Source organism: Pleurodeles waltl, chromosome 3_2 (genome assembly GCF_031143425.1).
Source record: "Pleurodeles waltl isolate 20211129_DDA chromosome 3_2, aPleWal1.hap1.20221129, whole genome shotgun sequence".
NCBI lineage: Eukaryota > Metazoa > Chordata > Amphibia > Caudata > Salamandridae > Pleurodeles > Pleurodeles waltl.
The window spans coordinates 49552557-49674452 of record NC_090441.1 but is presented as its reverse complement, the minus strand read 5'-3'; the positions used below and the strand labels follow the sequence as shown (position 1 = coordinate 49674452).

General features: G+C 43.2%; 1 protein-coding gene across 1 annotated transcript; it reads left to right on the top strand.

Moving 5' to 3' along the window:
- The first annotated feature begins 16688 nt into the window (after positions 1–16688).
- RHBDD2 (rhomboid domain containing 2) lies at positions 16689–68839 on the top strand. Its single transcript, XM_069226730.1, has 4 exons — positions 16689–16984; positions 46178–46585; positions 65946–66096; positions 67473–68839. The coding sequence occupies exons 1-4, from the start codon at positions 16780–16782 to the stop codon at positions 67834–67836; spliced, it is 1128 nt and encodes a 375-aa protein (XP_069082831.1). The 5' UTR covers positions 16689–16779; the 3' UTR covers positions 67837–68839.
- Positions 68840–121896: the final 53057 nt, after the last annotated feature.

Below are 121896 nucleotides of genomic sequence, written 5' to 3'. Positions count from 1 at the left end.
TATTAGAAAAACAATACATAAAAATGCACAAACCGGTAAAATACAAGATAATTCGGACAATTCATAAATAAAATTAATTCAGGGGCTAAATGCATATTATAAGTTGAGATAAAACCCAATTTTATGCAATCTAAAACAGCAGCAGATTATAAGTGCAGTTAAACATGTTAAAAAGGAAGGAGGCAACAAGTTCTTCAGCTAGACATCCCTTTCTGTCTGAGTGTCCACATAAACATCAATAATTGTGAGATAGCAAATACAATACATCGCTTTGTATTAGTTCTTAGAATTCTAAAGGTAATACTAAAATTCCTAAAACCCAGGTTACGCCAAACAGGGAGAATCCACTTCCTTCTGAAGCCTTGATAAGTGGGACAAAAGAGTACAGCATGCTCAGCTGTTTCCTCTGCCTGAAAACAAGTGGGACAGAGCCTTTCAGAATCACAAGTGTCGTGCTGTTTTTTTGCAGTAAAAGAACGGACTGGCAAAGTCCCATGTGAAATTTAATATATAATGTCTTTGAAAGAAGGGGTTCAATCTCATCCAAAAAAGCTATGACGTTTCTGTTGATTAATGTGATCACTGCAGATGTATGTGTGGGCTGCCAGAGGCACCTGGAAATAGATCCTGTTTGGCTAGCAGGGAATAGTGATTTATATCATTTGATTGCTAAAAGGTCCCTGCCTCTCACAAAAAGCACTGTGAATGTGTAAGTCACTATTTTAAATTTTCATTACACACAGTATAAGATTGGCTGCCGCAAAACGCAGAAATAAATTTAGGCTAAAGACAAAAAATTGTAGATTTTAGTAATGTGCAGATTGCACCTAGTGCAAACAGTTTTACAACTGTCCTTTAAAAGAACACACTTCACAGCTCAGCTTGGAACACCCAAACAATACCTGTCAAAAAGAAGAAATCTTTCACTCCAGCCAGCTTAAAATGAACTCTATCAATTAACATGGATACAAGCAGCCTTTACATGTGCAGATTAACCACTTGCACACATTTACATTTCTTTGAGCCAGCAGGCGTCCTGGCAAGAAGGCTGGTTCCTAGTTTAGCTGTCTGCCCCTCCCTAGGGATCACTGCACAGGAGACCCCCCTCCTTTCTGCTTCAGCTGAGCCATCTCAACTATTTGCCCTTTAGCACAAAGGCTAAAATTACAGACAAATGCTGTCCGAGAAAACTTCCTTCATGGACAACGGATATTAAAGTAAATTCACGCACCCGACAGGCAGAGGCCTAAGGGCTCACAAGGTCAGAGTGAGGGAGGGCATCAAGGTGCACGGGAGCGGCTGCAACGTGGCACTGAATCTGCTAAATGAAATCTCAGTTGACTGGCTGCAGAGTGCCACCCATGAGAGAGCCAAATCAAAGCTATTCTCCACACCATTTGATTGAACGAGTGGGTAAGCTGAAGGCAGTGTATTGAAAAGTTGCACTTGAGGCTGTCCCATTGACATGGAGGAGGAGCCGTGCCTGCCTACTGCCCAATCAGAAGCATATAGAGTGGGTTTGGGCGTGGCTTTGCCATCATAGCAATGAGTTTGGCTGTTTGCTCCAGCAAGGATGTGTGAACATCCGAGGCCTGGAGAAAGCTTGGTTTCATAAGAGAATGCACTGCAAGCCTTGATCTCGCAAAGGCAAGAGAAATCTAAGACTGCCTGGATGAGCGAAGATCTTTCAAATGCGTTAGTGTAACCTGATATGCACGGCACTTGGCATTGCTGGTAAGAGTAAGGGGCACCTACCTGCCTGTGTTTACTTACCCGACTGTTGAATGGCAGTTAGTCTTGTCTAAAGTTGCTACTTGGATGATTTTTAATGTCCAGGCTGTAGAAAAATCACAGAAAACTGCTATTCCCCCCATTATGAGCTAAGTCCTAAAAATGTTGGTCATGTAAATCACACAGGAAACATCAAGTAAAATATGATCAAGTCACTTCAAAAATACAATAAAGTGTATTTTCTTGACATGTGAAGCTTTGACATTAATAAATCACATTATAGCATTGCACTGAGAAGTACTTAGCAAAAGTGATCGTTTTTAAACATGAACCATAATTAGTGCATTAAGAGGCAACACAATTGTCACGTAAACACTACATGACCCAGATTATTATAGAGCAACAGTAGTTTTTTGTAAAACTGGTTTTTTGAATTCACATATTTGAAGGTGCTTTCATGTGCAAAAATGAAAAAATGTTTCTGTGAAATAATTTTTTTGACTAAGGTAGCATAATTCAAGCGGGCAAGCCGCAATTCAACCAGGTTTTGTGGTTTCACTTTGTACAATCTGCCAGGAAATGATTATTTATTTGTCTTTCATTAAGGTAAGGCTTTTTTTTTTCCGCCTCTTTGTGCATTATTCTGATTTTTGTTTATATACTCGACCCAAAGGTATTGGATCATTTTACATGAGCATTAGTTACATTACACAAGGTCAAATTCATTGTTTATAGGCAGGAGAAGATTAAGTGATTTGCCCAGAAATTCAGGATGATGAGCCGATGCTGAGACTCGAACCTGGTTCCTTTGTTCTTAATTGGCAGCTCTGACCGTAACTCCACATCCTGGGTAGAAGGAAGTAGATAGGCAGAACCTACATGAATTCTCAGTTCATTATGGGTTTGAGGCTCCAACAGAATCTGGTAGTGCGCTAGGCTTCAGGCTTGAGCCTGGCTTGAGCTTTCAGTGGCTTGTGCACCTCCATCCTTAACCTTTTAAATGCAGGTGTCAGCTGGCGGACACCTGCACTACCTCCGCAGTGCCTGTGTTGACCATTGGCCGAAACTGGGGAGGTAAATAAAGGCCCATCTGGTGTGCTGCACCAGAGGGTGTCCTTCCTTTTTTTCAAATCAGGCTGCTCAGGAAGAGCTTCCAGAGCAGTCTGAATTATTATTTTGTTTTTTTAACTACAGTGACGATCGGCGTGCTGACGTCATTGCAGTAAAAATGAAATGGGCTTGTTTTACTTTCACTAAATTAGTGCTTAGGGGGATATCTCAGCCCCGAGCACTGATTCTAATGGGAGAGGTATCAAGGGAAAGGCAAGCCTCTCCCCTTTCCAATGCTACATCTGCCCAGTGGATCCCTGCTTTGGGATTTGCCACATGAGAATAATCCCCAAGCAGAAATTCACCCACTAGACACCAAGAATAAGGTGAGCGGCCCCTTGGGCCAGGGCTTGTGTCCCCCCTTGCTTATTTTTAGAAGTCTTTCTGCCCCCCGGGAATGGATCAAACTGAGGTCAATAGGAGCCCCTACACAAGGGCTCCAATTGACCTTGGTTTGATCAGTTCCTGCTGGGGCACAAGGCCTAGCCACACATGTGAAGCAACATTTTTATCGGCTCATATGGGGTAATGCTGAGTGGTAGGAATTTCGTGGATTCCTGCAGATTTTTGACATTTCCATCACAGAAATGTAAGGAAAATGCATGATTTCAGGCAAAGTTTGATGTTTGTAGGTCATTGAGGGTAGGAAAACCTCATGGGATCCACGCAAGTCACCCTACCCTGGATTCCCGTAGGTGTCTATTTTTAAAAAATTTACCATAAAAAATGTGCAGATTTGCTAGGTTTCTCTAATTGCCAGTCAGCTAGGGACCAAAATCTATTCAAAGACTTAGGGGAATGCTGGGTGGAAGGTGGTTTGTGCCACCACAGATTCCAGAACTTTCCATCACAGAAATGTGAGTGAAATGTGCTTTTTTAGTCGAAGTTTGAGGTTTGCAAGGGATTCTAGTGTAAACAATCTGGTGAGAGACACATAGGTCACCCCCTTCCTGGATTTCCCAAAGTGTCTAGTTTTCAAAAATGTACACATTTGCTGGTTTCTCTACGTGCCGGATGAGCAAGGGCCCAAAATCCACAGCTACCCACTTTGGAAAAAACAATGGGTCAGTTTTGAGTGGAAAAATGTGATGTATCCATGTTGCGTTTTGGTCAATTTCCTATCGCAGGCACTAGTGAGGTACAATTTTTACCAGAAAATATGTGGGAGCATAGAATGGTAAGATATTTATTATCACCAATTTGATCTTGCTGCATTTGTGCCTTCCAAATGTAAGCCAGTGTGTAAGAAAGAAGCCATTTTGAAAAATACCCTTAAATCGTATGCGCGTACCGGTACCCACAAATTCAGAGATGTACAAATAACTACTGCTCCCAAATTCCATGTATTGTGCCTATTTTAGAAATACATAGGTTACCTTGATACCTATTTTTCACTCTACATATTTCACCACATGAATTGGTCTATACTCAGGACACAATGAAAAACCATTGTACGCATGTTCCTGAAAGCTGGGGAGATTGTGACTTTAGCACATCAAACCATTCATTGATACCATTCTTATGAAAAAACAGACACTTATAACCAGAGACACATGTTTGTCAGAGGACCCAGCTGGAGAAGTGCCTTTCTCTCAGCCCAGGCCTGTGGACCCCCTGGGAATGTGTCACAGAACCCTGGGGGTCTGCGGATCACCGGTTGGGAACCTCTGATTTAGCTATTTTCCTGGCCCCCTCCAGGGGAATCCACAAACCCTGGGTACCTTTAGAATTCCCAGGATGTTGGGAAAAAAGGACACAAATTTGGCGTGAATTACCTGGACAAAAAGATCTTGAGGCTTAAGCACAAACTACCCCACATAGCCAAAAAAGCATTTGCAAAGCCAATAGGTCTAGCCTATGCAGGAGCTGTCGGCTTTGCCAATATACTTTAGCCATGTTGTACACCATCTTGGCAGCTGTTCAACATGGCTAAAAGTTAGTGGCATAAAGGAGAGTGACGTGGAATGGAGGATCATAAAGTAGAGTGTTGTGGAGTAGGGTGGGGTATTATGAAGTGGTGTAGAGAGTTTTGGAGTGGTGTAGAATTGAGTAGCATGGAGTGAAGTGGAATGTTATGGAGTGACGTGGCATAGAGTGTTGTGAAGTGGCGTGGCGGGAGTAGAGTGTCGTGGAGTGGTGTAGAGTGTTGTAGAGTGAAGGGGCATAAAATGTTATGCAGTGGTATACAGCAGAGTGGAGTGGTGGAGTGGTGTAGAGGGTGTGGAGTAGTGCTGTAGAGAAGAGTGGCATAGAGGGTACTAGTGTAGTAGAGTGGAATAACACAGAGTTGAGTAGAGTGTCCTAGAGTGGAGTGGCATGGACTGGAGTGGAGTAGTGAATCATAGAATAGAGTGGAGTAAGGGGACATGGAATGGCATAGAGGGAGTTGAATAGAGCGTTGTAGAGTGAAGCTGTGTCATAGAATGACATAGAGTAGAGTTTAATGGAGTACAGCATCAGTGGTGCGTTGTAGAGTGGAGTACAGTGGCTTAGAGTGAAGTGGCATAAAATACAGTGATGCAGAATAGACTGCAGTAGAGTGAAGTGGCTTAGAGTGCATTGGTTTTGAGTAAAGTGGTGTAGCGTGCATTGGTATAGAGTGCAGTGAATGAGAATGGAGTGGCGCAGCCTAGATTGCAGTACCGTAGAGTGCAATGGCATAAAATTATTTGGCATAGAATATATTGTTTTAGAGTAGAGGGAAGTGGTGCAGGAGAGAGTACAGAGGTGTAGATTAGAGTGGCGTGGAGTGTAGTTGCATGAAGTGCAGTGGTGCAAAGTAGAATAGAGTGGTGTAGAGTGTAATGGCATAGAGATGAGTGGTTAATAGTAGAGTGCAGTGGCAAAGAGTGCAGAAAGGCATAGAGTTCAGTGGTGGAGAGTGCAGTCTTGCAGAGTAGAGTGTCTTATAGAGTACAGTGGTGCAGAGTGCATTTGAGTACATTGGCAAAGAATACAGTTTTGCATAGTAGAGTGATGTAGAGAGCAGTGGGGTTCAGCACACTGGTGCACTGTAGAATAGAGTGGTATAGAGTGCAGCAGTGTAAAGAGCAATGGCGTAGTGACGTAGTGTGCTGCAGTTTAGAATTCAGTGGTGGAAAGTGCAGTCTTGCAGAGTACAGTGTGTTAGAGTGTAGCAGTGTAGAGTGCATTGGCGTATATTGCAGTGGTGTGAAGTGTTGCAGAGGAGAGTGCTGTAGAAAGCAGTGGAAATCAGTAAGGTGGTGCAGAGCAGGATAGAGTGGCCGAGAGTGCAGTGACATAGAGCACAATGGTGAAGAGTGGCATACAGTGCACTGATTTTGAGTAAAGTGGTACAGAGTACTTTGGGTAGAGTTCAGTGGTTTAGAGTAGAGTGCCACTGAAGCCAGTGATGTAGAGTGGTGCAGCATAGAGTAGAGTGGCAAGGAGCGCAGTGATACATAGTATATTGGTGTAAGGTGCATTGTTTTTTTAGTAAACTGGTGTAGAGTGCATTGGCATAGAGTGCAGTGGCGTATAGTGGTACAGACTAAGTAGAGTGACACAGAGTGGAGTGGTGCAGCACAAATTGCAGCGGCATACAGTAAAATGTTTCAGAGTAGAGTGAAGTGGCGTAGAATGGAATGGTGCATGGTAGAGTGAAGTGGTGTAGAGTAGATTAGGGTGCATGAGAGTGGATGGCATAGAGTGCATTGGCGTTGAGTGGAATGTTACAGAATAGAGTGCAGGGTTGCAATGTGGAGTTAGTTAGAGGGGCAAAGAGTAGAGTGGTGCAGAGTAGAGTGGGGTACAGTGCACTAGCATAGAGTGATGCAGAGTATACAGGTGTTGAGTAGAATGGTGCAGAGTGCGGTTATGCTGCGTGGAATAGAGTGGCGTAGAGTGGTGTAGTGGAGTGGCGTAGTGTGGAGTGGTGCAGAGAAGGTAGTGGCATGGAGTGGGACAGACTAGAGTGGAGTGGGTAAAGGGGAGTATACATGGGGTCATAGTGCACTGCCATTATAGACAACATGCCTTCAATTTAAATGACCATTACATTTGCACAGAATTTCTGTTTTACTGATAAGGTATGCAGTGTACAAATGACAATGGGGGTCATTGCAACCCTGGCGGACGGTGTTAAAGCGGCGGTAAGACCGCAAACAGGCCGGCGGAAAAGAAAAGGGAATTATGACCGTGGCGGAACCCGCCAACAAAGACAGCCACTTTAACACTCCGACCGCCACGGCGGTACAGACAAACAGCGCGGTGGTCACCGCCAACAGACAGGCGGGAGACAAAGTACCGCCCACAGTATCACAACCTACCAATCCGCCACCTTTTCCGGGGCAGATTCACCGTGGATAAAAACACGGCGGAAACAGCCATTTCAATGGGAAAACGCACACCTCTACACACTCCACGAGGAACGACGACACCATGGAGCCGGAACTCCAAATGCTCCCTGCGATAGTCTTCCTGCTCCTGTACGATCATCATCAACGCCGGCGCCGAAGACAACGGTGAGTACAGCACCTATGACATAGGGGAGGCAAAAGTCAGGGACACACACAAGCAACACCCCCACCCCCACCCTCAACCACTACAACACACACACCAATGCATATCCAAACATTACAGGAACAACCCCCAACCCCCCCCGGAAGAATGCAAAGACAAAAGGAAATGAGTTCAACCATTGTAATATATCAAAATACAGTAACCAAATTTCAACAGATATATATACATATTCAACAAAATATACATCATGATTAGTAGTGCAGGTAATGCACCATTCAATGTCCGTGGACCACTGGGCCCAAAATGCATGGGCGAGGCCCACACACGATACCTGAGCAAAACGGAGAGAACACTGCTGGGGCATCAGATAGAAATACCACAGGCACCTGAGGGGGGAAGGGTAGGGGGGGCACCTCAGCCGGATGACAGCACCACACCAGATCCACGAGGGGGCTCCATGCCCATTGATGTATCCTGGGGAGTGCAAAGCCACAGTCTCTCAAGTCTCTACAGTGGGTGGCTTGCCCACTGTTCAATCCTGGGGAGTGCAAAGCCACAGTCTCTCAAGTCTCTACAGTGGTGGCTTGCCCACTGTTCAATCCTGGGGAGTGCAAAGCCACAGTCTCTCAAGTCTCTACAGTGGGTGGCTTACCCACTGCCATATCCTGGGGAGTGCAGAGCCACAGTCTCTCAAATCTCTACAGTGGGTGGCTTGCCCACTGTTCAATCCTGGGGAGTGCAAAGCCACAGTCTCTCAAGTCTCTACAGTGGGTGGCTTGCCCACTGTTCAATCCTGGGGAGTGCAAAGGCACAGTCCCACAAGTGGATGACAGTCTCCACTGGTTCTGGAGGGGGCATGGTGCCCAGAGTGCTTCATCCTGTTAAGGACAGACGGAGTGGATGCTGTTCTCCACTGGTTGTGGAGGGGGACTGGTGCCCAGAGTGCTTCATCCTGTTAAGGACAGACGGAGTGGATGCTGTTCTCCACTGGTTCTGGAGGGGGACTGGTGCCCAGAGTGCATCACTCTCCCCGTGCCGGTCCCAGTTCCATCACTGCCCCTGCCGCATATGGGCTAGCGGTGCTTGAGTTGGAGGTGCTTGCCCTGTTCAGCGGTGCTTGCCATGGCGGTCTTTGCCCTGTTCAGCGGTGCATGCCATGGCGGTCTTTGCCCTGTTCAGCGGTGCTTGCCCTGTTCAGCGATGCTTGACTTTGCTGTCTCTGACCTGTTCAGCGGTGCATACCATGGCGGTCTTTGCCCTGTTCAGCGGTGCATGCCATGGCGGTCTTTGCCCTGTTCAGCGGTGCATGCCATGGCGGTCTTTGCCCTGTTCAGCGGTGCTTGCCATGGCGGTCTTTGCCCTGTTCAGCGGTGCTTGCCCTGTTCAGCGGTGCTTGACTTTGCTGTCTCTGACCTGTTCAGCGGTGCATGCCATGGCGGTCTTTGCCCTGTTCAGCGGTGCATGCCATGCTGGTCTTTGCCCTGTTCAGCAGTGCTTGCCATGGCGGTCTTTGCCCTGTTCAGCGGTGCTTGCCCTGTTCTGCGGTGCTTGACTTTGCTGTCTCTGACCTGTTCAGCGGTGCATGCCATGGCGGTCTTTGCCCTGTTTAGCGGTCTTTGCCCTGTTCAGCGGTGCATGCCATGGCGGTCTTTGCCCTGTTCAGCGGTCTCTGACCTGTGCAGCGGTGTTTGCCATGGCGGTCCCTCATTGCCCAGCGGGGCTGTGGCTGCCGAGGCCCTCCTGGGCACTGACTCTGGCGGTGGCCTCCTGGCCAGTGACGATGGGACTGCCCTCTTGGGCACTGACTCTGGCGGTGGCCTCCTGGCCAGTGACGATGGGACTGCCCTCCTGGGCACTGACTCTGGCGGTAGCCTCCTGGCCAGTGACGATGGGGCTGGCGATGGCCTCCTGGGCAGCGGGGATGATGGCGGGCTTCTCCGCCGTGCTGCTCTTCCCAGACTTTGGCGCTTTCTTCTGCCCCTTACCCACCTTGGGAGGAGTCACAGCTGAGTCGACACTCCCCCCGGGACCCTTGTGAGCGGCTTTGCCGGCTGGAGTCTTCCCCCTATCCCGTCGGGCACTGTCCAACTTCTGGTGCTTCACAGGGGGGGGGGGACTGGCTGTGCTTTGGCTCCGTGTCACTCTGGCTGCCCTGGTGCCCGGTGCACTCCACATACCTCTAACAGGCACCACTGGTACCGGAGATTTTTTGGCTGAGGTGCTAGTACGAGACCTATGAATTGGAGGGGGCAGGGGGTAAGAGGTCAAGTTTGCTCAGGAAAAGTTTCTGACGAACACTGGGACGGGTAGCTGGAGGGGGTCTGGGAGTGGAGGAAGAGGAGGTGGTTGTAGGAGGTGTAACTTTTGTTGATTTGGGTGCAGGTGCATGCGCTGGAGGCTGTCGTGAGGTGGATGGATGTTGGGTGGGTGTGTGTCCGCGTTTGTGTACTTTGGGAGGGGGCGTCACAGACACACTGGGAGAGGACACAGGGGACGTGTAAATGGTAGTGGGGGTGGTGAGTGCAGGTGAGCGGGTGTGGTGGTGGGTGTGCTGGTGAGGGACCTAGTGGCTGTAGTGGTAGTGCATGCAGGTAAGAGTGTAGACGACACTGGGAGGGAGGAGGGAGACGACGAGGAGGGGGACACAGTGGAGGCAGTGGATGTTGGTGTGTCTGTATGTGTGTGATGCTTGCGTGAGTGCCTGTGGGATGTGTGGTGCTTATGTTTGCCTGAGCTTCCCTTGTGTGTTGACGTGTGTGCAGGCTGGTCTGATGGTGTGCTTGGGATAGGCTGGGGTACAGGGGATTGGGTCTGGGTGGAGGAAGTTGGAGGGGGGAGGCTAGAGACAGGGACAATGGCTGTCATCAGTGCTGAGGCCAGAGATTGCAGGGTTCGATGAAGGGCAGCCTGACCAGAATGAATGCCCTCCAGGAATGCATTACTGTGTTGCAACTCCCTTTCTACACCGTGGATGGCATTCACAATGGTAGACTGCCCAACAGTGAGTGACCTGAGGAGGTCAATGGCCTCCTCACTGAGGGCAGCAAAGGTGCCTGGGGCGAAGGTGATGCCCACCCTCCTGGGTGAGCGGGCACAGGCGAAGGCTGAGGGGCAGCAGGGAGGGCGTTGCTGGTAAGGGGGGGTGGCGGCTGTACCTGTAGAAGTGGGGGGCACAGATTTTGCCGCCACCACAAGGGAGCTCCCATTGGAGGACGAGTCCGTGTCGCTGGTTGCTGATCCTGTCCCCGCCGTGAAGCTCCCCTCGCCCTCCGTCCCACTGGTGTATTCAGACTCCGTGGTGTGGCCCTCCATGGCCATGTGGGATGCAGCTCCCTCCTGCTCCAGTGCCACTGTACCTCCACCTGATGATGCTGATGCACAAAAGAACAGGGAGAGCACAAAAAGGGGGGAGGGGGGGGCAACAGAAGAAAGACAGGTTGAGTGCATGGCTTACCGCTACCGTTGGCAGACAATACAGACACAGCAGCCCCCTGCACTACGCCGCGCTGTTGGCCTCTACTGATGCAGTTCCTGGGATATGGCCTACATGGCTATGGTGGACATCAGCACACATAGATGACACAGGGGCATGTATACCTGTACTTGTCACTCTACAGAGGTGGGGTGGAGTGCCACATGGCCTGCATTACGGAGGGGCCTAGCCTACGGAACTCGCCCTGGCCTAGGGAAACCCACAGCCCTCCTCCCCCACCCAGACACCTTCACTGCGCGCAAAGTCCGCTGAATGATGTTGTACTCATCCCCTTGTGTCTGCTGTGATGCCCTCAAGCGCCCATCCAACTCAGGGTAGGCCACCGCCAGGATCCGGAACATCAGGGGGGTAATGGTGCGACGGGCACCCCTCCCACGTTGGGAGGCCATCCCCAGTTGAGCCTCCGCCGTCTTCTTGCTCCAGCGGCGAATGTCCTCCCATCTTTTACGGCAGTGGGTGCTCCGTCTCTGGTGGACCCCCAGGGTCCGGACGTCCTTGGCGATGGCACGCCAAATATCCTTCTTCTGGTGGGCGCTGACCTACATGACATGTACAGGGGAAGAAGAGAAGTCATTACCAACTGCACCATCAAAGTGAGTGGCCCACATCCCTACCCTTGCCAGGTGGCACATGCATTCACAGTCCTTCATGCTCGCAGAACTCTGCCCCCTTCCTTCTTACAACCAGCCCTCTCCACCCAGGCATAGCCCATACAACTTGCTCCCTGTGTACTCACCTGTTGGTCTGGAGGACCGTAGAGTAGCGTGTACTGGGGGAGGACCCCGTCCACGAGCTTCTCCAACTCCTGTGCTGTGAAGGCAGGGGCCCTTTCCCCAGACGCACGAGCCATTGTCTCTTCCAGACCGAGGTCACAGCAGCACTTCCAGTATAGGTCCTCTCCTGTCGAAGATCAGGTATCGAGTGATTCAACAGATAGAAAATGGCGGTGACGTCCGCGGCGGTGACGACCGCGGCGGTGCGTATCATCACCGCCGGCGCACTTCGTCATTGGCTCCTGGGACCCATAGGGTCCCATGTTAACCAATGCAGCATTGCGCAGCGGTCTTCGACCGCCTACCGCGACGGTGTACAACGCCAGCGCAGTTACCTCACATCCCATTGTCCCAGTTTAGAGGTCAGGCAGCTGCCATTTCAGGGGCCCACATGGCTTAATTTTCAACTGCGTCACACATACCTAGGCCTGGACTCAACACACATACAGACAACTTTTTGCATTATGTTTCGTGTACTGTGTAGCTGTGGGTACATACCTCTGAGTTGCTTGACTCTGTGGTCGCTGTTGTCTTTCCTAGGCACCGTCAGCTGGGACATGTGAGGAGATGGCAGAATCCTCCGGTGTACCGACCGCTGGTGGACCTGTTGACAATGGAGGAGCAACATTTAATCATCACCTACAGATTTGACCGTGCCACCATCCAGGAACTGTGTACCCAGTTGGAGTCTGACCTGATGTCAGCAATCCGCCACCCCACAGGGATCCCCCCTCAAGTGCAGGTGCTATCAGTGCTCCATTTCCTAGCAAGTGGGTCATTTCAAACAACAGTGGCCATGGCATCAGGGATGTCCCAGCCTATGTTTTCCAACGTGTTGTCCAGAGTGTTGTCTGCTCTGCTGAAACACATGAGGAGCTACATCGTTTTCCCTCAGGTGGAGGATTTGGCTACTGTTAAAGGTGACTTCTATGCCCTTGGACATATCCCTAACATCATAGGTGCCATTGATGGGACCCATGTGTCTTTGGTCCCCCCCCCACAGGAGTGAACAGGTGTACAGGAACCGGAAGAGTTATCATTCCATGAATGTACAGATGGTATGTTTGGCAGACCAGTACATCTCCCAGGTAAATGCTATGTTCCCTGGCTCAGTGCATGACGCCTACATCCTGCGGAATAGCAGCATCCCTTATGTGATGGGTCAACTCCAGAGGCACCGGGTGTGGCTATTAGAGGATTCTGGTTACCCCAACCTGTCATGCTACTGACCCCAGTGAGGAATCCCAGGACCAGGGCAGAGGAACGCTACAATGAGGCCCATGGGCGGACTAGGAGGGTGATCGAACGCACCTTCGGCCTCCTGAAAGCCAGGTTCAGGTGCCTCCATATGAGAGGTGGTTCCCTATTCTACTCACCAAGGAAGGTGTGCCAGATCATCATCGCCTGCTGTATGCTTCACAATCTTGCTTTGCGACGCCAGGTGCCTTTTCTGCAGGAGGATGGTCCAGATGACGGTGTTGTGGCAGCTGTGGAGCCTGTGGACAGTGATGAGGAGGAAGCAGAGGAAGAAGACATTGACAACAGGGACTCAGTCATCCAGCAATATTTCCAGTGACACACAGGTGAGAACACTTTCTAGCCTACTACAAGTACTTTCACACTTCTACCTCTATCCTGTCTGTCAATTTCAAGCAGTATTTGGTAACTGAGTTGTACATTTCCATTACGGTTTCACAGGTGTGGTTACCAACGTGTGTCATCTGCTTGCATTCTTCATGGACTTGTGATGTGTGACATAGGTATGTTGACATGACATTTGGGAACAGATTTTGTCACTGTCATAGCTAATACACATTTTCAAAAACACAGACTGACTCCAGATTGTTTTGTGCTTCAAGGGTGTTTATTGAAGTGCTAAATATTGGAGGGGGTGGTAAAATGGTGAGGGGTGATGGTAGAGGAATGTCCATGGCAGAGTCCAGTCTATTAGTCTCACAGGTGCACTGCCCATATGAGCATAGGAAGTGGAGCTGGGGCAGTTCCAATATGGACAGGGTTACAAGTGGGACAGTGGGATGACAATCAGGGTGGTCTCATTTCTTGGCGGGGGTCTTGCCATCGTGCTCTGTCCTGTTCTTGGATCTCAGGGACCGCTTGCGGGGTGGTTCTCTGTCTGCAGGGGGTGGGGTGCTGGTGTGGTGGTCCTGTGGCGGGGCGTCCTGTCCACTAGCGCCGGCGGAGGTGGTGGGCAGTTCATCGTCCATGCTAGTGTCAGGGGCCCCTTGGGAGTGCCACGGTGTCCCTCATGGTGTTCAGTATGTCCTTCAGCACACCTACGATGGTGCCCAGGGCGGAGCTGATGGTTCTGAGTTCCTCCCTGAATCCCAAATACTGTTCCTCCTGCAGGCGCTGGGTCTCCTGAAACTTGGCCAGTACCGTAGCCATCGACTCCTGGGAGTGGTGGTATGCTCCCATGATGGAGGAGAGGGCCTCGTGGAGAGTGGATCCCCTTGGCCTCTCCGCCCCCTGTCGCACAGCAGCCCTCCCAGTTCCCCTGTGTTCCTGTGCCTCCGTCCCCTGGACCGTGTGCCCACTACCACTGCCCCCAGGTCCCTGTTGTTGTTGGGGTGGTGGGTTATCCTGGGTTCCTTGTAGTGGTGGACACACAGCTGATTGACGTGTCCTGGGTATGGAGGTATGGGCCCGCTGGGTGGGTGCTGTGCTGGTGTTTCCAGAGGGTGGAAGGTTTGTGTTGGGCTGTGCCTGTGCGAGGGGAACCGACTGTCCCGAGGCCCACGATGGTCCGGGCTGGTCATCTGGATCCAGTTGGCCAGAGCTGCTGTCATCACTGTGGGCCTCTTCTGTGGGTGGGGTAGAGATGTCTGGACCCTCCTGTCTGGTGACGTTGGGTAGTGGTCCTGCAGGGGTGTAAAAGCATGATTATTGCATCTTTGTGTGTCATGGTGTGCAATGGGTGGGTGAGCGTGTACCCCAGTGCTAGCATTCCTGTGTGGGGGCTTGTGTGATGATGGTTGGGGGGGTGTTATGGGTATGTGCAGTGGGCATGCTTTAGTGATGGGTTTCTATGCTTTGTTGTGTCATGCAGGGCTCGGTGTTGGGATGTGTGGTTTGTGTTATTAGTACATTAGTGAGGAGTTGGAGTGATAGGGGAGGGGGTGAGGGTGGGGGTCTGTGATAGCATGCAGGTAGGGTGGGGGATATGATAGTTAAGATTTGACTTACCAGAGTCCATTCCTCCACCGACTCCTCCGAGGCCCTCAGGATGCATAATGGTCAAGACCTGCTCCTCCCATGTTGTTAGTTGTGGGGGAGGAGGTGGGGGTCCGCTGCCAGTCCGCTGTACCGCGATGTTGTGTCTTGAGACCACAGAACACACCTTCCCACGTAGGTCATTCCACCTCTTCCTGATGTCCTCCTGATTTCTTGGGTGTTGTCCCACTGCGTTGACCCTGTCGACTATTCTTCACCATAGCTCCATCTTCCTTGCAATTGAGGTGTGCTGCACCTGTGATCCAAATAGCTGTGGCTCTACCCGTACGATTTCCTCCACCATGACCCTGAGCTCCTCCTCGGAGAACCTGGGGTGTCTTTGCCGTGCCATGGGGTGGTGTAGATTATGTGTGGGGTGGTGTATGTGGTGATGAGTGTGGTGATGTGTAGTGGTGTGTGGTGTTTTGTGCGTGGATGTTGTGTGGGTGATGGTGTTGTGTGCCTCTGTGTGGTGGGGTTTTCTATGCTGTGCAGTCTCTCTGGCCTTCGTCAAAAATTTTTGGTCGTAGGGGTTTGTGGGTGAGTGTTTTATATTGTATTGGGTGTGTGGGAGTGGTGTTTGTATGTGTATCAGGTGTGTGTATTTCGAATTGTCCAATGTGGCGGTGTTTTGGAGATGTGTGTGTATTGTGAGTGCAGCGGTGTGTACCGCCAATGGAATACCGCGGCTGAAAGACAGCTGCGTGGATTCGTGGGTCGTGATAGCATGGGCGTATTTCTGTTGGCGTGACGGTGGAGGTTTTGTTTTCGCCAGTTTATCACTGACCTTTGGTGTGGCGGACTTGTGTGGGTGTCTGAATTTCGGCAGATTCCGAGATGTGGGTCATAATAGCTGTGGCGGATTTCCACGGCCGCGGCGGTGTATTGGCGGTCTTCTGCACGGCGGTAAGTGGGTTTTACTGCCAATGTTGTAATGACCCCCAATGTGTGGAAATGTCATCAGTGTATTGATTTGTTTTGATGGTATTAAAGTATTTTTTTGAACATCACTTTAGAAGTACCCCCACTAGCCAGCATGATTGTCACATAAATAGTCTGACTTTAAAGTCACAGAAAGAAAAACAAACACCAACAGAGTCTGATATTTGTCCTTTGTCTTTGAATGCACAGCAAATGTAACAAGATAAGAAAACGATTTAAAAGCCTATTTACAAAAAGGGGGGGCACTCAGAAGGATTCTGTAAATAGAGTTTGGGCAAGGGAAAGGACGAGCTGAAGCAGGACAGACTAACACAAATAAAGCCAGCAAACAGAAAGCAAGGAAATGTGACTTACAAACTAAAAAACAAGTGGTAAGCAACAGACGGACTGCATTCACAGGGAAGCTTTCCGAATGTCCCTGTTGTGATTTAGTTTGTATGTATCAGAACACCCTACATTCCAAGTAGCTATGGAATGTTATGTATGTGTTCTGCATGTGGGGGAGATACGACGGTAGGTTGAGGACTATTTTCTTCCTGTTACTGTGTCGGGCCGTCTTATGAGGAAATAAAGCACTCAAGCCAAATGCGCGTGGGCCCCTTCTTACAGTCCCTAAGATGTCATTAGGAAACAAGTAGGCTTCGACCTAAAAAAAAATTGGGCTTAGCATGTTGTGGGCAGCAGTTAAGGGGTTAAAGATCCCCGACAAATGAACTGAACAGTCAGCGAGGTCATGTTACAGATGACTTTATATGCAGTTCTCTTTAAGTGAGCAATACCTGTCCAAGAAAGGATACCTAGTGCTTTATCGTTCACAGGTTTCAACGGCTAGAAGCCAGCCCTGTCCCCGTGTGACCCGTACAGGCCACAATGGGAATACTTTGTACTGGCTGTCAACCTCGCTTGTGGGCGTGGCTTGTTTTGGGCCTCTTTCCCCATCGGTGTAGTTCACCAACGTGTGCGGTTGAGCGTCTGTCTTGTGAGGTGATTGGGCTTGTATCCCGTCTGTTCCTCGCTATGGATCCACCGGCTCCCGCCGCTCCCTTGAGTTGGGCTCGCACTCTCTGCTGCTGCCCCCGGCCGCAGCCTTCGGCTGCTGTGTTGCTCACCCTCCTAGGCTGTTTTGCCGTGTCCGCTCCCACCCTTCTGCGAACACCGGGGACCGAAGAAACCACTTCCTGTTTGGACCTGGATCCCGGGGAGGTTGCTAGCCTCCGTGACGGTGAGGGCGGTAATTGGGGTAGGAGGGTTAGTTGGACCACTGGGGTACTTCTAGCGTGGAGGTCTAATGGTTGCTAGGAGACCATGTAGGAGGAGGCGGGGGAAACAGTCATTTGCGGGCGACTGTATGCCAGAAGGAAGTGGGGTAGGCATGTCGCCTTTACATGAAGGAAAACCTTTAGTTAATGCCCATCACACATAAACGCAACACCTCTCTCTCCCCCCAGGAAAAATTTCTCTCCAAAAGTAGTTATAAACCATATTTTTTCAGCGTGCTTCACATGCACAGCCTTGCAGGGTATTAGACATGTTAATAGAAGTCATTGTTTCCAATTTATGGTTATGGTTTTAGGGTTACGTTTAGTCACAGGTGTCAATTGTCCACTTGCCTGGTAGTAAAGCGGTAGTACTTCCCAGTACGGTATTTACTGGTTGGCCACCTATTGTGCAATTCTGTGTTTTTGAACCTCCGATTTGGGGTTGTTGTCAATATTAATTGCTAACTCGTCAACGTTTTATCACCAATAACAGGTAGGATTTTTTAGGTTTAAAACAATGCTATTTTGATAATGATGAGATCACAGGAAAATGCATTACATTTCCTTTTAAAATGATGATGCATTACATGAAATTACCTTAGGTGACTAAGATTAGATCGCAAAAACCTACAGTGTGACCTTTGATGCAGAGGACATTGCCTAGGCACGGGAGGACCAATGTGTTTTTCAGTCCATAAAAACATGGCAGCCTATGAATACATCTGGTCCTACCTACCAGAGACATTTATTGCCCTTTCTTTATTTCCTGACAATTTGTGGGTTCCAGGTTTCCCCTTTTCGTATCTTCCGTTCTGTTCCTTTTCTTACAATAGAGCCATCAACTGAGCCCATTGTATCAGATTTTTCAGGTCTTTTTTTTTCATCTTTCTTCACTCAAGCACTGTAGCTCTAATGTTGGTTGCTTGTACCTCTGAGAGTAAAGAGAAAGGGGGTAAAGTTATCTGAGAAAGGTGGACTATGAGGTAGGACACCAGAGAATGAGTAGAGAAGGGATATATTAGAAATGGGGTCTCTAGTTGGCAGAGGTATACACCCTTGTCCAAGTAGGGATCACAGTCTTATTCAAGGTAAGTCACAATACAATCCAAATTATCCTATGCTCACCATCTGGTAGCTTGGCACTGAACAGTCAGGCTTAAATTAGAAGGCAATGTGTAAAGCATTTGTGCAAGAAATCATACAGTAACACAATGAAAACACCACAAAAACACACCACACAGGTTTAGAAAAATAGATATTTATCTGAATAAAAGAAGGCCAAAATGACAAAGATCCAATAAGCACAAGTTGAAATATCACTTTTAAAAGGTGTAAAAGAGTCTCAATCCTTAGAAATCAATAGTTGTTTCTTGGTAACACACAGTACCTGGGATGTGTTAAAAAAACAACAATGCACAGATGCAGCAGAGGAAGAGATGCATGGAAAAATAAGGTGCTGCGTCGAATTTTCCAGCGTGGCACAGATGATGCATCATTTCATTCCACGCTGCAAGGGTTTGTGTAATTTTTCTGGCACGCAATCTTGGTTCCTCACTGCGATACAGGGGTATTTTGATGGCCAGGTACTTGACGTGCTTGTAGGAGGAGCAGGCACTGCGTCAGTCCAGTAAGCGATGCGTCATTTTCCATCGCAAGGCAGGCGCTGCATCGAATTTCCAGTCCGGAAGTCAGTGCTGCGTCGTACCGGTTGGAGGCGCGATTTCTCAGCTTCGATGCAGGCTTTACGTCGATTTCTGCAGGCGTTGCGCCGATTTTCGATGCACAAGGAGTTTCTTTGAAAAGGTGAAGTCTTTGTTGGCCCTGAGACTTCAGAAACAGGAGGCAAGCTCAATCCAAAACCTTGGAGAGCACTTTAGAGAGAAGACAGAGTCCTTCCAGCAGAGTCAGGAGCACCAGGCAGCAGGGCAACAAGCAGGAAAGCAGTCCTTCTGCAAAGCAGTCCAGATGAGTCCTTTTCTGCAGCCAGGCAAGGCAGCCTCTCTGACAGAGTCCAGGAGTAGATTCAGAAGTGTCTGATTGTTGGGGTCAGAGACCCAGTTTATATACCCAAAAATGCCTTTGAAGTGGGGGAGACTTCAAAGAGTTGTTTTGAAGTGTAGAAGTTCCCCAATCCTGTCTGCCATTATCAGTCCTTGGTTTGAGGGCAGTCCACTGGCGTTTTAAATATGAGTGTGAGCCCCTCTACCCTTCCTGCCCAGGAAGAACCATTCAGTATGCAGATGTGACTTAGTGTCCTGTGTTTGTGATTGTTTAGGTGGAATGCACAAGGGGAGCTGTCAACCAGCACAGACCAGGCGTGGATTGGAGACAGGCTGAGAGGCACAGATAGCAGTTAGGGCAGAACAATGCCTACTTCGTAAATGTAGCATTTCTACAATAGTAACATTAAATCCAACTTCACCAATAAGTAGGGTTTTCTATTACTATTCTGACAATACCAAACATGACATGGCTGCTCCTTACAGATAAGAATTTACCACTTAAAAGTATATGAGGAGGGCAGTTCTAATGTTAGTCTATGAGAGGAGCAGGCATCACAGTAGTGGAAAATGAATTGATGAGTTTTTCATTACCAGGACATATAAAACACATAAACACTTGTCCTGCCTTTTACCTACATAGCACGTAGGGCTTACCTTAGGGGTTACTTTCATGTAGAAAAAGGGGATTTTAAGGCTTTGCAAGTAGTTTTAAATGCCAAGTCGAAGTGGCGGTGAAACTGCACACACAGACCTTGCGATGACAGGCCTGGACATGGTTAAAGTGCTACTTATGTGGGTAGCACAATCAGTGCTGCAGGCCCTGGGCACATGTAGTGCACTTTACTAGGGACTTATAAGTACATTAAATATGCCAATTGGGGTAGGAACCAATGTTACCATGTTTAGGGGAGAGAGCATTTGAACGGTGACAGACAGACAACAGCATAAGACATAAGAGAGGAAGGAAGAAGCAAGAGAAAGAAGGAATAAGAAAGGAAGTCAGCAATGATGTTTGCTGGAGAAAAATGGAACAGGATCGAGAAAAGATGAAATGCCAAGAGAAAAGCAGAATGAGGGAGGAAATAGATGTAGAAAATAAATGAATTTTGTTTGCTGAGTGAGGAATGACCACAAGAGTTCGAAGAGGGAAGATGTAGGGAGAAGACTTGCAAGAGAGAATGGAAGATTGATGGAGAAGGTGGGTGGAGGAACAGAAGTAAATAGACACAGAGGGGGTCATTCTGACCCTGGCGGTAAAATCCGCCAGGGCCGGGGACCGCGGATGCACCGCCAACAGGCTGGCGGTGCATCCGTGGGCATTCTGACCGCGGTGGTACAGCCGCGGTCAGAAACGGGAAACTGGCGGTGTACCGCCGGATTCCCGCTGCCCTGGGGAATCCTCCACGGTGGCGCAGCTTGCTGCGCCGCCATGGGGATTCCGACCCCCTTACCGCCATCCTGTTCCTGGCGGTTTTGGCCGCCAGGAACAGGATGGCGGTAAGGGGTGTTGTGGGGCCCCTGCAGTGCCCATGCCAATGGCATGGGCACTGCAGGGGCCCCCGTAACAGGGCCCCAACAAGATTTTCAGTGTCTGCCATGCAGACACTGAAAATTGCGATGGGTGCAACTGCACCCGTCGCACCCTTTTCACTCCGCCGGCTCCATTCGGAGCCGGCATCCTCGTGGAAGGGGGTTTCCCGCTGGGGGGGGGGGGGGGGCGGGCGGCCTTCTGGCGGTCGCCCGCCCGCCCAGCGGGAAACTCAGAATAACCGCGGTGGTCTTCTGACCGCGCAGCGGTTTTCTGGCGGGTCCCGCCGGCCCTGCGGTTACCGCGGCCGGCGGGAGTCCGAATGACCCCCAGAGTCTAAAATTAACAGAGACAGACAGAGAGAGAGATATATATATATATATGGGTGGGTGAGGGCTGAAGAGGTGTGCAAAAATCTCCCCTGTGATACTTCAATAAATGATGCAGATAGCAATGCACATTTTGTGTTATAATTACCGTTTCATGGGGAAAGTTATCATTTCTTAACCAAAACAACTACCATTTGTATGTTCCAGGAAAAGGCTCCCTGTCTGACTCTTACCTGTCATGGGCCACAGGTGCACCACACTGTCATCCCTGACTTTGTGACACTGCAATGATGAACATTAGTCAGGCAGTTCTCCTAACAGTCTCTTGCGCAGTTAATTTGTACTTCAGTTTTAATAGTTTCCTACAGGACAAGAGAGTTCTGGTTCAGAAGGTTTTTAGTCTTCCCCTTGCCTCACGCTTGCAGAGCCCTACTAAGCTGCACAAATAGCTTGAAGGAAAGAAGTGTCATACCTGGCATCACCTTCGTGACCTCTAATGGCTGGAAGCACTGTGAGCAGTAGCTCAATTAAGGCTCCTCTCAATCCTTGGCAGTCTTCCGAAAGCTGCACTGGGGTTTATTTTCAGTTTATCACTATGGCAAAGGTCTTCAAACTGTGGGATACCCCTCCCCCGGGAGTCATTGGCTTTATTCCCTGTGGGCCATAAATGTCTTTTCAAGTACTTTTAAATGAAGATGGCCTGGAAGCGCAACCTTCTTCATTTGTCGTTTTCCGTCTGTCTTTATTCACAACACTTAGTGCATAATAAAGTATGGAAACTGTTATCCCAAGTGCCATGCTGGCAGGAGTCAGTGAGTGTTGTGGCAGAGTCAAAGACATGATTAAAAGAAGAGGCCTGTTTCTTCAGCTCTCAGTCACAGCATAGGAGAACCAATGTCGTTTTCACTTTCAGCCAGGGCCATCTCAAAGTCTGCACTGACTGTACAGGGATGTTTTTTATTTTTTTTAAACAAAAAATATGAGAACTATTTTTACAAAATCATAAAGGCATGTTATGGGCATGACTATCTCGACAGATCCCACACAGCTCGACCTTTGTTTGCATATAATTGTTCTTTCATGTGAGTTGATGGTTGGGCAAGAAGGAGGCTAGCAGGGTCTCACTCAGATGAAGAGCTCCGGTAGTCCGAACTAACAGGACCTCAAAGTAATTGACTAGGAGAAAGAGGAAAGGAGAGAGATCATTGGATACTATCAAAGAGATAGACCAGACCAGGAGGTGCTATGTGAGAATCACATTTTTAGGTCTTATCTAAGACAGCACTGCACTCGCTTGAAATAAACGTTGTTACCTTACAGTGGGCTTATAGGCCGCTCATTGCTTAGTATTGGTTGGCTTCAGTGTCACACTCATTTGCTTGCTTCTTATTCATCAGCTTCCGTAGTCTTTCATTCCTCATCTTGTGTCTGTCTCTCCTCTGCTGCATTACTTTGTCCTTACTCTGTTCGTTTTTTCGTGTGCTACTTTTTTCTTTTTGTTTTAGCACTCTAAAAGGGTGTGTGTTGTATTTTCCAGCTGTCTCCCTTGTGTACTTCTCCCCTCTCCGTTTTCACCCCTGCCAGTCTCTGTTGTCCATGTTCATTCACAGAACATCCTGCCCCCCCTTCGTTGTTCGTGTGCTTCCTTCAGCACCTCCCACCCACCATCTATTGTCTGTATGTCTGCCCCAGCCTTTCATTTGTTGGAAAGGGGAGTGTATTGGGGGATGAGGCAACACAAAGGGAGCGCAGATGAGAAGGTCTCAGATGGGGAAAGGACAGGCAAGAGGGGATGGGAGAGCACACAGTTATAAATAGTAACAAAAAAGTGCTATTACTCGGCCAGCGTTAATGCAATTTTTTGTTTTTAAAGGTGAAACCTACTGGCTTTGCAAAACCTTTTTCAATTTATGAATGCACTTAGCTTCCTCAGAGATATGCCTGGAGAAGTATGGGTTCTTACTTCTTTCTTTTGTTTAAAAGGCCATCATTACCGTTAGTGCAGCAGATGCAGTGCAACTGAGGCCAAGAGCGTTTTGAGCCTCTGAATTCTATTTATGGTTGTTTTGCTACTGAAAAGGGAAATGGGGCCCATTTTCATTGCTTTCTGTGCAGGAGGCAGGGCTCAGACAAAAAAGGGGCAAGATGTTAGGCATTTTTTCCTTTTTTTTTTGTTTGGCAGGCAGCCTGCTTTGGGCCTCAGGGCTAAGAGTGATGTCTCAATGGAGGGGTCAGAGAGAAGGTTGTTAGTATCATTGTTACTGCAGGTGCAATGGCATCCTGCTTTGGGCCTCAAGTCTAGGCGTGACAGCCCAGTAGAGGGGGCAGAGACGAGGCTGTAGGTATCATTCATGCTGCAGCTGAAGCAGCACCAGGGCCCATTGGTGTGAGGGGCCAGCTAAGCCCCAGTTGGCTGTTACTATAATTTCTTGCTTACATTAGGGCCCAGTGTACCCTTGCTGTAGTCTTGTTGCTTTGGGCCACAGAGCAATGGCTCGAGGAAGGGGAGCATTGGAGCAAAGGGGATATCCTAGCTTAGGCTCAGAGATATGTTGGGGATTGGACGGGGCCAGATAGGACCATGTTTTCAACAACAGGAAGACGGAGTACACTTTAGCAGCTGTTGTTTCCATTGCATCAAAGTGGTGTTTCAACAAGGTCATTTGTGGTGTCACTGCAATGGTGGCCCCTGTTACTTCAGACAAAGCCCTGGTCACTCTATTCCAGTATTGCCTCGAGGTCAAACAGTCTCACATTGAGTGTAGCTAGTCTTAGTGGGGTCAAGGGCAGCAGGTTTTCATGTTTAGTTTGTCCCTGGGACAAGTAGGCACAACCCCTTGCAGCACAACCACTTTGGCTGCCAGTTTACAGTACCACATTATGGATCAGGAAGGGGCACTGTCTGCAGTTAAGGTAACATTTGTGTCCATATATTAATGCTGTTCGAACTTGTATTTATGGTTCATTAATGCAAAGTATTTTTTTATTAGGGTGAGCACTCTAAAGAAATGTTGTAAGCTCGGACTGCTGACAGTGGTTTTAGTATAAACATGTGTACACACATTTGCAAAGTTTAACAATATGAGGCTATGTATAATGCTCCCAGTAAGCTCTCTGGTTTGATGCAAAAAAGTTGCAGAAGCTTGAAAGATTCTTTGCTTTCAGAATGAAATGTTTACAAAAAATGTAATTGGGGGAGAAACGTTTTGCTAAACTACTGTGACATTTACGTACTGTTTCTTTAAAGCATCATTCAGTAAAATGTGTTATTGCATGCTAGTCTTATTATGACATTGTTTTTCTAAAACTTTATTATTGTGGGAGCTGCTGGACCCTCACCCTCATAGCAAACATTGGCAAAGAGCAAAAATATTTTTTTGTATCAAAAAGCACACCTTGCCACTGTAGCTTTGGGCACTGAACAAAAATACTGTGTTAATATGCTCCTTGTGAAAGAGTAGAGTGCTATCACTCTCAGTGAAACCAACCAATAGAGAGAGAGAGACTTTTAATACAAGCAATCATTTAGGGACCCAATTCTTAAAGAAAATCACAAAAATGCACACATAATATATGTCCTTGCATTAGTGCAGATTTACAGCTTCTATGAATTCACACTAATTTACGGAAGTAGGCCAGGAAATTGTACTCCTAGAAAATATTTGTGAACTGTATTTTAGCACGAGCAAGTATGCATATGTAGATTTGCTCATGCAAAAATCTGTTGAGCGTTTACAAGCTTACTTTCCCTCCAACCACTTTTTCCTAACCCTGCAGGAAGTTTTACTTCTGTCCTTGTCAGGAGTAAATTTCTAACCTTTATTTGTATGGGAAAAGATTAGAAAAGAGCTGGTGTAACCCCAAAAACATGTAAGTAAGTAGGTTTGCACAGACTGAAAAGGGCAGAACTATTGTTTACACCTATCTCCAGCCTCAGGATATAGATCTGCTGAATGGTGCCAAAATAAGGAAATTGCTTATATTCAAGCCCTACTACAGTATGGGCCCTGGCGTGATCAGAGAATCTATTATCAGAGCCCTTATATAATGAGATCGTTGACATAATTTGTTGCCACAATACCTGGCAAGTGGATTTTTTTTTTTTACAGGACAAGTAGACTTATGAAGCAACATTTTATAAAATTTCACACCCCTGTAATCTGCATAACCCGTCTGGCACCCCAAACAAGTAGGTAAGGACTCTAGTCCCATACACCACTGCCTCCCGTTTGTGTAGTACATGCGGTGTTAGTATTTTCCCTTCAGGGCGGTCTTTCAATCTGCATCGTCCACTGGACCAAATCTGCCTCCCAACTAGTCCAGAGCGCCTAAAGAATGTGTGGATAACCAACATCTTTTATATGCACACAGTTTTTTACTGGGGGCAGTGTCTATCGAGACCTCCTCAACTGGGGGATGTAGTCTACTCCACTAAGTATTTGTTCTGGGCAAACTGTAGGTATCTGAATAACAGAGTATTTCTTAACCTAAACTCCTCTTGAACCTCGGGAAAGACCAAAGTCTTGATTCCCCAGTGTAGAGACCCCAAGTAAGTCCCTGCCTCTAAAACTTTGTAGGGCGGCCACTTGTGGCATAGTTGTTCCCACCCACAGGGTAGTTTGTTTTATCAGCATCCCCAGGAACCTGGTTTCTTTTCTCACATTTCTCCAAATGCTCATACCATCCCTAGTAGCTGTTGGGACCCCTACCCATAGGTGCACCTGTAAGTGTTTGGGTTAAGCAGGCCACAGAGCCCATCTTGTGCTATACAAGCTGAGTCTCCCCAGGGTATGTGGATGCAGTCATTGATTACTACCAAATTGCTACACGATAGTTGGCAAGGAAATCAGTCATCCCAAGTCCTGCTTCAAATATGGACTTATAACACTTGGCCATACTGACCCTGGTATTCCATTGTCTTATAAAAAAAGAACAGACAGACTCTGCATATTAATCTGCATAATATGTGGGGGGCTATATGCATAACATTTTGCTGAACATATAATACCCTATGTAATTCTCCCATTGCAACCAGGAACATTTAACCCAATAGGGATATTGGAAGGGACATCTAGTGTTGCATGTTTCTTTTGATATGGTTTATCAAAGGAAAGACATTGCTGATCCGATACCGAGCAGGGTCCTCGGATATCTCAGAACCAGAGGTCTGGCACCTGCAGTTACCACTCTCAGCCATACTTGCGTGTCTCCTCTGTGTGCCCTACCTCCACCATTTAATGGTTAGATTTGTCCCAGTGAAGCGTTGCCAACTTTGATGGGTTTCCCTTCCAGGTAGTGATTGTGTTTTGGTAAACTTCGTGTGAAGTGTAATAGCAATGAGAGCGTGGCAGTGCACTTTTTATGACTTGTATCTGTTAAGTGTCTTTATTGTGGTTTAAAGCCCTTCTTGTGCATTGTTTATGATCACTCCGTTCTTTAAAGGGTATGTGTAATGAAAGCGTGACTATTTGTAACCTTTATTGTGCCCGTCAGAATTATTGTGACAGTTTCCCGTTTGTTCTCTCTCTTTTGCTTACTTGTCTCTTTGTGCTCCTTATTGCCTCTGTCTCATGGTTAGTGTGCACAAGAAGCCATGGAACCCTAACTTTGGCGGCACAGCACTTAGTTCTTTCTCATCTGCAGTGGAGCACCATATTAACCTACAATTCACCAGTAGTAACTATTGCACTAATGTTTATCTAAATAATCTATAGTAATATGCATAACAATGTACATCTAAGATCAAGGATGTCCATAATAACTGTCGGACTCCCTTTTACGAAACATAATAATGCTTAGTAGAACTTGTGTGTGCAGCAAGTGATGCTGGAAGTATTTTGTGACCTCTGTTGTGAAGCACAACCACGATGCTTAGTTACATTTCCATCATGGTCCATTATTTGGTGACAGCATAGACAATCACTGGTTCTTTGGGGGACCTAATGATCTTGATCGAGGACTACAGGGAAAGATATGGCATGTAGATGATAGTATGTCTACCAGACTTTATAGTGGCTACCCTATATGTGCATGACCTTGGTTGAGGAGATTATAGCTCTCTGCGGCAACATCAATGCTGTAAAAACAAGCATTGACAAAGTCAATAGGTCTTGACGTTCGGAGAGCTGTTGGCTTTGTCGATGTTAATTTCTTTTAGCTATGCAGCCTATGAGCACACAACTTAAGCAGGGAAGCTGTGCTTTATCCTTACTTTCTGGTCTACCTCTTTATTTTTGTCTATTTTCTGTTTCATACAAACTGCATGTTAGTTTCACAGTTGTGTTTTGGGACTGTGATTTATTTTTTGCTACTTAACGATACTGCATTGAGAAGCTTTTGCTAAACATTGCGGAACAGCAGAAGTTGGTATTTGAATGAATGCCATTAGTGAAAACATGAGCATCCATGGTTTTGTCAACCAAATCTAGTGCTTTGTTAAAACAATATTCACAATTTTGCGGTAACAAAAATGGGGCTTAGAAGGAACATGACATTTGTTCCCTCAATCAGCTCTCTGGTCTTAGTGAGAATCTGTGGTTTCCTATGAAAGCTGTTCCTTGTGCCCATCCTCCAGCAGAGAAAATGTTATTTGTGTGTTTTTTGCCAGCAGTCTAGAGACCTTATGAAACTCAGTATGCAATCTCGACTATGAAACATCTATGCCCTAGGCTACAGAACGTAAACCAACACATTCTAGATGGGGTCTGGGAATCCAATTGTGATATAGGACTGGCCCCGTCGAGGGCATGACTGGGCTTTTGATGATGACGCAGAGGCCATGCAGGGGATTCTGGGCAGGTTCAGTGAAATAATCAAATCACACGGTGATTCTGCTACTGCTTGGATGGTATGGGCTTGGATTGTCAAGCTCTCCAATGTCGGATGTAATTGGCTCCTTTCTTCTGTTGCATTATGGGACTTGTACTCTTCTCATCTACATCTTCTCCCCCTTCCTACCACTTTCCTCTATATGCCAATGAGTAGATTGTCTTCCCATGACCTTATATCAATAACCAGTATAAACCTGATTATTGCTGACACATCAGTCCCTCCTTGTTGCAGATATATCCCTCGAACAACAACATGCCAGCACCTTAATAAACATCTGAAGTATATGTCAGAGCTCTCAGGTTTACATTTTGCATGGTTGACTAGCTTTGCCAGGTTAGCAAATGTTTGGAAGGGAGGGTGTCACGGAAATTATAGCAGGGGGAGGGTCAACTGAAGGCACAGCAGGAATGTGCTTAACATGAAACATCTGGCTGTAAATTGAGGTTTGTGAATCCAGGTTTGTTGTGAGAGCTGCTCCAGTTCCTGCGACCTGCCGGAGCTCTGCTCCTGAGCTCTCTCAGCTACTGATGGGTTTTTGAAGCTGAGAAAGAAACCTTGTGTGTTTTTCCAATAAATCATGCCACTCAGATTTGACATTTTGTCTTATTCAAAAGCGTATATGTATATTTTATAGCAATGTAATTACTCATCTGATTATTAACACAACATTAAGACGTTTTCTGGTTTTTGTGCCATGTTACATGCACACATGTACGTGTTCATGTTGCTAATCGAGTGCCGGCATCAATTTCTACTTACATACTCTGTGTTTACTGCAGTTGTTTTGTCATACAGTACCAGTCTGGTACATCAACTGAACTCAGTCTTTTTGACAGCTGCACTCTGTGATCTAAGTCGGCGGAGAGAAACACATGAACGAGCCAGATACAGAGAGAGCTCAGCACAGAGAAGCACACAGGGTAGAGAGAGCAAAAGCAATACTGGTGACAGAGTGGGGAAAAAAACAGACGGTGAACTGTAGCATTTCACACTTGGGTGCAGCGAAGTACACACTGCTTCAGAGTGACACACGGAGTAGGGAGAAGAGCAACCTATACAAGGGAGACCACTGCAAAAGATATGCACTATCATGAAGTGCGGAGTGCTTCACAAAAATGAAACAAGAGAGGTGAAATAGAACAATGTAGCAAATGAGTGAGATAAGTTAAATACAAGCACTCGTGGAGTACTGAAAGAAAAAGAAAAAAGTAGATCCTAAAGCGGGAACAGTGGCTGGACACAAGTACTTGGCTCATTCTCTGGGGGATGGCCAAACACAGGAAGAGGTATGATTCATTATTGCTATGGAAAGAAAAAGGAGCACTGGCTATGAGAGTGAAGGAGCGCACAAATGGTAAGCCTGTGGGTGGACTGAAGCCCACTGAATTGTATGCAACATGTCTCATAGAGAAAGCACATACATTGTCTAGCCGAAACCTAAAAGGAAGAGATTTTCTGTAACTGTTAAAGACTAATGTAAAGCCAGCAAGTGTACAGATTTTTATTGGAAGTTTATTCATAAACTCCTCGAGTATGGGCAAGCTGGTAACAGCAAGGAAGCCTTTTAGAGGCGCTCTGAGACAAATTGTCACTTAAACACCTAATAAATGTTCTTAATGGGGGTGGTAGTAGTAGTAGTAGTAATAATAATACACATTCTTATGTTACTGTGTTGCTTAGTGATTCAACACTGAGTAAATAACAAGTTGGTAGCCTTACAGAGTTTATACAGAGGAAAAAGTAAGAACTTTAAAACTTCAAAATAATAGTGCAGTTTAAAAACTCATTGAAAAATTAAGCAAATTAGACAAAATAATATCTGTTTGTTATAATGCTGTAACGTAATATTCATTTGAGGGTTTGCCACTTATTAGATTGCCACTGGGATCTGCTTTGTGTATGTTACCTTCTGAGGAACCTTTCAGTGGACTACCTCCTTCAGTGTATCCTATGTATCTGTCACCAATTTAGATTTGAATTTGATTCCCCTCTGCTCTTTTGTTATTACTCTCAGTGAAGATGATGACCCGTCCATTCACTTATGTTTGATGCATCATCGATAACTTCATGGCAAAGAAGGGACAATTGTTGTTTTTTTTTCTTTCTATTTAGAATTTCATTTCGATGACATTTTATTCTTTAGTGTAAGTTCTACACTCCAACCTGTACAGAGTCTTCCACCTTTATTTCCCTTATTTTTGTATGTTGTCACCTTTGCAGCCCGCAATTTCACCAGTACTCAATGAGCGCATGTTTTGCTTACAATTACTCTTTTAAATGTTCATTTTCACTTTTAAAATATGAAGGTATAATCGTACCTCCCTTACAATTGGTCATGTTGTTTCCCCTTATCTATGTCTTGTTTCTTACATCTGTTGTTTCACAGGTACACTTTGGTATCTTGCTGAATTTTCTAAATTTGCACTCTGATTAAACCTATTGGGAGATTGTTCTTGTTTAATAACTTCTGAGGGAGCAACACCTAGTCCTCACAGACAGCTGTATCTTCCTTCTTCAGGCAACCTTGCGCTTCCTTTTGCACTAGACAGCTTTGCTGTGGTCTTCTGAAGCATGCTAGAAGCCTGCCTCCACACCCTTGGTACTGCTTGAGAGGCCTTTCTCCGCTCCACTTGGCAAAGTCAGGTTGGTATGGACGGACAACACTAATTCGCTTGAGCATTTGAGGAAGACACCGGACAGCTTATCACAGTACCTCGCTGAGTGTTTCAGTCCCTGAACTGAGAATGACTTAGGTAAATGGTAGACCTCAGAGTGACACAAATTTTGAAATGAGACAGAGCATCTGGAACTGATTGGTCCCTGATTAAGACTCACATTAGGGTAATCGATTTGAGCATGTTTTATCATGAGAGATCTTAATGATCTTCTGAATTTCCTTTAAATCGTAACTTTTATTTCCTATTGGACAACTGTTCAATTCCACGCATTTGGAGAGTTACTGCTTTCTTTATTTCCAAATTTTTGTCACTGCTCTTAAGAAAAAAAGTTATGGTGGGGCTGACACTGCACCCCTTCAGCTGAGAAACCTGTTGACTTTTCCACACATTAGGTGCTGACGTTCATGCTGCCCTGCAGTTCTGACTTTTCCCCATCTTAAGATCCTCAAAGGACCGTGGGAGCTTTAAATTCTTTCTTCTGAGCCATGGTGAACCTGTAGATTAACCCATTTCATCAGTGTGGTTGCTAGGCTGGGCATCCACCAATCCTTCATCTCCTATTGGAGAGTCCACAGTCTTTCTGCCACTTAACTCAAACTTCTAGACCACCATCACTTTTAAGAAGGGGCGCAACAGCACTCCCAACAGTTTTAGATGTTTGGGTAGGAATGCATTCCTTTATAAGACTGGGATAGATTGTCCCCTTAGTAACATAGTAGAGTTCTTGGATGTTTACTAACCGATCATTACATGGGTACACAACATAAAGAGATCCAAATAATTATCTAATTGTTTATAGTGTGACTACTATAGCAAAATGGTATTATGTTCTGCCAGTATTGTGTTATTTCCCAAACTGAAGGTCCCATGTCAGATCAGTCTCCTCTTGTTGCCCCTCAGAACTTCGGATCACTGAGGTGATGAGGTGAGGCACTCTTCTTAACTACTGATTCAAATTTTTTTTTTTTTTAAACAAATGTTATTGATTCTTAATGGAAAAAACAGCTAGCAATAGAGTATGACATTATTGCATACAGAATTATCACAAGGGAAAAGTTTGCAGTGTTCGTTTACATCCTAAAGCATATCGTATTAGTTTGTTTGATATCCTTAAAGTCAGTAATGAGAACGCAGTTACCCAGCAGACACAAAAAAACCTAGAAACAAACAAGTCAAATAAAAAAAAGCTTTATTTCTGTAACTAGTGCCATAAAAGCACAGAACATTGACATAAAAACACCACATTTCATATGCATAATAATTGAATAAAGGAAAAATAAATACAATAATAAACACCACTGGGCCCAAGTCCTAAGACTTGAAATTTGCGCACAAAAAAACTCTAGCACCATACATATAAAACTAAAATAAAAGCTGTAGATCAGTGCAAAGTGGAATCGTTTTTTCAGAGCTCAACACCAAATACAATACTAGGGAAAAATCAGCAAGCACTTTCCCATATAACTTACGTAATCGATTACAACATTTCTCAGTTTAGGCCACAGATTCAACATAGTGCACTTTGGCCCGAGTGCAATAAAAACAGTGATTTCTTTCCACAAGGGATACGGTTATCATGTAACCACAAGCTGCATTGTCACCCTTTTTAAGATTAAACAGAAGGTTGTGATTTTGTGACAAAAGCCTCAAGAACTAAAACAATACCCCACTCCCAGACCCCCTCTGTAAAAATACACAACAGCACAGTGGTATTATGAATACACGCACAAATTAACAATGAATTTCATGGACATGGGCTGAACCACGTTCATCATCGTAAGAGCACCCTGCAATTACATAAAGCTATACATACAATGCAGTTTCACATAAGTGAAGAAAAAGTATTTGCTCTGTTGGTCCACATGGCTCCAAGAAATGTAGAAACAAACACAATTCACCTCCACCGTATCCCAACTGGTCTGCTCTTCAGTGTGAGGCAGAGAAAATGAGTATTGAGAACATCCCATAGGGGGTGGGGACCCGTCTTGGTATCAAGGTATCCTGAGGTGTCTGTTCTAGAATGGGGTTTCTTGCCAGTCTCATACATAGTGAAATTGTACAATGGGCCATCAAATGTGGGAGTGTAATTAGCAGCATAAGAAGGGACTAGTTCTCTGCATCTTGGTGCTGCCCATCAACGATGTGAGATTTAAATGATTCTTGTAGAGCTTCCTATATCAAGGAAATGGGTCGCTTACAGAGACGGCTGTATTCCTCCCTTCGTAGTGCCGGACTCTCTGTGGTCTCCCAGTGAACAACGTCCTTCCGCCATCTGTCCACCAATGGGGCTATAGGGGATTTACATCCTCTAGTTATGTGTCTCTTGGCCAGTAGAAGGGCCAGATCTACAAAGTGCGAAGTGCTTTTAAAGTTCTTGGGGCGAGGATATAGGCCTAGAAAGCAGTGTTCCAGTGAGAAGCATCAGCCAGATCTGCCAGGGCAGGGTGGACACCTATACAGTGAGTCGGTAGGGGGGGCATGACCAAAGCATGTGGAGGAGATCAGCAGGACCGGTGCGGCATGTGGGATAACTCAGGGACATCTAAGGAAATATTTTGTGTAACTTCTGTGGTATAAAATAAGCCCTGTGAAGTAAAGAGAACTGTATAAAATGAAAATGGGAGTTATAAGATACCTTGTTGGGATATTTGAATAAGAACTGCCATTCCTTATCGTGCAGGGCTCAACCTATATCTTCCCATGGGGTCGTGAGGGGTGTCAATGAGAGTCTTAAGTGCACCCGCAGACCCTCGTATAGCCATTTGACCAAGTGGCACATTTTGCGCACCACCTGAATCAAGGAGTGTGTCTGTGGTTCAGTCTCCTCTTATGCCCAATATTTACGAACACAATGAGAAACTCCAGCAAATAGAAGAAAGAGGGATCCCGGTAACCCATGAGTTTGGTGAAATCCTGATGCAACATAAACTCACCATTTTTAAACAGGTCCCTGACTCTGTGGGAGGCTGAAGTCAAATGCTAAGGAATGAAAGCTGGCCTAGGTGCGTCAGTTATCCCTTTGAAAGGTACGTTGGAAGCGTAATGTAGAGGGACTTTCGTATATTTCAGCGCCTGCCGCCAGTACACAAGGACATTATTTAAAAGCAAGGGTAGACTGGGGAGGGGGTGAGGGTCAGGGGTGTGAATGTTTGTAAAGTACCCCATCGTAGGTCCCGTAGTGTGTAATTTATTTCCGTCCAGTAGAAGCCCACCAGCCAATATGCTAATGTAGGAAAGTACCATCTTGCCTGGCATGTTACCCCCATTTTTCACTGTGTATATGTTGTTTTAGTTGTATGTGTCACTGGGACCCTGCCAGCCAGGGCCCCAGTGCTCATAAGTGTGCCTGAAAGTGTTATCTGTGTTATGACTAACTGTCTCACTGAGGCTCTGCTATCCAGAACCTCAGTGGTTATGCTCTCTCATTTCTTTCAAATTGTCACTAACAGGCTAGTGACCAATTTTACCAATTTACATTGGCTTACTGGAACACCCTTATAATTCCCTAGTATATGGTACTGAGGTACCCAGGGTATTGGGGTTCCAGGAGATCCTTATGGGCGGCAGCATTTCTTTTGCCACCCATAGGGAGCTCTGACAATTCTTACACAGGCCTGCCACTGCAGCCTGAGTGAAATAACGTCCACGTTATTTCACAGCGATTTTACACTGCACTTAAGTAACTTATAAGTCACCTATATGTCTAACCTTTACCTGGTAAAGGTTGGGTGCTAAGTTACTTAGTGTGTGGGCACCCTGGCACTAGCCAAGGTGCACCCACATTGTTCAGGGCCAATTCCCCGGACTTTGTGAGTGCGGGGACACCATTACACGCGTGCACTACATATAGGTCACTACCTATATGTAGCTTCACAATGGTAACTCCGAATATGGCCATGTAACATGTCTAAGATCATGGAATTGCCCCCTCTATGCCATCCTGGCATTGTTGGTGCAATCCCATGATCCCACGGGTCTCTAGCACAGACCCTGGCACTGCCAAACTGCCTTTCCCGGGGTTTCACTGCAGCTGCTGCTGCTGCCAACCCCTCAGACAGGTTTCTGCCCTCCTGGGGTCCAGCCAGGCTTGGCCCAGGATGGCAGAACAAAGGACTTCCTCTGAGAGAGGGTCTTACACCCTCTCCCTTTGGAAAATGGTGTGAAGGCAGGGGAGGAGTAGCCTCCCCCAGCCTCTGGAAATGCTTTCATGGGCACACATGGTGCCCATTTCTGCATAAGCCAGTCTACGCCGGTTCAGGGACCCCTCAGCCCTGCTCTGGCGCGAAACTGGACAAAGGAAAGGGGACCCCTGACCTGCACCTCCCCTGGGAGGTGCCCAGAGCTCCTCCAGTGTGCTCCAGACCTCTGCCATCTTGGAAACAGAGGTGCTGCTGGCACACTGGACTGCTCTGAGTGGCCAGTGCCAGCAGGTGACGTCAGAGACTCCTGATAGGCTCCTTCAGGTGTTGCTAGCCTATCCTCTCTCCTAAGTAGCCAAACCCTCTTTTCTGGCTATTTAGGGTCTCTGTCTTTGGGGATTCCTTAGATAACGAATGCAAGAGCTCATCCGAGTTCCTCTGCATCTCTCTCTTCACCTTCTGCCAAGGAATCGACTGCTGACCGCTCTGGAAGCCTGCAAAACTGCAACAAAGTAGCGAAGACGACTACTGCAACTCTGTAACGCTGATCCTGCCGCCTTCTCGACTGTTTTCCTGGTGGTGCATGCTGTGGGGGTAGTCTGCCTCCTCTCTGCACTAGAAGCTCCGAAGAAATCTCCAGTGGGTCGACGTAATCTTCCCCCTGCTACCGCAGGCACCAAAGAACTGCATCACCGGTACCCTGGGTCTCCTCTCAGCACGACGAGCGAGGTCCCTTGAATCCAGCAACTCTGTCCAAGTGACTCCCACAGTCCAGTGACTCTTCAGTCCAAGTTTGGTGGAGGTAAGTCCTTGCCTCCCCACGCCAGACTGCATTGCTGGGAACCGCGTCTTTTGCAGCTACTCCGGCCTCTGTGCACTTCTGGCGGAAATCCTTTGTGCACAGCCAAGCCTGGGTCCACGGCACTCTAACCTGCATTGCACGACCTCCTGAGTTGTCTTCCGGCGGCGTGGGACTCCTTTGTGCAACTTCGGGTGAGCACCGTTTCACTCCTCTTCGTAGTGCCTGTTCCGGCACTTCTGCGGGTGCTGCCTGCTTCTGAGAGGGCTCCTTGTCTTGCTCGATGCCCCCTCTGTCCCCAGACGCAATTGGCGACATCCTGGTCCCTCCTGGGCCACAGCAGCATCCAAAAACCCTAACCGCACGACTTGCAGCTAGCAAGGCTTGTTTGCAGTCTTTCTTCAGGAAAACACTTCTGCACGACTCTCCACTGCGTGAGGGATCCGTCCTCCAAAGGGGAAGTTCCTAGCCCTTGTCGTTCCTGCAGAACCTTCAGCTTCTACTGTCCAGTAGCAGCTTCTTTGCATCCACAGCTGGCATTTCCTGGGCATCTGCCCATCTCCGACTTGCTTGTGACTTTTGGACTTGGTCCCCTTGTTCCACAGGTACCCTCGACTGGAAATCCATCGTTGTTGCATTGCTGGTTTGTGTCTTTCCTGCAGAATTCCCCTATCACGACTTCTATGTCCTTTGGGGAACTTTAGTGCACTTTGCACTCACTTTTCAGGGTCTTGGGGTGGGCTATTTTTCTAACCCTAACTGTTTTCTTACAGTCCCAGCGACCCTCTACAAGGTCACATAGGTTTGGGGTCCATTCGTGGTTCGCATTCCACTTTTGGAGTATATGGTTTGTGTTGCCCCTATCCCTATGTGTCCCCATTGCATCCTATTGTAACTATACATTGTTTGCACTGTTTTCTAATACTATACTGCATATTTTTGGTATTGTGTACATATATCTTGTGTATATTTGCTATCCTCATACTGAGGGTACTCACTGAGATACTTTTGGCATATTGTCATAAAAATAAAGTACCTTTATTTTTAGTATAACTGTGTATTGTGTTTTCTTATGATATTGTGCATATGACACTAGTGGTACTGTAGGAGCTTCACTCGTCTCCTAGTTCAGCCTAAGCTGCTCTGCTAAGCTACCATTATCTATCAGCCTAAGCTGCTAGACACCCTATACACTAATAAGGGATAACTGGGCCTGGTGCAAGGTTTAAGTACCCCTTGGTACTCACTACAAGCCAGTCCAGCCTCCTACAGCTAACCATTACACTTGTCCCGCATAACAATATGCTCTGAAATCTAGAGCACCCAGCCCACCTTCATCTGGAGGAGGTTGTAATTTAGCAAGGCTTGGCCTGCGTCTGCCATTACCCCAAATTAACTCTATACGAAGTCTTGAGCTGTCAATAGCATGCAATTGGAACCACCACTGGTCGATGAACGAAAAAATATAAGTAAGGAAGCATAACCCTTTTAAAGTTAGAGTAATCCAAAACCGGATCTGGGAGCAGAGTGAGACAATCATTTCATTTAAGTTGCATTCTAATAGTTCAGAAGCTGATCTATATATTTGAGCCTCTTGATAATGGAATGTATGCGGGGCCATTGGCAAAGTATTCTCCCCCATCTCTGTGTTGTCAATAGAAACACCATCGTGAAAAGTGAAAGCACAGCACTTATTATAGTTAATGCCCAGGCCTGAAAGCTCACCGAATTGGGTAAGGAGGGTAGTGAGTGAGTGGCGACATTTCCATTGCCAGATCACGTACATACAGTATAAGGTCATTTGTATGTAGAGAAATGTCATGATAGTATTGACCCTGTGGAATACTCCAAGCACCCGCCCTTCGTCAAATTCTCTGTGCCAGCAGCTCTATTGGCAGCACAAAAAAGGAGTGGTGACAGAGGGTAACCCTGTCTAGTGTCCCGGAAAATTGGGTAAGTGGAGGAGACTGGTGGGCCGTTGGATTGGTGTATAATAATTTAATCCATTTGATATAAAATGGTGGAATTCCACATTTCTCAAGTGTTGCAAACTTACAGTCCCAACTTAGGGTGTCAAACGCATGCTGTAGATCAAGAGAGAGACATCCAGCTTTCGAGTGAATGTTTTAGTGACCTCCATCACCTGATATTTTCACCTAATGTTTAAAGATGTGCTATGCTGCAGCAGAAACCCCTACTGGTCTGTATGAATGAGGTCTGGTAAGAGAGGAAGCAGCCTTTTAGCTAGGATTTTATTCAGTTTTTTACACTTGGTAGAGAGTAGAGACAACAGCCTGTATGACGACATGTCAGTCGGGTCTCGTCTGGGCTTGAGTAGGTAACTAGGGCCTGTGAGGTAGTGGGCAGAGGGGAGGTCCATTTTCAAGTGAGGTATTATACCATTTTTCTAGATGTGGGAGCAGGCAAGTAGCAGAGGTGGCATACAATTTGACTGATAAACCATTTGTTTTGTTTGACTTCTATTATTGCCATTTTATATCTCCATAGGCAACATACATGAAAATATGAATCATAGGCAGTGAAACATGTACAGTGTAATGAATAAAATAACATTTGTTGCAGTCGGACTTCCCAGCCAAACAAAATTAAAGTCAAAAGTCATGAAATGTTCCATCAATATGGACACAAGGGGGTAGCCGCTCATGGTCAAACAAACTTACATTGCAAACAGGATGCCTCAGGAGGAACCAGATTGAATATTATATAATGAAAGAAATCATTATTATAACATCATGTAAACCAAACCAAGTAAGAAAGCAAGATAAGAAAAGAAAAAGAGAACAAGAGAGCAAAACTGTCTGGGTAGTACTTTACGCCTATCTCATCCAGGCATCATCTGCAGTCAAGGAGCCGGGGGAGAGAGGGTGGGAGGGGTTGGACAAGGGGGAAGCAAAGAAAAGCCCAGGCAGGCGCTGTAGAGATGGCATCAGAAATATGACAGGTTAGTCCAGCAGAATAATCAGTACTAGTATTAAGTAGTTGGGGCAGATGAGATTATGTCTCTTGTGTGGGATGTATTTTGTCAAACAAGCATAGGACATCCATGTCCCATGTTGTAGCCACATTAATGCCTCCACAGGATCTTCGAGCCCTTGTCAGGGCCTCAAATTCCGCTAGCACCCATTTACAAGTTGCATGAAGCCAACAGTTTATCGCAGGAGGATGAGACGCTTTCCAGGACATTGCGATCAGGAGTTTATATAGGATAATCTCCAGGTCAACGAATCGTATGTAATGGTTGTTATGTTTGGTCCGGGTAAAGGCCCCAAGAGGCAGGTGTGTGGAGTCAGTGGAATCTGGACCTCTATGATGGAGGATATTACTTCCAGCAAATGAGTTCAGGCTTGGAGTACGGGAGGGAACTCCCATACCATATGTATAAAGGGTGCAGATTCAAGACTACATCTAGGGTATCTATAGAGTGCCCCAGGAAACATTTTATCTAACCAGTGTGGAGTGAGATAGGTCTGGTGGGTGTAGTTGAACTGTGTATATTTCAGGCGGGCATTACGAGAAACTCATTTGACATATTCCAAGCCAGTGGTCCACTGTTTGGGGGTGAGTTGCGTATGGAGACATTTGTCCCAACAGAGTTTACTTCGAGGCTGTGGGCCACCCGTATCACGCTGCAACACAACATAGAGACACAATACTGCCCTACCGCCCAGACCATGTGTGAAAAAGCACTGTAGACCAGGGTGTACTGGTGGTTCTACGTCTCCTGGGGGCCAAAGAAGTGTAATCATTGCTCTGATAGATGAATAAGTGAGGCAGAGACCTGCGCCCAGTTCATATCTTTCCTGTAAGTCTTGGAAGGGAAGGAGGGTACCCTCATGATAAAGATCTCCTAATTGGGTCAGATCAGCTTCCCTCCATGGGGATGAGTCATGGGAGTCTAATACCTTTTCAGGGCCGACAGCCCCCAATTCAGCAGCTGAGGTGCATATGGGACCCGTGTCTGCTTGGGAGAAAAGTAGTGAGTCCAAGTAAGTTTGGAGGTACCCATTAATATACCTGACTGATCTTCTTGTTTAATAGGTGAAAAGAACCATTCTAAGGGAGTGACATTCCTGAAGCCAGCCTCTATTAGCCTCCCCTCTGCTGTCTCCTCACCCGCTAACCAGCGCATGGACCGCTGGAACTGTGCTGCTTCATAGTATAATTCTGGGTCTGGGATGCCCAGGTCACCGTCCACACAGGGGTGCTGCAGTGTTGGTAATGAGGCCCGTTTACGTGCTGGGCCCCATATCAGGGCAGTCTCCAGGCTATGCAAGGTGTGAAAAAAAATTACTTGGGCGGCACCACGGGCAGTGCAGCAAAAAATTATAACAACCAAGGAAGAACTAACATTTTAGCCACCGCCACTCTGCCCATTGGTAACAAAGGCATCTGCATCAAAAAATGCAGGGACTGGTGTATGGAGGACAAGGCTTTTTATGGTTGCTGTCCAGTAGATCCTTGTCTGTGATAAACATTCACCTCAAGATACCGGAGGGTGTCAAAGGCCCAGGGGAGGCCGATACCCATCCACAAGCTGCGGTGGTCTTGGTCGATCTTCTGCCGGGGGGAAAATGTAGGACTTCCCCCAATTTACCATACGACCTGCCGGATCTTCAAAACCCATAAGGAAGGTATAAAAACATGCCAATGTAGAGGTATGGTCTCGAAAATATATGAAGGCATCGTCCGCATATAACGATACAACATGCCAATCGGTCCCAATCCTGATGCCTCATTCCTGTCCTCTAGACCGTAGCCTGGCAGCCAGGGGTTCAGTGGCTAAAGCTATAATACTGGTGATAGAGAGCAGCCCTGGCGGGTGTCTCATTCAATATAAAAGGAGCTTGAGATGTATTGGCCTGTATGAACCTGTTCTCTTGGAGCAGCATATAAGAGTTTAATCAGTTAAAAAACAATTAGGGCCAAAGGCACACAGCACTTGCAGTAGATATGACTAACTAGTGTCAAATGCCTTTTCAAAATCTAAGGCGACCACCACCGGAAGATTGGGTTCTGAAACAATGGCATCCATGACATGACATAACCGCCGGATGTTAAAATGTGTAGCTCTGCCAGGAACTAAACCATTCTGATCAGTGTGTTCCAAAGTGCTCAAGAGCAGTAATAATCTATTAGCCAGGATTTTACTTAAGATCTTACAGTCAATGTTGAGCATTGACAGCGGTCTATAGGAACCTGCTTCCAGAGGGTCCGTACCAGGTTTTGGTAGCACAACCATTAGTGCCTCACGCAAGGATTCAGGAAGGGTGCCAACACGGTGTGCTTCACTGTAGACCTCAAGCAGTTGAGAGGCCAGTGTGGCTTTAAATGTTGTGTAATTTTCGACAGGGAATTCGTCTATGCCTAGCATTTTGCCTTGTGCCATTTATTGTATTGCTAGTGTGATTTCTTCTATTTGGAGAGGCTGTTCTAATTCCTGTAGTTGTAAAGGGGAGATGGTGGCAAGCAGTCCTGGATGAAGATACTCTTGTAGTTGAGTAGAAGGAGGGTGTCCTGGAAAGGAGTGCCAGTGTTCGTTAACACTTTGTAAATACTTCATTAATGTCTTTTGATGGTTCCCGTATGGTCATGAATGGCAGACACTAAAGTTCTGGGAGTCTCAGTCCTCAGTAGCCAAGGTAATGTACACTCAGGTTTGTCGCGGTCAATGTGCTGGCAAGCAACATAGGACCTGTGGTCCAAGTACTCAAGCCACTTTAGCCTTTCCCACTAGTGGTAGAGTGTGTCCCCCAATTGTGGGCGTGATGTAGGGTCTGTAGGAGTAACTAGTTCTAGATTGCTAATAATGTTTTCCAATTCTAGCACACTTCTAGTGAGGGCAGTTATAGTACCCAATGAAGTAGATAAGCAGAGCCCTTGCATGACTACTTTTGTAGCTTCCCACTCTGCCACTCCGCCCCTCTGGTGCTCCCTGTTCATGCATTTTTGGAGAAATATGTGGAGTTATGAGTGGCTAGTGTATCTCAGTAGACTGTGTCATGCAGTGCCTCAGTGTGGAGGTGCCAAGAGGGGATGGGGTTGGGGTCTACCCCATTGAAATGTGACCTTGAGTGGATTGTGATCCGATAATGTTCTGCCTAAATATTCAGAGTCATGTACTAAGGGTCAACAGTCCGAGTTACAGAAGAGATAATCTAGTCGTGTATGAACCGGATGGCTTGGAGCATAATAAGAGTATTCATTTTCACCTGGATGGCCTAATTGCCATACATCATGCAAATTTAACATCTTGGACCATTGTTGAAAGTGTTTTGTGGCATGGAAACTGGCTGTGCCCAGCATTTGGGTTATGAACGGTCCCAATCTGTTTTATGCATATCATTGAAATCCCCACCCCACGTTATAGCTGCCTGTGACATGGATAACCTAGTAGGTGACAAGGTGCTCAAAAAGGCCTGCAGTGTTAGGGGTGAAGAGGGATACCAGATAAAAGGGACGCCTATCCAGATTACCCTCCACCATCACATAGCACCCATTGATGTTAGCCATGACCCTAGTTATCACAAAGGGAATTTCCAGGGCGATCCATGCCAAGACCCCTCAGGCATATGCAGAGTATCCTGTGCCATATATTTGACCACTCCAACGCTTGGCAACTTTGTCTAGTTCAGTTTTAGTGAGGTGGGTCTAGTGGAGGCAGGCAAAGTGAACATGTTGGCATCTAAGGTAAGCATATATTCTTTGTCTCTGAGTCGGAGTGGTAATACCTTGGATGTTCCATGTGTGTGTACATTATAAGCAGTAGCCATTTAATCATGGATAAGTACATAAAGTCCTGGCCCATACTCCCAACACCCCACATCACCACGTGACCCATTTCCCAGACAGCAAAGATATAAAACAATTAAACAGTCAAAAGAAACATCTACCGTATCTCTGCCCTGGATGCTCAGTAGCACCATGCCACCCCCTTGCAAAACATTTTACTGGTGTGGTGCAGTTGCCTGCAGTATAGTCGAGTCATTACGGAATGGTTCAGTGGGGACAGGCCAGTAGGTGATCAAAGACAGTGTTGGTGCGAGCCCACAGCAAACAGTCAAGCGAAACATAAAAATTACCTAACCGCACATTGCTCAACTTGAGGGCAAGCAAGGCATCCGGAGCTCCCACTTCCAGTCGTTCATTTACTCATTGACGATTAAAGAGGACTCCCTTATAAATCATCAGCCACGTGTGGGGTAATCTTCGGTCCAGAGTGCATCCTGCCACTGAAGAGATCGAGCCCCCAAATTCTGACCCACTGTCCGATGTCTGGTCTGCATTTAGGGTTGCATTTGGATTGGCGCTATGGAGAAAGTCCTCTGTGACAGCTTGTGCTTGCTCAGCCTCCACCTGGTTCTTGGATGGTTTCGTCTTGATGGATTTCTTCCTACGATTTCTCGATTTAGGTATTTGCCAATTAGCGGTTTCAGGTATCTCCTCCAGTGATCTAGCCAAGTTTTTTGCATGCGGCCAAGTCCATACATCCTCAGGAGAGTGGAAAACATGGCTTGTCTCGCCATCTATGACTCGGAGTAAAAAGGTATTTTTCAGGTTCACTTCCCAGAGGCGCTGTTTAACCTTAATGTAGGAGTTCCATTGCCGTTTAACTGCCATGGTGAAGTCGGGATACGCCGTAATGGTGGTGGTTTCATATTTTCAGGGCCCTTTAGTGTGGAACCATTGTAGGATCAAGTCTCAATCCTGATAATTAGGTAGGCGGGGTATTACATTACGCCCAGTTGATGGAGAATAACTTTGGTAGTTTGTCTGCCAGGACTGTGTTAGAGAGTTATGACTAGTATGAGATTTCTTGCACAGTGTCAGTAGAGTGTGGTAATATATGCTGAAAAGAGAACAGGTAGCAGCTGATACATCTAAAGCACCAAGCGTCAAAGTTGGGCGGGGGTGACAGTTGTGCACAGTGGTAGCAATGGTGCTTGAATTGAGCTGCCCCCAATCTCATGCAAGCAGTTCCACCAGGTCAGGCCAAAAGCCCAGCACAGAGTACGCGATAATAAATTGCCCACCTGATTGCAGCTGTTTATTCCGTGAGGGCCTGGGTAGGAGGGCCATAAAGGTGTGTGTAATAGACCGTAAATGCTGAGTTAATGGATTCCTGAGTCTGAAACATAGTGCTCTCTGGCATGCATATCATTAGGATTGGAGTGAGAAACAGTTGTGGTCGGATCAAGCGGGAGAGACAGCAGCTATTTTATCACCCTCCATATGTTTTTTATGTGTGTAAGCATGATAGTCTAACACTCGAAGACTTTCAATGAGTCTAGTGTACTGGGTGAGGTAGCGCTAACTATACCTTGCACCCCAGCCATACACTGCTTATGACCTTACATGACATCACGCATGACATGTTCTTCAACTACATTTATGACATCACTGATGACATCTCAGTGAATTTCAATGTTTTTTTTTAGTTCAGAACTTTAATATTGTCACTGATATATTCACCTCACACTATATATATATATATATATTATAAAATTACTCTTTGGTTTTTTTCAGTAAATTTCTAAGGTTTAAAAAAAAAAAAGAAATCTTTTTATCACACCTAACTATAACATTACTTTGATCTTTGGTTTTTTTTCCAGTGAATTTCTAGAGTTTATTTTGGTATAAAATAATCCTTAATTACAATACCATCCACTCACCAAGGCCTATTTTGGCCATGGGAACCCCTTCCCCCAGGGCCACTTATTTAAATAAAGGTGTGAGGGCTGTGTTGCCCCCTTCCCTGAGCCTTGTTAGGCCTTAGGGGTCCCATCCCCCATGGAAAATCTTTTAAATAAAGGGGAGAGGGTGTGCGTGGATCCCCTCCCCAGACTGATTTTGGCTGCCGGACTCCCATCTCCCGGGGCACAGCATAATATTTAGGGGACCCAGGCGCCATGTCCTGGGGGAGGGGACATGCAGCCCCCTCTCCGGCTGATTTGTTTGGCCTGGGGACCCCTTCCCCCAGGCTCAGCCTGCTGAGAGTAGGCTTGGTGTTTCCTCCTGCTTGGCAAGAGATTTGAAAATGCTCCCGCCAAGCACGAGCAAAAAGGGGTTCCTCTGCCTGCGCTGCTGCTGGCAGGGAAATCGCTATATTACAAGGGTGTGTTTCCCCAGGACATAGCTTGTGAGACGACCCCGGGTTCGTTACTCTGTATGGTTATGGAGCTTCTCAGTGACTTGCAGTATCCTTTTAATGTATGGCAGAGGTACTTTATCCCTTATATAGTTCTTAGTTGCAAAAGCCTCTTTTCTCTTTAGGCTCTAACTGGAGAAGGCCTGCATCCATGTTGAAATGCCAGACGCTTTGGTGTTCTTTACAGTACAGCACACTTTTTCCTTTTCCCACCAAAACACATTTGTTACATCTAACAATTTTAAAGAATCAACATTGTCTTTGTCCCTCTCTGCACTAGCCAATTGTATCACCATGTCCAGAAACTAGTGATTATAAAACAAGATGTCTCAATTTAAAGAAGCACATGCAGTGGTCATCACTATACTGTGCCTTACATATCATATAAAAGCTTTAAAAGTCTCCAAAACCTTCCTCCTTCTTGCATACACTCAAGCTCCAGCCAACGGCCTCTAATTTTCCAGAATTATTTGACGTACACAGTAAGGAGAGGACCTGCAAATTGTGTGTAGCAGGATATCGACTATTTGCCTCCTTTTCAAGTGTGGCACAAAAACACTAATATATTGCTGTGTAGCCATTTTAAGTGCATCAGAGGGCAGAAAGTGGAAAACAAATTATGTATCCTGCCTTTACAATAGAGCGCTTCTATTTCTGTGCATCATTCTGCAGTGTAAGCATGAGTCGCATATCCTCCTTTCTGTAAATCGATGCTAAACAAAAAGTTTACTTTGGCATTCTTGTAGTATATAAAATCGGCTACGTTGCCTGATCATTCTCCCTAAAAAGATAGAAAAGCAAACTGACTTTGTAAATGTAAAAATAGAAAACCTGAACAGAAGAGGAGAGCTATGTACATTTTATCAGTTAAGCCTCTAGGGAGAAATAAGCAACTCAAAGTCGCATCTGGCTCCCTAACAATTTGTAAAATAACAGTAAATCAACAGACAACAGAATATTATGCAGAGAATCCTAGAGCCATATTATCTGAATATAAAATTCCAAACATGTATCATTTTCGTTTACTAGATGTATCCTTTTTGGTTGGGTGCTAATTACCTTTGCAAATTAGGTGGCAAAGAATGGTAGCTCTTTTAATATTACAAGGAGGTTGGAATTTCGGGTCACTGGTTGTGACTTGGGGGCCTGATGGAGATATCGGCGGATGGGTTACTCCATCACAACGGTCACGGGTATCCCGTCTGCCGAAATCTAAATCCGTCATCATTGTTTTGGAGTTACCCATCCACCAATATCTATATCAGGCCCTTAGTCTTTTTGTCCATAGAACTTGACAACAGATGAAAACGTGTAGACACCTAATGGTGGCTCTCTTTAGGAAAAGATTTTGAGCAGTTTTTTTTGTTTTTGTTAAACATGGGATTTGATCTTCATCTTTTATTAAATGTTTTATTTTTCGTTGAAATTGTTTTCTAGAGGAATATCGCCAACATACTTATGTCACTGACTATATATATGCTTACAAGAGTCTGGAAAGAGCTGCTTTGCAGGTATCGGTCAGGCACAACTGGAGGAAAACCTGCTGAGATAAGCATACCAGTTTTTATTTTAAATAATAGGGACACATCAGTAAATTAGTGTTTACCACAAGGATTTCCTATACATTTTGTCTTAGCTAGACTAACTTAAGCATTACTCAAGGCCTTTCTTTCTCTGCTTCAGTTCACAGGTTGGTGACTTATGCATTTTACCATGAAGACTGGAATTCGTTGTTGTGCAGCTACCTGATAATCTGGTACTTTGGAGGCGGCTTTGAGCAGAGCGTCGGCACAGTGAAGTACAGCCTCCTCACCCTGGTGTTCACGGTCTCCTCTGCACTACTGTACCTGGCGCTCCATGCTGGCACGTCAGCCCTTGGCCTTGAGAAGAAGGAGCGTGTGCAAGGGTTTACCACAGTTGTCTTTGCAATGATCAGTGCCTTCACCATCAGCTCCAGGCTGCGACGGGTCTTGTTCATGGGATTCTTGATTCCCACCAAGGTGCTTCCTTTGGTTTTTCTGGCCATATCACTCTTCCTTCCACACGCTTCCTTCCTCAGCAACTTGTGTGGGATCCTAGTTGGCATTGCCTGTATCCTTAAAGCATTCAGAAAGTCATTTCACATTTGTTTATAGCATTGCAAGGTAGCTCCGTCAAATGAAAGAATATCTGTGTTTGCTTGACCCACAAGCTTTATTCTTTGGCCTGCATATTAGTGGTGACTTCAACTCCTTTCAGAGGCAGTGTAGCTGTTCACTACTAGATCTGGATTTAGGGCCTTATTATGACCTTGATGGACGGGTTTCCTCCATCACAAATATGACAGCTATCCTGTCTGCTGTATTATTGTCCCATTGTATTTATGGAGATAGTAATATGGCGGACGGGCTATCCATCACATTTGTGATGGAGGAAACCCCCCGTCAAGGTCGTAATAATGCCCTTAGTGTCTGAAGAGTGGTTATGTGAGTTCAGTGCAGCTGAAACATGATGTAATCTGAAGAGTTTAAATCTGAATGCCAGCCAGGCCATTCTTCCAAGGTCGGTAAATTGAATACTGTTAAATGCTATACCATGTGTTAGTTAGATTTACTACATACATTAGTACAAATATTGTGGAGTCAGAGTGTGTGAGCTTTGATTTGCCTGGCTGTTTTGCTAATTATGGGTTACAAAGTTAATCATAATGTGTGAACTTCATTGATTTCCAGTTTTAATTCATAATTGTAGCTGTAATATAACCTTAGTTTCTAAAGCGAAATTCTATTTTTTTTAACATAGTTAATTTGTTATAACCAAAATGAACCATAACTTAACCTTGTGTTTTTTCCATTGAATTTCTGTGCCTTTTTTTTGTTTTGTTTTTGTTTTATAACATTTTTTTCTGGACATTGGAGCCATGCTAGGGTCGGCGATCTCTACCTCATGTTCCATAAATGTTGTGACAATGTTCACTTTTTAAAAAAAATCTTCTGATTTAAGGGGTAGAGTCTCTTGCAAAACAGTGCATTAAGGGATGCTTTCCCTGCCCCTTTATGGCTCCCTTTTTTTTTTTTTTTTCCTTTTTGGAACTGGGGGGCTAAGTCCTCGAGCATGTGATGGCAGTCACAATATTTTTCTCCAAGTTCCCATCCAGTAACCAGATTTTTTTATTTGGGTGTGCTTGTAGGTCCATGAAGCCTGGTTCGCATCCTGTGCATTGACAGTCCAGATATCTCGACATTTTTAACCCTTTCAAGCCCGGCCACAAGACTATTACTCTAGAGTTCATTGTAATTTGTAGAAGTGCCTGGTTCAACCGTCATTGTAGTGTCACAAGGAATGATGCCTACTTCATTGCAGTGGATACTGCTTTTAATGATATGCATTCTCTTTCCTAAGTTTATTTTTGGTCCCTAGTACATACTGCTGGCAAGGGAGAGAGTGTAGGAGAAGCTGGGCTCCAGTTTAGTTTTTATTTTTATTTTCCTCACTTCCTTCGTTGGACTTATGCATTGAGTCAGTACTCCAGTCTTTTTCATGCACTGCCCCATTCATTGGCAACGTACCAAACAGATGCTGCTCTGCGTCCATGCAGCAGAAGCACTAGCGTCACAGGCAAGCTCGTCTGCACCCAGACCATGGCCACACCAGGAACTCAAGCCCTTTGTCCATCGATCATCATCATCAACATCTGACCTACTCATCTGAATGCCTACACACTCTGAAAGCACAAGGCAAGTTGCACGTTTTCCAGCATCTGCCCTGTCATTGCCTCCTGGTATTTTCTGCATGCACTTATGTGGCTTTTCCTCTGTTAATGTTCCTACTCCACACAGTCAACATTATTTTGCTTCTTTTAACTCCTCGAAGGCCATCATTCTATCATATGGCCTGAACTATTAGTCATTCAGTGTTCGCTCTTTCCCCAGGCATCAGTAAGATATCTGGCATTTTATGACAATGCACAAATCTAATGTACATTTCCTTTTGGAGACATGGCTACTTCCTTATCCTGGCCCTCAGATCGCAGCGGCCATTCCGGTCAGATCTTCTGTGGCTCGTCATGGCTGACTGGTTATCATTTGTCGGTCCACCTTTCATTGCATGTTACTGATACTCCTATTTTTATCTTTGCGGAATGGCCGGCCCAGTGGTCAGCGCCCCTTATTGAGTACTAGACTATCATACTATATTGTGCTTTACAGTTCGAAGGCCTTCAACTTTAGTTGGTGAACCTAAAAGACCCAGACACCTTGCCCCTCATTGAGGACATTGGCTTACTGGGTGTTTTTTGTGTCATCTCGAAACCCACACATCTAGCAGGACACACATTGCACTCAATTTCCATTAGTTTTATAGTTATCCACTTGCCACTTACGTGGACCAATCATGACCCAGTTCCTTTTAGCTTGCCACTTCCATCAATTAAGGATTCCTTGTGGCACCGCACTAAGACTGTGTATTCTCTACTGTCCTTAAAAAAACAAAACATTTTGGCTTCCAGTTTTGATGTATGTAAGACAGCTGTAAATTTTATTACAGTGAATCTCTTGTGCCCTTAAAAACCATTGTGCCATGTAAAAGCTATCTATCACTCACATCACAAATCTCCTTCTGCCCGATGGTACTCAGATGAGTTACAAACTACCAAGTGTTACTACGAATCATTAGAACATAAATGGAGAAGCTCATAGTCTGTTAGAGATAACCTGTAGATATGGTATTAGAATGTATCAGCATCTCTTCTGTTTGATAAAATTCTTTGCAGTATTGAACAGTTACATGCAGCCTATAACACAAATATAAAGCCATCCGAGGAGTTAGGTTCCAATCTCTCCTCATTCTTTTCAGAAATGATTGCCACAATGCAAAGTAGCTTTGGTCCGCAACCTCTGCTATTTTATTACATTTTTCTTGACGTCCCCCTCAACTGCCCCTAATGGTACCTCTCTAGCAGCATTCAGTTGACTATCTGAAAATTACATACATGCTAACCTCGCTAATGCCAAGTCATGATCCATCTTTAGCACTTTTCTGCTCCTTCTTTTCACTCTAGCTCCTTACAATTTACGATCCTGTGCAACAGTTCTTGCCACTCAAACTCAGTTCCTGGGGCTCAAAACTTGCTTTGGATTCACTAATTTTAAATGTCAGCAGAGCCCAAAAATTCATCCAATTATCATCTGATATCTCTTCAACCTCCTCCCTACAAACATCTAGAGAAAGAAGTTAACAAACAAATTTCCAGCTGTCTTAAAATCATCTCTCTTCATCTCTCTGTCAGGTTTCCGACCTTCTTAGAGCACCATAATTGCTCTGCTTGTCACTACCGACGACCTCGAAATGATTCTGACTAGGTTGGATTGGCTACTGTGGTCTTATTTGACCTCTCAGTGACATTTGACACAGTGTCACGCTCTGCTCTCCTTTCCCGCTTGATTATCATAGCAGTCTGTAAACAAGCCCTTATGATTAAGCATTATTTTAGCCCAAGTTTGAAGCTTGCAGGTCATTCCACATATGAAAACTAGTGAGATTCACAAAAGCCTCTCCACCTTGAATTCATCTGGAACTCTAGGTTTCAGAAATTCCTTGTGTTCATAGGGTTAGCTGGTTTGCGGTTGACCCAGAGCCTGAATAATGCAGTCATTCACCATGGCTCGTGAGAGATCAGATAATGGCCTGAGGCCTCTCTCTTTTTTTAATTTTTTAATTTTTTATTATTATTTTTTGGGGTAACTATGGAGCTTACAAAACTTACAACATAACACCCAGAACAGTTTTAAGTGATAATTTCTCAAACTGCTGAGTGGGTTTACACCAAAAAAATCATAGACACTTCATTTAGCAAAGTTCTACTTTCATTGCAAATTTAGTGTAATTTCCTTCAGCTTTTTTCTCTTAAAATAGGAAAAGTATCTTTTTAGCACTCACCTTATGTTTTTTATGTACCTCCCTTTACAGCTATGCGTGAAATGTGTAATGCTGAACCCAGATCAGGTAAGGTTAGAAGGTTTTGTGCATATTAGTCTAGCAGCACCAGCGTTATTAAGAAAGTAAATAATGTATTTTTTGTTGGAATCACAGACCTCACCTTAACTGTAGTGGAGCGAGCACGTATGCACAGTGTAATTTGCTATTCACTACCATTGTTGAGTTTGGGGAGGAGTCCTAGCTAATGAGACGAATGCTTTGGGTCACAAGACCCCACCATTCCCACAATGATTGTGAAAATAGCATATTACACCTGCACATCTGCATGTATGATTTGTGCCGAGAACCATTTAAAAAAAAAATTATATAGCAGTTAAGCAAAGATATTTACGAAAATAGGAAATGGCATGCCTGTATGCTGAGAGAGTTTTGTTTTTGAGGTTTTAAGAATTCTGTCTAAACTTAGAATAATGTACTTCCCTCTATGGAGGTAATGTGAATCTGACAAAGATAATTACCTAACAGCTTTGGTATCCGTTTATGGAGCTCATTTAATAAACTGAGTCTGTACTTTCAAAAAATTTGACCATTTTGAATGTCCATTCTGAATGTCTTGGTTAAAAAATTTGTTTTTATTTTTATAACGGAATTGACAGATTTCTGTTTGTGCTCTTAAATTGCACCCTTAAAATAGAGTGAAGTCTCCATTTGGCTCTGACCTGTGTTCCGTACAGATTTTTCTCAAATCTTTCCTCCTGCCATCAACGGCGTGTATTTCCTCCTAACATTAATCTAATTTTTATCACACTTTTATCTTGCTGGAAGAAGCAGTTTGCCCCACAAAGTAATTGTGGCCTTCCAAGCAGATTCACAACTTGTTGATTGCTCGCTGTTGGAGATATAGCACTTATTGATGTTCAATTAATGAGCCTTAGAGTTACTTAGGCCAGAGTATAGACATTACATGGCAAGAGACTTTTGACTATAGTAATACATGTGGGAAGGTACGTTTATTAATACACTTGCTCCAAATAACTTGTTTTATTGGGCCACGTGTATTTTCCCTGCATGGTGTAGATGTGTGTAATGAGTATGTGACCTCACAGGAATGGTTTTTCATACAGCACCTCCACGATTTTGTGACTTTGCAAAAAAGATTGCAAAACTGGGACGGCTGTAAAAATCTTGCAGTTTTTTTTTACAAAAGCCCCTACAAAATCTTAAAAAGACCATTTAATGCTGCACTGGGTTTCTTGTTTATGAGTACCTTGTGGAAGCAGAGCTCTTCTCCAGGAAGCCATAAATAAGCACCGCCAGGAAGAAAATACCGCAGGGAGACTGTGTCTCAGCAGGAATGTTGACATTCTGGTCTTCTTTAGTAGTATCCTGGCCTCTCCCCTGTGACACTTTCCTTTGGCCCACCCCTAACCCCACCACCCCAGCAAGTCTTACTTCATGGCACTTCCCTCCCCTCTTTCCCTCACCCGTAAATTGTTTTCAACTCCTCAGTGCCTCTGTCACCTATTACTCTTTCACCCACTGCTTCTCCCTACACCACTATCAATCACAATTAGCAGCATGAAATACATTGTGCTGCAGAGAGGTATTAGTTTTGCCCCTTCTGCCCACCTTCATTTTTAGATGGGGGGAGTGCGAAGGAGGTGGTATCTCCCTCTGGCATCATGCATAAAGTAAGATGGCAAGGTGGTGCCAGAGAGAGTACAGGTTTGAAATGTAAATCTTCACTTTCTTTGGCACCAAAGATTCATCTTCCCACCTCTGTCCTGCTGTGCTGATCTCCTCATCTGGGCCATGGTATTTTAGTGTTGCAAAAAGACCCAATTTTTTTTTTTTTTTGTGCTGCAGTGTTTTTATTTCAAGGTCACAAAATTTGGCAAACCAGAACCCAATATCCTGAGGTGTCTACCCTGAGGCAGATACGGAAGTATATGAAGGGCCTTACAAATAGTCTGTTGAGCAAGCTACTATATTTTAAAACCACATTGTACCCTGTCACCAGTGTTATCATATAGGACAGTGTTTGTTGTATTGGGGAGAGTTTACTATGTTCTTTACTATCGGGCTTAGTAGAGCAGCAGTGTCAGACAAGAGTCACAATGTAGTTTGTTTACTTTTATAGATCTGGTACTCTGCTTCAGTGGCTTCATAAAATAGCGTCCAAACGTACAGTGAAATTTTAAATACACCTCCAAAACTGGACACTGGGTCCATCCGATTCTTGAAAAAAGTGCATGTATCTCAGATAGAGTCCTAAAATCTCTATTTTGTTGAGTGGGTGGCTTAGGAACCCACAGGGCTAACTGTACCCATTGGGTCACTAGACTTTGCCGCTTCTGTACACATTTTTCTCATTTCTTTTCTTCTGCCATCAACGGGTGTATAATTAAAATAAATCAAGAAAGGTTTGCATTTCCTCGTAACATGATTCCATTTTGTTTTCTGTCACAATTCTTTGAGAAGCTGCAGTTTGCCAGTGTTGACATGAGACCACTAATCTGAGGCACTAGGCAAGGCATCCATGAAACAACTTTAGGCCCTTACACAGCTGAAGTGACCACCAGCCAGATATGTATTTCAGAGGATGCTGGCTCTCAACTCGCAGTAGGGGTCACAGCATCCAAGACAGATTCTACATATCCCATATTCGGGGATAATAACTTAAAGAGTGTGAGGGTTCAGTTAACCCAACCACATCAGCTGAATCAATCTCCAGGGGGTCCTGATAATGGCAGAAAAGTGGTTGGCGATCCTTCCATAGCCACATCAGAGAAAGAGGACCAGAGCGAGAGCCAGAACGAGAGCCAGCATGCACACCACTAGAGGTCATTGGAAGCACTTCTGACATTGTGAAGCACACGGAGGCCTTGGTACCACTAATAGGCCTTTGACTTCCATCGATATTTTCTGTAGAGACATCTGTGAAATGAAGGTCTCGCAGGAGGAAACCAATAGAAGAAATAATGAGCAAATCGGGATACTAAGCACCAACCTGCAACTTTTGAATAGCTGAATGTCTCAAGTAGAACAGAGAAACAGAGTCTCTCAGGTCGAGAATTATAAGATCAGGTTGGATCCTGCTTTTGCAAAACTACAGCTCGAACTTGACGACCTATATGTAATATTTGATGATTTGGAGAATTGATCATGGCGTACAAATTTATGCTTCATTGGCATCCTAGTGGGGCATGAGAATGGGACTACTGTTGTAGCAGCAGTAGCTGAATTGATCAGCAAGTATGTCTGTCCAGACATGCCTTCCAAGGAATCAGACTTCACCATTATGCGCGCACATCAAGTCCCTTTTAACCAGAACCCTAATTTTCAGCAACCGAGAACAACTTTGGTGATTACAGAATAAAGGAAAGAATATTGCCTAACGCTGTTAAAGACAAGGTGTACCACACAACTGACAATTTTTCATTTACGGTATTTTCTGATATGTCTATTTTGGTAGACAGATGTAGAAAGGAACTAAGAGGCATGATTGACAATTTCAAGTCTGTGGGCGCACCGGCGGGTATCATTCAACAGTCCAAGCCGTAAGTCTTCTATAAGGGACGTGTGCATATCTTTCATACAACAGAACAGAACAGGCAAAGGCTTTTTTTTTTTTTAGATCTGATCAATGCTAAATGAATGTCAAATGAATGTCAAATGAATGCTGTAAGATCAATGATAATTAATCTTGAAAGTGCAATTGGGTTGTTTTACTTTGATTAGTGCTAAGTAGGCTGTTATTCTGTGTGGACTGTTGCAAATTATGCACATAATATGTTGGGAATGTCTTCCAATCTGTTAAGGGTCCTGCCTCGGCGCCAAGCCAATGCACCATCAACAAAGGAATGGGGGGGGGGGTCAGGAAGGGTGAAGGGGGTAGTACTCTAGGGAGGAGAGGGTAGGTATCTCCCCTTGTGCTCCATACGGGGGGGCCTCTGTGAATCAGGGAGTTTGGTGGGGACAGGGATTGGGGTGGAGGAAGCACTTGTAGTGGGCTAGATGGGGAACCTCAGGTATAGACAAGAAGAGGGTACTACTAGGATAAACTTGCTTAGCAATGTCTGTTTTATTAACTCTCTATTGGTAGTCTGTACGTACAGGTGCAGATGTGAGAAGATTGTAGATAGTAGGCTAAATATAATCATGCAATGCTAGAATCTAAGATTATTTCCTGCAATGCTAATGAAATTGCAGATCAGCAGAAATGTGGGAGGATAAGGAAGTGGCTTATATAATTTACTCCTGAAGTGATCTTTCTTCAAGAAACTCATCTGAAAAGTAACAATCTCAAAGTGTATATTCCAAAGCATTATTCGTTAGCTTTACTCGCATCTTCTGGGCTGGCGGCGAGAGGGGTGACAATCTATTTAGGCAACAGAATTGACTGAATTATAAAAGATGTAATCGGAGATCCTGAAGGGAGGTGGTTGTGGATAAAGGTAACAGTACAAGGATTCCCATTTACTCTGGTTAATTATTATGGACCTATCACTGATGAAGTTGAGTCATTAATGCAGTCACACAATATAACAATGAGTGCAGTTAGGCCTTTTATTTTTGGAGGAGATTTTAGTTACATTCAGGATCTCTCCTTAGACACCTCAAATCGGGGGAAGAAGCAACTTAAACCTAAAACTAAGAAAATTATTAATATAATACAAGCAGACTTCCACCTAATAGATGCTTGGTGAGAAGACCACCTGCAGTCGCCAAATATAGTTGCTTTTATCAGCGCTATAAAACAGTTTCACAATTAGACTTCTTGAAGTCCAGCACAGTAAAGAGACATGGATCATATATTCGGGCAAACGCTTTTTCCGATCACTTGGTAATCATGGCAGAAACTGAGCTAGATGTGGCTTTTAGGGAAAGACCTAGATGGCAGCTTGATAGGTCCCCACCTAATAATCAGGAGTGGGTTTTAAATACGAAGAAATTCATAAAATATTTTTTTCAGGAGAATCGGAACACTGCATTCTTGTTTGCAATCTGTGAAGCTTTTAAAGCTACAGCTTGGGCCATATCATTTCATTCAAGGCTTCCCAGAAGAGGCAGCAAGAGGCTTGTGTTAAGGATCTTCCGTTGACAATTGATCAGGCTACAGAGGCCTGTGTAAGAGCAGAAGGTCTGGATTCTGTGAAACGAGAGCGCAAAAAGGCTAGAAACAATCTTAGACTTTTTTTTTATCTTAGAGGAAATAAATAGTTCAAGGGCATATCAACAACAGATGTAAGAGGGAAACCAACAAATAGGAAAAGATGTTGCTTGGGCCACTCAATTAAAACAGGACAAATAGGTGATCTGCCAAATTGAAGTCCCTGAGACAAATCTAGTAGTTCTTCAGGAGAAGCAAGTAGCCCAAGTATTCATGCAGCACTGTGGCAGAATATGAGATTATTCAGTTTCACTCTCCCAGATCGAGCAGTGCTATATTTCTATTCCGTTTCCCAGGCTATCATTAACTGATCAGGAGGCTATTTTGCAGAAGATAATGTCCTCTGAGATTAAAGAAGCTCTCCAAAAAATGCCAAGTGCAAAGGCCTGTGGAAATTATGACTTACCCTCTGTGTTTTGTAAAATGTTCTCTGAGGAACTGGCCCTTTTTCGAATGGAACTATGCAATGCAATATTAGCAGGCTAAGAGATACCCTTTACCTTTTTAAGAGTCAACAATAGTTCACTTTTTAAAGAAAGAGAAGAGTGAGTTAAAAGCAGATTCATATTGCCCAATTAGCCTCCTTAATGCAGGCTACACATTTTTAACTAAGGTCTGAGCAACCAGGATTACCCGCCGGCACAACAATGAGTACATAGAGAACAGAGTGGTTTTGTGGCCAATAGATTAATGTCATAAAATACTAACATTTTAATCCAGGCAGTCGATTACTCCACGTCTAATGAAACTTCAGCAGCAAAGAAAATGCTAGACGCAGAGAAAGCTTTCAATATTGTTAATTGGGATGCTCTGCTATAGAGTTTAACACAACTTGGATTTCCCTTACAATTTACATCGATGATAAGGACCCTATATCAGGGGGCTCAGGCCAGAATTATAATCCATAAAAATAAATCAGAGGCTCAATTACAATCAGAAGTGGGACCCTGCAGGGTTGACCCCTCTCTTCCATGTTATTTGCTTTTTTATAGAACCGCTGGCCTGATAAATCCACAGAAGGAGGGAGATTAGTCCACCTTTAACAGGTATGCCCAAAATAAAACACTTGGCTGATGACATTGTTCTCTATCTAAAACCAGAATATGGCAACATACATAGACTATTGGATCTAATTAAAGAATTCACTCAAATAGGAAGGTACAAGAGTAATTGAAATAAAACTGAAGTTCTCCTATTTAATGCAGGAGTGAAGAATCTTCCTCCCTGTCTACAGCAACAAGCGAACTGTCTCCAGCGCATTTGATATTTGGGAATATTTGTTACAAAAAATTATGATCAGTCGTTCCAATTAAATTATGTAAGGATGGTTAAAACAAAACAAACAAAAAAAAGCACTTTTTTGAAAGATGGTCGGTTCTCCCTTTGACTGTGATAGGGAGGGCCTATCTAATTAAGATGTCCATATTGCACGGTTTCTCTCTTAATTTAATAATATCTTGATAAGAATCAATAGTTCTTATTTTAGAGAGCTGGATTCCATGGTGCCAAGCTTTATTTGGGGAAATAAAACCCAGAGGGTGAAAGTCTCCACTCTACAACTTGATAAAACCCAAGGGGCTCGACGCTGTCAAATTTTCAAATATACTACGTGGCAGCATTGCAGGATATGTTAGCACACTTTCTGGATGGTAAATAAATGCTTGAAATCTTTCCCTTAGATAGGATGATTGATGAGTCTGCAATAAAGCTCCTAGCATTTATCAGAACTGGGAAATTGCCAACAAAAACTCGCTATAAGTACATTCATGAGCTCAGATATAGGTTACAGTTCTTTTTTTTATTTATAGAATTCATCAAGTACAGCTATGATATAGTTTTCTCTAACTACAAGAGTGTAATTTTTTCAGTCTCTTTCAGGTTCACTGATAGGGTTGTGGAATACTAAAGGCTTCAGAGAGCTGAATGACTTTATAATCAGAGACAGATATATGACATGGGATGAGGTGTTAATATGTCTCGACGGTCTGGGATCTAGACTTTTTTTTCCGGATTATCCATTTTTTGAATACCAGTATACCAACAACTAGAATACAAGAACACCCAGTATGGAGGGATTTCATAAGGAGTAAATGAGTTGGCAGCTCATGAATTCATTACATATTTTAGGGAAAAGATTTTTGAGAAAACACAATGCAGGCTCTTAAAGAACTAATTTCTGAAGTGGGACATACATCATTGAGGGCAGCCAATTATAAAAGAATGTTCTTTTTTTCCCGCTGGATGACATATTACACTCCTGAGGTCCTATATAAAATGTTCCCATCGGTTTCGGATCAATGTTTTTGTTGTCATCAGGAGGGAAAGGGGAATTGGCTCCATAAATTCTCGGATTGCCCCAAAACTGATTCCGTTCCGGAGGGAATTAATTAAGGTAATAAACAGTAGCCTGATCTCCAAGATCGAGGTTGAAACAAGTTTAGTGTTGTTTGGAATTTCTAAAAAAAAAAGCACGAGAACTAGGTAAATATGAGCAATATTTTATTGCTATCGCCTTTATGGTAGCTTGATCTTTAATACTGCATAATTGGCAGACTCAACCAGTTCTAGCATTTCAAAACCGATGGAATAAGATGTTGAGAACTAAAAAGTTTGAGGAAGCATATGCGTAGAGAATAGGGAACGTAAAGAGGTTCACAGCCATTTCGCAGCATTTTGGAACATCTTGAACATCTCAGTTGGGGCAAGGGGCAAAACCACTTAGTTAACATAGGAGAGCATCTATCGCAGTTATGTATATGAGTAAAATCATCATTCCCACTACCTCCACAGTGCTTGAAATTGAGCACAATGCGAAATAGTCCAATATAGTATATACTATGTTTACAGTTTGTATTGCAGTCCTGTTAGATTGATTTATGAAATGGGGATATGCCATAGAGCATGACTTATTAAGATGGATGATGCAGTATTTCTAATTATGTTGCACTTTGAAACACTATTTATTTACATGTTTTGAATGACTATACCTGTTTAATAAAAAATAAATCTAGAAAAGATAGGCATAATTACAGCCCTACATCTCCAAGGGACTATCTTTGATAACTGATTTGGTGATGCTTGAATGTTAAGGTCTAGTTTCCTCTGGTGGGCTCATTCCCTTGATAACATTTTACCTGATCTTCGGTCAGCTGAGCCTGGTATTGTTTTTAAGACGCAATTGGGCCCGACTTGCTGGGCAGTTCAGCATCCTCTTCTGCCCATCTGTTACAGCCGCAAGGGTGCTTTCTGCACTTTGCCCTTATTAAGAAACTATTTTTTCAGGTGCTGTCCTGGGAAATTCCAACCCTCAAACACTGCTGCGAAGGGGGCTCTTTGAAGTCCGGGCAGATTGCGAGGTATTGGCTTTAGGGGGGCAATATTTATCCCCCTTAATGTACTGGCGGCAAGCTTGGGGCAACAAAAGTATTCCTTCATTCAGGGTTCATAATCTTGATCGGCTCTGAAGAAGCCTGATTGCAGCGTGTATTTGTTGTAACTTCACATGCTTTGCTTCCTTAATGAGTATCCAAGCCACTGTGCAGGCAGAGATTGGCAGGTGGCTAACAAGAACATATGCGAAAAGCTACTCAAACAAGAAAGATCTTCTTTCCCAACGTAATTGATTAGTTATCCACCCCCACCTCACCCTTTATATAGTATGAAACTCCGAGTCTAGGAAGGGGGCCATACACGATAATACAGAGAGGCTGTTACTGCCACTATGGACAAAAGGCGAAACGGGAGACGAAATCTCGTGCAGTCATTCACATAGTGACCAAATGGACGTCTTCTCCTGAACCCTCAGGCCAAGTCACCAAACCCTGACCACCAACCACCATCATCAATTGATTGGAAAGAACTGGATGTAATATTACAGGTGAGAGCCAGTAGGAAATCTCTCCAGCGGCTAGAAAGAAAACTGTATATTAGGACAGAAATTCACTGCCACCGCCACCAGTCGCCCCTGGCCCTGGTAGGCATTAGCTTTAGCGACCCTCACCATGGCTTGGAGTACACCTTCAGTGTATCCCTTTTCAGCAGAGCTGGACTGTGTTGTCAAAAATCTTTTGTGTAACACCTTCAGTGGGCTCGATCATTGTCAAGTCCACTAAAAGATAAAGGTAAAAGGGCCTTGAAATGGCAAGACAGGTTGGCACTTTTTAAAACATTTTTTTACAACCCATGAAGTGGACAGACTGGCTGATTTACATTTGTAGATTTCTGTCAGAATGGTGATCACTCCTTAGGTACTAGCAGCCACGCCTTTTTCACAGACCCTGAAACATGATTTTGCTAGACAGGCTGCCCATTTGAAAAGCATAGCCTTAACAGCTCGACACTACAACGACATTTGCTTTCACCCCAAAACAACCCGCTCTTCCCGTCTTCCAACCTTAAACTTTCAACCCTACACCATGCTCTGCAGCTTCACCTCCCTTAAAAGCAAGAGACCATTCTTTGACAGAGTCGTGTCCTTGGAAACTTTGAGTATACGAAGAACCTCTGCCTAAAAGTTGCAGTGCGTTCTTGTGATTTACCGGCAGAGGGCAGCACTGCTCAGTCAATTAACCTGTTTGCTGAAGGTGCTCGTGTGTCTGTACTCGACTAGCCACTAATGAGAGCCTTTTTATCATGTAAAAACACAGTACAGTAGAAGGTGGACCGTGCCTGCAAACTAAAGATTTTAAAACTACTAGGTATTTTCTCCATGTTAATTATGAGTGACTTGAAGACGTCTGACATTCTTATAACTCTACTTCTTATTGGTTACATTATTTATAAACCATGTGGTCCTGGTTAGCTAGTCTCCATTTCACGATGCGGGTAACTATGGATACTTATCGATCTGGTGCAAAATGCAGAGAGGTGCACAGCCACATTACGTGTTACCCAACCAGTGCCTAACATGTTACCACATTAGATATATAGAATGTGGCTCATGTATTTCACAATAACCTAATAATCCATATAGGAAAGAATAAAGTGATGGAGAAATTATTTAGGAACAAGTCGCCTTCTTTGTTGGTTTCATTGTTATGTGGGGAACATGCAATTACACTCCAGCCAACATATTTCCCAATTGTCCCTATGCCATTATGCTGATGATTGAATGTTGAGCAGGAAGTTGGCGCTCTACCTTAGCATGAGCTGGTCTTAATAAAAAGCTCTCTAACTTGGAATGTTGTACCTTTTAATGTGAGAAGTGCTTAAAGCTAGAAAGGCGATTGTTGTTCAGCAATTGCAAGCCAAACGTAACCACAAAACACCTGTTGGCTAGATTGTGATTACTCGGTCTCCACCTACCAATAAAACCATTTAAATAAACTTAACATTTACAGATGTTTACATCACTTATATTTCTTCTCATATGGAGAATTATGACGTTGTGAATCATGAGTTGTTTTCTATATGTGTACGTTAATTAGTTGTTAAAGCTCATCTAGTAAATCTGGTGATGGAAGTCTATCCAGAAGCATTTTGGATACTTTTGATATAACATATGTATCCTAGTAGGGAGGAGGTGTGGAATCAAGAAGCTCTTACCTGAGAGATGCATGACTTGTGCCATTTATCCCAAAAGAGAGTATTTCCATCAATTGTAATCCTATTGATATACCACAAAGACGTCATCGGGCACAGTGCCAATTTTCTTGTGAAGCTTTAGTAAAGTCTGGGTAGTAACAAGTGAGAATCTGCAGTTTGAATTTTTGTATTTGTAACAATAGATACGGTTTGATTCGGAATTAATAAGAGTTTTTTTAAAATTTCCTGTCACATTGGAGGTTTGGGCAGAACTGGCTGTCCTAAGTAGGAAGTATGGTACGTTAAGAAGTTTTACATAACTTAGGGGTATGACCCCAGCAGTCAGTGATAATGTGGCGGAAGTATCGCCAACAGGCTGCAGCCAACCCGCCAATTTACCATACCGACAGCCATAGTGGTAGCAGCCGCTGGGCTGGAGATAAGAATCTCCAGCCTGGCGGCCGCTATTGTACAGCTAGCGGTGTCATGACCCTGCCTACCGACATGGTTTTTGTGGCGTTCACAGTGCCACAAAAAACATGGCTGTATGCCCTACCAGTGACGGGGAATTCCTTCCCTGTCACTGGTAAGAGGCTCACCCCCCCCCCCCCCCCCAACACTCCCCAGATGTCCCCCACCCCCCTCCATCCACGCCCCCCACATTAACACACGTTCGCAGACACGCACCACGCATACATTCACTCACTCATACAGGCATACACGCATTCATTCACACATGCATCCATTCATTCTCGCACACATCCGTACACACATTTACACACTGACACGCATTCACATTTCCATTCATACACACATTCTCACACATGCATGCACACACACAAACACACAAACCCCCCCTCCCCCTCCCCTGTGGGTAACCCAATTTATCTGCATCTAGGGGTCTTCCGGCAGGGAACGGGATGGGGCGCTGCTACCGCCAGCAGCACCCGCCAGCAGAACACTGCCAGGCCGTATTATTTTTCATAATACACCTGGTGGCAGTCTACTGGCGTGGCGCTGCTGGTGGTAGCTGCACCAACTTAACACCATCCGCCAGTATGGCAACACCCGGTTTTCCACCCTTCTTGTGGCGGAAATCCGGCTGTCGTCATAATTTGGTGGACGGATGTTAGCTGCAGTGACAGTCTTGGCGGCCGTTGCTGTGGCGGTATGCGGCATTTACCGCCAGTGTCTTAATTAGGGCCTTAGTCTCTTCGTTGCTATATGGTTGTTGGGATAAGTTTTGGATTTCTTGTTTTCCACAGGAAGTTTGAGATGAATGTGTCAATAGATTGAAGAAATCATTTGACAGACAGATCTGGAACATACTGAGAAAGTAGTTCACCATAGGCATCACATCATCTTCATTGTTTCCTTTCTTCCCCGCAAAGTTCTGGTGACCAGGAATCTAGAAGAGCATTAATCTTGGTGATCATTATTTTTTCAGGACAAATGGCACATTCATGTACATCATTGGCAAACTAAATCCCCAGCGATTTCAGATTATATGGTTGCCAGTAGAGGTATGTGTCACCTAGTACATCTGGGAAACATAAAGGTTTTAGGGTATGAACCTCTTATTTGCCCTTATTCAGGGTATACACCCACAGACTCGACCATGCACATGTATGATGTCAAATTGTACAGTAATAGAATGGTCAGATTCTGGTGTGAAAATCAGGGAATCATCAGCACAAGCTGCTGATTTTCTATACCCGATTACCAAATTGGATAATGGACAAGGTATCAATATTTCTGATCGTGGCTGGTTAGAGTGAGATCAACGCCAGGAAAAAACATTGTTGAGCCCTGTCTCATAACCTGTCCTAAGACCAAAGATTTCCAACGAAGTACCATTTCCTCCAACTTTATCTCTTGGACCATCTCGATAAATGCAACCCTGAATTTGAATTTTGTTATCACTGAGAGCAGGACACACACACAGTACTGTGTTGAAACTGCTGCAACCTTCAGTTCTATAGCAGCCGTTGACGTATCAAAGTATTTAGCTTTTTCAATAATGTGGAATTGACAGTTCAGTATCTCCCTCTGAAGAATCTGGTTTGAGATGGGAGCATAAGAATATGTAAATATTTTTCAGTCTGCTAGCCAGAAGTTTGGCTTAAATGTAGCAATGTATATATTAGCCTATTGTTCTTTAGGAGGATTGATCTTCCTGATGTATAACTACAATGGTAGCATTTGCAGCAGAATATTTTCATTTGCCCATTACAGAGCAGTGTTGAAATAGATCATGATGGCCGGGTACAGATAGTTTCTGGGGTACCTAGGAAAGATGCTTTCCCTTTGTGCATGGGCCAAATTGCCTATCGAATTGCTTAGGTATTTAAGGGATTACTAATACTCTGGTTTCCTTTGAAAGTGAAGGAATGTCAATGATATCGAGATATCGGAACAGAGGTCATGGATGAATATCCGCTACTGCCTAGTAGTTTTGGAATAGCCATGCTATTTCTGTGTCTTTCTTTTGGGAGCGTTGTTTTTATCTTTAATGGTAGAGATAATTTGTGATCTAGCCTCCTTATACTTCAGGTAATTTGCAAAATATTTACCTGCTTCAATTCACGTTTTTCTGTACTTATAAATGTTTTGCCAAATTCCAACTCTTTCACGAAATATATGGTTGTATTAATTTTAAAGGTGTTTATAAAACCCATTCACCACTACATTGCCGGTTATATAAATGAGCTGGGGCTCCAGCAGTTGATTAGACAGTCTAAATTAATGAAGTTATTGTGTTTATTGTTGTGTACCATCATACTCATTACTGTTTTCAATCTCGCTTTTCAAAGGTGTCCCACAGGATCTGAGCATGTGATTGTGTTCGTGATTTGAAAGAGTCTGGATCATTCACAAGCTCTTTGTTCAGACTTCAAATTTTTGATTTGGTCAGTGGATTGCCCAGGGTGTATAGGAGATGACAACACTTATTTTCTTGTCTCTTCTGTTAGGATTAGATGGACCCCATCCACTAGGATGCAATTTATTCTAGAATAGCTTTGGTGTGAGAGTGGATCTGTAGCCTCCAAACATAGTTCAGTTACAGGTGAGAACTTTGATTTACAATTCCTTTATGGAATTTTGATGGATGAACTTGGTTTTGCCATTGTTTCCAAACAATCTCATCCACAAGGATCTTAAAGTGACTCGTAAAGATTACATTTGGATTTTTGGGTACTGCTGCAATTTTTGTGTTTAGATGTACCCTAGATCTAGATTGCCAGGTGTAAGGCTATGTATGTTCATGATGTACGAGTCTTTAAATCTCTACAAAGTTTAGTGAGGAGCCATGAATGAATGGATAAAAACAATGTATAAAGCGCACGTCTACTCCAAAACTGTGTACCGGCACTATGCTGCTAAGATCAGAACAGTCATTCACAGTAAGTTCCACGAGAAAAGATGTGTTTTTACTTCTTCTTAAGGTGAGCCTCACAGTGGGTAGCAAGCAAAACGAGCAAAAGCTCATTCCAGGCCTTGCGAGCCAGCACCGAAAAGGAGTGCATGCATTTATTAATTCATTATGTTCATGACATACACGTCTTTACCATCTCTGCAGAGTATGAGGAGCCATTTCCCTTCATCAGATTACAACCTAATCACAGATTTTAGGTTTTCTTTGGAGGTCACAGTGAAGACTCAATTCTTCTTCTTGTTTCTAGGCTGTGAGTCCTTACTGGACTTTGCTCTTGCTCTACCTTCAGGCTCAGTCTTTTTTTCTTCTGACAGATCAGCCGTTTGTCATCTTGTGTTCATCTAGTCTTACTCTGTAGTTCGAAAGAAAGCTTAAAGAATGAAATCTTTAGCACTCCATCGTGATTGTTGAACCCGCTTTTTCCTGTTCATTTCTTACATATTTGTAGATACATGTGCAGCAGTGCACTTTAGATGAAATCTATGTATGAAACGTAAAAATAAATACATTCTATGATTGGCAAGCTTAAGCACAGCACCATTAGGCAATAATGCAAATATGTTCAGGCAATGTTTTCCCATGTGGGGCACTGAATGTTATCGCTTTCAGTATGCCACTGGACTGTCGAAGACACTAATATCTTAATTGTGTTGACATGTAGGAGGTCTGTTTGCCAAGATCAGCATGACTGCAGGATCTACCACTACAGCTTTCAGTAATACCAAGGGAACGGTAACTACCTTGTACTGCCCCACGAGTGCCTCCTTCAGAAAAGTGTGGGAAGTGACGCCCCTGCAGGCCAGGGGAGTAGGATACAGTCTATATAGTTACAGCAGCCTGGGCAGCAGAGCATGGTTGTGCGTTCTTAAATGGTTCCAGGTAAAATAGGGACTTGGATCAACCTCAAATGGAATCTGAAGCTAAATTAGCCTACGTTTGAGGCTTACCTTATGGGTGTAAAAACGCATCTTTAGTACATACTCATTGCTCTGATGTTCTTGCGGGACTGACATTGAGAGCCCTCTGTGATCTGGAAGGTGGTGTCCTAAGCTCAAACTGATATGTCGACCCTTGGGCACTCCAGCTGAACAATCTGTTTGGTGTGCTTGGGATTCCTAAACCTACCCCAGCTTTCTACACTTTTGCATCAGTCTGTTCCTTCTCTGTTATAATGGATTCTAGTAGGCGCATCGGCCTAGACAGTGCTTAGTGAATGTGATTCAAACATGCCATCGTGATTGATTCCAGCAGCCAGGCCCCCATCAGAGAGCTTTATCCATCATCAAACTTTATTCGGTCTCGAGGATGACCACAAAACCACACTATTTAAAAGCAAATAAAAACAAAGAGCTTTATTTATGTTTGAGTTTGATCGTTGCTTCCCTTAATGTACTCGTGCTCAGATGGCCTGGGAGGATGTTCTTTCTTGGATCTGTCTGAGCCGGTGGTCACCAAGCTGGATCGTAAGCTCCCCTTCAGCGCATTGAGGAGAATACCAGCCTTAAAGTACGTCCCCGGATCAACAGCAGAGCGGAGGGCTGCCCAAAACCGAAAGTAAGTCCAGTACTCTTTCTTATCAAAAAATGCAGCAAGCTAACCTTTTGGTAATGGGATTGAGGCTGGTTGATGAAAGCGCTTTAATTTACACTGCCACCAGCATTCTGTGTAGAAATGATAATTTCAGATCCTTGGAGCTGGACTTTGTTCATTTACAATTGAAAAGATTGGACATTATAAGCAACAAGGGTCGAGGTGAAGCACAAAATTCACTCTAGGTGTAAATATGAAAATGATGGGGTTTAGATAAATGGACAAACGCTCCCTTTTTACGCCTCTCACAAACAATAGAGATTTTAAAGTGCTGGTAGGCGTGGCACAAAGTTGAAAGTTAGTGACAAAATGTCTATAATGCTGTGTACTCATAACTCTATTGCACAATTACACCAATACCCATGTGTTTCAGACCTTCAGAAAGTGCGATTCAACACCCCGGGGTTATTTTATAACAAATTGCGTTTTTTTTACTCGTCTTTTCCTGTAATGGTTTGCTTGGGTTTGCATTACACTCTGCCTGTTTTACAAAGGTAAATTTGGGGCATTTGTCCGTGTTTTTTGACTTATCAGAGAGTTGTTCCTTAAATACCACATTACCCACTGTGCAGCTGCACCGTGTCTCATAAGCTTTTGCTTTATTGATGTGCATTCTTAAATATCAACACTGCTGTTATTCATTTATTTTATTTTGAAAACGACTAATTCCACAAAACTAAATATGCATGTTTCACTAAATTAATTAAACTCCTGAGGGACACGTATAGAAAAAGTGATGCATTGTGTTGAGAATATGGTGTATTCCTTCAGCGTTCAGAGATCGAGTTGAAGGCTGGGCATTTATTTGACCCACACTGTGTTCATGGGCAGAGGAAGATTAATTGCACTCTGTGTCTGTTCCGTAATATAAAACTGGGAGTTGTTTGGTGGTCTAGTCTATTTGGATTGCTCCGTCTGCGTCTTCTTTGCATTGTCCTTCTACTAAATAATTCTGTTTTAACTAGTTGAACATTTCATGACACAGACATAATCTGAGAGTCACCCAGGCAATCTCGCTTTCTGACAGCTTTTCACAGTTCTCAATTTACCTTTGAGAGTAAGACCTGAGATGGTAGCATGCACACATCAATATCGTCACTGTCCTTCTGGGCCATTGCTACACTCCAAATTAACCTTTTTGGGAGCATTCTATTCGAATACTGATTAAAATGGGTGAAAACATTCGTTTACATCTGCCATACCTTGTGGAGTAGTTTATTTAGCCTTTTCTAGCTGTGTGCTTGTCTAGTAAGACAGCCATCAGGGCAGATTTTCCAAATTATAAGTGAATAATACAATATAATGTATTCATTTTTTTCTGATTTGACTTATTTTTTCAGATTGAACCCTCCTCCAGGCTCTTACCCCACTCAGCAGTATTATCCGTACCCTTCACAAGGGCTTCAAGGATCAGCTATGCCTGGATTGGGGCACAGCCATGTGCCTATCCAGCATCACCATGGGCCACCTTCTTACCAAGCCGGGGCACCGCATTGGCCATTTCATGGACCCAGTTCTCTGCCAGCCCAAGGGCACTGCTGTAGCCATTCACATACAAGTGCCTCACCCGGAGGGTACCCTTCAGCACCTTGGACAGCCCCTGTGAGTGGCCACACTGAAGTCTTGCAGCACCATCAGACTGTTCCTCCATCAGTAGACTCAACAACGGCACAGTTTGGGCTCACTGGTGTAGAGACCCGCTAGGACTCTCTTAGGAACCCAACAGAGACTGCCTTTACTTGTTGGCATCCGAGAGGTCCATTTCTTGAATGCAGCAACAGCTCCAACAGTGCACCACCAAGGCTTAGCGTGATAACTTGGGCTCAGCGAACATGGCTGGTTTTCATCAGAAGTACATATCACAGCATTGCTGAGGTGTCGGATGGATAACATGTTACAGGATTTGAAACACTAATGAGGAGATAATGCGCCCATGGCTACCTGTCTTGTCATGTTTAACTGTGAAGAAATTTAATGTAATCCAGCGGCATGTTGGCATAAATAGCAGAGCAGAACATATTGTGCATGTGAGTCTGTAATTTAAAGAAACACGCCCACACACGGGTGCAAATGCCTTGGGGCTGGCCAAGGGCCTATCTTACTTATCAGTCATTAAGCCTTCTAGGTAATCACAAGCAGAAGACTCACACAGCTAAAAAGTGAAGACTATGTCGTTGTTTTTACTGCCTACATACATACCTTTCCAAATTAAAAAAATATATATTTTATGGCCACGTGCAATGCCTGTTAAACCTTTACTGCACATTTAAGGCTGTGTACCCTGAGCTAGGGTTCTAAGTCTCATAATCCTGTGTGCAACATCTCCCGATTAATTTTAAATCACGAAAAGCAATGCATGGAATCCAACGAAGACTATATAACTGTATGTAATGGTTTTACATGTGTGGTTTACGAATGCAGCAGTAAGTAATATTTTATGGTGTGGTTGTGGGACTTTTGTTATTCTGCTTTACATCCACACACGTAATGGACAATGTTTTTTAAGCTGAATAAAATTGAATGTTTTGACTTATTTTAGACTTTATTGCACTACTGTCATTGTTATCCTCTTGTCCTTAAAGTGTTGTCTGGACATTGTTCAGTGTGAATGCCATTACTGATGTAATTACTGATGCCTTGCACCTTTTCTCTGCGGTAGTGTCCTTAATACCAAATGTGTCTCTATGATTAAACAGCTACTACTTTACGCTAAATGATGATTTTAGATTACTATTCGAGAAAGCTCTAGGATAGGAATAATGTTGAGTCCTCTATCCATACATTATCTAACACCAAACGCACATTTTAACAGTGATTCTCAATGCTTTTCTGTTAGCAAAATGGTGCAGTCTTTTTGTTTAGATTCTAAAATGCCACTGCTAAATTCTCACACTTTCCTCTCTTGAGTTCTGCCAGTGACTGTGTAGTGAAGCTATTCACACGCATGTTATTTTAGCCTTGGCCTGCAGCTTGTGTTCTATCACTTTTAGGCATGCTTTTTTATTTTGTTATATATATTTTTTTAACTGAAGCCTTCTTTTAGTCGAGATGTTTTTATTATTTTAGCAACTTGTCTTTTACACAGACTTCTGTTATTCTTTTCTCTGCACAATATTCTCAGGCTGTGCTCTATCCGAGGTTGTAAGTGATAAGTTACAAATTATTGCCGGTACAAAGCGTTCATCATGTCCCCAACTCTTATACATAGAAATATACGTGGTGTCACATCCGGGCAGTTTTCTCAGAACACCAGATGTTTTATTATAAAACACCTCAGTGCCCTCCACACAATAGAGGGGAATTCAACTAGTTGCCATCGTACACTCTAGGTCACCTTTGCAAGTTTCTGCTGAGGCCTGATGTAGTTTCTCCTTCCATGTGGGATAATTGGCGGTAGACCAACAGGTATACGGCATGGGGCTCTCCTACGGGGCCTGATAGGCAGATTAGGGCTCACACTGCCATGCTCCTGTAGGGAATCTTAGTAGTGCAGGTAGGGATTTTTAGAGCCATTGTTTTGACAGTATGGTGGGACTATTCCTATGTTTCACTTTCCTTGTCACTGCCGTGCTTTTATTATGTTTTATCATCCTCATAATCATCCTGCTTTTGTTTTGCCATTGTATGTGTGAGACATATGTGACTGAGAGAACGGGGTAAGATCTGTTCCACCACGATTTTCCTGAGATGCTACGGACAGCCACAAATCACCTTTTACTCTTGGGTACTGGTGAGGTGCTGCTAACTGTCTGGAAGGGTTAGGCCGACAGTTGTCACATGGCACAGGATCAAACTCAGTCCCCCGCACCCAGTAGTTCTGCTGCCCAAATCCAGCAGTCTTGTTACTGTAACAAGAGTCTCTACGACATGGTGTCTCCAATGTTGGTTAAGTACTGAATTACAGATCTCCCCAGTATCTCTGTCTCAGTACATGCTAAAGACAACCTTATTATCTTATATGGAGACGTCCGTGGTGTTGGGGATATCCTCCTCAGCTAGGATAGGTAGTACCTATTTTGAATATAGGTTGTTCAAGCTTGAAACTTTAAAATGATTAAATCTCCAATTGATGTCCCTATCTCTGAATTATACAAACTTTGAAACATGGAGGAACCCCCAATGGGTTGTAATTGCAATAAACATTAGGCTCCCTCTCACAAATCATTTAATAAATAATGGCCTCACTGAGGAGGGAGGAGCCGTCACATTTGTAGTTGAGGTAAATGCAGCATAAAGAACTGACATTTTTTTTACCTGGGTCAACTTTCCTGCAGTGGTCGGGAGCACAAGTGTATTTAAGCACTACACTATTGCTAACACACCTGCACAATAAAGACCTTATGCATACTTAGAAATATTTCTATCTTATCAAGAACATCAAAATTGTCTTGACGACGCCCTACCACACTACAGGATGTTACACACAACGTTAGACTAGGTCCTTTAAGTAATAAAGGCTCTACATGGCCACAGCTGGCCACATATACACCACACCCGAATGCTAGCACCGTGGCGGTAGCAAGAGTGCGCCACCTATATAATGATTTAGTACAAGTAAATAGACGCTTAATACAATTTGTGATGCAAACATTCAATACTGTCCCATAAAGGGCTGCTCCAGCTCAACCACATATGGTTACGGCAGGAATCAATCTTGCGACAGTACATTTGTTCAGGGGTAAAGTACCCACCGAAAGTGAAGAATTTCCATTTTGGCTAGTTCAAAAAATAATCACTTTGGAAGCAGTGTTTCCCCATACGGGACCCTAAGATAAACACAGGATTCTCCCAATGTGCTTGCAGTTCAGGAAGGTTCCCCCAGTAGACAACTACACCACATGGGATGCAGTATTTGCTGAACTCTATACTACCACACACTGCACCAACACTTGCGAATCTTCTGGAAGTGTTAAAACAAATTCAAGACGTATACTGGGATGCCCCAGCCCTAGACTTGGGGATGCGACTTATGTGCAACTTTGCCACAGTATTCTCAATAATATTAAGTAACAATAAAGAGGAAGCAGTAGTTCTGGCTGTCCTCATGCGGCTCTGGGATATTCCTGTACAGGATCAGGAGTGCGAGCTGCCAAAGATATCGCCAAAACTTATTCTAGCATAGGTTGGGATGCTTGGGAGCCAGACCGAGTAAACCACAATTACAAGGTAAATCCAATATGGATTCTACCAAGTAAGCAACAGAGGGTTCTTAAAACACTGGGATAAACCAAAAATAAAGATAATATAAAACAGAGAGGAGAATCTCCGCAGCCGGAGACCTCTGATAAACAATATCAGTACCTGCAAACTGATACACCCCAATCTCGTTCCTTTCAGGACTCACCGGATAAACGAAGTGAGAGTTGGGTGTGCCGAACAGCGAAACAAGTACATGAAACGAAGAAAAGATTCATGATGCTCGGCTGAAACTTCTAAAAAAAAAAAAGGAGAAACCTCCCTAACAGAAACAACAAATTAAAAAAGAAAAAAAAAAAGGTGGCAGTTATTTCGGCCTGATAGGCAGAGTAGGGCTTGCACTGCTGTGCTGTTGTAGGGAATCTTAGTAGTGCAGGTAGGGATTTTTAGAACCATTGTTGTGAGAGTATGGTGGGACGTTTCCTATGTTTCACTTTCCTTGCCACTTCTTTGCTTTTATTATGTTTTATCAGTCTCATAATTGCAATACATGCCTTTTCATGTAGAATGCAGTTGATTCAATAAAACCTACTGAACCTCATCCTGCTTCTATTTTGCCTTTGCATGTGTGAGACATATGTGACTGAGGACGGTGTAAGATCTGTTCCACCACAGTTTCCCTGAGAAATCCAGATAACATGCTAAGGACTGCCACAAATCACCTTTTATGCTTGGGTACTTGTGAGGTGCTGCTAGCTGGCCAGAAGGGTTAGGTGACAGTTCTCACATGGCACAGGATCAGACATAGTCCCCCTCGAGCCCAGTGGTGCTGCCACCCAAATCCAGCAGTCTTGTTACTCTAACGCGAGTCATTATGACAACTGACCAACCTTCTTATCTTTCTAATACTTCAGCACTGATACTTCCAATTAGTTCTATCATGGACTCTGGTGCAAATGGGCCAAACGAGGAGCTCCATTAGACCACAACCGTAGTGGAGCTTGGGTGGCTTACCTCCTTCTGTTTAATTTTTTTTTAAATACCATAATGAAGCAAGTTGAGCACCTTTCTTACCATGATGTGGTATATTTTTGCTTCTGCAGTTGAAAAGGAGCTGGCACTGGCAAATGAACCCTTGCAAATCTAGATGTAGAACCCAGGATTTTAAAGTTTTCAGGCCATGTTGGGTTAAACTCTGGTTAGAGTTTCAAATAAAATGTCCTAACCAAATTACCACCTTTCACCATTTCCCACCACAGCCTCATCAACAGACTCCACAACATCAGCATAGAACAGAACGCCCTCAAATGGATCATCTCCTCGGAGCATTCGACTGCCTCCCTTCACCTCCGAAACCAAGAACATCACATGTGGTGTACCCCAAGGATTATCCCTCAGCCCCACATTGTTCAGCACCTACATGATCCCCCTCGCTGACATCGTCAGATCCCATGGTCTCAACATCATATCCCACGCAGACGATACACAGCTCATCCTCTCACTCACCGTATAACCCTCCACCACAAGAACAAATTTGCGCAATTTCATGACCAATGTAGCCAACTGAATGAAAGCAAACTGCCTCAAACTCAACTCCAAAAAGAGAGGAGTACTTATCTTGAGAGAAACATATTCAAACTCGGACATTCTCCCACAGCAACAGACCACGCATGCAATCTCGGCATCATCCTTGACAGCAAACAGACCATGAAGCGACAAATCAATGTAGTCAACTTCTCCTGCTTCCACACACTCTGCAGAATCTTCAGATGGATCCCAGTCAACATCAGTAAATCCATCTCCCAGGCCCTTGTCACCAGCCATTACGACTACGGTAAAACACTCTACGCTGGCATCTCCACCCAACTCTTCAAAAGACTCCAGACTGCATAGAACGCAGCAGCTGGACTCATCCCGGACCTCCCCAAAGGGCACACCTCACCCTCAAACCACCCACCCTTCTACCCCCGCCCCACCTCAGAAACCTCCACTGGCTCCCCATCCAGAAGAAATGCCAGTTTAAAATCCTCACACACGCCTACAAAGCCTTACACGATCTAACACCAGCCTACATCAACCACTGACTGAACTTTCACCAACCCACCAGACACCTACGCTCCTCACTAGCCCTCGCACACACACACACACCCAATCCACACAGCCGCAGCAGTGGCTGTTCCTTCTCCTACATCACTGCTAAGATCTGGAACAACCTTCCCCTCCACCTGCAGCACCCTCATTTGCAGACTTCAGAAAGAAACTCATGATCTGGCTTTTTGACGGAAACCTCACACCCCAGCACCCTGATATCCCTAGGGTTGATAGTGCTGTGCTCTACCAATACTGATAGGTTGTTTGATGGCCCTGCATATTTTTTAATGTTTATTAGTCATAGGATAGACCCAAACACTAAACCTATTTCTTTCAAAAGAAAATCAGTTAAATCTTAGTTACTGGCAAATTATCAAATAAAAAATAAATCCCAAATAAATAGATAAATAAATGAATTGAGTATCATTTGATTTTGCAATTCTGTATCGCTGTTCTAGTGAGACAATCTCCTAAATTTCGTTAAGTTATTTTCTGTCAACCACACTGTGGCATTATCACATAATTCCATTTGGGCAAGCTCACCAATTTCCTATCACCATTCATTTATAGTAGGAGTGAAATGGGAGTTCCACTTTTTCTTCTAACAACTGGCAAACCAAAGAACACAACATGGTCTGTCTTCTTCCACATATACTTGTACAAACAATGCAGACCTAGGATTGGGGTTTTTAGGGAAACAATCTCTTTCTCTCCAACTGTTTACTTTTCCAACCTCTTTTCAAATGTCAGGAGTCTTGGGCCTAGTAGCAACATTGTAATATTGGGAGCTTGTTTATGGAATTTAATTGGAGTGTAGAACAGTCAGGGAGTAGTAAAAAAAATCTAATACTCAATCCATTGACTGTGAGGTTTATTTTCAAATATATGGGAGAGAACGTTTGCCTTTTGAGTGTTATCCCAGCTTAGTTCAATTTTGCATGGATTCCATCTGTTTCAAGATTGATGTAAGCGCTAGATAACCCCCTCATACTAAATCAAATCTTAGAGTCCATTTTTGTTTCTAATACTACAGACAGTACTTTGATTACATACTACCTATTTATGCGGTTGCAGATATTTGAAAAAAAACTTAAACGGGGAGAGCGACCTCCTTTAGCTCTGGCAAAGTTTTAATTTTATCTTCTTGATAAATTCCCTCTAACATACTACCTTGATACCTGTTGGTCATAACAGATGGAGTTATGGCATTATTCGAAAGAGGATTATAGCATTTGGGCACTCCTAAAGATTTGGTCATAAAACAGTAGATTTATACAAGATTCAGAATGAGTTAAAATCTCATTCAAAAAAATAATATTAATTTGGCATGACCAAATTTGAATAGGAGCTTTTTCAAATCATTGGATTCTGTCCTTTTTTGCGAAATGGTGATGTCCATACCACTCAACGTAGGACCCATCAGTCTCTTCAGAAGCCCAAAGGAAGCTGCAATAGAATATCGTTTTAGGTGTGAGAGAGCCCACCCATCCTGTTGCATGGACCTACTTAGTTTTAGGTGACTAACTTGCTTCTTATTCCCATCGATATGAGCCTAGCAATAGCTGAATATACTTTATTTAAAAAGTCCTAGTTAAATAGTGGAGAGATTCAGAAACGGAAACAAACATAGAGGAGGAATAGAATTGTGAACAAATGTACCCATCCTGTTAACATGAACATCAGTGTGTTTCATATTGTGAGCTGTTTTTCATTTTATGTAGTAGAGGGGCATAGTTAAAGCTTCCTGATGTCATCTGCCACCCAAATTTCAGAATATATTTTTGGAACCGTATGAAATCAGTGTTGTATTTCCCAGCAATAAATCAGGACTGCCTCTTATCAGTAATACCTTCGTCGTCTCTTGGTTCATTTTGCACCTTGCCAGTGCCATAAATTCTGAGCTAGAATCTAAGGCTTTTTGGATGTTGGTGAAGGTGGAGGGTCACAGAAAAAGCCACACCATCTGCATGCAATTTAATGTTTGCTTTATTTGGTTGCAGCAAATTATTTGCTCCTCCCTTCTAAAATGTATATTGTGCAACAATTCTCATGATCACAATACCAAGTTCTTTGGTTCTTAGTTTAGAACCATATCATGCACAGCAAAAGTTCAGTCTCCAGCATCACTTTAAGATCGTTCTATCACAAATCCTCCAAATATGTGATTAAAAGCCGAACCTTTCAGGTTTCACAAATTGAGTATGATGTTTCTCAGACTGCACCCCAATAGAGTCAAGATGATCAAACTATTTGAGTTCTTCCCTGGTATAGTAGACTTCATCCACAGTTGTGTCTTCCAGTAATAATTCACATTGACACAACTATCATTCAACCCGATTAAAGAGCATTGTAGCTTCAAACCAGTTGGTCTGATTCTTGCATACTAGTATATTTTCCATTACTGTTTCCCCTCTTTCCACACTAACAATTATCGTCCATAGTTTTATCTTTACATGTTGAAATCCGAAAGTCAGGGACAATATATTTCTAGAATCCTTGAAAATAACTCTTGTGTTCACATGTTAGTTTCTCTGTTGCAGTGTAGTGGGCCGTTCACCTTAACCATGCTGCCTTGTCTGGAGAGAATAGCTCTCTCCACTTTGCATCTGTTTCCATTCTTACCAGTATATTCATGAGTGACAAAAAGTGTTACTGTATTTTATTTTTAGCTCAGAGTCTCCTTATCCTTAAAAGTACTTGTTTCAGCTCCATGCTCCAGCACAACTTCCGCTAGTGTATTTTAGTCTTCTGCAAAAATGTTTGGACATTTAAGTAGTAGAGGTAGAGTACAAAAGATCATGTGCACCTCGATCAGTTGGTTGGCACATTCAAAACCATGCAAAATAGGAGTATATCGTGTTGCATGCCCTTTTAGTATTTTAGTTGTATTGGTCTTGCTGTTATTTTTATTTCCCTTGAGCGAATGAGGACTTCCCTCCATTCAGCTACTTCTTCTAGTATGCTAATGCCCGTCTTCTATGTATTCCATAATTTCCCCAAGCAACATGGCATGAATGACATCCGTGCATTCTACCTTTCAGCAAGCCAGCCTCCAAGAGCACTGTATTGTATCTCTCCTGTAAAGGGAAACACTCCCGCAATTGCATGTGTTTATGAAACACCTTGGCTGAGGCATAAAGTCACCTCTAAGAGTTTAAGGCAGCTTCAGAATATTTTAGTGATTCATCGTAAATCCACCTCTGAAAGTCTTCTAGTTGGCGCGCTTCTTTGAACACTATTTGAGTCAATGAGGGTTCACTTTCCCATTTTTTCTTCTAGGTTTTGTGTTGTTTCATATTTTAGCATAGCCATTAGTAGACCTGTCGAAAAGCAGCAATTTGCTGTACGACCATGAAAAGTATTCCCCTTTTCTTGCCCTAGGCAAAATGATGGTCTCTCACTTGTGTATTAACGATTGTTATTTGGGATGCACAGTAAACCTTTGTTAAAAAACACTCCCTTCTCTATCATGAACATTAATACAAAAGACCATCATTGGTGCCCAGGATGAGCCATCATTCTAGAGAAACTTCTGCAATTCCCCATATATAAAAGCCTACAAAGGAAGATCATTATGAACACAACCAATTCACACATATTGGATATTGGACGTCTCATCTGATTTTAGCATTTTCTCCAAAACTAGTTACCACCTTGTCAATGAACTGCTGTATGTGCTTCAACAAATCATTATCCATAGTATTCACAAACATTTTCAAACTATGGCTTTGAGACTTCAGTGGGAATAATGTAGATTGCTGCCAGTTTATTTTGAAGCTAGAATGTTTTACACAGCCTTCACCTTTCTATGCTATTTTATCCTAGCTACGCAGGTTGTATTTTATTACAGTTCACCAGGAGTTTCATGAGATGGATGAAAAGATGCTGGCCCTGGGGTCAGCCTTTAACATTCCCACTTCACAGTGGGAATGATGTTGAGTCATTAAATGGTTTGTGCAGTTCTACATAGCATGAATGTTAGCCATGGGCATTAGCGTGTTTTACATGAGCACTAGATTACATTTCAGATTTGTTTCGGCACAGGGAGATTAAGAGCGTGATTTAGATTTCGGTGGAGGGGTTACTCTGTCACAACGGTGAAGGATATCTCATCTGCCGAAATCTAAATCCCATAGGAAACAATGGGATTCATATTTCAGTGGACGGGATATCCATCACCGTTGTGACAGAGTAGCCCCTCCACCGAAATCTAAATCAGGCCCTAAGTGATTTGCTCAGAATAACAAGCTGGTGGACCAGGGGCAAATCTCAAACCTAGTTCCCCAGTTCCAAGTTCAACCGCTCTGGTCGTTAGGCCACATCTCCCTGAACTGTGAGTTCACAAGTCTGGTCAGCTTCAGAAAGTTTGCCCCTATAATAATTTTCAACAATACTTTGAACATATAATTCAGGTCTTCTCTGCATATAACAAGAGATTGGCAACTCAGCTACCAATCATATCTGCTCCTTCAGTGCATTCTGTATTCTTCATAGGGTCTGTCTTGTTGGCCACTTTGGCCATAACCACCACAAACCACTCCCAGTTAGTTAGAATCTTGGGCAGTAGCTTCCTGCCCACTTTCTGAAGTGATATGGGGTGATAATATATACAGTAGTCCCAGGGATTGCCTCTTTTGTGAGTTGTTATGTATGCCCTACCTTAGTCCAGGGCACATCTACACACCTTTCTATAACATATCCAGCAAATATCACTTTCTTACTTCTAAACCATTATGTCCTTTTTGGATGCCTTCTCGCTCCTCCTGTCTACCATGATTGGAATAGCCCAAATCCGGTAAAGTTGGAAAAATTTTATTAGGCACTCATTCTTCCTTTACTTTGAACTAAGCAGAGAGTTATTGCAATTCCCAAAAGATTTGATCTGTATCCTCATCCTTACCAAGCTGTCTTCCCTCTTCATTCATCACAAATGGGAGCAGCATATGCCTGTTTTTCTTTTACCCGTGTTTGGCTGTCTAGCAATACATTGCCTTCACTTCTTTTTAAATCCCTCTTCTTTGCGAGTTCTCTCAGCAGATTCTCATTTCAGTCATCTAAGATTGACCTCCTAAACTCCCTACTTGTTTCGTTCCACGGTCTCTTTTTTTGCCTTGAGTTTCCACCACTCTGTTAAAAAGACAGGTACTCCGCCTCTGTTAATGTCAAAATGCTCTTTCAACATTAACTCAGTGTGCTGAACCAGATCTCTGTTTATTACATGTATTGTGCCTAGATACCATGTGTCCCAAGAACGTCTCCTAATATGAGTGTCCAGTGGTCTAAGAGTCTCACCTCCAAAGGCCAGAGAGCTTCGGAGGATTTTGAGTGGCAGTGGGAGGATCCACTTTCAAGCTCATACATTTTTTCCCATCCTGACCATCACATACTGTTGGCTGACACAAGCAACGAGTTTGCCAATTTTTTTTTCTGTTTTTTGCTATTTATCTGCCAGCTGATTAAATTTGGTATTTGTACTGCAGACACGAAGTGCCTGTCCTTTCTTTTATGAATGGAGGCAGTGAATGCATGAGACACAGTGACACGGCATCTGTCAAGGCACCACTGGCAATTTGGCGCAGGAAGTCAGCATCAACAAGTTCTTAAATTTATACCATTTCACATTGAACTGTGTCATGGTTAATGTAGTCAAATCAAATTGTAACAGAAAACACATTGTTGATATGCACATTAAAAAAAACAAAACTCAAACATTAATGTGAAAGAATCGTACTAGTATTAATAAACAAGGTAGGTAGTATTTCTATAATGCGAATTCTCAAATAATTAGTGAAATACTATCAGTCGACTGATTCAGTCATTTAAGTGAATAAACATCAATACGCATTCACTGTGATTACCACTCAGGGGATGCAGAAGAGGAAAACAAGAAGGAGCTGTAGAAATAACCTATCCTCTTTGAAGCCGGATTAAGTGATTCAAGAAAAACAGGATTGAGTTGTCCATCTATCTAAATATACAATAACCCCAAGTGAACATCGATTACTCAACCAAGAACTGTCATTCTGTCCGAAAATACATTTAGAGACAAGAATAGATACTTATAAGTTCATCAGAAAACTTAAATAAATTGTCCAAAATTCAAGTACAAAGTAAAAACAAAGAGAAGGTCCCAATAGGAAGAATAACCAGCACCACCAATCAATTAAGAATTCATCAAATCACTGACCTTAGAAACATTTTAGAGTTACAGAATAATAGCAGTGTAGATAACCCAATGGATTCCCAAATGTTATCTTAGTGTAGGATTGACACTGATCTACATGAATACAGTGACATGAAACCACGTTCAAGGCTATCGTATTACCTCCTGGTAATAAGATAGATCTGTTTCATGACCTGGTAATAACTGATTTGGAGAAGCTACCAAAATTGAAAAACATAGGGAAAAAAGAAAATCCATTAAAAGATGAAAGACAAGCGCTCAAAGTTTTGAAAGACACTTAGACCCTCATTTCAACCTCGGCGGTCTTTTTCAAAGACCGCAGAGGTTCCGCCGGGCCGGATACTGCCAGTTTTGGCAGTCTTCTGCCAACCATATTATGACTGCTGGCGACCCTCTGCCCTTTTTTGGACGGAGAGCCGAAAGCAGCCATACTGGCGGTCGGCGGTGTAGTGGAGGCTGCTCCTCCGTCAGCGCCACGTCATCAGAACACCGCCCAACGAATTACGACTCCATATTCGGCGTCGCGGTGTTCTGGTGACAGGGTGCTGGCGGTGGAGCAGCCCCCATGGATCCCGTTCCCTCCCGGAGGATCACCAACACAGGTAAGGTGATTGTCCACTAGGGGAGGGAGCTGGTGGTGTGTGTGCGCATGCATGGGGGTGTGCATGTGAGTATGTAGAGGGGTTGTGTGAGTGCGTGTATGCATGCGGGGGTGTAATGTGTGTAGTGGAAATGTAACGTGCATGTATGTGTGTGAGTGGTGGGAGTGTGCATGTAGGGGGTGTGGGGGTTGCAATGGGGGAGGGGGGTCCTACTACCTTTGGGGGTGGTAGGGGGCTCGTGGATGTTGGGGGATGACTCGGGAGGGGGAGGGAGGAGGGGGAGACCCCAATCAGTGCCAGGGAACGAATTCCCTGGCACTGATACTGCCTACCACCATGGATTGCGTGGCTATTCAAAACCCCACGAAATCCATGGTGGTATGCGGGGTCCTGATACTGCCGGCGGTCTAGTGACGGCCGCCGGGCTGGAGACCGTTGTCTCCAGCCTGGCGGTCGTTACCGCCATGTCAGACAGTGTGGGACATTGTCATAATGGGGCGGTAACGACCGCTGGCCTGTTTGCGGTCTTACCGCCCTTTTTGCACCGTCCGCCACGGTTGTAATGAGGGCCTTAGTTATCATCAAACGCGACGACAAAGGCGAAACGTAGTGGTGATGGATAAGGAGCAGTGCATCAAAGAAGCCAAAAGACAATTAAAAGATCGGAACAGCTATACTAGGCTCACTTATAACCCAACTATACTGATCGAATTATAAATTGATAAGAAACTGAAAGATTGGCACACCAAATTACTAATCAATGATGATGTACTGAAGTTTCTTAAAGTGGATCATCCCAAAACACCTACAATCTATTTTCTTTCTAAAATCCATAAGAGCCTAACTAACTCTCTGGGATGCCCTGTAGTATCTGCCTGTGAGTCTTTGTTAGAAAATATGTCAATATACTTTGACCATTATCTTGCGGCTAGGGTATGAGATTTAAGATCATATATCAGAGACACTGGGGACCTGTTGAGGATCCTTAATTATATAAAGAAGAATACAATCTTGTAACTGTTACTGTGGTATCATTGTATAAATCGATTAGGCATGAAGTGTCCCTCTAGACATGTGCTTATTTTTTTTAATTAGCAAGGTGGGGGAGTTGGAATAACCAAAGATGCTTTTGGAAATAGTGGAAATTTGCCTGCACAATAATGTGCTTTTACTTATCAAACAGGTGTATCAACAGAAGTGCGGGACCATCATTGGCTTGTCATTTTCTCCCAGCTATGCAAATTTGACAATAGGTTGGTGAGAAAAAGAAATTGCCTGTGGTAACCAATTTCAACATAACATGGATAAAGTAGTCCTTTGGAGGAGATACATTAATAACTTGTTTATAATCTGGAATTGAACCATCCGAGAATTCAAAATCATTCTTTAACGCTTTGAATTCCAATGAAGTGGGCTTAAGATTCAAACACACAATTGACAACAAAAGTATTAATTTCTTGGATGCTACTATTTACATTGACAATGGGAACCTGCAACAACTTTATACCACAAAGAGACATCTACAAGCTCCACATTGCATGGCTCAAGTTTCCATCCTCTCTCTTGACTTAATAGTATTCCATTTGGGGAATTCCTGAGGCTCAAAAGAAATTGCTCAACACAAGCTAGTTTTTGAGAAGAACAGCAGATTACTTGGCAAAGATTCCGTTTGAGGGTATATCAACAAAACCTTCTCCGAAGGGGATACAAAAGGGCACTTACTATTAACTATATGGACATGTTAATCACCAACAGAGAAAAAAAGAAACCAAAGGATAGGCCCCTGGACCAAGAAATTAGATTGATTCTAACTTACTCGAAAGAAAGTATGCAGATCAGAAAGATTTTTCCAAAATATTGTGACATCTTGATGGAGGGCCCGGATATTAGGAATAAACTCAAACCAGCAGTTTCCATTGCGTTTAAAAGAGACCCCTTTCTTAGAGACAAGTTAGTACAGAGTCACTTTGGGGGGAAGCAAAAAGAAACTTGCTTAGGTAAAGTGTTCAAGAAGTGTGTCCAGTGCAAAGCATGTATGGTAGGCAAAAAAATGAGATTCATTAAGGATTATAATGGAAAAGAAATTGCCATTTATCAAAAGATCAATTGTGAAAGAACACATGTAAAAATGTACTGGAATGCAAATGTGGCCTTAAGTATGTTGGGAGTATGATCTGTCCCTTAAGGAAACGGATTTTAGAACACATCAGAGCAGTGGAGAATAATGACACTTCTTATGCAGTGGCAAAACTTTTCATGAAGGAACATGAAGGGGCCACATGAAAAGACTTGTCCTACGATGTAATTGAACATGTGCCTAAATCTCAAAGGCGAGGTAAAAGGAATCCAAATTCATTATAAGACTCAGAATGAAAAGTCCTTATGGCCTCAATAATGACAGAGCTTCACATACATAATAATTTTAAGAGACACAAGAGCACTAGGATGTGGTCCAACGTATGAGTGATATGCAATGGAGGACTCTGCATGCCATATCTACACTTCATTGCTTTTCTGCAGATCTGGAATGACCAACAGAGACATATAAATACCTAAAGATGGGAGGTTCAAATTAGTGGAGAATCCCTCACTTAGAGCGGCACGACTATCACAGTATTTATCTCTTACACACTTCCTGTCAAAAACAAGTACCACAATATGCATTCCTACTAATGGAGTGTTTTAAGAACTCGCCTACCCCTTTTTACTGTTCATGGTCCAGGCAGATCATACAAATTAGTTACAAATAATATACATTTATTTTATTCACAGTAGGTATCCCTTAGACACTTCCTCTCTAAACTTAGGGGGACAGCATGCTTTTCTGCTGCCCCCTTATATAGCTTTTTTATTTTATTTCCACAACACCTCACATTTTTCACAACAAACAGTGATGGTGGCCATTTCATTTCTAACATTCCAACAGCCAGCCAATCAGGGTGCTCACTCTCTAGAGACTCGTGGGGGCCTCTCACTCCTGCAAGAGCATGAAGGCTCACGGGAAAAGATGGTTACATTTTTACATTTGCACTCTTGCAAGACTCCTGTAAGACTCTAGCGAGCCCAACCATCCAAATATACAATTATTTGTGACCCTCAATTTCTCAAACACTACTGAAGGATTTACACCAAATCACAAAAGCACAATCTGCAGACCAAGATCTAGCTCACTGCTAAATTTATTGTAATTCTGTTCAGCAGTTTTTTCTGTAGCTGTGTCTAAAGAAGTAAATGGAAAATGCTTAAGGATTTTATGTTTTGGGACCCCCTCTTTTTTTTCAGCCCCCGCTTGACGGATCACCCTGAAACTTTCCTGCTGAGGTGGATGAATATTTTGTTGGACAGTTTCCTGAAGATTCATCAAACAGGGCCAAAGTTATTAGCAAACCAGTTGACGGTGATACACGTCAACAGTCTGATGCACTTTTGGTGGAGATAACTAAAATGGAATAAAGAAAGCTGTGGCTTATATCGATCACAGTGCCGTCTCTCAATTATATATATATAAGCATTGAAAGGTTTGATAGAAAATCAGTCAATAATAATGAAACCTGCAGATAAAGGAGGAAATATTGTGATTTGGGACAAGAATGACTATATGGTGGAGGCGTATAGCCAGTTGAATATAGACCTGAACTATTGAAATTGACTAATAATCCTATTAATGAACTAGTATTGGATTTGAATGAGAGATTAGATAAGTGGTATTCAGAAGGATTGATTAGTTTTGATGAGAAAATATTTATGATGAATGAAAATCCAAACATGCCAACTATGTACTTTCTTCCCAAGATTCATAAAACTTTAGAGAAACCGCCGGGTAGACCCATAATTTCAAGTTGTAGCTCACTATATGAGGGTGTGTCGAATTATGTAGATCTTTATTTGGCCCCGATGGTGAAAGACTTGAACTCATACATACAAGACTCTGGCGACTTTTTAAGGTCATTGGATAGAGTAGCATGGCAACCAGATTATTTGCTAGTGACCGTAGATGTGGTTTCAATAGATACCTCAATTTCACATCAATTGGGTATACATGCAGTGAAATTCTTTTTGAGACAAAAAAGTATTCATTTTCTAAAACATTCTGAGATGCTCTTGGAGATGACAGAATTATGCCTCAGTAACAACATTTTCATGTTTAACCATCAGGTATATAAACAAATCTGTGGGACAGCCAGGGGAGTCTCCTTTTCTCCAAGCTATGCGAATCTCATGATGGGGTGGTGGGAGAAATGCATAGCTTAGGGTCAGGAGAACGATCATTACATGGATAAAGTGGTGATGTGGTTGCGATATATAGATGACCTATTTTTGATCTAGCATGGAACTGAGTTAATATTCAAGGAATTTTTTAATAGGTTGAATACGAATGATGTTGGATTGCAATTTACTTATAAGACAAGTAAGATTTCTATTGAATTCTTAGATGTGTTAGTGTATATTGAAGCAAATCCATTACAAACTACACTACATAGAAAACCTACAGCAACCAACAGTATCTTACATGGTTCAAGTTTCCATCCTAGATCATTAATCAATAGCATTCCATATGGTGAGTTTATCCGTATCAAAATAAACAAGACATGAATGAAAAATTTGGGGAAACCAAACAGAGATTTTTAAATAGAGGCTATAAACTGCAGGCAATAAAACAAGGTGAGACAAAAGCAAGGGAAAAAACACGAGCACAGGTATTGGTTAAGAACAAAAAAGTGTCAGAGCAATTGATGATGGAAAATGATGAGATAAGACTCATCTTGGATTACAGTAAGGAGAACCAACAGATATTGAATATATTAAATAGATATTGGCATCTGATTCAAAGAGACAGTGATATTGGATTGAGAGTTCTGTTACATATAGAAAAGCACCATCACTGAAAGACATGTTAGTGAAAAGTCATTTTGAGACTTCAAAGATTCCCAACTGGCTAGCAGATGGAAATAAGGGCTTTTTTGTTGCAATAAGTGTAAAGCATGTAGAATTGGTTGCAACAAAAAGGGAATAATGGATTTTCAGGGGAAGGAGATTTTGATCAGAGACAGAATTACATGTGAAACAACTTTTGTGGTATATGTCATAGAGTGCCAGTGTGGTCTGAGATACGTTGGCAGTACTATATGTCCCTTAAAAAAGCGTATTTTGGAACACATTAGAGTGTGCAGAATGATGATAATACCTATGCTATCACTAAACATCTGAAAATCCATACGGAATCGGATTGGTTATATATGAAATATTATGGCATTACCACAATAAAGAAACATGAACGGGGAGGTGATAGAGTTCAGAAATTGAGACGCTTGGAATCTAGATACATCATCAGACTAAAAACTAAGGTTCCGTTTAGGATAAACTGTGATGAGGAAATATACTGTAATCTGTAATTATGAATGAATAATATAAATTGAGGTATATCATCCATGTGGTAAAAAAGGAAATGGTAATATTACATGTAGAAAATTGGATAATGACAAGTTTAAAAAATTGGGGCACTAGACCCGTAATTAAGTATATAAATGAATCCAGAGGCATATATGTAGAACCAGAGATTGATGTTAAAATATAACTGTATATATACTTGTGAGTACTGAATTTAGAGAGAGATGACATTGTAAATTGTGATTAATAATGCGTGATGAGTAGAGTTCTCATGATTTTAGCATTTGATTTTTAGATTTTAGTATGGCAGTTGTTTGGGGTGTATTTAGTTGTATTGTTAGTTATTCACATATGATTGAATATGATTGAATTTGTTTATTGGTTTAATATAATTTAATAATATATATATATATGCTTTGTAAACTACATATTCCAGAATGCCACATAAAGGCATGGTGAGATGAATAGTATAAATAGGGCACTTAATGTACTGAGTAATTACCGTGATCAAGAAGGTCGAAACGCGTTGGTGTTTGTTTGTTTGGTATCACATTATTCATTAAATGAAGAATTGCAAAATCCTGTGAGTGCCGGGTCGTTGACAGAAGTGTCAAGTTGGTATGAATATATATATATATATATATACATATATATATATATATATATATATATATATATATATATATATACACATTTTCCATAATGTTGCTTGTCACAACAACCTCAGACAAGTCGCAGCAGTTCAATGATTAAAACATCTTTAATCCATTAACAATGCACACAGTACAGCAAAACAATGTGTTTCGTTCCTTCCTGGACCTTGATCATGGGTGATTATAACAGTCCTATTTTCCTGTTTAAAACCTTTTGTCACCTGTTGCATTATGTACTTCTGTTCCTCTGCTTCTGGACTCTGTAGTTCATTCATTTCATGCAAGAGAGAAAGACACAATAGAAAGTGCTGTGTGTGGTATGCCAATCTTTGCAGCTCAAAAAGATGATGGACGGAATGCTGAAAAATGTCAAATATTCATCCCCAGTCACAGATCTGTGTTTGAACAATCGTTATTTCATTCATCATGCCATTCCAGTTTGGACCCAGCCATATGCTAATCAGCCTTGACCCTGCTCCCCATGAGAACAATCTAGCCCGAACTGCCAGGCCAGGACCTCCCTGGACTGCAAAACAAGCATCCTGGAATTGGTTTCAGAGTATCACCCCTCAGCAGCCAGGCTAGCTTGAAACCGGTGGCATAGCGAGCACAGGACCCACGCCTGGGCATACGCTTCATACTTAAGGCGAAAATGCAACATGACATTTCATGACAATATATTGGGGGTATTTATATTTACATCTCTAATTTATTTTTCACAATCCTGATTTTGTTATCTCGCCTTATCCTAATCATTGCAGCTCATGCATTTTATCCTAGATTGCAGTCTTTTCAATAATGTATTGAAAACGGTCCTGGATCTCTTTTCTTGCCTATGTGTGTGTAAGAAACTTGTATTTGGAGAGAAAAGGGTAAGACTTGTTTCACCATGATTTCCCTTAGGGGTCTTAAGAGTTCCACATGCAAGGCTGCCACAAATCACCTTTACTGGTTGGGTTTGGGTGAGGTGCTGCTAGAGAGTCGGGAGGGTTGGGCCAACAGCTGCCGACTGGTGTGAGAGTGACTCAGTCACATACAATGCAGAGGTGCTGCCACCCCAAATCGAGCAGTCTCGGAGTCCGAGAATCCTTATGACTTGTATCTGTTATCACCCTTTATATGTGTTCCATTGTGGGATCCTCCAAAACAGCCTTTCACTACATGCATTTCAATGGGGACCATGTCCTCCAGTCCTGTAATGGCTGCTGCAACATGTTGTCCATGTTGTGACTAGCCAATCAAGGGGAGGTCCCTTTGAGTCACCCCAAATCCCCACAAGTCCCTTGGGGCCAGGGTGTATTTTTTTATTCAATTTCATAACTCCATTTCCAAGCCCCTGAGTCCTGTAATGGCTTCCGCAACATATTGTTAAGGTTGTGGCTTTCCAATCAGGATCGGTCTCGGCCCCAGCATCCTTGCCGCAGTGCGGGTGGCTCTCCTTCTCGGTTTCTCTCTCATCATCAGCTTGGGGCGCTGCACCCCCTCTTTGGTCTCGGCTGGGCTCTTCCGCGTTCCTGTCAGGTCTCCTCGCCGCGTCCTTCTCACAAAATGGCTTCACCTTCTGCAGTCCAGGGGGCGAGGCACACCCTTCTAACTGAGCCACTCCTCCTTTAATGAGCCCAACTCTGCCCTGCTTCTCCTGCAAGAGCAAGTCTTTCATTTCTGTTGGTGATCTATTCTGTGTATGCTTCCTGGTTTATACTGGTTTCTCCCTTTTCCCTGTTAGGTGCTCCTGACTGCGGGACAGTGAGGAATGGAGACAGGAGATTCTCACTGGACTATCAGGTAAGGAGAGGGTACGGGAGGCTCTCTTCACATCCTCACCTTTCTCATGTGCTCACCTTCCGAGCATGTGGGCAGCTGTCCTGTAAGACTGCTGGCCATTAATACTGACCATTAACGCTCTCACTCCTCCGCCGGCCAAGTCAATGATTCAAGCACTGGTACTCCTCTGTACACTATGAGGTGAGAGAGCTGCATCCATTCTTGCCCTTATACTTGTGCTTCCCTCAGATTAAGCGGTGATTCCCAGATTAATGGATTTACAGAAACATATAAAAATGTGTCTTATGCAGAATGACGTTCTCTAAATTGTACACATTTCACAAAGTAGGACATCCTGTGACAGATTATGTCTATTGATTTGGTTATTTTGTGTAGATAGGTAAATTCCTTTAATGCTATTGTATGCCCCATTTTGAACATATGGCTCAAGTTTCTATTCAAATTTTGTAGGAAGTCCCAGGTAAATAGTTTGTCCTTTTGAATAACAATGAGCAAAAAATGCGTAATGTTTGTATTTATATTGATCTGTTTTCTATGCTCAAGTATAAGGGTGACTACCGCCTGTCTGACTTGATTCGGGCTGTTCTCCGTTCTCTGAGGGAGAGAGTGCTCCAACCAGGCTACGTGCCCAGGCACAGCGCTTATGCAAAGGCTGTGCGCCTTCCTCGATTTTTTTGGGCCCTGAGACAGGGAATCACAGGAAGGGGCATTCCCAACCCTAAAACACTCAACATGCTTTAAAAAGAGCTTTTGACATCTCATTGGGGTTAAAATACATAAATGATTAGCCCTTTCAGGTTGTGGGATTACAGATTTGTTTATTTGGATTTTAAAAAGTTGACTGAAGATAAAGGCCCCCATTCTTCGATTAAATAATTTATTGCTGGAGCTCATTATTATCCTTAAAAAATAGACGGTGGATTAAAATGCCTGTAGTATCTTCACCGTGAATTTATTCACGACCCTTCTCTGAAACTCATACAGTATCCAAATCCTGCATAAGCAGCCAGGGCTTACCTCAATAATTTGTCATTATTGCAGTAAAGATTTTAATGTCCAGTCACAGTTGTGAGTTGTTGTAGAAACACAACACCTTAAAACATTTCTCAATATTTAAATATGTACAGTAAAATGAATGTCAAACTGTCAAAAAAACACTAATCTCAAAACCTAATAAAAAATTGTAAAACCAGAATGCTTGTATAAAGCTCAATATACTGGTTGCGATCATTAGTTGACATCAAACGCCAGAAGACTTCTGTCAACCAAGAAATATGAAGTAGTCCAGTGCATTCCCTCTAAAATGGGATAGTGGTTCTGTGTTGTTGAGAAACGTGTGTCTTGAGAATTGTACTTGGTACTGAAATCTGTACTCCAAAATGGAATTTATTGTAATCGTCCAGCCAAAACCTGATTCCAAATATGAAAAACAAACCATTTGCGATCCTGTCAATCTTCCATACAATGAAAACAGATAGAAAACAGCTAGAACACAGTAGCAAATTGAACAGTAACATTCCAGACTGCAGCCCTGTCACCCCCACCATCTACCAAGTGGCAATGCTACAGAAAGGACCTTATAGAATTTCTGTAGCAGCCTTGTCTCCTTTACGTTACTTCACTGTCTTTGTCTCCTCCCTCCTGCATCCTGATACACTTCAAGTGTCTGGGAAAACAATATCAACCCCATTTTATGAATATGAACAGGCTCAGGACATCCAAAATGGAATCCACAGGTCTTCATCACTCTGCTTCGCTTATAAATACAATGGATATACTACAATACAACATACACTTGAATTGGATTATTGGACAAAACGGTATAAATATGACTGGACATTGGCAAGACACTGTCAGGCAGTGCCAGATAACTCCTATTTAGTGAGTGAGGGCAAAAACCTTTAATTACAGAATAGTGAGAAGAGATCTTATATTGAGACCTTCTTTTTTTTCTGTGCCAACTCCCCTTGTGTAGCGTACAGACTCTGTATCAAGGCTGAAATACTCCAGATCAGTGGTTCCCAAACTGTGGGCCGGGGACCCCTGGGGCTCCGCGAAGCCTCGTCAGGGGGTCCGCGGCAGCTTAACAAATGTAATTATATTAGGTCCCAGCTATCAGTATTGACTCAGTGGGGGTCCCCCGGTTCCAATAATGATTCAGTTGGGGTCCCTGGGCTCCAGTGTTGATAAAATGGGGGTCCACAGAAGTGAAAAGGTTGGGAACCACTGCTCCAGATTATAGCCCTCATTATGACCCTGGCGGTTTCCTGACCTTCAGGGCCACGGTGGCAGTATCACCGCTGACGGGCCGGCGGTGAAGACTGCCACATTATGAGTGTGGCATGGTGGCCTCTGCCAACCCGCCACATCCCCGCTCAGACCGCCAGGGCGGTTAGACCCGCTGGGCTGGAGATGAACATCTCCGACCCAGCGGTCCAATGAAGACCGCCAGCAGTATTATGAGCCGGCTTTCCACCAGGGTTTCCGCGGTGGTAGCACCGCCATGAAAACTCTGGCAGAAAGACTACCGGTGACCGGGACTTTCTTCTCTTTCACTGGCAGACGACTCCCTCTCTCCCCCCAGCAAGCACAATATCCCCCCACATCCTCTCCATACCAGAACCTCCCACCCCCTCTTCTGGTACAGTGCCTCCACCCACCCTTCAGGTACACCGCCCATCTCCCCTTCAGGTACAGCGACCACCTCCCCTTCAGGTACAGCACCCCCACCCCCCCTGCATACATGCACACACACACAGACACCCACATGCACCCCGCAAACACTCATTCTCCAACACTGACAAACATGCATTCACTCACATGCATCCATACACGCATTCACTTCAACATTCATGCCTGCATTCAACCACGCATACACACATCGATGCCCACACGCATACACACATGCATACAAACACCCATAGTCACACCCATACCGACACGCATACACCCACGCATACACAACACCCCTCACCACCCACCACCCTCTCCTGTCGGATGCCCGACTTGCCTTGTCCAGCGAGGAGGTAATCCGGCTGGGAACGGGCGCTTCCACCGCCAGCAGTGCCCTGCCATCAGGGCACCACCAGGCCGTATTACAGATCATAATACGGCTGGTGGAGTCTTTTTGGCAGAGCGGAGATGGTGGTGAAACCGCCCATGCGCCTCCGCCCTCCAGCACGACTACTGCAGGATTTCTGCCCAAAATGTGGCAGAAATCCTGCAGTTCTCGTAATATGGTGGTCTTCTGGCACCCGCGGCTTTGGCGGTCTTTCAAAAAGACCACTAAAGTCATAACGAGGGCCTAAGTTTGAAAGGGCTGCAACAGGCTTCTCACACAACAGGCTAGGGCTCCTAATGTTTAAATGATGTGTACACTCGGAATAGCATGTTTCAGCTGTATGACCCAGATGTGGAGCATTATGTGTAATGTTATTTTTTTCTACAGCTTACATCCTTCATTCTACAGTTTACATCCACTGACTGCTTGGTATCTCAGAAAGACTTCCACCACTATTCTCTTAAAACCCTGCATGAAAATTGACCTTGATGTACTTCTGCTTGAATCCTCTGTTTTCTGTCTTCAGTGACCCTCTTCTTACCATTTAGCCTATGCATGCCCTCTACTTCTGAGTATTGCCTTCTCTCAGTCTCATGGCTGCCCTTATCCTTCTTATTTTAACTCCAAAATTGGCTGAAACCTCATTTCATAGATCAAAACCTCTCCTCTTTAAAACCCTATACCTGTAAACTAACATTACCTAATCTCCACCATCCTATCTATCTCAGAAACTGCTCACCTGAAACTACATGGCCGCACTAATGATCACACCCAACTGGTAATAGTATAATTTATCACAAAGTAACTGGAGCAAATGCATACAGATTTTCTTAAAAAACATGATTAACTGCACCCCAAGCACTCCCCACTGCTCCCCAGAGAAGGTGGATAGTAACACGATCCAAAGAGTCTGACGACTCCACTGGGCTGCTGAAGAACCTAGTGCAAGACTCCTCCAACAAGACTGCCTGATCCAAAGCCCTCAGCCCCCAGCTGGGCTTTTGCTGTTTGACTGGCTTAGTCCGAGGAGCTATGCAACGAAGCAGCAGTGTAGCAATTCAACGGCAAATCACCAGATCACAAGGGATCTGGAATAGGAAGCTGAAAGCCACTGGAAGGATGTAGCAGTATTCCTGGGGTCAGGCACAAGCACAGCACAGATTGACAGAGAGGAGGAGGGACTTTGTCCTCACTATGCCAAGACAGGAAGCATGGTATATCTGGTTCAGTGGTATTTGCAAGCTTTTTCCTAAACCTCGCACACGGCCACTGCCGTTGTAATAATCACAACGTCACTTCTGTTGTTTGGAAGTGTTTGGCCGCAGTTTTATTAGTTCAACAGTATTACAGCATATGCCCCACTTTTTACTTTATTCGGGCCATAAATCATTCCAACATTCCTCCTGCTTGCTGGCCATGAATCAGTTACTGTCAGGAACTTGTCAAAATTATTAAAAGCCTCATTGAGCTCATTTCCATTACTGCCACGCTGCCCGTGGGCTTATGTCCTTGAGCAGTTCTCCTCAGTTGCTTCAGTCATGCTTAGTTGCACCCAGTTAATGCCATGGCTGCCCACAGGTTGGCCCAGAAAAATCTGTCTGTGCTGGTGTTGGACAGGTGAACCATGTCGCTGCTGAAATATTTGGGGGGCCAGAGGTTAATCAATTAAAATTCTCAAGGAAATCCTGCTAGGTTCTGAAGTCCTGTTTTACCCCTGACCCCAGCCTTGTGTGTTGGTGCTTCTTCTGCAAACCACCATGTCAGCTGGGTGAGGTGCCTCACAATTATCCTCCCTGCCATGCTCACTCTTGCCTCAAACCCAGATGTGCCTGTAGTGTAGTCTAGCTCTATGCCTAGGAACACTAGCTTTGTCATGGGACCCACTGTTTTGTTCGCTGCCACAAGGATGCCCAGCTCCACCACCAGCTGTTGAAAAAAGCCTTGCACTCTTGCATTCCGCACTGTCTGGCCTCCCTGTGAAAAGGAAATTCCCCAAATAGTGGAGCTTGCCCACTTTGGGGTGTCTTCTGTGTAGTGTCCATTCCAATAATGTACTGAAGCGCTCGAAATACGTGCATGATATGAAGCATCCCATGGGCAGGGCCTTATCAAAATAGGTCTCTCCATCAAATTTAAAACCCAGGAGGTGGTAGATATCTGGGTGTACTGGGAGGCGTCTGAAGACCAATTGTTGTATTGTGTAAATTAGAATGGCAGTATGTCATAGGCAGAAGGAATGTTACTATTTGAATGTGTGTGCGTTTCTACTGTGAGGATTCTACTGATCGGTGGAGACGAGCGGCAGCAGCTTAGGAGTGCTGGTGGAGGCTGGGATATTTTCCCTTATTCTAACTTGTTTTCGGAATTTCAAATAAAAGAAGAGTGAAATTTCACTCTAACTTATAGTCTTTAAGAGATGCGGTATCTGGAAGTTTCTGTTTGACCTCCTCAGTATGGGTTCTTTCTTAGGTTTCTCTTCACAATCTTGCGATCTCATTGAAGATGTTCTTCTTGCATCAATCCCACTTCTTTCTGTCTCATAATCTTTGTCGCCCTTTACAGTTTGGGTAAATTTTACAACTCTATTTAAATTCAATATCCTGTTATCCTGGGTTTTGACAGTATTATTAACAAGCATTTACAATGCAACGGGTCTCGCGTTTGCTCATGTTAGAGCTGATCGCGTTGTAAACTCCTAACCCGACTTTTCACCTATCGGGCAAAAGTGCATTTGTGTACAAAACCCGAAAAAGTGAAATTAACTATGTAAAGCGCTCGACTTCTGCCAAGCGAGATCGCGCTCGTAAATTAGAGAATAAGAAGTCCACGAGCCCGATGGAAAACAGCGAGCCTCGCATGTTTTCTGTACTTGGTCACTGCGCTCGAGGAGGGCTAGCCACCGGAAAAGGCATGACATATGCTTGCCTTCGACTAATGAAAGCAAGCAGATTTTATTAGGCAAGCCCACAAACCAATAAAAAACACTGACGTGAAGTTGACAGGGCTCCGAGCCCTTTTCTAAACACAAAAGCGTCTTGCTGCGATACGCATGCGCGAGCGCATGCAACGCAGGCTCGACCCTAAAAAGCTTTGTAACCTTTATTGGAGATGAATATCTTCTCTCACTTTTTTTTGTAAAAGGTTGTTTTATCATAACCCAATCACCAACTTTAATGAGAGTTTTCTTTACACAGTTCGTTCTATCAAAGTTCAGCTTACTCTTTAGCACCTTTTCATGTTGTTGAAATCTCCAATCAACCTTTTTTACCCTCTTTCTTTTCCTGTCTAATAAGTCATTAACCCATTTAGGTTCTAGGATAGTATTACCACGTCTACCACGGAAAAGAGAAAAAGGTGTTTGACCAGTAGAGGAGTGAGGGGTGTGTCTATAAACATAAACTTTCCTCAGTACTTCCTTCTTCCAGTCCAGTTGGTTGTCTTTTGCAATGGAGATGGTTTCCTTTATGACTCTATTAAACCTTTCTACCATTCCATTGCATTCTGGATGGTACAATGCACAAAGTTTATGTTTGATTCCACACCCACTCAAAAAGTCATTAATTTCTTTAGATGTCAATTGCACCCCATTATCAGTGAGGAGATTTGAGGGAATACCCTCCTTGGTTATTAAATCCTTTAGAAATTCAATGACTTTGCACGTCTCAATGTTTTTAGTGAACCCACTTCTGGACATCTAGAGTACATGTCGAATTACAACGATTATGTAGTCGATAGAATTCTCACCATGAATGGGTCCTACTATATCTAATGCAACATCCGTCCACGGACCCTTTGGGCTTTCTCTAATTACCATCGGTTGTACCCTAGGCTTCATTGCCTTTTCACTTATTGCACATTGTACACACTCTCTGACTAAACGCTCCACTTGGTTGTCCATACCAGGCCACCAGTATGAAGAGCGTAACCTTTCTTTGGTTTTAGAAATACCCATGTGACTGCTATGGGCTTGGCTCATTAGTTGGTCTCTAAGCTTAAGTGGAGGCACTAACCTCGTGCCTCTGAATAGAATATCTTGACTCACCGCAAGTTCATCTCTAATATTCCAATAACTTTTACTTTTGTGACTTCCTTGATGTATACTTTTTCAACCATTGCATAATAATTCCATTACTTCTGATAATATCTTGTCAGATAAAGATTCTTCATGCCACCTGTCCTCAGAAATTATTTCAAAGTCTACCTCACACACACATTCTGAATTGTCCATGTCGGTACCTACCAACTCATCATTTTGAAATTGAGTATTGGGTGTAACTAATCTAGACAAAACATCAGCAGGTATATTATCAGCACCAGGAACATATTTTACAACAAAATCATATTCCTGCAACCCAACAATCCACTTGGTGATCCTCCCTGACACAGAATCAATACCTTTAGAAGAGAAAACTTCACACGGGCTTATGGTCTGTCCTCACTACAAAAGAGCCACCCCACAAGAATTTCTTCAATTTCTTTATGGCCCAAAACACAGCTAGAGCTTCTCTTTCAATGACAGAATACTTAGTTTCTGCCCCTTTAAGGCTTCTGGATATAAAGACAATAGTGTTTTCAGGAGCGCATCCACCTTGTTGCAACACTGCTCCTAATCCTTTACTACTCGCATCAGTTGTCAAGAATGATTGAGAATTCGGGTCAAACTCTTTCAAAGCAGGTGCACAAGATAGAGCTTCTTTGATTTTATCAAATTCCTTCTCACATTCTTCACTCCATGTGAATTCTGCTCCTTTCTTTAACAACCCTCTCATGTGGTAGCATGAACTCGCAAAACCTTTGACAAATTTACTATAGTACTCTGCCATACCTAGAAATCTCAACAATTCTTCTTTGGACGTGGGGGGGGGCCTAAACCATGAATAGTGTCAACTAGTTCCTTCTTTGGTATATGTCCATCACCAGTTATGGTGTGACCCAAATAATCTATAGTGTTGACAGCAAATTTATATTTCTCAGATTTGATTGTTAAACCATGTTCCGAAATTTTCCTTAGGACTTCTCTAATTCTCATCTCATGTTGTGAGGAATCTTTGCCATAAACTAGGATATCATCCTGATAGATACACACACCCTCTAGTCCTCTTAAAATGCGTTCCATCAATCTTTGGAACACAGAGGCAGCCGAAACCAACCCAAATGGTAAACGGATAAATCTAAATGTCCCGAACGGCGTTATGAAAGCCGTTAAACTTCTACTGGATTCCTCTAACAATACCTGGTGATAAGCTAAGGTTAAATCGATAGTAGAAAATACCTTTGCACCCGATACCCTAGTTAGTAACTCAGAGATGTTGGGGAGAGGCTACTTATCAACAACCACACATTTGTTGAGCTTACGAACGTCAACACATAATCTTATCTTTCCGTTAGGTTTCTTGGTAATGACTATCGGAGCCAACCATTCAGTTCCTTCTACCTCTTCAATTACCCCTTGATATATCAGTTTCTCTAATTCATCTTTGAGCTGACTTCTTATAGCAAAAGGAACATTGCGAACTTTGCTGCAGTAAGGAACAGAACCAGAAATCAATTTGATGCGGTGTGAGTAACCTTTCATACATCCAATTCTGTCAGAAAATACTTCTGCAAAATCTCGTCGGAGGGAATTCTCCATATTCGATGCATTGCAAAAGTTATCAATCAATCCAACAGTCGTTTGTTCCTTTAGTATAATTGGGGGCACACTGTTTGGGTCTAAAATCCTAAATCTTTCTGGTGCCACCAGCTAATTATACTGTCTCCCTTTTTCGAGATATATACTTTCCCAGATGTGTAACGCTGATTGTATTCAATTAGTCCTTGGAAATACCCATGTAACTCAATAGGTTCCCCAACATATGCATAAGGTCTAATATCTGGTTTCAACAGTTTGATGTACCCTCTGAGTTGCTCCTGGTAAAACTGGTTGGAGACAATAGTAATCTTGGCACCAGAATCAAAAAGTACTTTAGTTCGTTTACCTTCAATCGTAATATAATTTAGGGGACCATTAGATTTAGAATCGGACACCTGTAGTACTATTTGGTCCAATTGCGACACACACACATCGTCATCATCAGAGGGATGAGGATTAACAACATTCACACTAACTTTAGACTTACGGTGATTGCATACAACCGAGAAGTAACCCCTTTTCTTACAAAACAGACAGACACCATTTATAGCTGGACATGTGCTATCATTAGCGAAGTGACCTTCCTTCCCACATCTGTAACACTTTCTTTTCTTATTGAAACTTTGAGGTGTAGGTTTAGTATTGTTCCTAAAATTTTGTGACTTATTATCTTTTACCATAGCTACTTCATTGTGACCATTCCTTTTTATAACATCAACACACTTTAAGGAATGTTCAATACGCTTAGCTAGTGAAATGACTTCATCAAGGTGAGGATTATCTAACAACCACAACTCATCCCGCACTTTATCAATGATACAGCCTTGCATGAACTGATCACAAATTCTTTCATCTAGAGAAGAACCAAATTTGCAGGATGATGCTAAGCGTCTTAAGTCAGTTACGTAGTTTTCAACAGTTTCTTCATTTAGTTGTCGTCTTTGGCCAAAGTAATATCGTTTCAATATGGTACTGACTTTTGGTAAGTAGTGTAAGTCTAATTTTCTGATACAAATTTCATATTCGTTTAAGTTAACTGCCTCTTGCAAAGGTATATCAGGTAAATAGTCAAAAACTTCTTGACCCTCAGTTCCTAAGCAGTACTGGTGGCCTGTGTGAAGTTTTCTCTTCTAAAGGTATTGATTCTGTGTCAGGGAGGATCACCAAGTGGATTGTTGGGTTGCAGGAATATGATTTTGTTGTAAAATATGTTCCTGGTGCTGATAATATACCTGCTGATGTTTTGTCTAGATTAGTTACACCCAATACTCAATTTCAAAATGATGAGTTGGTAGGTACCAACATAGACAAATTAGAATGTGTGTGTGAGGTAGACTTTGAAATAATTTCTGAGGACAGGTGGCGTGAAGAATCTTTATCTGACAAGATATTATCTGAAGTAATGGAATTATTATGCAATGGTTGGAAAAGTATACATCAAGGAAGTCACGAAAGTAAAAGTTATTGGAATATTAGAGATGAACTTGCGGTGAGTCAAGATATTCTATTCAGAGGCACGAGGTTAGTGCCTCCACTTAATCTTAGAGACCAACTAATGAGCCAAGCCCATAGCAGTCACATGGGTATTTCTAAAACCAAAGAAAGGTGACGCTCTTCATAGTGGTGGCCTGGTATGGACAACCAAGTGGAGCGTTTAGTCAAAGAGTGTGTACAATGTGCAATGAGTGAAAAGGCAATGAAGCCTAGGGTACAACCGATGGTAATTAGAGAAAGCCCAAAGGGTCCGTGGAAGGATGTTACATTAGATATAGTAGGACCCATTCATGGTGAGAATTCTATCGACTACATAATCGTTGTAATTCGACATGTACTCTAGATGGCCAGAAGTGTGGTTCACTAAAAACATTGAGACGTGCAAAGTCATTGAATTTCTAAAGGATTTAATAACCAAGGAGGGTATTCCCTCAAATTTCCTCACTGATAATGCGGTGCAATTGACATCTAAAGAAATTAATGACTTTTTGAGTGGGTGTGGCATCAAACATAAACTTTGTGCATTGTACCATCCAGAATGCAATGGAATGGTAGAAAGGTTTAATAGAGTCATAAAGGAAACCATCTCCATTGCAAAAGACAACCAACTGGACTGGAAGAAGGAAATACTGAGGAAAGTTTATGTTTATAGACACACCCCTCACTCCTCTACTGGTCAAACACCTTTTTCTCTTTTCCGTGGTAGACGTGGTAATACTATCCTAGAACCTAAATGGGTTAATGACTTATTAGACAGGAAAAGAAATAGGGTGATTGGAGACTTAAACAACATGAAAAGGTGCTAAAGAGTAAGCTGAACTTTGATAGAACGAACTGTGTAAAGAAAACTCTCATTAAAGTTGGTGATTGGGTTATGATAAAACAGCCTTTTACAAAAAAAAGTGAGAGAAGATATTCATCTCCAATAAAGGTTACAAAGCTTTTTAATAATGTTGTCAAAACCCAGGATAACAGGATATGGAATTTAAATAGAGTTGTCAAATTTACCCAAACTGTAAAGGGCGACAAAGATTATGAGACAGAAAGAAGTGGGATTGATGCAAGAAGAACATCTTCAATGAGATCGCAAGATCGTGAAGAGAAACCTAAGAAAGAACCCATACTGAGGAGGTCAAACAGAAACTTCCAGATGCCCGCATATCTTAAAGACTATAAGTTAGAGTGAAATTTCACTTTAATGCTCAGATACAATTTTAGTTTTTTTTTTTCTTTCTTCTCTTGTTTTTTATATATTGTATATTTAAAGTCATAGGTAATTTATCTTTGTTTGAAGGGGAGGGAGAGGTGTTGTATTGTGTAAATTAGAATGGCAGTATGTCATATGCAGAAGGAATGTTACTATTTGAATGTGTGTGCGTTTCTACTGTGAGGATTCTACTGATCGGTGGAGACGAGCAGCAGCAGCTTAGAAGTGCTGGTGGAGGCTGGGATATTTTCCCTTATTCTAACTTGTTTTCAGAACTTCAAATTAAAAAAGAAATCCTGTTTTCATCTCACACAAGAGCCGTGTGAATCCTTCATTATAACACCAATTCAATGTCCGCTTTTGCTACCACCCTGCTACATACACTAACTCTATCTAGGGGAGCTGGTGGATTAAAAAAGTGGTGGGGCACTGAATGAGTGAGTAAGCAAGTCTGAACCGAAGAAAGACCTTGCAGGGCTTTTCTTGTTGCATGGAAATTTAGGAAAAAACGGTTTCAAATAGTGCATTTTACAGTTCAGACTCCAATACTCCAATTCTTAATAATTCATAATACTGGTCTCTCTGTGACCCTCTTAAGCTACACTGCCCCCAAACCCACATTAACACCAGTGGCTAGTCCTGTCCATTGTCTTTACAAGCTGGGGCCCTGCTACTTTTGTCCTAGGCCACAGTGGTCGGCTGACATATACAGCTTTGCTAAATTGGCAAGTCCCATCCCTCATGATGTCATTACATTGACTTGTGCCCAAGGGCAAGTAAAAAATCCTGCACTATATGCTGCCTGGACAGGATGAAGTGCATTTGAAAGACAATTGAAATGCTGTCATATGCTTGCATCCACCGATACATGGCATGAAGAAGTCCTACTGTATTAGTGATGCAGGGTAACCACCCAAATTTGCCATTGCCCACAGTACCTGCCCAGGAATCAACTTAAGACTAATTTTGCTAGAAAACAGATAAACATTAACAGCAAAATTAATTAACAGTTGGCTTACAACAAAGATTGCATTTTTTTACATTCTGTGTTTCAGTTTAGGAAATTATTTAGTAAACAAATAGTGCTGCCTCAAGGCATCTTATCATTGATAGCTATCTTTCCCCAAAAGAGGAAAAATTAAGTGTAACAACTAAACAAGATGTTATTAAAATTAGCATATGCGACATCTTAACCATCAGAGCAGTAATTTAAACATGTGTTACAGGACTTTGTGATGCCAACATGTACAGCCTGCGCCAACAGAATGTATCTATGTTTGCAGAGAAAGGTAAAGTTCCACTCACCAAGCATCTAGGGAACTATAAAATGTTTTTTAAATCTTGAAGAAGTGAAGGTAGGCCTGGGTCCAGCTGATGTGCTAATAGTGATCCCACCCAAACCCCTTGCATGGTCTGAGGCTGTCAGAGGGAGGAGACTGATGGACGGCAATGCTTCTGCTGTTCCGACGGTCCTGCATTTCAGCCCCAAGGTCTGCCATGGGAAACCATGATGAAATCTCGCAGGCAGGAGGAGACATAACGAGTGGGAAAAGCGACTTATCTTAAACATACCGCTGCACGTGTTCGCCACTCTTTTAGACCAGTCTTCAATGGCTGGACAAGCTGCTGGCCTCCGCCCACAACCTGGCCCCCTCAGCACCACCCACTACCACACTGCTAGAATGGGAGTCCTGCCCCGGGCCATTTCCTTGTATGATGTTTTGATGACTTGGCCCTGGGCTACAGCAGTAGCGCTGAGGGCAGACTTATGCTGCACTAGTAAAACAGACCATGCCCACTGAAAAGATGACACTGCCTCCTCTTCTTTCCTTATGCTTTAATTTATCCAACGTACAGGAATTCAGATGTACGCATCCAACCCTGGCAAAACCAAACAGCAACTGCCAACATTCCCTTTTCAATGTTCCCATTCTACTCTTGTTACTAAGGGAACCTTAACATTCCAAACTCTACTTCAACAATACAACATTTCTCCCCACGTAATAAAACATAAGTTTAAGTCAACCATTCATTAATGAAATACAACAATAAAAAAAACACACATAACATATAAAATGAAATTAGTCTGTATGATACTCTTTCAAGTAATTAGGTTTCCCTAAAATGAAATCAGTCTGTATAATACTCTTTCAGGTAATTTGGTTTCCTACTCAATCTCTTTTCTATTCATACATTCTCTGACACCTTCACTACACTTCCAATACCACCATTATCACCCTTCTGCAACTCACCTTTATTACACTTCACCACACTCTCTGTACTCCACCTCTTCCCATCATCCAAAATTACACTATATCTTCTCACACCGATCACCTGTTTAATGACTGACCATTTCGATAAACCTTTCCTGTTACCTTCACATATTCTGGTTCGCACCCAGTCTCCTTCCTCAAACCGGCCTCCCTTCACCCCACTCAATAATCTTCCATCATATCTCTCTTGCACCTTTTTTCACCCGACCTAACAGCCCCTCCTTATCAATCATCACCTTACCAGCTCTACCCATCCATCCTGGTACAGCAATAGTACATGGTTTCCTTCCTTTCAATAACATGAATGGGGTTTCCATCGTAAGGGAATGGGGAGTAGTACGATAACTCCACTGTAAATTTCTTATTTCCTTTCTCCAATCCAAACCACTTTGAAGTGACAACTGTATATTTTCATTAAGCACCCTGTTAACCTTTCTACAAGACCATTCTCCCTGGGATGAGCTACTGCCGATCTAATGTGCTTAATGCCACAGCATTCTAAATAGCCACTAAATTCCTTGGATGTGAATTGAGGACCATTATCTGTGACTAGGACTTCGGGATACCCTTCCCTTCTCCATACCTCCTCACAAAACTCTATGGCAACTCCTGATTTAACATCCCTTACCACACTTACCTCCACCCACTTAGAATTGTAGTCCATCATCACAATTGCATAATACTTTCCACTACTACCAAATTCAAATGGACCACACACATCCATTCCTACTTTCTTCCACAGTTCGCTCTGGAACGGTACTGGAACTACTGGAACCTTTTCACACTTATGTATTTTATCACTGCATGCACAACTCACGCAATTTCTCACAAATCGTTCCACATCTCGATCCATACCTGGCCACCAAAAATCTTCTCTAGCCTTCCTTTTCATACCTGACATGCTTCCATGACCTTCATGCAGAATTTCCAATACTTGCTCCCTCAGACTACCTGGTACAATCAGTTTGACCCTCTCCTCACAACCCCGTCTTGCTCGGACGATTCTGGCCACAAATTCTTATAATTTTCCAACTTATCAACACACACACACCTAACTTTTGCCATGGCTTATCCAAATTTTCCTTCAACACCTGCATTTCTACATCTTCTGCAACAACTGTTTTCCACGTATCCTCTGATATAGCCTTAATTTTCGTATCACGAATATCCTCCACCAGCCAATCCTAATCATCTTCCTCATCAGTTCCCTCCAATGGTAACCTCAACAATCAGTCTGCATTCACATTCCTCACTCCCGGAGCATACTCGACTGGGAAAGTATATTCTTGCAATCGGTACAACCACTTTGCAATCCTAGATGATGCCCCACTGGCTCTCTTGGTAGTAAATAAATCAATAAGTGGTTTATGATCATTTCGCAATTCAAACCTTCTTCCCCATACATAATTCCTGAAATATTGGAATCCCCACCAACACGCAAGTGCTCCCTTTTCTATTGCAGAATACGTCACCTCAGCACCCCTCAGTGGCCTTTTACGCGAATGCTACAACATGTTCTTTCCCTTCACACACCTGCATTAAAACAGCCCCCAATCCATGCATACTAGCATCTGCTGATACAATAGTGAGCCTCTGGGCCACAAAAGGCTTCAACTCTACAGCACTAATCACGCACCTCTTAAGTTCCTAAAATGCTCGCTGACACTCCTCCGTCCAAACATACTTTTGACTGTTCTTCATTAACCCAAGTAACGGGTGCGCCACATCAGCAAAATTCTTTACAAATTTTGCGTAATACTCTGCCAAACCCAAGAACAATCTTAACTGATCTTTATTCGCCGGACTAGGTGTCTTCTCAGTTGCTTCCAGTAACTTAGCCTTTGGTTTAATCCCACTCCCAGAAATAGAAATAGAAATAATTGATTCTGTGTCAGGGAGGATCACCAAGTGGATTGTTGGGTTGCAGGAATATGATTTTGTTGTAAAATATGTTCCTGGTGCTGATAATATACCTGCTGATGTTTTGTCTAGATTAGTTACACCCAATACTCAATTTCAAAATGATGAGTTGGTAGGTACCAACATAGACAATTCAGAATGTGTGTGTGAGGTAGACTTTGAAATAATTTCTGAGGACAGGTGGCGTGAAGAATCTTTATCTGACAAGATATTATCTGAAGTAATGGAATTATTATGCAATGGTTGGAAAAGTATACATCAAGGAAGTCACGAAAGTAAAAGTTATTGGAATATTAGAGATGAACTTGCGGTGAGTCAAGATATTCTATTCAGAGGCACGAGGTTAGTACCTCCACTTAATCTTAGAGACCAACTAATGAGCCAAGCCCATAGCAGTCACATGGGTATTTCTAAAACCAAAGAAAGGTGACTCTCTTCATAGTGGTGGCCTGGTATGGACAACCAAGTGGAGCGTTTAGTCAAAGAGTGTGTACAATGTGCAATGAGTGAAAAGGCAATGAAGCCTAGGGTACAACCGATGGTAATTAGAGAAAGCCCAAAGGGTCCGTGGAAGGATGTTACATTAGATATAGTAGGACCCATTCATGGTGAGAATTCTATCGACTACATAATCGTTGTAATTCGACATGTACTCTAGATGGCCAGAAGTGTGGTTCACTAAAAACATTGAGACGTGCAAAGTCATTGAATTTCTAAAGGATTTAATAACCAAGGAGGGTATTCCCTCAAATTTCCTCACTGATAATGCGGTGCAATTGACATCTAAAGAAATTAATGACTTTTTGAGTGGGTGTGGCATCAAACATAAACTTTGTGCATTGTACCATCCAGAATGCAATGGAATGGTAGAAAGGTTTAATAGAGTCATAAAGGAAACCATCTCCATTGCAAAAGACAACCAACTGGACTGGAAGAAGGAAATACTGAGGAAAGTTTATGTTTATAGACACACCCCTCACTCCTCTACTGGTCAAACACCTTTTTCTCTTTTCCGTGGTAGACGTGGTAATACTATCCTAGAACCTAAATGGGTTAATGACTTATTAGACAGGAAAAGAAATAGGGTGATTGGAGACTTAAACAACATGAAAAGGTGCTAAAGAGTAAGCTGAACTTTGATAGAACGAACTGTGTAAAGAAAACTCTCATTAAAGTTGGTGATTGGGTTATGATAAAACAGCCTTTTACAAAAAAAAGTGAGAGAAGATATTCATCTCCAATAAAGGTTACAAAGCTTTTTAATAATGTTGTCAAAACCCAGGATAACAGGATATGGAATTTAAATAGAATTGTCAAATTTACCCAAACTGTAAAGGGCGACAAAGATTATGAGACAGAAAGAAGTGGGATTGATGCAAGAAGAACATCTTCAATGAGATCGCAAGATCGTGAAGAGAAACCTAAGAAAGAACCCATACTGAGGAGGTCAAACAGAAACTTCCAGATGCCCGCATATCTTAAAGACTATAAGTTAGAGTGAAATTTCACTTTAATGCTCAGATACAATTTTAGTTATTTTTTTTTCTTTCTTCTCTTGTTTTTTATATATTGTATATTTAAAGTCATAGGTAATTTATCTTTGTTTGAAGGGGAGGGAGAGGTGTTGTATTGTGTAAATTAGAATGGCAGTATGTCATATGCAGAAGGAATGTTACTATTTGAATGTGTGTGCGTTTCTACTGTGAGGATTCTACTGATCGGTGGAGACGAGCAGCAGCAGCTTAGAAGTGCTGGTGGAGGCTGGGATATTTTCCCTTATTCTAACTTGTTTTCTGAACTTCAAATTAAAAAAGAAATCCTGTTTTCATCTCACACAAGAGCCGTGTGAATCCTTCATTATAACACCAATTCAATGTCCGCTTTTGCTACCACCCTGCTACATACACTAACTCTATCTAGGGGAGCTGGTGGATTAAAAAAGTGGTGGGGCACTGAATGAGTGAGTAAGCAAGTCTGAACCGAAGAAAGACCTTGCAGGGCTTTTCTTGTTGCATGGAAATTTAGGAAAAAACGGTTTCAAATAGTGCATTTTACAGTTCAGACTCCAATACTCCAATTCTTAATAATTCATAATACTGGTCTCTCTGTGACCCTCTTAAGCTACACTGCCCCCAAACCCACATTAACACCAGTGGCTAGTCCTGTCCATTGTCTTTACAAGCTGGGGCCCTGCTACTTTTGTCCTAGGCCACAGTGGTCGGCTGACATATACAGCTTTGCTAAATTGGCAAGTCCCATCCCTCATGATGTCATTACATTGACTTGTGCCCAAGTGCAAGTAAAAAATCCTGCACTATATGCTGCCTGGACAGGATGAAGTGCATTTGAAAGACAATTGAAATGCTGTCATATGCTTGCATCCACCGATACATGGCATGAAGAAGTCCTACTGTATTAGTGATGCAGGGTAACCACCCAAATTTGCCATTGCCCACAGTACCTGCCCAGGAATCAACTTAAGACTAATTTAGCTAGAAAACAGATAAACATTAACAGCAAAATGAATTAACAGTTGGCTTACAACAAAGATTGCATTTTTTTACATTCTGTGTTTCAGTTTAGGAAATTATTTAGTAAACAAATAGTGCTGCCTCAAGGCATCTTATCATTGATAGCTATCTTTCCCCAAAAGAGGAAAAATTAAGTGTAACAACTAAACAAGATGTTATTAAAATTAGCATATGCGACATCTTAACCATCAGAGCAGTAATTTAAACATGTGTTACAGGACTTTGTGATGCCAACATGAACAGCCTGCGCCAACAGAATGTATCTATGTTTGCAGAGAAAGGTAAAGTTCCACTCACCAAGCATCTAGGGAACTATAAAATGTTTTTTAAATCTTGAAGAAGTGAAGGTAGGCCTGGGTCCAGCTGATGTGCTAATAGTGATCCCACCCAAACCCCTTGCATGGTCTGAGGCTGTCAGAGGGAGGAGACTGATGGACGGCAATGCTTCTGCTGTTCCGACGGTCCTGCATTTCAGCCCCAAGGTCTGCCATGGGAAACCATGATGAAATCTCGCAGGCAGGAGGAGACATAACGAGTGGGAAAAGCAACTTATCTTAAACATACCGCTGCACGTGTTCGCCACTCTTTTAGACCAGTCTTCAATGGCTGGACAAGCTGCTGGCCTCCGCCCACAACCTGGCCCCCTCAGCACCACCCACTACCACACTGCTAGAATGGGAGTCCTGCCCCGGGCCATTTCCTTGTATGATGTTTTGATGACTCGGCCCTGGGCTACAGCAGTAGCGCTGAGGGCAGACTTATGCTGCACTAGTAAAACAGACCATGCCCACTGAAAAGATGACACTGCCTCCTCTTCTTTCCTTATGCTTTCATTTATCCAACGTACAGGAATTCAGATGTACGCATCCAACCCTGGCAAAACCAAACAGCAACTGCCAACATTCCCTTTTCAATGTTCCCATTCTACTCTTGTTACTAAGGGAACCTTAACATTCCAAACTCTACTTCAACAATACAACATTTCTCCCCACGTAATAAAACATAAGTTTAAGTCAACCATTCATTAATGAAATACAACAATAAAAAAAACACACATAACATATAAAATGAAATTAGTCTGTATGATACTCTTTCAAGTAATTAGGTTTCCCTAAAATGAAATCAGTCTGTATAATACTCTTTCAGGTAATTTGGTTTCCTACTCAATCTCTTTTCTATTCATACATTCTCTGACACCTTCACTACACTTCCAATACCACCATTATCACCCTTCTGCAACTCACCTTTATTACACTTCACCACACTCTCTGTACTCCACCTCTTCCCATCATCCAAAATTACACTATATCTTCTCACACCGATCACCTGTTTAATGACTGACCATTTCGATAAACCTTTCCTGTTACCTTCACATATTCTGGTTCGCACCCAGTCTCCTTCCTCAAACCGGCCTCCCTTCACCCCACTCAATAATCTTCCATCATATCTCTCTTGCACCTTTTTTCACCCGACCTAACAGCCCCTCCTTATCAATCATCACCTTACCAGCTCTACCCATCCATCCTGGTACAGCAATAGTACATGGTTTCCTTCCTTTCAATAACATGAATGGGGTTTCCATCGTAAGGGAATGCGGAGTAGTACGATAACTCCACTGTAAATTTCTTATTTCCTTTCTCCAATCCAAACCACTTTGAAGTGACAACTGTATATTTTCATTAAGCACCCTGTTAACCTTTCTACAAGACCATTCTCCCTGGGATGAGCTACTGCCGATCTAATGTGCTTAATGCCACAGCATTCTAAATAGCCACTAAATTCCTTGGATGTGAATTGAGGACCATTATCTGTGACTAGGACTTCGGGATACCCTTCCCTTCTCCATACCTCCTCACAAAACTCTATGGCAACTCCTGATTTAACATCCCTTACCACACTTACCTCCACCCACTTAGAATTGTAGTCCATCATCACAATTGCATAATACTTTCCACTACTACCAAATTCAAATGGACCACACACATCCATTCCTACTTTCTTCCACAGTTCGCTCTGGAACGGTACTGGAACTACTGGAACCTTTTCACACTTATGTATTTTATCACTGCATGCACAACTCACGCAATTTCTCACAAATCGTTCCACATCTCGATCCATACCTGGCCACCAAAAATCTTCTCTAGCCTTCCTTTTCATACCTGACATGCTTCCATGACCTTCATGCAGAATTTCCAATACTTGCTCCCTCAGACTACCTGGTACAATCAGTTTGTCCCCTCTCCTCACAACCCCGTCTTGCTCGGACGATTCTGGCCACAAATTCTTATAATTTTCCAACTTATCAACACACACACACCTAACTTTTGCCATGGCTTATCCAAATTTTCCTTCAACACCTGCATTTCTACATCTTCTGCAACAACTGTTTTCCACGTATCCTCTGATATAGCCTTAATTTTCGTATCACGAATATCCTCCACCAGCCAATCCTAATCATCTTCCTCATCAGTTCCCTCCAATGGTAACCTCAACAATCAGTCTGCATTCACATTCCTCACTCCCGGAGCATACTCGACTGGGAAAGTATATTCTTGCAATCGGTACAACCACTTTGCAATCCTAGATGATGCCCCACTGGCTCTCTTGGTAGTAAATAAATCAATAAGTGGTTTATGATCATTTCGCAATTCAAACCTTCTTCCCCATACATAATTCCTGAAATATTGGAATCCCCACCAACACACAAGTGCTCCCTTTTCTATTGCAGAATACGTCACCTCAGCACCCCTCAGTGGCCTTTTACGCGAATGCTACAACATGTTCTTTCCCTTCACACACCTGCATTAAAACAGCCCCCAATCCATGCATACTAGCATCTGCTGATACAATAGTGAGCCTCTGGGCCACAAAAGGCTTCAACTCTACAGCACTAATCACGCACCTCTTAAGTTCCTAAAATGCTCGCCGACACTCCTCCGTCCAAACATACTTTTGACTGTTCTTCATTAACCCAAGTAACGGGTGCGCCACATCAGCAAAATTCTTTACAAATTTTGCGTAATACTCTGCCAAACCCAAGAACAATCTTAACTGATCTTTATTCGCCGGACTAGGTGTCTTCTCAGTTGCTTCCAGTAACTTAGCCTTTGGTTTAATCCCACTCCCAGAAATAGAAATAGAAATAATTGATTCTGTGTCAGGGAGGATCACCAAGTGGATTGTTGGGTTGCAGGAATATGATTTTGTTGTAAAATATGTTCCTGGTGCTGATAATATACCTGCTGATGTTTTGTCTAGATTAGTTACACCCAATACTCAATTTCAAAATGATGAGTTGGTAGGTACCAACATAGACAATTCAGAATGTGTGTGTGAGGTAGACTTTGAAATAATTTCTGAGGACAGGTGGCGTGAAGAATCTTTATCTGACAAGATATTATCTGAAGTAATGGAATTATTATGCAATGGTTGGAAAAGTATACATCAAGGAAGTCACGAAAGTAAAAGTTATTGGAATATTAGAGATGAACTTGCGGTGAGTCAAGATATTCTATTCAGAGGCACGAGGTTAGTGCCTCCACTTAATCTTAGAGACCAACTAATGAGCCAAGCCCATAGCAGTCACATGGGTATTTCTAAAACCAAAGAAAGGTGACGCTCTTCATAGTGGTGGCCTGGTATGGACAACCAAGTGGAGCGTTTAGTCAAAGAGTGTGTACAATGTGCAATGAGTGAAAAGGCAATGAAGCCTAGGGTACAACCGATGGTAATTAGAGAAAGCCCAAAGGGTCCGTGGAAGGATGTTACATTAGATATAGTAGGACCCATTCATGGTGAGAATTCTATCGACTACATAATCGTTGTAATTCGACATGTACTCTAGATGGCCAGAAGTGTGGTTCACTAAAAACATTGAGACGTGCAAAGTCATTGAATTTCTAAAGGATTTAATAACCAAGGAGGGTATTCCCTCAAATTTCCTCACTGATAATGCGGTGCAATTGACATCTAAAGAAATTAATGACTTTTTGAGTGGGTGTGGCATCAAACATAAACTTTGTGCATTGTACCATCCAGAATGCAATGGAATGGTAGAAAGGTTTAATAGAGTCATAAAGGAAACCATCTCCATTGCAAAAGACAACCAACTGGACTGGAAGAAGGAAATACTGAGGAAAGTTTATGTTTATAGACACACCCCTCACTCCTCTACTGGTCAAACACCTTTTTCTCTTTTCCGTGGTAGACGTGGTAATACTATCCTAGAACCTAAATGGGTTAATGACTTATTAGACAGGAAAAGAAATAGGGTGATTGGAGACTTAAACAACATGAAAAGGTGCTAAAGAGTAAGCTGAACTTTGATAGAACGAACTGTGTAAAGAAAACTCTCATTAAAGTTGGTGATTGGGTTATGATAAAACAGCCTTTTACAAAAAAAAGTGAGAGAAGATATTCATCTCCAATAAAGGTTACAAAGCTTTTTAATAATGTTGTCAAAACCCAGGATAACAGGATATGGAATTTAAATAGAGTTGTCAAATTTACCCAAACTGTAAAGGGCGCCAAAGATTATGAGACAGAAAGAAGTGGGATTGATGCAAGAAGAACATCTTCAATGAGATCGCAAGATCGTGAAGAGAAACCTAAGAAAGAACCCATACTGAGGAGGTCAAACAGAAACTTCCAGATGCCCGCATATCTTAAAGACTATAAGTTAGAGTGAAATTTCACTTTAATGCTCAGATACAATTTTAGTTTTTTTTTTTCTTTCTTCTCTTGTTTTTTATATATTGTATATTTAAAGTCATAGGTAATTTATCTTTGTTTGAAGGGGAGGGAGAGGTGTTGTATTGTGTAAATTAGAATGGCAGTATGTCATATGCAGAAGGAATGTTACTATTTGAATGTGTGTGCGTTTCTACTGTGAGGATTCTACTGATCGGTGGAGACGAGCAGCAGCAGCTTAGAAGTGCTGGTGGAGGCTGGGATATTTTCCCTTATTCTAACTTGTTTTCTGAACTTCAAATTAAAAAAGAAATCCTGTTTTCATCTCACACAAGAGCCGTGTGAATCCTTCATTATAACACCAATTCAATGTCCGCTTTTGCTACCACCCTGCTACATACACTAACTCTATCTAGGGGAGCTGGTGGATTAAAAAAGTGGTGGGGCACTGAATGAGTGAGTAAGCAAGTCTGAACCGAAGAAAGACCTTGCAGGGCTTTTCTTGTTGCATGGAAATTTAGGAAAAAACGGTTTCAAATAGTGCATTTTACAGTTCAGAATCCAATACTCCAATTCTTAATAATTCATAATACTGGTCTCTCTGTGACCCTCTTAAGCTACACTGCCCCCAAACCCACATTAACACCAGTGGCTAGTCCTGTCCATTGTCTTTACAAGCTGGGGCCCTGCTACTTTTGTCCTAGGCCACAGTGGTCGGCTGACATATACAGCTTTGCTAAATTGGCAAGTCCCATCCCTCATGATGTCATTACATTGACTTGTGCCCAAGGGCAAGTAAAAAATCCTGCACTATATGCTGCCTGGACAGGATGAAGTGCATTTGAAAGACAATTGAAATGCTGTCATATGCTTGCATCCACCGATACATGGCATGAAGAAGTCCTACTGTATTAGTGATGCAGGGTAACCACCCAAATTTGCCATTGCCCACAGTACCTGCCCAGGAATCAACTTAAGACTAATTTTGCTAGAAAACAGATAAACATTAACAGCAAAATTAATTAACAGTTGGCTTACAACAAAGATTGCATTTTTTTACATTCTGTGTTTCAGTTTAGGAAATTATTTAGTAAACAAATAGTGCTGCCTCAAGGCATCTTATCATTGATAGCTATCTTTCCCCAAAAGAGGAAAAATTAAGTGTAACAACTAAACAAGATGTTATTAAAATTAGCATATGCAACATCTTAACCATCAGAGCAGTAATTTAAACATGTGTTACAGGACTTTGTGATGCCAACATGTACAGCCTGCGCCAACAGAATGTATCTATGTTTGCAGAGAAAGGTAAAGTTCCACTCACCAAGCATCTAGGGAACTATAAAATGTTTTTTAAATCTTGAAGAAGTGAAGGTAGGCCTGGGTCCAGCTGATGTGCTAATAGTGATCCCACCCAAACCCCTTGCATGGTCTGAGGCTGTCAGAGGGAGGAGACTGATGGACGGCAATGCTTCTGCTGTTCCGACGGTCCTGCATTTCAGCCCCAAGGTCTGCCATGGGAAACCATGATGAAATCTCGCAGGCAGGAGGAGACATAACGAGTGGGAAAAGCAACTTATCTTAAACATACCGCTGCACGTGTTCGCCACTCTTTTAGACCAGTCTTCAATGGCTGGACAAGCTGCTGGCCTCCGCCCACAACCTGGCCCCCTCAGCACCACCCACTACCACACTGCTAGAATGGGAGTCCTGCCCCGGGCCATTTCCTTGTATGATGTTTTGATGACTCGGCCCTGGGCTACAGCAGTAGCGCTGAGGGCAGACTTATGCTGCACTAGTAAAACAGACCATGCCCACTGAAAAGATGACACTGCCTCCTCTTCTTTCCTTATGCTTTAATTTATCCAACGTACAGGAATTCAGATGTACGCATCCAACCCTGGCAAAACCAAACAGCAACTGCCAACATTCCCTTTTCAATGTTCCCATTCTACTCTTGTTACTAAGGGAACCTTAACATTCCAAACTCTACTTCAACAATACAACATTTCTCCCCACGTAATAAAACATAAGTTTAAGTCAACCATTCATTAATGAAATACAACAATAAAAAAAACACACATAACATATAAAATGAAATTAGTCTGTATGATACTCTTTCAAGTAATTAGGTTTCCCTAAAATGAAATCAGTCTGTATAATACTCTTTCAGGTAATTTGGTTTCCTACTCAATCTCTTTTCTATTCATACATTCTCTGACACCTTCACTACACTTCCAATACCACCATTATCACCCTTCTGCAACTCACCTTTATTACACTTCACCACACTCTCTGTACTCCACCTCTTCCCATCATCCAAAATTACACTATATCTTCTCACACCGATCACCTGTTTAATGACTGACCATTTCGATAAACCTTTCCTGTTACCTTCACATATTCTGGTTCGCACCCAGTCTCCTTCCTCAAACCGGCCTCCCTTCACCCCACTCAATAATCTTCCATCATATCTCTCTTGCACCTTTTTTCACCCGACCTAACAGCCCCTCCTTATCAATCATCACCTTACCAGCTCTACCCATCCATCCTGGTACAGCAATAGTACATGGTTTCCTTCCTTTCAATAACATGAATGGGGTTTCCATCGTAAGGGAATGCGGAGTAGTACGATAACTCCACTGTAAATTTCTTATTTCCTTTCTCCAATCCAAACCACTTTGAAGTGACAACTGTATATTTTCATTAAGCACCCTGTTAACCTTTCTACAAGACCATTCTCCCTGGGATGAGCTACTGCCGATCTAATGTGCTTAATGCCACAACATTCTAAATAGCCACTAAATTCCTTGGATGTGAATTGAGGACCATTATCTGTGACTAGGACTTCGGGATACCCTTCCCTTCTCCATACCTCCTCACAAAACTCTATGGCAACTCCTGATTTAACATCCCTTACCACACTTACCTCCACCCACTTAGAATTGTAGTCCATCATCACAATTGCATAATACTTTCCACTACTACCAAATTCAAATGGACCACACACATCCATTCCTACTTTCTTCCACAGTTCGCTGTGGAACGGTACTGGAACTACTGGAACCTTTTCACACTTATGTATTTTATCACTGCATGCACAACTCACGCAATTTCTCACAAATCGTTCCACATCTCGATCCATACCTGGCCACCAAAAATCTTCTCTAGCCTTCCTTTTCATACCTGACATGCTTCCATGACCTTCATGCAGAATTTCCAATACTTGCTCCCTCAGACTACCTGGTACAATCAGTTTGTCCCCTCTCCTCACAACCCCGTCTTGCTCGGACGATTCTGGCCACAAATTCTTATAATTTTCCAACTTATCAACACACACACACCTAACTTTTGCCATGGCTTATCCAAATTTTCCTTCAACACCTGCATTTCTACATCTTCTGCAACAACTGTTTTCCACCTATCCTCTGATATAGCCTTAATTTTCGTATCACGAATATCCTCCACCAGCCAATCCTAATCATCTTCCTCATCAGTTCCCTCCAATGGTAACCTCAACAATCAGTCTGCATTCACATTCCTCACTCCCGGAGCATACTCGACTGGGAAAGTATATTCTTGCAATCGGTACAACCACTTTGCAATCCTAGATGATGCCCCACTGGCTCTCTTGGTAGTAAATAAATCAATAAGTGGTTTATGATCATTTCGCAATTCAAACCTTCTTCCCCATACATAATTCCTGAAATATTGGAATCCCCACCAACACGCAAGTGCTCCCTTTTCTATTGCAGAATACGTCACCTCAGCACCCCTCAGTGGCCTTTTACGCGAATGCTACAACATGTTCTTTCCCTTCACACACCTGCATTAAAACAGCCCCCAATCCATGCATACTAGCATCTGCTGATACAATAGTGAGCCTCTGGGCCACAAAAGGCTTCAACTCTACAGCACTAATCACGCACCTCTTAAGTTCCTAAAATGCTCGCTGACACTCCTCCGTCCAAACATACTTTTGACTGTTCTTCATTAACCCAAGTAACGGGTGCGCCACATCAGCAAAATTCTTTACAAATTTTGCGTAATACTCTGCCAAACCCAAGAACAATCTTAACTGATCTTTATTCGTCGGACTAGGTGTCTTCTCAGTTGCTTCCAGTAACTTAGCCTTTGGTTTAATCCCACTCCCAGAAATAGTTTGCCCCAGATATTCTACAGTGGAACATCCGAATTTGCACTTACTCAATTCCACCGTCAATCAGGCCTCTTCCAAGATTTGACACACCTTCTTCATCACACCACTATGTTCATCCATATTCTCCGCCCACACCAACACATCATCTTGAAAAAACCTCACATTCTCTACGTCTCCTAGTAAACGCTGCATGACTCTTTGAAACTCTCCTTAGGCAGATGCAAGACCAAATGGCATGCGTCTGAATCTAAATGCTCCTTCTGGTGTGATGAAAGACGTGATATGGTTTGACTCCGGGTGCAACATTATTTGGTGGTAAGCGCTCGATAAATCCAACGTTGAGAACAATTTACCCCCTTGAACACCGGCTAATAGCTCATTGATGTTTGGTATGGGATGTCTATCAATCCAAATATTGTCCTTCAGATCTCTCAAATCCACACACATCCTGATCTTACCATTAGGTTTCCGAGCCAATACCACCGGACTGAGGGCCAGATGTAGGTAGCCGTTTGCATGGTGCAAACTGTGAAAATCGCAGTTTGCGCCATGCAAACAGCCTAACGCGATGCTCATTCCCAAATTGCGAGTCGGTACCGACTCGCAATTTGGGAATGCGACTCGCAAATAGGAAGGGGTGTTCCCTTCCTATTTGCGACTTGCATCTCAATTCAGAATTGCTTTGTGACCGCAAAGCAACTCGCAGTTACCACCAGTGTCACACTGGTGGTAACTCATTCGCAAAAGGGAAGGGGTCCCCATGGGACCCCTTCCCCTTTGTGAATGTCGACATGGTTTCGGTATTTTTTTCATTTTGCAACTCGTTTTCCTTTAAGGAAAACGGGCTGCAAAATGAAAAAAAAAAACTGCTTTATTTAAAAAGCAGTCACAGACATGGAGGTCTGCTGACCAGCAGGCCACCATCCCTGTGAGTGCAAGGACTCGCTATGGGGTCGCAAAAAGCGACCCACCTCATTAATATTATAGCTGCTATTGATTCTCTGAGGCCAGCAAAAGCCCCTGGCCCGGATAAGATTCCAGGGGATTTGTTCAAATCAGAACCTAAGATATGGGCATGGTATATCAATTTGTTGTCTAATGCCATAGCAGCTGGCAGCCCTATTCCAGAGTCTTGGCACGGTGCTGAAATAATACCGATCTATAAAAAGGGTGATACAGGGTTGCCTGTAAATTATCGACCTATTAGCCTTATTGATATCCTTCAGAAGACGTTTGCCAAACAAGTCTTAGTGAGGCTTACTGACTGGATTCAAGACCAGCAAATTTTATCTCCTTTACAGGCTGGGTTTCGGCCCAAAACTAATACTATGGACCAAGTTTTCAGGGTGTCATTACTGTTCTGGAAGTATGTCACCTTATCTAAGCAAAAACTCTATGTGGCTTTCGTAGACTTAAGATCTGCATTTGATCTTGTCCCAAGAGAGAAACTGTGGGAAGTATTGTACAAAATTGGTATCCCAGGGAACTTAGTGCATTTAATCCAAAGATTACATGAAAAAACATTTGCACAAGTAAGATGGGGCAATCAGGGGGAACTCACAGACAAAATAGACATCAAGAGAGGAGTGCGCCAGGGTTGCGTTCTTGCCCCAACGCTATTTACACTGTTCATCAATGAGGTGGTGCAAGTCGTGTCCAATTGTCAAAATGACGCCCCATCTTTGAATCACCATAAAATTCCAATTTTGTTATTTGCCGATGATTCTCTCTTGATCTCCAGAACCCCTATGGGCCTCCAGGTACTCATGGACAAGTTCAGTTCGTTTTGCGGTGACTACGGTCTGGAACTTAACCATAGCAAAACTAAACTCATGACTTTGGGTTGTGGCCCCACCAAGAGATATTCAATATTTTACAATGGAACGCCCCTAGGTTTGGTAAAATCTATAGATTACTTGGGGGTGAGAATCAGCAACAATCTGCATTGGGGGGCCCAAATCGACAAAAGTTTGGCTCGCCTGGTACAGTCATCTGGAGCCATTCTTCGTTTTCATAAGTCTACTTCTGAGAGAGTGATTACTCCAATTATTAAAATTTATAGAGCAAAGGCACAAAGTGCTGCGGTCTATGGGGCAGAAATTTGGGGGTCGTCAAACACTGGCAGGCTTGCAGTGGGGGAAAACAATTTCGTGAGGTCTACTTTGGCCTGCCCTCGCAGTACCCCACTGCTGCCATTGTTTTGGGACCTTGACCTTCCACGCATCACAGATGTAGTTGCCCTACGACCTCTGCTTTTTTGGGTCCGTGTTTGGTCCACCCCTGAGTTATCTACATACAAGGAGTCTATCCAAGACATCTTGGATAGACCTAATGTACTCACCATTCCCTGGTTTAATCACATCTCTAAATGGTTTCACAAATTGGGTCTTAGTGAGCTATGGAGTCATCCAGAAAGTATAAGGAAGGAGCAGAAGAATCATTTGAAAACGGTATACTGGACTTACGTCAGGGAAAACTATCTGCTGTGCCTTACTCACGGCAGATTGACCTCACAATTTTTTGATTTTAAATGGTATCCGTCTTTTGAATCTTTTATGGATATAATTCTTGACCCATTAAGTAAGAGTTTATATATCCAGTTCAGATATGGTTGTCTGCCTCTCAAATCATATGGCAGTAAGTGGAGTGCAACTACAAGATCTGATTTATGTCCGAGCTGTACTCTTAATCCAGAATCCATTGTACATTTTATGTTTTTATGTCCTGCCTATTTGATTGCGCGTCGAAAGTGGTTACGGCCAGTGTGTAGGAATGTGGGGGTAAGACATTGTATTGTTGCCTTAAGAATTCTGATGAGGGAAAGTTCCCCCCCCTTGCCCTGTGCGGTTAGTAGGTACATTACAGCTGCCTGGCATGTACGTACTTATCACTTGGGGAAAGTTGCTGATGCGGAACTTACTTCCAAATAAGGACAACATGAAAAACTGACAATGGAATGTTTTAGTCATCAAATTTTAACCACACACCTAGACTGGAACAATACCCCATGATTGATTTAAATGACAGTCAGTAGGAGATTAGGTGTTTGGTTTTTATGTGTTTTAAGGCCGTAAAGGATGTTCTTTTTTATTCCTCTTATTTCCTTTTTAACATAATTTTTACTTATCTTTTATCTTTCTACCGGTGGTTGTTTTGCTTTTAGGGTTGAAAGTAACCAATAAAGCTATGTATGTACAAATATAACTGTGGGAGAAAACAATTTTGCGAGGGCTTTGATAGTGTGCCCCCGAAGTACACCACTGATCCCAATGTTTCTTGATTTGGGGCTAAACCAAGTAGCTGATTTAATTTCCCTATGACCTCTATTATATTGGATAAGGATTTGGACCACCCTGAATTGGATTTATACAAAGCATCATTGCTTGACCTGCTAAAGAGACCAAATGCAGCTATTATTCCTTGGATTAAATATGTGTCCAATTGGTTTTGTATCTTGGGGTTTGGAGATTATTGGGAGAATCCCCAAAAATTAGTGAAATCCCATAAAACTGCTTTGAAATCAGCTTACTGGTCCAATGTATGGAACAATTATATTTGTTGTAAAACTCATGGTCGATTATCTAATCTTTTTACTGATTTTAAGTGGTTTCCGCAGTATGAATCCTATTAAGATATTATACTAGATCTACAGGGCAAAGGTTTATGTGCTAGATTCCGTTTTGGGTCCTTACCAATGTTGTCTTTAACTTGCAACTGGGGGCCAATCACTACTTCAGATATATGTCCGGCTTCTGGCGGTGCCCCGGAAACAGTTGAATATTTTATGTTTTTTTGCCCAACATATTTTTTTTCCACAGTCAATATGGATTCGAAAAACCTGTAGGGAAATGGGGCTGGAAAACTGCAGTATAGCAATAAGGGTTTTAAAAAAGCCATAGATCAAATTAATTAATTTTAGCAGTCAGCAAGTTTTTAGTGGCAGCATGGCATATACGTGATCACCATTTCAATCAAGGACCCACGAAGCGTGCCCAGGCAGGATTTTAGATGAATACTCTGATATCACATGTATGTATTTATTTATGTGTTTTTTTTTTATAAAATTATTAAATCATTGTACAGATTATAAAATGAGATGAAATTTTTCTTTTAATGTATGTGATGCTTTCATGGTTAATTGACCGAATAAAGCTTGACTTGAAATTAATGAGGTGGGTCTTTTCGACCCCATAGCGAGTCGCAGAAGGTGTCTGAGACACCATTCTGCATATGCTTTTGCGACTCGGAAATTGCGAGTCGCTCTGACTTGCAATTTCAGAATCGCAAAAGCATATCTTGCTACATCTGGCCCTTAACCCCTCCGATGATTCAATTTCCTCTATCACTCCCAACTTCAACAATTTCTCTAATCCTGCTTTTAATGCAGCTTTCAATACTACGGGCACACTCCTCACTTTATGTACTTTCGGTGTCGCACCTTCTTTCAAAATAATTTTGTGTTCAAATTTCTTCAAACAACCTAGTCCCTCTCCAAACAAATTAGGAAACTCCCCTTTCCATGTCACTGTGTGTTGACCATTAGATACTGTCAAAACTTGAGACAAGACTTGTTCCACCGAATTAGGGTCCAACAACACTTTCAATTCTCTCTGTTCATTCCACTCTAGCAAACACCGGCCACTCTCCATTACATACACCCAACACCTAATTTTCTTGTGTTTAAACACCAATAAACCTTGGAAACACCCCAAAATAAGTATTTTTTTCCCACCATAACCCACCAGTTTGACTTTTGCTTTAGATAAACTACTTTGGCCCAAATCATGCCAAGTCTCTTTATCGATCATATATGGAGAACACGTATATGGAGAACACGAATCCGCCCACATGTTGACCAACACACCATTAATCTGCACAACGCATTTTGGCGGCCTATACTGGGCATCCTCTAACACCAAGATTTTTTCTTCAGATACATCCATCGCAACATAGTTCAACATAAATACTTCTATTTGATTATAATCTCCTTCATTACTCAAATGAATTTGTTCCATTCTTCTGACATCCTGGTGAATCAAGTTTACACTCTTCTTTTTCTTTAGTGGTCCCTTTTGGTTACAGACCTTAGAAAAATGAACCCTCTTATCACACTTAAAACATTTGGCTTCCACAGCAGGACAGTTCATAGAAGACGCTAAATGCTTTGCACTCCCACATCTATAACATCTCTTTGAGAGTTTTCCCTTCACAAACTCCTTGTTGCTTTTATCTTTGTCGATCACCTGCACAGTCATATCCCCCACATCCTTCCTTCCTAACTCTTCAACGTAACATGAAGTATCCTCTATACGCTTTGCAACTGCAACTGTTTCATCCAACGAGGGATCCTTTAAACTCAATTGTTTTTCTTGAATTTTCACATTTTTAGTCCGATTTATCAACTGATCTCTGATCATTTCTTCATGCAATTCCCTAAATTTGCATGTGTTCGCCAATGTACGCAAAGTACACACAAATTGATCAGTTGATTCATCGGGAGCTTGCACTGTCAAAAAGAACTTGTGACGTTCTACCACAATACTAGTTTTTCTACAATAATGAGATTCCAACGCCCCCATTGCCCTAGTATAAACATCATCACCCTTGTTTTCTTCGTCGGAACACCTTCCCCATCTCCTATGCTACTCACTTGGGGTAAAGATTTCAATAGCTTCCTTCCCTCCACCCCCAAACTATGTTTCAAAAGAGCCAGCTTCCTTTTTGCAGTAAAAATAGCTCCACTCAATGCCTCCGAATACGTTTTAAAAGCATCACGCCAATCCTCCCATGTCATGGTTGGTTCCCCAGGCATAGCCAAAAATATTGCGATATCGACTGCATGTCGCACCCACACAATTCACCAAATATCCTGCTACACAAAACACCTATCTGAGTCTTATACAATGGAAAACAATAAACTAAAATATAAAAAGTAGTCACCGATGTCGACTGTCGATGTTCTTGCTAGGTCATCTCATCACAGTCCCCATGGACGACTTATCCTTGACTCATGTGGAAAATCCCAAATGAAGAAAGAAAAAAAACTTCACCATACAAGACTTCTTTTTAAAGTGTCACTCCTTGTCCCACATACGATGGTACTCAAACAAAAAAAATGGCATACACCCAACTGTGTGTTCTGAGCAGTCCCATGTCGTTACATATCCATAAACACACCGCCTGGTTTCCGCTTCCTTTAAACTGCCCACGTTGTTTTTCTTAATCAGTTCCGCGTTGTTCTCTGCGTTAGCCTTATAATCCTTACATTTCCTTTATACCGCTTAACACCGTTGTGTTCAGAGTGTCGCTTCTGTTGCTTGGATACTCACAACAACATCGTGACGCGCGATGCACATCACACAGCACGTTCTCCACACTGTGTTGCTTGGATTCTCAAAGCAACATCATGACATGCGATGCACAGTCCTGCCTGGCTCCGCCATTCTTGCTTTGCTTGCTGGATGTGTTTGGTTGTAGACGGGTCGCATCGCCAAGCCTGCCTTTCCCTGTTGCTTAAGGTTTTGCTGCTGTTTATGCATCTGTCAGGCAAACTCTTCCATCCCGTACCAGGCCATGTCAGCTCTTTCCAGGCCTGTCCCCGACTGCCTGTCCGGCTGTGTGCCTTCTGCACTCTAGGTTGCATCACCCTTAGCGGGCTGTTGTCACCCCCTTGCAGACCTTTCCTAGTTTCTTTGTCTGGCTATGCTTGTGAGGTGGGGCTGCCCCTTCCTTTTGAGCCACTCAGCTCTGCGGACTCTCGCGCTTGTCCTTCTAGCTGAGCTTCTTGTGCGAGGTGTAGGGCTGTTGGGCATATGTTTACCCTTAGATGCTCTTCGTTTTCCACCCGATACTCGTCCTTTGGGCTTTAGCAATTGCCCCTTCATGTCTGGCTTGGGGGGTTTGTGTTCTCTGAGACCTCCGACCACTGGGCTGTAGAAGCACACCTCTACCTCCTCATT

Excerpts from the sequence above, each read along its gene's own strand:
- RHBDD2 (XM_069226730.1), top strand. The coding sequence starts at position 16,780 with ATGGATCCACCGGCTCCCGCCGCTCCCTTGAGTTGGGCTCGCACTCTC. Across the intron at positions 16,985-46,177 it reads GGTTGCTAGCCTCCGTGACG|TTCACAGGTTGGTGACTTAT; the intron begins GTGAGGGCGGTA and ends TCTCTGCTTCAG. Across the intron at positions 46,586-65,945 it reads GATCCTAGTTGGCATTGCCT|ATGGCCTGGGAGGATGTTCT; the intron begins GTATCCTTAAAG and ends ACTCGTGCTCAG.